The sequence below is a fragment of the Peromyscus leucopus genome, chromosome 8b (assembly GCF_004664715.2).
Source record: "Peromyscus leucopus breed LL Stock chromosome 8b, UCI_PerLeu_2.1, whole genome shotgun sequence".
Lineage (NCBI taxonomy): Eukaryota > Metazoa > Chordata > Mammalia > Rodentia > Cricetidae > Peromyscus > Peromyscus leucopus.
In genome coordinates this window covers 37,809,522-37,953,700 of record NC_051086.1, presented here as the reverse complement: position 1 = coordinate 37,953,700, position 144,179 = coordinate 37,809,522, and the positions used below count along the sequence as shown (strand labels likewise).

Genomic DNA, 144,179 nt, shown 5'->3' with positions numbered 1-144,179 from the left:
GTAGTCTCAGCGCTCAGGAAGCTGAAGTAGGAGGATTGTGAGTTCAAAGCCAGCCAGGGATACATAGGAGACCCATTGGTTAAGCTCAGTTGTCAACTTAATGAGGTCTAACATCACCTGGGAGACAGATCTCTGGGCACATCTGTGGGACTCTCTTGGTTAGATTAATGAGACAGGAAGACTAGTTTTATGTCAACTTGATACAAGCTAAGGGTTTTCTGAAAGGGGGGAGCCTCAGTTGAGAAAATGCCTCCATAAGATCCAATTGTAGGGCATTTTCCTGTTTAGTGACTGATGGGAAAGGGCCCAACCCACTGTGGGTGGTGCCATCTCTGGTCTGGTGGTCCTGGGTTCTATAAAAAAGCAGGCTGAGCAAGCATGATGAGCAAACCAGTAAGCAGCACCCCTCCATGGCCTCTGTATCAGCTCCTGCCTCCAGGTTTCTGCTCTTCTGAGTTCCTGTCCTGACTCCCTTCATTGATGAACTGTGACGCGGAAGTGTAAGCTAAATAGATCCTTTCCTCCCCAAGCTGCTTTGGTCATGGTGTTTCATCACAGGGATAGGTAACCCAAACTAAGCTATTTACCCACTGTGGGTGGCACCATTCCCTGGGCTAGGATCCTGGACTGTATGAAAAGGAGAGTGTTGAGATGAACAGCAAGTATTCTTTCCTCTCTTCTTTCTGACTGGGGATGAAATGTGACCAGCCACTTCAGACCCCTGCAGCCTTGACTTCCCTGCCCCCGTGGACTGTCACTGTGAGCCAAGGCAAACCTTTTCTTAATTAAGTTGGTTTTATCAGCGTATTTTGTCACAGCAACAGGAGAAGAGACTGAGACATTCAGCTTGAAAAAGCAAGTGCTGGCTCTTGTGGCTATTTCCCCTGAACAGAAACATTCCCTTTGGGAAGCCGACGAAACTCGTAACACCCAGGAAACTCTGAAAATCACAGGACTCAGAGGCCCTCCCTCAGGGTTACACCAGCAGGGAACAGCTGCTAAAGGAGAGGAGACTCATGGGAAAACTGCCCGCAAGTTAGGCACGAAGCCTGGGATGCAGCTGTTGTGAGCTGTCACTCACAGTGGCGTGAGCTCTCCAGTGATGCAGCTGTTTTTAAGTCACCCATGCTCCTGTAAGCGACCCCAATAAACTTGCTTGTTCACTAAGCTGGACTTGGGTGGAGCCCTTTCTTTTGTCTATTGTTGGTGCCCCGTCTAGAGCAAATAGACATTTTTCTTCATGTCTTCCCAAGAAAAGTCATACAGCAGCTGGGCATAGAGTCCTATGGGTAGAGGTGCTCACCTCACAAGTGCAAGGACCTGGGTTCTATCTCTAGCATAGCAAAGAAAAAAACAAAACGATAACCCAAGCTATGCAGGAGGTGAGGCCCTCATAGTGCTGCACTGACTAGCTCATTGAAGATCTTCCGGCTTTTCCAGTCTCTGCCATCGCAGAACATCACCATAGTGTCCCAAAGGGTCCCAGGGAAGGGAAACTTCCACTACTGGGAGTCTTTATGGCAAGATAACAGCACTACCACCATAGACCAGCAGGGGGCAGCCTACCCTCAGGAATGGACTCTTGCCAGCCCCTCGGCTCAGGCAGTGAGTTAACAGCCTGAACTATGGGTTTTTAAGACTTTGGGGAATTATTTGCTCTGTGGCACCACTCGGCACACTGTTACACAGATGGAGAAACTGAGTCTCAGAAAGAAGATGCGTGACACAGCTCAGTACCTGCTCTTCATGGCACTGTCAGAATCCCCGGGACAGAACCCCAGAGGTCCCAGGACTCTGGGGAACAGTCCTCACCTCCAGCTCTCAGCCAAAGGATAGCTGAAGAGGGGCAGAGGCCTCAGAGCTGGAGCCTGGCTGCCGACCTCAGAAGAGACCGAAACTTGCTGAATGCAAGGGAAGAAGCTGGGATCCGCGTCTCTGACGCAAATGCGGGCATGAAGTAGAAGATCGCATGATGGCCGCCAAGCCACCTCCTACTTCCAGCCTCGGGTTTTCTTTCAGCATGGAAAATACTTCACAAAGTGAGAACTGCTGGACAGAAAACCCCACACTGTGCAGAAGGCTATGAAATGAGACAAACTAACATTCACTCTTCTTTGTATATATTTCAGGAAACGCCCTAATATTAGATGATAATAATGAAATAGCATAAGCAATCCACCCATTCATCTGACCTTATTTGCATTGTGCATTTGTGTTATACAGTAGAATGGGGCACCTTCAGGAAAGGGAACAAAGAGAAGCTGCTGTTGGGGAAAAGTTCCGGTGTGTAAATGTGCACTCAGGAGTGCCACAGAATGTGTCGAGGTCAGAGAGAAACTTGGGGGAGTCAGTTTTCTCCTCGCACCATGTAGGTCTTGAGGATTAAATTCAGGATTTGGTAGCCTTAATCCAGTGACCCTCCCCCTCTTTTTGAGACAGAATTTGTAGCCCAGGCTGGCCTTGGACTCTGTGTTGATGACCCTGAACTTCTGATCCTCCTGCCTCCACCTCCCAAGCGCTTGGATTAGTCATGTACCACCATGCTTGGTTGCTGTGGTTCTGGGGATCGAACTCCAAGCTCTGTTACATGCTGGACAAGCACTCTACCAACCGAGCCGAGCCACACCCAAGCCTTTGTTTATTTTATTTTATTTATCTATTTATTTATTTTTTTGAGCAAAGTCTTATTCTATAGCCCAGGCTGGCTTGGAACTCTACTAGGTAGCCCAGGCTGGCTTCAAACTTGCTGACATCCTCCTGCTTCAGCCTCCTGAGTTCAGCGATCACAACTGTGAAACATCACACCTGGGTCATGTGTTTGTTTTAAAATTTGAACTGTCAATCATAATCTCGTTGAAGTGGTGGCTTCTGGGTGTCCCCTTCCTTGTGGGGACCCTACTGTGAGACACAAATGCACCTGTTGCCACAAACGCCACGTGCTGTGGAGAGCAGGCTGCAGAGAGCAGCTGTGCGCACACCTCCACACACAGAGCAGGCTTTCTTCGGGATGGATCCCTGCAAACGGAGTTGCTGGTCAAAGAACATTCACGCACCCATTCTCGGCAGACAATGCCAAGTTGACTTCCAAATGCACCAATTTCTCCTTCTTCAAGTCTCTCAGATGCCATCTTCCTCCCGGTGGGAAGTAATCACCCAGGCACCTCTGCCACCTCATTTCTTTCTTCGTGTGTATCGTGTGTGATAGTCACGCATGTTCACATGTGTGTGGGTACATGTGCGTGTATGTGGTGCATGTGTGGAGGCCTGAGATTGACGCCAAGGATCTTTCTTGATCCCTCTTCCACCTTATTCTTCATGGCAGAGAGTCTTCAAGTCAAACCCACAGTAGGAGGCTATGGTGAGTCTCAATAGCCAGCTTGCTCTGGGGATGCCCCGTCTCGGATGTGTGGGCCTCCATGTCTGGCTGGCATTTGTGTGGATTCTGGGGATCTGAACTCTGGGGCTTTTGCTTGGGTAGCAGACATGTTAACCACTGATGGACCTTGTTTTTATCCGTGGCCGCAGATACCAGGCCGGCTGGTGCCCAAGCGTCTTTGTAGCCCTAACTCTGCATATTTGTGCTCGCCCTGGGAAGTGGGAGGGGCCTTCACACATACACATGGGCTTTCTTCTCCCCCTTCCCTCTATGGCCCTCTCATTCTGAAGGTTGGGAAGGCAGGAGGCTGCTGTAGAGCAGCCCTCCACCTGAACCTGCCTCAGTCCTGCCTCCCAGGCCCCCAGCCATCTTCCCACACGTTGAACAAGTCCTGGCCTCCCTCCCAGGGTGCCCATGTGGTGTCTGAGATAACATCTTATCAAGCCCTTTGCCAAAAAGCCTGCCTTTTTCTGCCCCTGGAAGGAATTATTTTCACTTGTTCCGAAGGAGTCTCTGCATGCTCTCTCTCCTTCTGCCAAGAAACCCGAGAGGCCCTGAATTCCTCTGCACCTGGATGCAGACTCTCTTGGTTTAATCTGCCCAGCGCCTTCCACGGGGCTTGGGAGGATGGGGCTACAAGCTGCTTAAAGGCTTAGAGAGGAGAATGAGGGAGCGTCTGCTGCACTTGGCGGGGCCTCTTGGATGAAAGACCCAGTGGAGAAGGGAGTGTTTACTGGGCTCAGCCTTTCCTGGAGGGGCCAGAGATTCCCTGGGGCTGCTCAGGGGTGACCTGCCAGCCAGATCACCAAAACTGCTGAGCAAGACGGTTTCTACCCCAAGGTTCTCAGAGCTGGAAGGCACGGCAGTGTTTGGGGAGGAGATCAGAGTTACTGCACCTCCTACAAGTCCGGAGGACACTGAACTGAGTGGTGACTCAGTGTCGCCTCCTGGTGGCTATCGTGACAACAACACAGAGCCAGCGGGAGGCGTCTAAACACGCTTTCTGGGGAGATTTATTAATTTTGAATGTTTGCTTCATGTGTACGGGCGTTTTGCCTGCATGTATGTCTGTGCACCACCTGAGTGCTTGGTGCCCACAGAGGCCAGAAGAAGGCACTGGATTGCTGGAGCTGGAGGTATGGACAGTTGTGAGTCAACCAATTTGGGTGCTGAGAACTGAACTCAGGTTCTCTGGAAGAGCGACAAGCACTCTTCACCATCGAGACATCTCTCTGGCCTCTTAAATGTCTTTTTGATATTTAATTAATCTCTCTGTGCATGTGTGTATGTACACATATGTGTGAGTGTGCACATCTCTGCTTGAGCAGGTAAGAAGGGAGTGTGTGGTCCCTAGGAGCTGCAGTTACAGATGGTTTCGGGCCAAGAGGCAACCTCCAGAAGAAGAAATCCATAACAGACCAGTGAGGTACAAACCTGGCCATGTTCAAAATCTCTGCCCATGACTCTTAGGGTCTCAGGGGACTCCTAGTAAGACAAAGAACTTGATGAGGACATGGTGGCAAATGGCTGGCATCTCTGCTCTTGGGAGGTGGAGACAGACTAATCAGGAGTTCCAGATCCAGGCTGGGGATGTAGCTTAGTTGATAAAACACCTGCCTTGCATGCAGGACGCTCTGGGGTCACTCTCTCTCACCACCTAAACCAGGTGTGGTGGTGCACACTCGCAATCCCAGCACTTGGGAGGTGGAGGCAGGAGGATCAAAAGTTCCAAGTCATCCTTTGCTACCAAGTGAGTTCAAGGACAGTCTGGGATACATGAGCCTGCTGAAAACAAAGGCCAAAGGACATTAGCTACCCCCTCACCCCCCCACCCCACCCACTGGAGAGAGTTTTTTTTGTTTTGTTTTGTTTTTTTCCGAGACAGGGTTTCTCTGTGTAGTTTTGCGCCTTGCCTGGATCTCGCTCTGTAGACCAGGCTGGCCTGGAACTCACAAAGATCCACCTGCCTCTGCCTCCCAAGTGCTGGGATTAAAGGTGTGCGGCACCACCGCCTGGCGTCGAGATTGGTTTCTTATAGAGGTAGCTGAAGGGGTGGGGAATTCCTGGAGGGGATGGCTGGTGGGGTTGTAATCGGGATTTTGGGGGTCCCTGCCTGGATGGTGGAGTGGGAGGGTGGCACAGCATTGCTGCCCCCCTCTTCTCAACCTCTGCCCATCTCAGTTTGCCTTGGGCTGACCTCCAACCTCAACTCCAAGACCTGTTTGCACACCAGCAAACAAATAAGATAGCAAACAAAGAGCCGTGTGTGCGGCTGTAACCAGCCCCTCAGGTGGCGAGGGTGTATCCGAAAGCAGCGCTGGGCTTTGGTACAGACAGCATTTGGGGAACAGAGGGGTGAGGGCTACTCTCCTGGCTGTCCAGGCCACCCTGCCCGCCACCCCTGCAGCGGTCACAGTGTGCATCTGACGCAGGCTGGGGATGGGTCCCACAGGCTGAGCACCTGTCCACTCCCCTTGTCTTCCTGAAGACCTGTGTGGTGACCCCAGGCTACCTAAAGTGTGTGGCCAGCTGGAACGGGCTGGAATGCACTGGTGAGAGCAGCTGGCCTCCGAGATTCAAATGCAAGCACGGAGCTGGTCACACCCTGCTCCCTGGAGTCAGGGCTGGAAGCCACTTCAAGGAACTCAGTAGGTGACCAGCACTGCAGGAGCAGACACCCTGACTTGCTCAGCTCTTCCTCTGCAATCACAGGGAAGGAGAGGAGGCCGGGAGCTGCCTGCAGAGCCTAGCAGCTGGCCCCCTGCGGGGTACCTCCATAGTGCACAGTTTTTTCCCCTTCCTGCCTTTCTGTTTAGAACCTAGAAGCTTCTCAAAGCTCAGGACAGGTACTTTCTAGCTCTTACTGGTCCCCTTCCACTCCCAGCCAATTCTGTATCTGCTGCCTTGACATAGGCTACGTCACCACCGCCGTGGGGTGCCTGATAGCATTCACCAACTCCTCCTTACACTCCATGAGGGCCAAGACCACTGTTCTCTCTCTCTCTCTCTCTCTCTCTCTCTCTCTCTCTCTCTCTCTCTCTCTCTCTTTCTCTCTCTCTTTCTCTCCTTCTCCCTCCCTTCCTCTCTTCTCCCCACCTCATCTCTCTGTCTCCTTCTGTCTCTGTCTCTGTTTCTCTCTTAAATTTTATTTATTTGTGTGTGTTTGCGCATGTGTGTACCTGTGCCTTGGCATGCATATGGTCAGAGGACAGCTCTGTGGGGGCTGTGCTCTCCTCCTTCTGCCATCGTGTGGGTCCCAGGTCTCAAACTCGGGTCTCCAGGCTTAGCCAGCAAGTGTCTTTACCTGCTGAGCCGTCTCACTGGTCTAAGGTGCAGTTTTTATTTCTCTTCCAGTAGTTCTGCATGAGCCTTACTGGGTTCTTCTTCCTTGTCTACCAGATAATTGAGTTTGAAAAGAGAGGGGTGACGTCTCCATATCCTTTGTCCCTGATGCTCACTCCCATACAACAGCATCTTAGGTCTAGAGGGTCTCTCTCTCTCTCTCTCTCTCTCTCTCTCTCTCTCTCTCTCTCTCTCTCCCCACCCCACCCCCCATTCTCAATAACTTCTTTCACTCTCCTGTTCACCTGCTGTTTGTGGACATCACTCATTGGACTTGAGATAAGAACTCTGAACTGGTTCTGGTGTTGGGAGTTCTGCTGGGTCGATTGTCCAGCACCTTTGTACCAACGCCAAGTCCTTGTGAGTCCATTGGTCAGTCTCTTTCTACTTCTTCTTTTTTTAAAGATTTATTTATTTATTTATTTTTATGTATACAATGTTCTGTCTGCCTGTATGCCTGCAGGCCAGAAGAGGGCACCAGATCTCATTACAGATGGTTGTGAGCCACCATGTGATTGCTGGGAATTGAACTCAGGACCTCTGGAAGAACAGTCAGTGCTCTTAACCTCTGAGCCACCTCTCCAGCCCCTCTTTCTACTTCTTGATCTACCGAAATGTGAGAAAGGGTCCACTACCATAGCCATGAGCAGCCGCCTCCACCACGCCTTCTCTACCTTAATGGATGGCATCCCTTAAACTATGGGCCAAACACAGCTCTCCTTCCTTAGGTGGAGCTAGTTGCTTACCTCATAGTGTCTAGGAGGCAATGAGAGGAAGAGGAGGGGCTAGGGTCCAATATCCCCTTTGAGTATAGCCTCCACGTTCCTGGGAGACTTTCAGTGAGGCCCCACCTCTTCTAGGTTCCCTGACTTCCCAAGAGGACTTGCAGCCTGGGGACCAAAGCACACAGACCTTGAAGGGATACTTTATCCTAACTGTTGTGTCTGTAGAGTGCCTTGGGTTTAGAATATCTGACCTTGGAAAATGTAGAATAATAATAAGTTTATGGGCCCCCATTTTCGGCTGTATGTGTATGATATACATAGGTATTTGTATGCATGTGTGTGAAAGTGTATATGTGTGTGTAAGACAGAGATTGACTTCTGGTGTCTTCCTAGTTCTCACCATGTATGCTGAAGTAGGGTCTTTCACTTGAACCCGTAGCTTGCTGGTTTGGCTAGCCAAGCTAGGTAGCTTGCTCTAGGTTGCCTGTCTCCACGCCATGTACACTCGAACTACAGATGGGCTACCACAGCCACCTGGCATTTGCATGGGTGCTGGGAATCCCTGGGTCATGGCACTGTTGTGAAGAGTAAATGAAATCAGGCATGCAGGATGCCCACATCTAGTCGTCGCCTCTTCAGTGGTTGCCGTTATCAAGAATACTGTAGGGAAGGATGAAGACCTGCTCATGAGAGACTCAGGGGGTGTGTCTGTCAGCTTTCCACCACTGTGACAAAAATAATAGAGGAGGAAAAGTTTATTCAGGTTGAAGTTTTCATCCTGAGGTCAGTTGGGTCCACTGCATCTGTAACCAGGGGTGAGACAGAGCATTACTGTGGAATCATGTGATGGAAGAAGGTTGCCAGGAAGCGGGGTGAGTGAAGACAAGACCCCAAGAGCATGGACCCACTCTACCAACCAGGCCCCTCTTCTAAGTTTCCAGCACTTTCCTACAGACCATCAAAGGCTGAAGTAGCCTATAAGTGGGTGGGTCAAGAAGGCTTGTAGAGCTCAGTGCCCTCCTGATCCCCCAACCACCTCCCCAAATCGCAAGAGCTGGGGAGGTGGAGAGATTTCATTCTAAACCACAACAGGGGGTGCCTTTCCTTTACTTTGTTTTGGGTTTTTGCTTTTGAGACAGGGTCTCAAGTAGCCCAGACTGGCCCCAAACCCGGTGAGTAGCCAGACTTCCAGTCCTCCTGCTTCTGCCTTGAGAATCCTGGGATTATAGCCTTTTGCACCACTACGCCTGGTCCAAAGAGTGACTTTCTCGGTGTTGGCCCTAGAGGGCAGATCAGGATCTGTGGTGAGAAGATGTGATTAGACACAAGGCAGCGCTCCTCTAGAGCCTTTAGAAGAGGAATGGGATTGGGGGGCATTTAGGGGGAGACTGGGGAGCCACCTGGAGAGATGTCATGGAAGGGACTATGTCTTCAGATGGATCTGAAAACATAGAGACGTTGTGTTGAGCCTGGGGTTTCACTCCTGGCGGGAGCCTTGGGGGTGGGGTGGTTCGAGCAGCTGCAGGTCCAGTAGCTCACAGGGAGCCATCAAGTCTTTAAGCGTTTGAGTTCTGACACGCCTGCCTAGCCTGGGATCTCTTCCAGGCACTCAGCCTCCAGCTCCACAGCCTAGCTGGCTGTCAGTCACTCAGCTGGAGCTGTGAGAACAGAGGAATTGGTCTGGGGCCCAGGGTGGCTCTGTGGGGGAAGCCCTTGGAAGTGATTTCTCTGGGCCTGAAATCCCAGCATGCATCAGGTAACAGCAGTTGACAGTCTTTGCATCCGCTGCCCGGCTGGGCACACACACACACACACACACACACACACACAGAGAGAGAGAGAGAGAGAGAGAGAGAGAGAGAGAGAGAGAGAGAGAGAGAGAGAGCCCTATGCTGTTACTGCAGCGCTTAATCTTTTAAAAAGCTTGACTCGGAGAACTAGATCCTTAGGTCAAGCCAGTGTGAAGCAGGGTTATAGGTGATTATAGTTTAGTGGGGATTTTTAAACACAAAGGTTAAGGGAAAGAGATGCTTAGAGAATAAAACACATCCAAGTGTGGATGTGGGGCCATTTCAATAAAGTGTCTTAATAATTCAAAAAGAGAAAATCTAAATTGAGAAAATGCTCCCACTAGAATGGCCTATAGGCAAGTCTATGGGGCATTTCTTTTTTTTATTTCTTTTTTATTTTATAATTAATTTAATTTTACATATCAGCTGGGGGCATTTCTTGATAAATAATAGATGTGGGAGAGCCCAGTCCACTGTGGGTGGTGCTACTCCTGAGCAAGTGGTCCCAAGTGGTATAAGAAAGCAGGCTGAGCAAGCCGTGGAGAGCAAGCCAGGAAGCAGCACTCCTCCATGGCCTCTGTTTCCGTTCCTGCCTCCAGGTTTCTGCCCTGATTTCACTCAGCGATGGATTGGGATTGGGATCTGTAAGCCAAACAAACTCTTTCCTCCCCAAGTTGCTCTGGTCACGGTGCTTTATCAGAGCAATAGAAAGAAAATGAAGACCCCTACCTCAAGACCCAGCCATACCACTCTTGGGCATATACCCAAGGAATGCTCAGTCATACCACAAAGATACATGCTCAACTATGTTCATAGCAGCACTATTTGTAATAGCTAGAACCTGGAAACAACTTAGATGCATGTCAACTGAGGAATGGATTAAGAAAATGTGGTACATATACACAATGGAGTACTACTCAGTAGAGAAAAACAATGACGGCATGAAATTTGCAGGCAAGTGGATGGAACTAGAAAATATCTTCCTGAGTGAGGTAACCCAAACCCAGAAGGACAAACATGGTATGTACTCACTCATAAGTGGATTCTAGATATAAAGTAAAGAACAATCAGACTGCAACCCACCGAACTAGGGAGGCTACATAGCAGGGGGGACCCTAGGATGACTGTGGCTTATAACATGTTTTGGTTTTACTCAATCACTGGGCAAGCCTCAGTGAAACATTTCATTATTAGGATAAGAATTTGTACTGTATCAAGCTGATAATAGAAAAATAAATTAATTAATTAAAAAAAAAACTTCCAAAAAAAAAAAAAAAAAAAGAATAAAAATGAAGACCCCTTTGGTCCTGAGACTACCTTGCAGGGAGGTGACTAGACACAAGGGGGTCTTTGTGAGGCCTGCTTAGCTCTGTTTTGAGACTCCCAAAGCTTACAGAATCACAGAATTACAGTGTGACCCACTGGCTGACTGCTTATAGATAGGGTTCCTCTGTCCTGTCTCCTCATTTGAACCACCTGAGTAGCAGGTTTCCTTCCTGTGGTGGGGCCGAGATGGTCACTCCAATGACTGCTTTTCTCCCAAGGAGAAAAATCTCATCAGTAGGATTGTGGCTGCTGTTCAGTGGTGGCGCACGCCTTAAACCCAGCACTCAGGAGGCAGAGGCAGGTAGATCTCTGTGAGTTCGAGGCCAGCCTAGTCTACAGAGCGAGTTCCAAGACAGCCAGGGCCACACAGAGAAACCCTGTCTTGGGGAAAACAAAAAACAAAAAGCTTGTGGCCACATCACTGTGGTAGCTGCATTAGCTGCTTTTGTTGTCCCCAAATACCCGACAGGAGACAACTTAAGGAGGGAGGGGCTTATTTTAGCATAGAGCTTGAATGGTAATTCATCATGGTGGGAAAGCCATGGCAACATTAGTGTGAGGCAGCCAGGAGAGACAGAGATGGATGTTGGTCCTCAGTTTACCTTTTCCTTCTGATTCAGTGCAGGACCCCAGCCCATGGGCTGGTGCTGCTCACATTCAAGGAGCATTTTCCTTCCTCAGTTAAATCTTCCTAGAAATACTGAAATACCCCCTCAGATGTGTCCAGAGACTGTTTCCATGGCAATTTTTTTTAAAGATTTTGTTTATTATGCATATAGTGTTCTGCCTGCATTTGTCCCTGCCAGCCAGAAGAGCAGGACACCAGATCTCATTACAGATGGTTGTGAGTCACCATGTGGTTGCTATTGCTGGAAATTGAACTCAAGACCCTGGAAGAGCAGCCAGTGCTCTTAACCTCTGAGCCATCTCTCCAGCCCTCCATGGCAACTCTTAATCCAGTGAAGTTGGCAATCAAGATGAACTATCATAGCACCCAGAATTTAGAAAGGTCTAGAGAAAGTTTATGAAGTATGGAATATTGAGAAATGACAAACAGCAAAGGTATCCATAACCCAACTCCCTAACTATGGCATCATTTGACAGGTACTGACTTCAGAATGGGAAGGAAACTCTGCCATCCTTACAGCTGCAGAAATTGAAACCCACAGAGGCCGAGTGGCTTATTCAATATTAGTGGGTTAGATTTAAGGACTATGTATTTTGAGTTTCAGACCAATATTGGTTTGTGATATAGAATGCTGGTGTTTTCTAATGATGTAAGAAAACATGGACAGGTTGGAAGCCATGTTTGGTTGTAGCTAGAGTTTTCCTGCTTTGCCCACAGTCAGGACAAAGCTTTGTCACCCGCCAGTCCCACAGCTGCTCAGACCCGACCAAGTAAACATAGAGACTTATATTGCTTACAAACTGTATGGCCGTGGCAGGCTTCTTGCTAACTGTTCTTTTATCTTAAATTAACCCATTTCTATAAATCTATACCTTGCCACGTGGCTGGTGGTTTACCGGCGTCTTTACATGCTGCTTGTCCTGCAGTGGCTGCAGTGTCTCCCCCCTTCTTCCTGTTTCCCCAATTCTCCTCTCTCTTTGTCCCGCCTATACTTCCTGCCTGGTCACTGGCCATCAGTGTTTTATTTATATAGAATGATATCCACAGCATTTGGTGGTACTGCTTGCTGATTTTCATATTTCCTTCTGAGAGCAGAGGGAACATTCCCCTCTGCTTCAGAGTACCCACCTGGCCCTTCCTTCTCTCCCACACCCTGGGCAGGGCAGGATGAGGCAGAACTCAGCTCTGTTCCTCAGGGAGGTCCGCTTGGCTTTGGGCTGCCAGTCAACAACACATGACCGATCCAGGCCCGAAGTCTTCCTTTCCGACTCCTCCTCAGCCTCCCATAGGAAACCGGGCTGGAGCTAGCCCAGGAACCAGATGCCACAGTGCCACCCACAGGGCCTGACTTGTGCAGCCAGGAGAACAACCCACCTGTGTATTGTCCTATTTCGAATTCCAGGATCCCAGTCTGTTCCTTTAACCTAAGTGTTGGCCCGACTGCATGGCTTGTCGCATTCACCTCTAGAGAGACGAGTTAGTTCATCAGGAGCCTGGCACCCTGCTGCTGATGGGGTGTGCTTCTTTCCTTTCTTTCCTTACCCTCCACTTTTGGCTCACACGTCAAGTAGACAGCCGAGGTCGGCCGGCCCTTGGTCTAGAGCTGGGAATCAAATCCAGGGTATGGCACATGCTAGGCAAGTGCTTTGCCCTGAACCACACCCCAAGGCCCTCACTACTATCTTGTGGGAGCTTGTCGTCACTGAAGATGTCTTACCCAGTGACGTGAGAAGAGTGATGAGTCTAGCTTCATGAGTGGCCCGTGTGGGGCAGGCACTAGGTCAGGCATGAGACACATCTTACTTTTTACAGTTCTTACAAAAGCCTCGAGGCTCAGACATCTTTCTTTTTGCCTTGTTTGTGAGGGGGACCCTGCTGCTCAGGTTAGGTCGAACACAGGGGGAAAGACGGGAGTGGTGGGTTGGAGATTCCGAGAGCAGGAAGTCCCGTGGCTTTGAGGTGTGCATGTGGGCATCCTCTGGTCTCAGGCATTTCCCCAGTGCTGTCTGCTGCCTTCCTCCTCCACAGCTAGGTGAGCCTTGGAATGAGCCTCAGAGATGAACCCCACCTTTTGAGGCACTCAGGACACAGCCTAAGGTTGGACAACCCTGGACATTGTTGTTTTATGGTATACCTCAGGATGGGAACTTCTTGGAGGGATGTGATGTAAGGTCTGTGAGAAAGGCAGGGACTAGCCTGAGCCTCATGGTCTCTGGAAGAGCCTGGACTTGAACTCTGAGTTATTGAGTGTGCTTTGGAGCCCTGTAGGAGAGGGTTGCTGGGCAAGATGCAGGCCTGGGCTGTGGTGTCCATCTTGATTTCTCCACATCCAGAAGCCTCCCCTGCCAGTGCACTCAGCCTCGGCCATCTGACCAGCCCCTGAGCAACTTTGGGAGAGGCCAGCAGCAAGTGGGGTGGCCTCCAACTAGGAAGGGCTCAGGCACATAGCATCCTAGCACAGTTCAAGGTTTATCTGGGCTACAAAGTAAGCCTCCCCCCAAAAAACAAAACAAAACAAAAAAGTAAAACAAAGGAATGACGGCCACCCTCCCAAATAAAACCAAATAAAAAATAAACAGATAAACAAAGAAATAAGGAGAAACCTGTGGGATTGCATATTCCGTTTCAAGCTTTTAGAAGATTCTCTTCTAGGGGAAATCAAAACTTCAGATTTCAACCTCGTACCGTCTCTCCAGGGATTCTCCTCTTGGCGGGATATGCTCTGGCTGTGTAACCTTGGACAAACAATGACCCTTCTGGGACTCCAGTCCTTACTCATGGGGAGAAATCTTTTTTTTTCTGAGTTTAGTGTGGTGGGTCAGGCCTGTAATCCCAGCACTTGGGAGGCAGAGATAGGAGGACTGAAAATTCCAGGCCAGCCTGGGCTACATAGTGAAGTTGTACTTTTAATAAAATGGCCCCTGAGTATCCTCAACCATGCGACCTGCTGTCAGTCTTGTGGCCTGCTGTAATCCGTACCATCACTTAGCTCCAAACAAATTATCTTGTCTATTTTTGGGGGGAAAAGCACTGTAGAGATGACTCATCGGTTAAGAATACATACTGTTCTTGCAGAGGACCCAGGTTCGGTTCCCGGCACCCACATCAGGAGGCTCACAACTACCTGTAACTCTATCTCCAGGGGATCCGACATCCTTTTCTGGCTTCCATGGGAGCTGCACCCACTGCACACATACCCCACCCCCACACACTTAAAAAACAACTCCTTCACTAAAGGGAGTTAAGAGTATTAAATGAACTATGTGTATCACATGCATGTATAACGTGTATAAACATGCTTACAAAGTAATGCAGTGGCACTGGGCATGACAGTTCACGTCAGTGAGTCTGTCCCTTAGAGGTCGAAGCAGGAAGATCAGAACATGAAGGTCATTCTCAACTTTGGACTGAGTTAGAGGTCAGCCTGGGCTATATGAGGCCCCACCCCCACCTCCAATAAAACATGGTGGTTTAGTATTGGGGTTCTGGAATTACACAAACTCAGCTCTGCCGCTCACTAGCTGTCTGACTCAGAGAAAGCCACCTAAACTTTGGGGGCTCAGTTTCTCTGTCAACAAAATGGGTTTCATACTAGTTACACCTCAAAGGGGTGTGGAGGAGATTAAAGGTGCTGATATGGGGGGACCTCACTCCAGCTTGAGCACCCCGCAAACCCTCATGCTTCCTGCCTGCAACAGCTCTTTTCTCCTGGGCCCCATGTTCCCCTCTGCCATACGTGCTCCACTGTTCTCCTCTCTGGCCTTTTCTTCTAAGTGTCGTGTCATCCACACAAAGGTCCAAAAACATATATGAGATGTTGCCTCCTGTCCCTGTCCCCAGTCATCTCCAAGAAGGCTCTGTGTGGCCAATTCTTCATGTTTAGAGGTGTGTGTGTGTGTGTGTGTGTGTGTGTGGTCTCCCCTCGTTAAAGAAACAGTAGCTTTCTTTTATTCCTTTTTTAAGCATGTAGTTATCGGTTTGTGTGTTTATTTGTGGGAGGTGTATGTGTGTCACAGCTCAGATATGGAGGAACGAGGACAAGCTGCAGGAGTGAATTCTCTCCTTCCACCACATGGGTCCCAGAGTTAGAACTCAGGTCAGAGTCAGCAGCCAGTGCCTTTACCTAATGAGCCTCTTTCTTTCTTTCTCCCCCTTTCTACTCCCTTTCTCTTCCTCTCCCCTCCCCTCCTCTTTTTCTCTCTCTCCCTCCCTCCCACCCTCTCCTTCCCTCCCTCCCTCCTTCCTCCTTTCTTCTCTTCTCTCCTTTCTTTCTTTCTCTTTTTGAGACAGGGCCTCACTTAGTTCAGGCTAGCCCCAAACACATCATCTAGCTGAGGCTGACCTTAAACTGATCCTTCCGCCTCCACCTCATGAGTGCTGGGATTGCAGACAAGTACTACCATGCCCTGTCTTGGATCCGCTCTTTCTATAATCCCTGGGCTGCGCTCCTCCGTTAACCAGTTCTTTACCAGTGCGCTGTTAGGTTGTTTCCGCCATCTCCAGTCAGTGTGGCAGTGAATGTGCCACCTTTCTGGACTCCTTTCTGTCCCTATCAGCCTGTGGTCACTTACTGGGTCATACGTGGAAGGGTCCTGGGTACAGTAAACACAGCTTTAAATGTCCTAGAGCAGCCTGGGCTTTGATTGGGAACTTGTATTTCTCACTCATAGCCAGGTGTTGCCCCACAATTGTATTCTAGACACTGTTCTTTTTTTTTTTTTTTTTTTTTTTTTTTTTTTTTTTTTTAAAGAGATTTCTTTCTTTATTTTGTACACAGTGTTCTGTCTGCATGCCAGAAGAGGGCACCAGATCACATTACAGATGGTCGTGAGCCACCATGTGGTTGCTGGGAATTAAACTCAGGACCTCTGGAAGAGCAGCCAGGGCTCTTAACCTCTGAGCCATCTCTCCAGCCCCTAGACACTGTTCTAAGCCACTAAAAGAGCCTTGGTGGTCCCTAGCCCCAGGACGCTCCATGAGGCCTGAGTTCTGCCGCCCTACCTCACTCGTAGCACCAGACTGGACATTAACCCACCTCTGTGATTCTCACTCTATCTGACCACTGCTCTCTGCGGCGAGGAGTAGACGAAGCAAGGATGTCGGACAGAGAGGACAGAGGTTAGGGGTGCGCTGGAGCCCCGAGGATCCTTCAAGCCCCAAGTCTTGGAATGGCTGGCGAGCAGGTGGGGGAAGGGAGCTTGGTCAGAGCCCCAGCGGGGATCACACAATGATGGATGCTTCCCTCAGCTTCATCCTGTGCCAGCTTGTTCCTGATGGATGGGGTTGCACAAGAGGACAGAGCGCAGGGCAATACCAAGTCCCATCCAGCCCTCACCCTGCGGCCATCAAAGAGACCTTCCATGCTCAGAGCCCTTGTAATTTGCTCTCATTTACCCTGCTTTGTTCTGGAATGGGGTGCCAGGGGGAACCCCCAGGCAGAGGCTGCAGGTCTGATCATGTCGCCTCATCTCCCTTCTTCCTGCCCCGGGAGGGCAGTCTCAGAAGGATGGCTGTCTTTCCACACCACTCTCTCTGCAGGGGTCTGCTCTGTGGAAGTGGTGAGTCTTAGTTCCAGAGGGGGCACTTTCAGCGCGGTGTGCCTGGCTTGGGAACAAGTCCCTAAATGCTGTGTGACTCTGAGCCAGGCCTTCACATATCGGAGCCAGCAGGTTCTCTTCTGTCAAGTGAGATCTGCAGCTGGCACGGCCAGTCAGCGTCAGGTCTCAGAAGGAAGACGTCCTCAGAGTCTCCTTTGTTACCACTGAGTTGTCTCTGCACATAGGCCTCCTGACCTACCTGCTGCCTCAGCCTGCTGCTGTTTCCTCTCAGATTCCGCTTATCTCTCCCAGTCTGCAGCTTCTTCGCAGGCCTTCAAGATGAAGACACGCTATGGTGAGCATGCCTGAGCCACTGTGGGCCCAGGATGTGGAAGATTTCGTCAGGTCACACTGCAGGCCGCTTAAGCTCCCAGCCTTTCATTCAGCTCCATTGCTGTCATTTTAAAAGCTAAGCAGAACCAGGGCTCTGGGTAGACAAGCACCCCTAACTCCTCAGATTGTGTTGATGTTAACATTGGCTGTTTAGTCCTCCACTGCCCACTCTCCACATCTCCTCCCATACTTTTCCCCTTTTCTTCCCTTTTTCTCTTTCTCCTTTAACATTTATTTACTGAGCATATGTGTGGTGAGGGTGTGCACGTGGAGGTCAGAGGACACCTGTCTGTCTGTCTTGGCAAAGTCTTCTGCATCCTAGGCTGGCTTTGAATTTGCCATGTAGCTAAAGGATGACATCGAACCCGATTCTCCTGCCTCTACCTCCCAGTGCAGAGATTACAAGTACTGCGCCCCCATGCCTTTCTGTGGTGCCGGGGATCACACCCAGGGCTTTGGGCATGCCAGGCAGCAGAGCTGTGTGGCAGCCTTTGTTTGTTTTTGTTTTGTTTATTTGCTTTGAGATAAGGTCTCACTCTGTAGCCCAGCCTGCCTGACACTCTAAGTCCCCATCCTCAGACTCCCAAGTGCTGGGGTTCCAGCTCCAGCCCTGTCCTCTTCTTATATTAGCTTAATTAAAAAAAAGAAAGATTTATTTTATTTTGTGTTTATGAATGTTTTGGCAAAAAAAAAAAGGGGGGCGGGGAGAAAAGTTTTATTTTTATTTTGGCTCAATTTCAGAGGAAGCAGTCCCAAATTCCTGGGGCCCTGTTGCTTGTGACCTGTGGTAAGACAGAGCTTCATGGTAGAAGCATGGTGGAAGGAAAGCATGAGAGAGAGAGAGAGAGAGAGAGAGAGAGGAACAAAACATCCCCTTCAAGCGATCATCCCCAATGACCTACTTCCTTCGAGTAGGCCCCGCCTCCTGAAGTTTTCTCCACCACCCAATAGCCCCTTAAGCTATGACTTAAGCTATGATATGGACTAGTAAATTCTTCTTCTTTTTTTTTTTTTGAGGGGGGACTAGTAAATTCTTGAGGTCAGAGCCCTTGTGATCCAACCACCTCCAGCCTCCCAAGGCCCCGCCTCTGAACACCGCAGCACTGGGGGCCAAGCCTTAAACATAAGCACTTTTGAAGACACTTAAGATCCACGCCTTAACAGGTTTTGAGATCAAGAAGGCTGGGAAAGTGCTATGCAAGCCCAAAGTGGTTCCAGTCCTGTACCACACTGGCTGTGCTCCAAGAGAGGCCTGTGTGAGGCGTGGCCCTGGCTCTGACGCTAGGTCACCGAGCCTGGCTTGTGCTTCACGGATGGGTCCACAGGAGAAGCTCCGTCACAGACCGTGGCCTGTGACTCAGCACATCTGCACTTGGGATTGACACACGGGACTCAATCCTAAATCCTTCTCCAGGTTCTTTCTAAGTCTTCCTGCGAGTGAAGGCGTGTCTCCTTTGATCTGTTGATTCTGAGAGCACTTACAATGTCTTCCTCACATTCTGAGACGCCACCTACCAGGGCTGCCCTAGATATATGTTATTGCCTATACAGCCTCTGCGTGTGTGTGTGTGTGTGTGTGTGTGTGTGTGTGTGTGTGTGTGTTCGTTCAACTGCGCACGTGGAGGCCAGAGTTTGACATTGAGTATTTCCTTTTACAGAACAAGCTCAGGGCTGGGGTGCTGCCTAGCAGACACGAGGCCCCGGTTCCAGCTCTGGTGCTAGTATCAAATGCTTGTGGTCTTTGAGGGTGGAGGTAGAAGAACGAGATATTTAAGATTATCTTCAGCTGCATAGGGACCAGCCTGGGCTATAGAAGAGCAGTCTCAAAAAATACAAGTTCACAAACATTCCTCCCAACTTGGTGACAATCCATCCGGTGACTTCCGTTTGCTGGGGTGATGATTAGAAGCTGAATAGTGAAGGCAGTGGGTGACCACAACAGGAGGAATCCTGTAAGCATGCATGACTTGGAGTCCAATGACCTCTTCAGCAGATCTGGAGAAAACTTTATGAAATGTTTTGCAGAATGTTCTAGAAGTATAGGGGAATCTGGTCTTTTGACGGCATTCCCAATCTAATCTTTCGCATGAGCTTGTCAATCACTCTCCTTGTTTCAGAGTCCTTTGGGAAAGAATCCCGGAGATGTGTACTTTAGAGGGATTTTATCCTAAACTATTAAGTTACAACATGACTCTGCCTTTCAATGTTTCTTGCTTGCTTGTTTGGCTGAGACAGGGTCTTATGTAGCCCAGGCTGGCCTTACACTTACTGTGTCACTGAGTATGGTCTTGAACGTCTGCTCCTCCTGCTTCCATCTCTGAAGCATTGGTATGTACCCCACTGTACCTGGATGTTTTGTTTTGCTTTGCTTTATTTTGAGGCAGGGTCTCGCTATGTAGCCCTGGCTGGCCTGAACTCACATAGGTATGCCTGCCTCTGCTGGCTTTAAAGACTTGCACCATTATGCTCAGCCAGCTGTTTGGTTTTGAGGCAGGGTCTCACTATGTAGCCAAGCTGACCAGGAACTCACAAGCCCCTGACTCAGCCTCTCCTGCGCTGGGTTTACAGGTGTCTGCCATACGCCTGCCTCCTTTTAATGCTCTGATAAATGGTCCCCGCCGAGTCGGTTAAATGACTACCGCCCTCAGGGGCTGTGTTAATTCAATTTAAGGACTCATCAAGAGCATTCCAGATCCCACTTGGCAGCTTGACTGTACTTGGCTTGGCTTTGAACTATGTCACCCATCCAGAGACTCGCCTGAGAGCGGATCTTGTTCTCGAAGCTGGCAGAGGCGCAGTGTCAGAGGGAACAGGCCTCTCATCTGACCTGAAAGGAGACTGCAGGCTACGGACTTCTGCCCCCAATCAGGACATTCCTGCGTGATCCTGGCTGAACTGTGGGACATTCTAGAACTTTAGATCCTCATCTGACAAGCGGAAAAAGAAATCTAACTTCTTGCCCTTTCAGGACCTGCTCGGAGGGAGGATCAAATAAGGTAAAAGACGTCGTCGAAAAACAGAGAGCACTTGTCTCTCTCCTGAAGCCACTGATGTCCTCTCCTCCACGCTCTCTCCTGTGGCTTTGTAACCCTCACTAGTCCTAAAGCATGGGTAGCTCTCCTCTCCACAGTGGCCTACCCATCCTCCTTCCCTGCCCCTGAAAGCCTGCCTCAGGGACTTTACTCCTGATGTCCTTTGCTTGGCAAGCTGATCCCCAGGTATCCACACCGGCTCTGCAGCCTTCAGAGAGTCTCTGTTCCCCATCACCTTGTCTGAAATGCCTCCTTTACTCTCTGGACCCTGGTCAGTGTCCCCGGTACTTACATGATTGCCGGTGCATTGAGGAGTTAGGGGTCTACCTGCTGACTTTTTAAAATGTCAGTCCCATGAGGGAACTGAGACTTACTTTTTCTACCACAATCCTGGTGCTTAGAACCCGGCATGCATACACTTTTCTACCATTAAAAAACAAAACAAAACAAACAAAAAACAGTTTAAAAGACTGAGCTGGAGAGGAGTGGAGAAATCGTGAGACCTAGCAGAGAGTGATCTAAGAATATGGGACAGGATGGGCTGGGCAGATGGTGCTCCAGTGGGGCCAACCGCACGGAGCAAAGGCCAGGAGACCCCACGCTTATTCTTGCCCCGACCTCACCTCCTGGCTTAGGTGTGTTAGCACACAGCCTCAGAGTAATTACCAGGGGCCTTTGGATTGTTTACTCCTCGTTAACCACCTTCTTTGCTCACTTAATTGGTCCAAAGCCCCGTGGCGTGGGGAACTAACTGTGCCGCAATTTGGCTCCCAGTCAGCAGCAGGGGCAGCTGTACTGTGCTGCTCTCGGGCTCCGGGTCCAGTTCATACTGGATGGTAGCGCTCAGGCAGGCCGCGGCTGCAGACTGAAGCACCTTTGATGTCCTGGCAGTGTGTTCTGTGGGACTTGCTCAACCTCAGGATCCTCCCCCTTGACTGGGCATGCATGCCCCGTGGGGCTCTCACAACCCTTGCTCTCTGAGAAGCCCACACAAATGGACAGAATAAATCTCCGGTCCTGATTCAGAGCAATCAGATCCGATGCATATGCTGGGCCACCCCACCGCAGACCCTCTCAGCTTCCAGTTGCTGGCTGGTCTCTCTTGCCTACTGCCTGCTGCCTTCCTGGGGAGAAGCTGCCTCAGACCCTTGGCACGGGCTGTTCCACTGAGTCTCCCAATATGTCTGCTTCTGTCATGCACAGAACAAATGACTTCCAGAAGTTTCTAATCCCTCTGTAGTTCTCTGTTTAGTTATAAATAAATGAACAAATTAATCCAAACTCCATCCCCCTCTCCCAGGGAACATGCCATCACCTGAGTATTCTGAAGAGTCATATGATGAAGCTTCAGAGGTTGCTAGAGACCGCTCTGAGTTCAGAGCTCCAAGGCTATGGAGAGAGTGGGAAAGGGGGCTTGGGGACGTGCTTGCCGAGCGTGCACGAGGCTCTGGCTTCAATCCCCAGCACCCACACAAACCAGACATGATGGTTCCTGCCCGTAATCTCAGCACTGAGGCGGTAGAGGCAGGAGGATGAGAGATTCAAGGTCATCCCCTGCTCCTGAGTGAGGTCAAAGCCAGCAAGGGCTTTGAGATGGACAGGAAAAAAACGCACAGTGTGTAAGTTTCCACCACTGAGAAGCGCTACAAAGTTACACACCTAAGGGACTGTGACGAGGGGTGGGGGCTGTGACGGGGAGGTGGAATGAATGCTGGCTCTGGAGTGAGGGAAGCTAAGAACAAGCTGTTCAACAGGGAGCTGCCGCTCAGAGGCCCAGAGAACAGAAGGCCGGTGTTGGACAGAGGGGTGAGACTCGGTGGGGCTGGGATGTTGGTGGAGAGCCTGTTGCTGGGGGCAGGGAGAGATGATGGAGGTGTCGGGGCAGAGCTCTGTAGAGAGTATGTAATTCTCATGCAGAGTCAGGAATAGAGGGGGAGCTTTAGGCAGCCCTCGACTTATTCACGTCCTTCTGCAGTCTCCCAGGAGAGCAGACAGCAGGGAGGGACCATGGTCACCCAGGCAGGGGCAGGCAGCTGCTGGCAGGAAGAGGGGCTGGAAGTGCAGTTTGGAGGAAAAGTCTGGAGAATCCAGATTGGTCGATCCCATGATCTCATATGGGGAGCCTATGGCACATGTCTGATGGATAGCAGACTTGGCTTCATGATGTGACCCCTGACCCTTGCAGGAGGGAGGGCTCATTTGTCCGAGCTCAGCTCTGGAGTCTAGGCAACTCCTGAAACAGAACAGGGCAGTCTCTGTTTCCCACCTGCTGTCTTCTCAGGGAAAGAAACAGGTGACTTTCTCCTTCTCCAGACTCCCTGGGCCAAGAACAACGTCAGACACAGAGTGGCCCTGTCTGACACAGAATGGCCCATCCCTGGAGCTCTAGTCTCCCTCAGGGACCTCGCAGGCTCAGGGCTGTGTCAAGAGGCATCTGTAAGTTCCTGTGCTCAAAAGGGCACTACCAGTTCTACAAGTAACCAACCCAGGAGGGAGACAGCCTTCCTGCCTCACCCACTGCTGTCCTCAGGTTTCCGGGCAATCGGCTCCGACAATACCTCTGCACCCTTCCCGGCTGCGGGAGCTCAGCCTCCCAACTACAGCGCTGTGTAGCTGCTTTTCCAGATCAGTGATGTGCGTGCTGTTGGTGCTGTTTGAACCTTGCTAACAGTGTTCAGCAGGGGCTGGGTAGCATGCCTGCAGTGAACACATGCGGGTTTGAGTTCCAGTTCCCCAACACTTACATCAAAAGCTTGGGATGGTGGCAAACACCTGTAATCCTAGAGCTGGAGAGGTAGAGAGGCAGGAGGCTCCCTGGGGTGGCTGTCCAGCCAGTCCAACCCAATTGGTAAGCTAGATTTGGTGGGAGACCCTGTCTCAAAAAGTAACATGCAAAGCAATGAAGACACCTGGTATTGAACACACACACACACACACACACACACACACACACACACACACACAACACGGTGCTTTGGGAAATGCCAAAGGATGAGATACTTCAGGGCGGAGACTTAATTCCGTAATTCAGGCTACCCTTGGTTGGGGACCCCCTCCTTTTCTTTTTTCCCCTGTGATTCAGATTGGCTCAGAAAAGAGATAGTCCTGCCTCACCGGGTCCCCCAACACTCTCCAGGAGAGAAGTGCCACAGCAGAAACTTCTCAGGGAAGGGACTTAATTCCTGCACTCTTTGGCCCAGCCTGGCTCATGACACAAGCTGCTCCCAGTGCCATCGTTAATAAGAAAGTCAGCCCCGGGGGGAATGGGGCCTCGTAGTAAAGTTTTAGTGGCCACGGTGGGTTTGATCCCATACTTCTGAGAAAATGAGTCACTCCAGGTTCAAGTGAGGAATCCGTGGGCAAGCCTCAACAGCCTGCTTCTAATTTGGGGATGGAAAGGTGTTTACAACTCCCCAGAGGCAATAAAGACTAGAGGATGGAGAACTAGGCAAGGGGCCTGTCTCCCGCCATCCTAAAAATCTGTTCCACTGTGTGTCTGGCATCATATTAATCAAGGCTTCTTCAAGAGAGCTAAAGATGTGACCCCTCCCATCTCGTGGCCTCAGCTTCCTAACCGGCCAATGCTGCAGTTGGGGCTCCTGCTTCTGATGCTCGGAGCCTGGATCTATGAAAGAGAAACAGAGTCTGCAGCTGATGCTGCTCCCAGGGGCTCCCATGTGAGAAGGCCGCTGTGGAATCAGGGCAGTTCAGGAGGGCTGTAATGGTGGGTGCAGCTGGGTCATCTTCTGCCCTTACAGCTTGGGGTTAGTGCAGAATGGGTTAAAGTCACGGAGGGAGGAAGGACCAGTCACCCAGTGCCCTCCCTCTGGAGCTGTTTCCTCCTTTTGTTCTCAGGGATCTGCTCAGTTTACTGGGGTTAGGCAAGCCTGGCACTGGGCTGGGAGCCATACCTCTCTGGCACAGATATTCAGTACTGTAGTAACTTGCCCTCGCTCTGCCCCAGGCAGAAATCTGAAGCGAATGTGGTGGAGGAAGCCTGGATTCTGAGACCACAGGCTTGCTGGGGCTCGAGGTGACTTTGGAGAGCAGAGTCCAAGACACTCATTTGAAAGATGAGGAAACTGAGCCTCACCAATGGAAACATTTCTCAGTTTCCCCCCAGCAAGTCACAGACTCAAATGCAGATTTCACAATGCCAACAGGGTCTGTCTTTTCTCCTGGCCTGAGCTGCAGGCTTTGGGGGCAGTTCTTGGGTTGAAGTCGCCATGGACAGGTAATATTTGAGCAAGGAGCCATGGTGCCAGGTACCAGCAAAGCAGAAAAAGGGGGCTGGCTCCATGGGGCTGCCATCCTGGCCTTCGTCTGGTGAGTCCAGGCACGCTAGAAGAATGGTCTGTAGGTCCATTCTCACTGAGAGACCAGGCCTGATAGAGATCCCCTTAGTTCAGGTCTCAGTCTTTGAAGCAGACTTGACTTCAAGTCTAGTTCTTCTCCATGGAAGCTGTGAGGCCCTGGACAAGTCCCTTAAACTTTCTGAAGCTAAGCACAGCCTGCAACATGGTAGCGTGACGAGCCCTTTCCCCTCTGGTGTGTTGTGGGAGGGTGGAGCACAGAGAAATCCTCCTGCCTGGCACTTCCTCAGCGGCCATCCATCAGTCTCTTTGTGGCTTCTTCCTCTTCCTTCTCAAGGCAGTAGCTGTTTCTGGGACCCCCTCCTTGTGGGATACTAAGCTCTCAAAGACAGCAGAGGCAAAGGTGCTTCCTTTATAAAACACAGTGGGGAGCCATGATGCTTTGGAAGTCCTGCAACCTAGACAATTTTGTGGTTTCTGGGCTGTTTGTGGGTGGAGCAGCTGTCTGTGGGCTTTGGTGTAGGTAGTTTAGGGGAAACAAACAACATGATTCCAGAGTGGCAGGTGCCCATGAGCAGTACGGCTCTGGGTCACCCTTCCCCTCTCTGTAATAGGTTATCTGTGGCACTGCAGGACCAGAATCCTCGCATTCCCTACCTCACAGGTGTCTGCATGCAGCAAAGTTCTCAGAAATGCAGAGCTTGGTGCCGGGAGCGAGTTCAGCCCATAGAGTGCTTGCTGTACAAGTGTGAGGACCTGAATTCAGAACCCACATGAAAAGGAAGGCATAAGTATATCTGTAATCCTAATACCAGAGAGACAGAGACAGGGAGTCCCCAGAGCTTGCTGAATCAGTGAGCTCCAGGTTCAGTAGGAGACCTTGTCTAAACTAACCAACTAGCTAACTAACTAAGGTAGAAAGAAATAGAGAAAGGCACTCAGCATTGCTCAGCATTGTCCACTAGCCTCTATATGCATAGTTGTGTACACACAGGCATGCACACACAGAGGAAAATTCAAAGTTTTTTACTTGTCTCTGTTTCCAGCCCCTCTTGCCTACACTAGCCTTCAAGGGAAATCAGTGGCTTGGGGGATGGTTGACCCCATCCCTGTCCCAGAGTTGGATTTGAGATCTGGTTAGCCAACCAGAGCACTGGATTCTGTGGTGTCACTGAATTGGCTGGAAATGGCTATGGAAGTGTCTATCCCAGAGTGGGAGAAACTAGCTGCTCTCTTGGTACAGAAAAAAGCTTGGAGGAAGGGGCACACAGAGCTGCCAGGGATCATCAGGAGAGGTAGTCCAGATGCACACAGAAGGGCAGAGAGTAGAGAGAGAAGTCTCCCGCGGGCACTGTCTGCCCATCTGGCCCCATACCAAGACCAAAGCCAAACTGCTTCTGGGCTTTTCAGGGATATTTATTTCTTTCTGTCTTCCTTTGGTTTGTTGGTTTGTTTGTTTGTTTTTTTTCTATGTAGCCTTGGCTGTCCTGGAACTGACTCTGTAGACCAGGCTGGCCTCAAACTCACAGAGATCCTCCTGCCTCTGCCTCCCATTGTTTTTCTTTCTACCAGTTTTTAAATCCGTTTGTTTATTTAGGTACATGCCACTGTGATTTGGGTTTATGTCACTTGCAATCAAAATTTAACTAGAACAAAAGAGAGACAGAAGAAGGGATACGGGGCACAACTTTAATCCCAGCACTCATGAGACAGAGGCAGGTAGATTGCTGTGAGTTCAAGGCCATCCAGGTCTACATGGCAAGTTCCAGGCTAGTCAGGGCCACCTAGCAAGACCCTGTTTTAAAACAAACAAACAAAAACAACTGACTTTAGATAAACAACTTTTTAGGGAATTCAGATTTGTTTTGGCTCCTGGTCTTAGAGATTCGTTAGCCCACTGCCTCTGAGCCTGTAGTGACATAGCATGGTGGGAACAGGTCGGGGATAAAGCAGAGACAGAGAGGGGGGTGGGCCCCAATATCCCCTTCAAGCGCTCGTGTCCAGTGACCTAACCTCCTTCTACCAGGCCCTGCCTCCAAAGCATGCCACCCCCTACCCTATAGTTCAGCTTGTGACTGAGCCTTTAGCACATGGGCGCCTGGGGGACCTCCAGTCCAAACTGCAACCCTGGATCATCAGTTGTAGCTTCTGGCCCATGCTGTGGGATGTTCTGTATGTCCTGTGGGAGCCTATTCTCGGGTTCCTCATGGCTTTACCCAGCAGGTCCGCATAGAGGATGATTAGGACTATGGGCCTGAGTGCAGGTGTCTGAGATGGTCTGCACTTGGCTGTGCTGTGGGATGGTCTGTATGTCAAGTTGCTCTGATTGGTCAATAAATAAAACACTGACTGGCCAGTGGCTAGGTAGGAAGTATAGGCGGGACTAACAGAGAAGAGAAATAAAAGAACAGGAAGGTAGAAGGAGACTGCCAGCCACCACCCTGACAAGCAGCATGAAAAGATGCCCGTAAGCCACAAGCCATGTGGCAGGGTATAGATTTGTGGAAATGGATTAATTTAAGCTATAAGAACAGTTAGCAAGAAGCCTGCCACAGCCATACAGTTTGTAAGCAATATAAGTCTCTGTGTTTTCTTGGTTGGGTCTGAGCGGCTGTGGGACTGGCGGGTGACAAAGATTTGCCCTGACTGTGGGCAAAGCAGGAAAACTCTAGCTACAGGCCCAGCTAACATAACTGAAGATGGAGATTGGGACCAGGAAAAGATAGGTAAGACCCAAGAGGCACGTGATAATGGGCCAAGACAATCAACACATCTTTGTTGATTCCTTATAATTTTTAGGCATCTTGCATCTTGTGACAGCCATGTGACTTGGCTCTACACCATGACACATAAGGGGAAATCAACCAGGAACATACACACAGTCGACATCACCCTGCCTCCTGCTTCCTGCCTTGACAGTGAGGAGAGAAGTATCTGGAGTTACAGTAGCCATATTGTGAGCATGAGGCAGAAGCCAAAGGAATTACAGGGACCAAGTCCTGACATTATGGAGCTACTGACAAAATTCCTATAGCTCTCTGCCTGTGTGCTTCCTGTAGTTGATAAAAGTAAATTCCTACTGCAGGTAATGGAGCTGGATGATCTGCAATTTACGATTTAAAAACAACAACAACAACTAGCCAGGCATGGTGGCATGTGTCTTTTATTCCAGTACTAGGGAGGCAGAGGCAGGTGGATCACTGAGTTCCTGGAGAGCCTGGACTATAGAGTGAGTTCCAGGACAGCCAGGGCGACATAGAGAAACCCTGTCTTAGATAGATAGATAGATAGATAGATAGATAGATAGATAGATAGATAGATAGATAGATAGATAGATACATAGACCAGTCAACCAATAAATACTTAAATACATAAACCCCCAAAACTTCCTGGCGTGGGGGCTGGAGAGATGTCTCAGTGGTTGAATGCTCACTGCTCTTGTAGAGGAGTTCATTTGGCTTTTGTGGAGTGCAGTGATGCCACTTACCCAAGGAGCAGATGGGGACAATAGCAAAGAAGACACTAGATAATGTTTACTGCAGCAAGCCATGCCAGGGGTGTGCTTATTTACTATATGGTAACAGCAAGAAGTAGGGGACAGAAAACTGAGCCGCAGGTGGTAGCCTTTGTCAAGACCACACAGCTGATAATGCTGCAGACACAACTGTTTCTGAGTGGCCACCATGTGTCCCACTGTGTATTTTACTCATGGGAGGGCATCTTGCCAGAAGTGACCTGTTCATTTCATACACCACACAGGCTCAGTTATTCAACAGTCACTATCATAAAAGAGAGAGACAGAAGGGCCCCTGAAATAAAAGACACCTAACATCATCAACAAGGGAAGATAAAACACACAAAAAGAAAAGACACAGTTTTTCCATACAGCTTATCATAGGCCAGCTTCTGTTGCTGTAACAAAACACCCAAGGCCAGGCAATTTATACAGAACAAAAGGTTCCAGAGGCTAAGGAAGTCTGAGAGTGTGGTGCTGGTGTCTGGTGAGGGTCTGCTGTGGAATGACAAGACAGAAAACATCAGGCTAGCCTGGAACTTGAGCAGCTGGGAGTATCTGTATGCTCTTTCAATCTAGTAATGAACTTGGGGTGATACCTTCAAACCACAGCAGGACCGAGGCCTCTGTTGTCCTAAAGCTGAGTCCAGTCATGGCAGTTTTATAATGGCCAGTATGGTCATTAAAGATGGACTCGTGAGACTGGGGATGCGGCTCTGTGGAGAGAGGGCCCACCAAGCCTGTAGAAGGCTCTAGGTGACACATCCTGAGTGTCACATAAGCAGGGCGTGGTGACATAGCAAGTCCCAGAGCTCAGGAAGTGGAGGCTGGGGAATCAGTTCAGTCTCAGCTACAGAGGGAGGTCCAGGCCAGCCTGGGCTACATGGGCCTCTGTCTCAAAATAAGGTAAGAGACAAATACACGAATGGCCTTTTGTCAGAGAAAACAGAAGGAGGAGACACAGGGCAGAGCTTGAGAAAGTCGAGCCTGTCAGTCAGCATCTCCCACAGCCGAGACCAGCTCACAGAATGCTCTGGAAGTTCAAGGCAGCTGAGGACTGCATTTTTTCATTCTAGGACATTCTCTCTCTCTCTCTCTCTCTCTCTCTCTCTCTCTCTCTCTCTCTCTCTCTCTCTCTCTCTGTGTGTGTGTGTGTGCAGCCCCTGCAGAGGCCAGAAGCATCCTTAGCCACCCTGCCTGAATCATCCTTCTGTGCCCCCAGCTCCCCCCTCCTGGTTTCCTCAAGGCCCAGTGCCCTGAGTACCAATCCCTGACTCACTCGCCCTGTCTCAATCCAGAACTGTGGTTTGCGCAAGTCGGGGCACAGCCTGAGGTGGGGATGAGGAGTAGTGGTGGTGGGAAGAAGGAGGTCACTCTCAGGTAAGGACCAGGAAGTGATTCAGGTGTGGGCTGTGTGTCTGGACCGAAGTGCCAGGACTGTGTACTGATCAGGAGCCACTCCAGGCTGTCTGTAACCAGGACCCCCTGACACTGAGTTCTGTTTCTTCTCCATGATGTTGTCCCTGGGGGTGGAGAGTGTCTGGCATTCAAGCCAATTACCTTCATTTCTGGGTCACAGTCTGAACCCCCTACATCTCAGTTTCTCCTGCCACTGTCAGCTTCCTAGGCCCTTGCCTGGGTCTTTCTTCCACAATGGCACACTCACCCGAGGGTGGCCTGCAGGGGCCAAGGCGATGCTTGTCCAGGAAGCCTAAAGGTATTGCAGGATGGAATAGCAGGACGTGCTCTGTGAGTCCCTAAGTATAGCTACTGTCCCTGGAGTGGGGAGGGGGGAGGAAGGGGAGAGGAAGCAGGGAGAAGAGAGGAGAGGAAAGGAAGGGAGGAGAGGGGAGGGGAAGGGGGGAGGGGAGGGGAGGGGAGGGGAGAAGAAGACCAGGCAGGTGGCTGGAGCCATAGGCACCAAATGCATTCTCTCTTTGTGCCCCACGGCATTTGGATGCAGTTGCCCTTGTTCAAGAGTGTGGGAGTCTCCAGAAGGCCAGTATCAGGCCAGGTTATGACAGCGTCTAAAGCATGAGACTAGACCATGCATCAGAGAGCCTGGGTTCAGACCAAGCCCTCCCCAGATAGGAATGCCAGCTCTGGGGTCAGCCACCTGTCTTCCAAAACTCAGGGACTTTCTAGCTGTGTCGATCACTCAGCTCCTTCAGCTGACACATGAGGCCATCCTCCACCCCTACCTTCCCTGTGGAACAGCCAAGGGCACACCAGCAAACTTCAGGCCAGAGTGAGTCTGGGAGAAGAGGGGCTCAAGACCCAGAATCCTCTGTGGCAGATGGGAGCAGCTACATCTGACATCTCCCCAGCACCAGCCTTAGTCGTGAGATGCACCCAGAGCCTTTACATCACCATCCATCAACGGCCCCTTGGACTACACAGTCAATCAAATTCCACTTCCTCCGGAGGCTCAACATCTGTTCCCCTACAACCATGCTGACATCTGGAAGGCGCTATCAATTCTCATGTCCTTCTGGCCCACTTCCATAACAGTCCCACACGCATTTCTCACAGTCAGAAATCCCAGTTCAATGTTCAGGAACAGGACAGATGGATTGCTGCCTTCTCTTAGAGGCAACAGATCACGACAAGTGTCCCTACTGTGTGTTCCTACCATGCTCATGCTGATTTGGTCCACAGCTGCACCCCTAACAGGTAGAGCACTGTGGGGCACCTTGGAATAAACTAACTGCTTATCCCCCCGCTCTCCATTCTCTTCTGTAACCTCTCTCTGTCTCTTTCTCTGTGTGTGTCTCTCTCTGTCTTTGTATCTATTTGTCTCTCTCTGTCTGTCTCTGTCTGTCTGTCTCTCTCTCTCTCTACACACACACACACACACACACACACACACACACACACACACACACAATCACGCACGCACACGCACTCCTGCTTTTACCCTTGGTGCCTGTGACTATGGTTGGCCAGAAGAATGGGTAAATGAGGAACTTCACTAGAGCTGGGGCTCTCAGGAACTAAGATCATGTTTTCAATGAACAAATGAGTGAGTGAATATATGAATATATGTGGCACTATGGCCACAACTCCCAGAAATGTTGGGGTACAGAGATTACAAAAAGCTATACAAAAACTTTGATCTGGAGCTATTTTATTTGTCTACTTATTTTTAATTTATATTACATTTATTTATTTATTTATTTATTTATTTATTTATTTATTTGCTTACTTACTTACTTACTTACGGGAGGATACTCAACCCACAGTGCACATATGGAAGTCAGAGGACAACTTGGGAGAGCTGGTTTTTTCCCTTCACAGTTAGGATCAAACTCAGGTTGTCAGGTTGGTGACAGGTATCTTTACCCACTGAACCATTTGCTGGCCCCTGGTGCCATTTTACAGAAAGGAAAAGTCTTAATGTCACCGGCAAGGAAAACTTGACACATGGCTTCTCCTGTGTAGTTTGCAAGGACCTGGCCTTTGCTGAGCCTTCCCTTCCTAATCTACAAGGCCAGCGTTGAGGATGAGGCCACCCCTCCACCAATCCCCAAACTGACATTCTACAGATGGAGGTAAAGTTTCATACTGGCTTCTTGTTTCCAGGACTTGCGACCAGATACCAGATCAACCCTGAAGTTTCAAGGCAAACGAGGGCTTTATCTGTGAGGCCCAAGCTTGATTTCCATGTCTCTGGCTTTGCTCCTTGCTTAGCATGACTGGCTGTCACTGTGTTCATGGAGTCACCTGTCCCACCAGCCTTCTGTCCACTGGGCTTCTGGCACACCCTGGAGCTGGGCCAGGGGGAAGCTGGTAGGGGGCCTGGCATGTCACTGTGGGTGCCCTGGAGGGCCTGGCTTCTCCTAAACCCACATACATTTACTGCAGCCAATAGATTTTGGAATGAGTCAGACCTGCCTTGGCATTCTGTCCTTGCCCAGCTTCACTGTGGGTATTTGGCCTACTTTTCTCATCACCCTGAACCAGAGTCTCTCTGGTCATCCAACTGGGACGGAAGTAACTATCCACTTATTTATCGGTTTAATTTGTTCAGCAATTCACCACTATTAGCTAGGAAATAAACATTCAGTACCACCCCATGCCCGCACATACCAAGGATTCAGCTGTCAACAAGCCAGCGCAGTCCCTGCCCTCATGACACAGTGTAACAGAGTGTGGGCATGGCCCACACCATGGCCACTCTGTGCTCACAGTTGTCAAGCATTAGAAATGTAACAAGAGTAACTGAGGAACTAAAATTTAAAGTTCGCCTGATTCGAGTTAATTTAGATTTTATATTATTGTTGTTGTTTGTAAGATGTATTTATTTATTTATTTTATGTGCGTTGGTGTTTTGCCTGCATGTATGTCTGTGGGAGGCTGTCTGGTTCCTTGGAGCTGGAGTTACAGACAGTTGTGAGCTGCCATGTGGGTGCTGGGACTTGAACCTGAGGCCTCTGGAAGAATAGCCATACTCTTAACCGATGAGCCATCTCTTCAGCTCCTGTTGTTGTTTTAAAGATAGGGTCTCAAGTAGCCCAGGCTGGCCTCAACTTATTATGTAGCTCAGGATGACCTGAAACTTCTGATCCTCTTGTCCCCACCTCCCTAGTGCTGGAATTATTACCTGGTTTATTCAATGCTGAGGATGAAACTCAGGGCTTCCTGCATCCTAAGCAAGCACTCTACTGACTGAGCAATGTCTTCAGCCTTAATTTTAAGTTTTTGTTTTGATTTGGTTTGATTTTTCTAGACTGGATTTCTCTGTGTAGTCCTGGCTGTCCTGGAACTCTCTCTGTAGACCAGGCTGACCTTGAACTCAGAGATCCTCCTGCCTCTGCCTCCCAAGTGCTGGGATTAAGGGCGTGCACCGCCATGCCCTTAATTTTAAATTTTCAAATAGATATTAACTCACTTTTAAGCCTGCTTGAAATGACCTGAGGTGAAGCTACCTTTTCAACTATGAATTTTAGGAAATCTATATATGGATCAAGTGTGGCTGACAGGAGTTTAGTATTAGAAATCAGATATAATTGAACGATATTGAAACACACTGGATTTTAAAAATAATAAGGAAAAGAAATGGAAAAATGTCTCACCAATAAATATTTAAATATCAATGATATTTTGAAATAATAAAAGTGGGTGTCTTAAACAAAAATAATTTCACTTTTGCTTTTTTGTTGTCTACTTACTTATTTATAGACCAGCTCTCACATGTAACCCTAGCTGGCCTAGAATAATACATTATGTAGCCCAGGCTGGCCTTGAACTTTATGTTGTCTTCCTGTCTATGGCTCTGTAGTGTTGAGATTATAGGAACGTGCTACAAGGTTTGGCTCTTTTTATTGATTTTTTTCTTTAATTAGTTATATATGTGTAAATAAATAATATAATTAATTAATAGTTTTGAAATTTGGCTTAGAATGTCCAATATTAAGCAAAATCACACAGTCTCAGAAAGAAATAAACTGCATGTTCTCTCTCATACGTGGAATCTAGCCAATAATAGCTGTATGTATGTAAACAAATGCACAACTCCACCAAACGTAAACTCACTGTCTCAGAGTTTCTATTGTTGTCAAGAGACACCATGACCACAGGAACTCTCTATATTTTTTTTTTATTTTATTTTACAATACCATTCAGTTCTACATATCAGCCACGGGTTCCCCTATTCTCCCCCCTCCCATACCCTCCCTTTACCCCCAGCCTACCCCCCATTCCCACCTCCTCCAGGGCAAATCCTCCCCCGAGGACTGCGATCAACCTGGTAGACTCAGTCCAGGGAGGTCCAGTCCCTTCCTCCCAGACTGAGCCAAGTGTCCCTGCATAAGCTCCAGGTTTCAAACAGCCAACTCATGCAATGAGCACAGGACTTGGTCCCACTGCCTAGATGTCTCCCAAACTGATCAAGCCAATCAACTGTTTCACCTATTCAGAGGGCCTGATCCAGCTGGGGGCCCCTCAGCCTTTGGTTCATAGTTCATGTGTTTCCATTCATTTGGCTATTTTTTTTCAATAATTGAGTAAAACCGAAATTTATTATAAGTCACAGTCACAGGAACTCTATATTATAAAGTAAAACATTTAGTTGGGATGGCTCATTTACAGTTTCAGAGGTTCAGTCCATTATCATCATGATGGGAAGCATGGCGGTGTGCAGGCAGGCATGGTGCTGGAGTAGTAGCTGAGAGTCCTTCATCTTGCAGGTAACAGGAAGTCAACTGAGACGCTGGGTAGAATTCTGAGCATAGGAAACCTCAAAGCCCGCCCCCATAGTGAGACACTTCCTCCAATAAGGCTACACCTACTTCACCAAAGCCACACCTCCCAATAGTGCCACTTCTTATAAGATTATGGGGGCCATTATATTCACACTACCCTTCTCACCAAATGTAGGCACATTATAACATGAAGAAAATGGAATAAGAAAGGTTAAATGTAGGGGGACGAGAAAGGACTGAACGCAGATAATGAGCATGAGTTAGGAAAAGGAATAATTACTAATTGCTCTTCTGGTTCTAATTCTGTCATGGTTTTGGTAGTAAATTCATAAAAATATATTGAACACTGAATGTGTACAATTCAAAGTGAAACTCCACAACATCCATTCTGAATGCATACTCTGACTGTATAGGAGTTCATCAAGTTGTATAGACTGGTATACTCTGGTTATTTTTGGTATGTAATGTATTAGCAATTATCTGCAACATTTTTATAATAAAACTTGTTTAAAATGATAATTGTTTCTTTTTTTAACATTTATTTATTTATTTATTTATTTATTTATTTATTTATTTATTTATTTATTATGTATACAGTGTCCTGCCTGCATGTATTCCTGCAGGCCAGAAGAGAACACCAGATCTCATGACAGATGGTTGTGAGTCACCATGTGGTTACTGGAATTAAACTCAGGACCTTTGGAAGAGGAGCCCAATGCTCTTAACTTCTGAGCCATCTCTCCATCCCCCAATAACTGTTTCTTAAAGTTTTGTGTTTAATTGTGTGTGTGTGTGTGTGTGTGTGTGTGTGTGTGTGTGTGTGGTTATGTGCACAGGTGCCTGTAGAGATCAGAGCTGTTGGAGGTCCAGGAGGAGCTGGGGCTACAGGTAGTTGTGAGGCATCTGAAACGAGCACTGGGAACTGAACCTTGGTCCACTGGAAGAGCAGTATGTGCTCTTAACTGCCGAGCCATCTCTCCAGCCCCAAATTATTATTATTATTATTATTATTATTATTATTATTATTATTATTATCACCATTATTATTATTTTTGAGAAAAGGTCTCATGTGGCCCAGGCTGATCTCAAACTACTTATACAGCTGAGGCTGACCTTGAACTCCTTATCTTCCTTCTTCTCCCTCCCCAGTATTGGGATCACAGGCATGCACTCCATGCCCAGATACCTTTTAATCTTTTAAATGTGGCTCCTGGTAGTGTCAAATCACATGTATGGCTCTCAGACAGTGTTGTGTTGGGCAATGAAACAGGCAATTATGGTGTTATCTCAAGGGACCGTGGTGAGCACTAAGTGAGATACTACAGGCCAAATGCTTTGTTCAGCTAATATTACTTTCAGTCATGCACTGGGGTCTCCTGGTCTTTTATACAAATAGAGCAAGCTGTTTATATAACCAACAGGTTATACAATCCTGAACCAACCCTCCCTCACCCAGTTGTTTAGGTGTTCTGTGGTGGATCTACTATAGCTCAGACCCAAGGGCACCCCCTGGCACCTCATTCTAAGCAGTGCACGATGCTTCTTCCTGAAGTCTGGTCACTTTCCAGGGACTTCTAGAACACTTTCAGATTTTACAGATAGATGAAAATTCCCCATGATTTTAGAGATTAGATGCCTGCCCCCCCCACCCCCACCCAAGAAATGTCATTAAGGGCAGAGGAGAAGGGAGGAGGAAGAGGAGAAAAAGAGGAGGAGGAAGAGAGAAAAGTAACGAAGAGAGTGTCCTAGTCAGCTTTAACCGCCAACTTTTTTTTTTTTTTTTTTTTTTTTTTTGCATTTTTTGTAGCTTTGCGCCTTTCCTATCTCCTTGTAGACACTGACCTCGAATTTACAGAGATTCACCTGCCTCTGCCTCCCGAGTGCTGGGATTAAAGGCGTGCGACCATGCGCATTAACCGCAACTTTTACAATAGAATCACTGAGGCCTGTGGACATGTCTAGATCAGTGGACGTGAATTATCTTGGTTGTTAGTGGATGCAGGAGGGCCAGCTGGCAGCATCCTCTGTGGGCTCTGCTGCACTTCACTGACTGAGATGGAGTTCCCGGGTCAGAGGTCATGTGTGGCATAGCTAATGAGCTGCCTCTGGTCCGGCCTGAGCTCCTGCCCTGACTCCGCTCAGTGACAGACTGTGATCTGGGAGTGTCAGCCAGATACATCCTTTTCTCCCTGAATTGCTTTTGGTCAGAGTGTTTTATCACAGCAACAGAAAGCTAACTAGAACAGAAGGAGGGAGGGAGGGAGGAGGAGGGAGGGAGGAGTCATACCAATCTACACTTTTTTTTTTTTTTATTTTTTATTTATTTTTTGAGACAGTTTCTTGTGTACTTTGTGCTGTCTGGAACTCACTGTAGCCAGGCTGAATCACAGAGATCTGCCTGCCTGCCCTGAGTGCGGAGGCGTGCACCGCCCCGCCGCCGCCGCCCCCCCCCCGCCCACCACCACCACCGCTGCCACCACCCAGCAACACCTTATTTTATAAGAACACTTGGAGAAGGCCCTCATGTGGCAGAATTTGGCAAGCTAATTTTATAATTCACATGGAAATGTAAAGGACACAAGAAAGTTAAAACAAATCTGTTTTTTCCTTTGTTTTGATTTGTTCATATGTTTGTTTGAGATAGGATTTCACTAAGCAGTCTTGACTTGGACCGATTTATTTAGATCAGGCTAGCCTACCTCTGCCTCCCAAGTTCTGGGATTAAAGGCATAAGGCACCATGCCTGCTTCTTCTTGTGCTTTGTGTCTGTGTGTGTGTGTGACAAAATTTCTTGTAACCTAGATCAGCCTCCAACTTGTTATATAGTCAAGGATGACCTTGAACATCTGATCCTTCAGCCTCCACTTCCCAAGTTCTGGGGTCATAGGTACGAGCCACTATATCCAGTTTGGCTAAAAGTAATCTTGGAAAAAGAGCAAAGTGGAGGACATGTTGTTCCTGATTCAAAAGCTCACGACAGAGGTACCGTAACCTACACAGTGCAGTGCTGACATAAGAATAAGAATAGCAAACCGTCCATGGGACACACCCAGGAGCCCAGGAGTAAACATTTAAATCTATGGTCTGATTTTGACAAGGGAGTCAGGACAACTCAATGGGAGAGACTGGTCTTTTTCAACAAGTCCCTCTGGGACAACTGCATACACAAATGGAAAAGGATCATCAGGACCCTGTTAAGCTCAATAAGGAGCTGAGCACAGAAGAGCAGACTGGGCGCATCCATTTATATGAAATGTCCTGAACAGCAAAGCGGTAGAGAAAGTGGATTAGTGGTCACCTGGGGTTGGGATGAGGGATCGAGGTTATGTAGTGACTACCAGTGGAGGTGGAGTTTCTCTCTAAGGAGATGAGAATGTTCTAAAATTAGTTGTTCTGTAATGATTGCATAGCTCAGAGTAACATAGAAGCCATTGAATCACGTACTTTAATGGGCAGACTTTACAGTGTGTAAATTATACCCCAACAAAGCTGTTGAACATCCAGGGCCATCACACACAAGAGCAGGGCTCTGGTGTCCCAGGGCTTCAGTGAGCTCTGGCTCTCTAGCACTTAACTGTGGTGCCTTGGGCAAATTCATTGACCTTGAGACTGGGGAGATAGTTCACATGATACAGCACTTGCCTTGAAATCTTGAAGACCTGGGTTTCATGTTCAGAACCAACACACAAAGCCAGATGAGACGGTCCATAGGTAAAGGCCGTTGCCAAGCCTGATAACCTGAGTTCACCGTCTTCTGACCACCACATCAGTGCCGTGGCACAACTGGTCCCTAGGGTCTCTCTGTGTAGCCTTGGATATTCTGGAACTTGATCTGTAGACTGGACTGGCCTCAGACTCACAGAGATCCACCTGCCTCTGCCTCCTGAGTGCTGGGATTAAAGATATAAGCCACCACTGCCCAACATATATATTCTTTTTAATTTTTGATTTTTCAAGACAGGGTTTCTTCATGTAGATGTCCTGGAACTACATAATAAATTAAAACAAAATAAAACAGCAACAATAAAATGCTAGGCGTGGGGCTAGAGAAATGGCTCAGAGGTTAAGAGCACTGGCTGCTCTTCCAGAGGTCCTGAGTTCAAGTCCCAGCAACCACATGGTGGCTCACAACCATCCCAGGAAGATGCCTGGGATGCAGCTGGTGGCAGCCTAGGAAGGACTCACTTAGCTGTCAGGCTCCACCTCTGGCTCAGGCTCAGTCCTTTAAACTGAACCTAGTGAGACGACCTCTCTCCAGCTCGCCCTGTTTCTCATTTCCTACAAAAGAACAAACGGGTGGCTTAGCCGGCCAATGGCATGCTGGGGTGTCAGGATGCTGCCCACCCAGAGTACGTGCTGCCTGGGGGGCAGGTGGGGGGAGCAGGTCTGGAGGAGGGTCATGTGGGTCATGCTACCCACCCATAGTACATGCTGCTGGGGGCGGGTGGGGGGAGCAGGTCTGGGGGAGCAGGTCTGGAGGAGGGTCACGTGGGTCGCCAGTCCAGCCACCAAACCTCTTAGTAGTAGATCCTTCATAAAATTAAAATCACAATTATGAGCCAGAGGTGATAGCACATTTTTGATCCTAGCACTTGGAAGGCAGAGGCAGGTGGATCTCTGTGAGTCTGAGGCCAGTCTGGCCTGCAGAGTAAGACCGTTTCTCAAACAACAACAGCAACAGCAACATTACAGTAATGGTAGGAACAGCTGAGCATGAGAGTGTTCCTTGAGTAACTGGGAACATCAAAAGTACTTAGCACCAGTCTCTCTCTCTCTCTCCTCTCTCTTCTCTCTCCTCTCTCCTCTCTCCTCTCTCTCTCTCTCTCTCTCTCTCTCTCTCTCTCTCTCTCTCTCTCTCTCTCTCTCCTCTCTCTCTCTCTTTCTTTCTCTCTCCAGGAAAAAGAACTCATGTAGTCCAGGCTGGCCTCTCTAAATTGACATATAGCTGAGGATGACCTTGAACTCCTGATCCTCCTGCTTCTACCTCCCCAGGGCTAGGATGACAGGCATATACCACCACACCCGGTTTACCTGACACTGGAGATCAAACCCAGGGCCCCATTGCATGCTGGGTAAGCATGCTACCCACTGAGCTACATCCCCAGCCTACACCTGTCCTCTTGAGGCCCACAGGGTGGTTAAAAGAGATGGTGTGGAGATCAAGCACTTGGTCCTCCACTCTAACTTTGGAAAGTCTGGAAGCACCCTCCTCTGTGAAGTGGAGAGTCCCGGAAGGAGAGCACACTAAGGTCCTCTGGAGTGCTTTGTTAGCTCCTGTGATCCCTACAATGTGGGAGGGCTCCGGCTTCATTGTCACTGACAGCACATCTCCTCCCTTCTTGTCAGAGGGCCAGACGGTGAGCTGTAAGTGAGGGCCTTGTAGCTAGAGATGGAGCCTGAGTCCTAGTTGCCCCACCTGCTTGCCTGGTGGCTCTGTCCCCAGAGCAGCCCCAAGAGGCCCCTCTGCAGAATTCTAGGTCCCTGTGCAACAGCCTCGCTCCACCACCTCAGCTCATTCTCCATCGTCCGTCGCACGGAGAGAGATGTGATGCTGCTCAGAGTCACAGTCACTCAGAGGCAGGCACAGGACGGGGACTCGGGTTGTTTCTGCCATGTTTGGGGTCCTGAGGTGTCCCTTCGGCCTCAGGGGATTGTGCGGCTGCCAGGACTCCCAGGTGGTGCTCCCTCCCTCCTCCCCTAGTCTCAGAGATAATCCCATAATGAATTAAATGGAGCAATTATGAGGGTTGGGGAGCCTGCACTGCTTTTGGGGAACCAGTTGGCATCTCACTTACGTTCAATGGTGTACTTAAGCATAATCCTTTTTATGCTCTCCTCTCCAGTTCAAGTCTGCAGTCCCTGCCAGGTGCTGAGGCTGAAATGTGAGCCAGATTTACCTGCCTCTGTCTCCTCTCCGAGGACAGTGCTGCAAAGAATCTCTGTCTAGTTCAGGAGGGACACCGGGACTCTGTCTACTGCCCCAGGAACACCGTCTCCTGTGGCGCATGTCACAAGCAAAATCGACTTTGTCGTTCTCTTTGTTGAGATCAAAGGGCAGAGTGCAGGGTCTTGGGAAAAACTCAGTCCCGGCTGCATCCTTCCAACTGGAGTGCCCCTCTCTGATATGTCTCTTTATCCATTAAGGTCATCTGCTCAGAAAAGTCATCTGTGTAATATTCTGCAGTTTTGTTTTGTTTTGTTTGTTTGTTTTTGAAAGCACATAACATCCAGGACTGGGGAGGGGTTTGTAAGGAGAGGAGTGTTGGAGGCTGTGAAGTCCAAGATAATGACTGGGCTGGGATTTGGTGAAGGACCCTGTTATGATGCAGATCAGAGGCCCATCACAACAGGTCAGCATGTGTACATCCCCCTGCAGCAGCCTGAGGCAGGGGTCTGTCTCGCTGAGCTGGTCATGTGCTAATTCTTAGCACCCCTCTGTCTGTGACCTGAACCCTACCCATGTATTTGAAAACATGTTGTCCAGAGTACCTAAGCCTCAATTTCCCCATCTGGAGTGCTTTTTGGGTTCTAAGCCTGCCTCTCCAGCTGTGGAGAGCTCCTGGGTAAGGAATGGATGCCTCACCTAGGGAGGCTTTGAACAATCAGCTGCCTAGGCCTTCGATGCAGCGCTGTTCATCCAGACTCTCTAGGGCTGAGTGGACAGCAAACCCTTTTAAAGCTTGCGGCCTGGACTGGGAGCAGTTGCTCAGAGGTTACAGGGTTACAGCTCTACTCTGTTTGCACACCCCCACAGCCTCAGGCCCGGGACACCCCTGTGTGGACAACACAGCGGCCTCCACCTGGGCAGCAGCCAGGTAGGTGGAGCAGCAAGAATCGTGTATCTCACCTCGGGTTCTAGAAGGATCCCTGCTGAAGCATGCTGGAAGCCGGGGGCTTAGCACAAAATCCTCAGGCAATTTGAGCGACTTGTATCTGGGAGCTGCTGAGGAATTGGCAAGCTTAGGGCATAGGGCCATGGAAGGGTCATTTGGACTATGTCTTTGCCTCTGGGCAGAAGCATTGATAGCCTCTAAACAGGCAGTGGGAGAGCTGAGTCAGTTTCAACCCTGCCAGGCACCGATCACTTGAACGTGGATGAGGGGATGACTGTTGGGGAGTGAACGGGTATGCACTGAGCAGCGCTGGTGTACCAAACATCAAGCCAGCAGACCTCAGCCTGGATTCTGCCTGGATACAGCGAAGCACTCCCCTGATTGTTTCTGAGACAGGTCTCACTAAGTAGTCCTGGCTATCCCAGAACTCACTATGTAGACCAGGTTGGCCTCAAGCTCACAGAGATCTGTTGCTCCTGAGTGCTGGGATTAAAGTCAAGACCACCATCTGTGGAGATGACTCGTGAATTATACTCTGAGGAAAGCTGCCCTAGCCCGACCTCTCATTGTACAAAACAGTAACCTGAGGGTCAGAGAGGGTAAGAAATTGCCTAGGATCACACAGCATGGCAGCATAAGAGACAGGCCTGTACCCCAGGCCTGTCTGGCTCTCAGATGGTGTCCTGTCTCCTGTGCTGAAGGGAGAAGGAAACTAACTAGGAAACGAGATGGAGGTTGGGTGGGCAGAGACAGAGTGTGAGGGGCTAGGGTACCACTGACTTCTCTAGTCCTGGAGCCAGAGTGCAGTGGGGTGAGAAAGGAGAGAGATGTGGGCGGTAGTGACTCTGCCTTTAAGTTTCCTTTGCTCTGTCCGGTTCTTCCTTTCCGGAATTTCCCACAGTGGCGTGGTTTGCCTCATGAGCCCCGCTTGGGAGCGTCTGGGAGAGAATCCCGCAGCCTGTGGCTTAGTGACCTTGGGCCATTCCTACCCCTCTTCACCACAGCTTCCTCGATGGCACGCTGGGAGGATTCAGCACCTTCTGGACTTGGCTTTGAACCCTTTCAGAAGTTTGCTTAAAAATGTGGAGTCCAGGGGTTGGGGAGACGACTCAGTGGGTGAGGTGCTTGCCGTGGAAGTGCGGGGATCTGAGCCTTACAGTAGCTGGATCTCACGGAGGCATTTCCATGAGGTTATTCTCAGAACCCATGCAGAAGTCAGGGAGAGACTCTATCTCAAAAATAAAGTGTAGAGGAATAGAGGCCAGGATCAGCTATTAACTTCTAGTGTGCACATTTGCACACACCGGTTCACACATGTATATACTACATACCACACCACACATAAACACACACGATGCATCTATGACTGTGAATAATGGAATCTATGGATTGTGTAATAATGAAAACCTGAATTTAGTCCTCAGAACTAATCCTTCATCATAAAGCTGGGCATCCATACAACACCCACACCCGAGGCTCAGGGACCATCTTGGAAGAGGGAGTTGTAAGAGCTAGAGGATCAGAAAGTTTGCTGTAATGTCTCCTAGTAATGTCAGAAGCGACACCCATAAAGCCTCACCAACATTACCCCTAAATATGAGCTGAAGCAAGGGTGACATCAATAGAGGTGCCAGTGGGTGGGGCTTAGCAGGCCTCAGCCCTAGATGGAGAACTACAGGCAACTAAGGAATATCAAGATTGGAGGAAAAAAATCTTCCCCAGGGAGGAACACACCAACTGGTTATCCATTACCAAATGGTCAGCTCTGAAAACATGCATAGAAATAACATTACACAGACTGAGCAGGGTGTATTTATGTATCTAGGAATATACACATGCATACATATGTACAAGTGTGTGTGTGTGTGTGTGTGTGTGTGTGTGTGTATATGTGTGTGTGTGTGTGTGTGTGTGTGTGTGTAACAACAATTAATTTAAAAAGAGGCCATGCATTTGAAAAAGCATTGTCTTAGTTAGGGTTTCTATTGTTTTGACAAAACACCATGACCATAAAGCAAGTTGGGGAGGAAAAAGTTTATTCAGCTTACACTTCCATGTTGCTGTTCATTATTGAAGGAAGTCAGGACAGGAAATCAAACAGGACAGGATACTGGAGACAGGAGCTGATGCAGAGGCCATGGAGGGGTGCTGCTTACTGGCTTGCTTTCCCTGGCTTGCTCAGTCTGCTTTCTTATAGAACCCAGGACCACCAGCCCAGGGATAGCACCGCCCACAATGGACTGGGTCCTCCCCCAATGATCATTAATTGAGAAAATGCCTTACAGCTGGATCTCATGGAGGCATTTCCTGAACTGAGGCTCCTTTCTCTGTAATAACTCTAGCTTGTGTCAAGTTGACTCATAACCAGCCAATATAAGCATGGATGAGTTTGGAGGGAGGAAATGGAAGGGGGAAATAATGTAATTATATTATAATCTCAAAAAACAAAAGAAACAATTTAAAAAGCTGGGCATCATGGCATGTGCTTATAATCCCATCTCTGGGAAGGCAGAGACAGGCAGACCCCTGGGGCTCACTGGCCAGTGAGCCTAGCCAAATTGGCAAGTTTCGGGTATCAGTGAGAGACCCTCACAGCATCTGAGGGATGACAGTAGAAGTTGACTTTTGGCCTTCATACGCACATGCATGCACATGAACACTCACACACATGCACACTCATACATACACACAAATGAGTCCCTTCTTGGTGGGGATAGGAACTGGTGCATTTTAATACCCATCACCACCACCAAAATATATACACCGTGGCTGAGTCCAACAAACTGTGGAGGTAGAAAGCCCTGGGCTACTGAATTAGTTCCCGCTAGCCCGGAGGCTAGCCTGCACACAGGAGGCTTGCCTCTGAAGCTTCCGCCCCTGAGGGAAGGCTCTTCCTCACCAGACAGAATATGTGGATGTGACTCAAGGAAGACAGGGCAAGCAGGGTGGTGGTCCTGCTTCTAGGACTCGGGGAACAGAGGACTCTCAGGGACTTTGCCCTGCTGAACCTGGTGTGGCCAGCAGGACTAAAGCACCCCAGCCATCAAATGAGGGTCCTGGGGCTCTGAGGCCGGGGAATCTTCACATGCCTCAGTTTCCTAATCTGTAGGGCCGTGTCCTACAAGGTAAAGATCTGAAACCTGCAGCGCCATCTCGGACCTGTAAACCTCATCTGGTGCAGCATGTTAGCACTCTGTAAAGAGCTGTGGAAGCCGTAGATGGTTACCACACCAGACACGGACGGATTCAGAAGAGGACCTTCTGCTTTGTCTTGCTGGTTTTTTTTTCCCCCTCAGGCTTGACGCTTAGAGTTTCACCTCCTTCATCTTCACGACAACTGTTGTAAGATAAGGACTGTCATCATGCCTGCAGCTGACGGGAGAAGAAATGGCTTTCTAGAGAGGAAGCCTGGTCCCACACAGCGGCAAGATGGCGCAGCCAGGTACGAGCCTGGTCTGTCCAACTCTGGCAAGTCCAAGTTCCTCTCAGGTCAAGCTTTTTGGACAAGCACACCAAAGGGAGAGTCTTTCACAGCCAGATTCTCTCTGGGACCAGTTTATGCCACAGGTTGGCAAGAAATGCCCTAGCTTCTCCTGGGGAGGGGTGCTGGAGGTTGGGGGTGGTGCTGAGCAGGCAGCCTTGGGATGAAGCTGTTGAGGCTGGGGGATGATGGCTCAGGGGACGCCCAGTGCAGACAATGGGTTGATGAAGGATGCTAGACTGAGCCTGGGAATAGTGGGTCATCCTGATCACAGAATGAGTCAGGCAGTACATCCAGAGACACAGGGTTTTCCTGGACAGAGTCAAGGGTAGGGTTATCTTCAAACTGTAGGTGTGGGGCTGGAGAGATGGTTCAGACAGTAAAGCTTGTCATGTAATCATCAGTGTTGTGGGGTATTTGTACATTGTGTGAAAAATATATTGCTGTGATTCGTGTAATAAAAAGCTGAATGGCCAATAGTTAGGCGGGAGGTATAGGTGGGACTTCAGGGCAGAGAGAGAACTCTGGAAAGAAGAAGGCAGAGTCACCATCTAGACACAGAGGAAGCAGGACATGCAGGAAGAGAGGTAAACGCCATGGGCCATGTGGCAGCATGTAGATAGATAGAAATAGGTTAATTTAAGTTATAAGAGCTAGTTAGAAGCCGGGCGGTGGTGGCGCACGCCTTTAATCCCAGGACTCGGGAGGCAGAGGCAGGTGAATCTCTGTGAGTTCAAGGCCAGCCTGGGCTACAGAGTGAGTTCCAGGCGCAAAGCTACACAGAGAACGCCCCCCCCCCCAAAAAAAAGCTAGTTGGAAACAAGCCTAAGCTAAGGCCAAGCTTTCATAATTAATAAGTCTCTGTGTCATTACTGGGAAGCTGAAGGTCCCAACAAAAAAGCCTAACTACACATCAGGACTTGAGTTTGGGTCCCAGTAACCACATACAAAGTAGGACAGTGTACATCTGTTGTCTCGGTGCTGTGAAGGCAGAGACAGGTAGATCCAGAGCTCAGTGACCAGTCAGCCAACCTTATCAATAAGCCCTAGGTTCAGGGAGAGACTGTGAAGACGCCTGACAGTAACCTCTGGCCTTCATACACATGTGTACACACATACCTGCTTACCTGCATGCACATGTGTTCATACACAGGAACGAACACATGCCCAGACACACAGAATATAGGTGTGGGGTCTAGGGATGCAGTTCAGTAAGCAGATACATCTAGCATTTGTAAGGCCCTGAGTTCAATCTCTCAGTACTGCAACATGTGATTTAATTAACAGATTAATTAATAGGCAGGTGAGTCCTGTATGTGATTTGGTTGGGGCATAATGTAAGGGTTTGGAACTAAAGGAACACAGATTAAGTTCTGACTGCGCTGTTCGAGGCCACACTGACCTTAGACAAGCTGCCTCCACCGGTCTGAATCTCAACTCCTGCAAAATGGGAATGGCAGGGCCAGCTCCTCCGCGGGGCCATAGGGTCAACGTGAGGATCACACACAGTGGCTTAGTCCTTTTTCTGTTTTAAATCTCTGTGTGTGTGTGTGTGTGTGTGTGTGTGTGTGTGTGTGTGTGTGTGTAGATCTGAGGACGACCTCAGTGTCCGCCCTCACCTTCTGCCCTGTTTGAGGCAGGGTCTCTTGTTTCTTGTTGCTGAGCACACCAGGCTAGTTGGCCCATGGGCTTCTCTGCATTCCCCTGTCTCTGCCTTCCATATCACCAGAGCAGGGCTGTTATTTCAATCAAGGGCTACCACATGTGCTTTTACGTGGATTCTGGAGATCTGAACTCAGGTCCCCAAGCTTATGGGACAAACCCTTCACCCACTGAGCCCTCCCCCATAACCTGATGCTCAGCTCTTAATGAATGCTAACAAGAACTAGATATTACTGAAGTTACCAATGCTGTTGATACTATGAGATGGGGGAGAAGCAGGAGATGATGCTAGGCATATTGTTCATAGTACCAGTATTTACCGGTATCTCTAGTGCCTTATGTCAGGATCACCTCAGAGTCCTAAGAGAAAGGGAAGGCGGAGGTCGAGAGCAGATCGTAGGTCCTGTTTCAGGTCCTCGGAGTGGCTTGCTAACTCCCAGGCTTCTAGGAGGGTGACCCAAGTAGGGCTAGGGCCAACAGCCCGACAGCCCGGCTCCAGCAGCTCTCAGCGGTGGGGGCCCCACCCACTACACCAGCCTGGGGCAGGAGGACCAAGGATGGGATTGGTGGAAGATGAGCTCATGCCCATAGGCCTGGCCTACCAGGCTGGCCGCTTCTCACAGCAGGAGCCTGTCAGCCTTGTTGGCTGGGGGTGAGGATGAGCTGGTGCCCAGATGCCCATGGCCAGCAGGTCTGCTGAGTGTTTGATTACATTCCCGGGCACCCCACGCAATGCCAAGGCTGGCTATTCCCACTCCTGCTGGGGCCCGTCTGTCTGAGGGAAAGCTGGACTCCTAGGCCCAGCCCCCATGGCCCACCTGCCTTCTCCCTTCTGTTTCTTCCTCCTGCCTACAGCCCTCCTATGGCCAGGTGGCCTCATCCCCTATGACTTCATTCTCCTTAAAGGCATCAGGTCCCTTTAACAGTCAGGCCCTGGACCCTGTCCTGTCCCCGGGCCCATAGGCTGATCAGATCTTTGCGCTGTACCTGTCTCCCAGTTCCACTTTCTTCTCATTATACCGAGAGGGACCCCAGCCCTAGAAGGGACAGCCTGAATTTCACATTCATTGAACACATTGCCCAAGGTGACCAGTCTGTCAGACAACTGTCCTTAATAAAGCAGTCTTCAAAGGCAGCAATTGTATCACCTGGCATGTCCCAAGAGCCCTGGTTTCCTTGACTGTCCCTTTTACTGAAGGTGTCACATTTGGAGAAACTCCTTAGTCCAGAGACAGCCAGGATTTTGACAGCCACTCAGCAAAGGCATCTAAATCAGTGGTTCTTAACCAGTGGGTCACGACCCACTTGGGGGTCATATATCAGATATTTACATTGCGATTCATTAACAAAATTACAGTTATGATGTAGCAATGAAATCATTTTACGGTTGGGGGTCACCACAATGTGAGGAACTGTCTTAAGGGAAGCACTGGGAAGGTTGAGAACCACTGATCTGAATCACACTGCCTCTGGTTTGTGCCTCATTTGCCCTACATGAGCTTGAGCTAACTGTTAGCTTGTCCCAGAAGGAATGCAGTATATTAAACTTTAAAAGAATACTTTCTATGCTTCCAGACTTTATCAGTACCCTGAAATTGCCACCATTACTCACATGGGGAATGTGACCATGTCCTGTAAAAGGGACAGCCAGGGAGGGAGGGAGAGAGGGAGGGAGGGGGAGGGGGGGGGGGGGGGGGGGGGGGGGGGGGGGAGGGAGAGGGAGGGAGGAAGAGAAAGCTCTCTGATCCATGGGAGAACATACAGTGACTCCTCCCTAGGTCTGTCTTGAAAAGTCCCTGCTAGGGCTCTTCTTCCTTTTAATATTACATCACAGTGGCGTCATCTACATAGTTCATACTCAAGAACCACAGAATTAAGTTACATGGAGTAGTTGCAAAAATCATCTCATAATATTTTAAGTAAGTGTTCCATTTTGTGTTGGGCCATATTTGTAACTATCCTGGGCTGCATGTTGAGGGTTAGACACCCACGTGGACCAGATGTCAAAGATCTTCGTTCAGCCTTGGCCTCACTGGCTTGGAGATCTGGAGTTCCAGGGAGGGCATGCAGAGATAGGCCCTGTACAGGGAAGCACAGGCACCTGGGCCCCATCCCCAGGACTGTGGTGATGCCCCGGTAAGGCGTTCTAGCTAGGAGTTCCCTGTGTAGTACCACTGTGTAGCCTGCATTAAAAAGCATTATCAGATACCCATCAATCCCCAAGGAGCTCAAGACAAGCAAATCAAGAGTCAAAGTCAAGAGAGGCTCATGCAACACAAAGGACCACACAGGAGGGTCAGCAGAGGATCATGGGGCAGAGAAAGACACCTCTGGCAGTGCAGGCCAGAGGTTAGGAGGACAAGGGCTCAGACAGACAGACCAGGGCTTGCACATCAACTTCATCTAAATCACTGACCTTGGACAGGTAATTAAAGCTTTTCTGAGATTCGACTAAGCTCCTGTAGCCGTGACCAGAGAAACAAGATCATCTTGGGAGAGAGAGGGACAGCTATGGTTAGGAGCTTCAGAATGAAAAGGTTCGGTACACTCTGGAGCACGTAGAGACCTATTTCCTCAGTGCATAGGAACTGAAGTCAGAGACTCTCCAGAGAAGTCTGGGGGCAGCAGGGAGATGCACCAGACCAGGGAAGGCAAGGCAATGGGAGAGAATGAGTGGATGCCTGATGCCTATGACAGCACAGAGCTCTGTGGTCCACCCCTACCCCACACCTCCTTCCCTGTCCCACTCAGACCAGAGCCCTGCCTGAGCCAGAGGGGGCCCCCAGGAAGACAGCTGACTGCCATTTTGCACATGACTGGTCAAAGGGCCTGTGGGGGACACCCTGTCCTGAGCCTCTGGTTAATGTGTAATCATATCAGATTTGGAGACTGGGTGACAGACAGCCAAGAGAATTACTGTCCAGAGTGCCCTCCTACCAAGGCGACCACAGGGGCCTCACACTGGAAGCCCCCAGCCCCTCTGTCCATCAGAGACTTCAGAGAGGAGAGGAGACTTCAGAGACTCTCTTGTGATACTCTGCACTAGTGATCTGTCCCTGAAGACACGACCCATCATAGCTGCAGCAGATCAATGGATGAATTCTCATCTAGAGCCCGGAAATAACAGAAAGCCTCCTTATTCTCCCATTTTCATATGTGTGTGGTGGGCATATGTATGTGTGTATGCTTTGCATGTGCACGCGTGCATGTGCGTGTGCGTGTGCGTGTGCATGTGTGTGTGTGTGTGTGTGTGTGTGTGTGTGTGCATATACATGTGTGTATGCACATGTAGGCTGGGGTTGATGTGGGGAACCATCCTTCATTACTCTTCCACCTTATTCATGGGGTTAGGTCTCTCAATCAAACCCAGAGCTCACTAACATGGCTAGTCTTGAGAGCTGGCTTGCTCTGGGGATCCTGTCTCCATTCTTGGAGGCCACCACACCCACCTGGTATTTATGTCAGTCATGGGAATCTGGACTCTGGTCCTCACATTTGCGCAGCAGGTGTTTGAGCCATGGAGCCCTCTTCCCAGCCCCAAACAACGGGCTTCATTATGACATTTCAGAGGTGAATCTTTGTACGTTGCTCATATGAGCCCCACTGCCACTGCTTCTTCCCTATCCGCACAAACAGCTCCTTCCTGCTCCCATACCAGACACACATATTGATTGATGCACGTCTACATCCCACACAGAAGAGAAAGCATGCAGTATTTGTTGCTGCTCCATTACTCTCCCATTGGCCCTCTTCCTTTCCCTCTTCTCTCCATTCTGCACCTGAGAGGAAGCACATGATAGCTGCCTTTCTGGATCTGCCTTTCTTTGTTTAATGTGGTTGACTTGATTAGTTTTTATTGTCAACTTGACGCAGCCTAGAGTCACCTGGGAAGAGAGAATCTCAAACGAAGAGTTGCCGAGATCGGATTGTCCTGTTGGCATGTCTGTGGGGCATTGTCCATTATTAATTGAGGTAATAGGGCCCAGCCCACCGTGGGCAGCCCCATCCCTAGGCTGGTTGACCTGGGCTATAAAAGGAAGCTCACTAACTGAGCGTGGGTCTATGAGTGAGTCAAAAAGCAGTGTTCCTCTGTGGTTTCTGTTTCAGTTCCTCCCACGACTTCCCTCAGGGATGGACTGTGACCTGGAAGTGTAAGCTGAAATAAACTCTTTCCTCCCCCACGTCGTGTGGGTCAGAGTGTTTCATCCCAGAAACAGAAAGCAAATGTGGACAGTGGTGGTCTCCAGTTCCATCTGTTTTCCTACAAATGACATGATTTCATTCTTCACAGCTCACTAAAGGGATCGTAATATTCTAGCCCAGAATTCTAGCTGACCAAGTCCTAGCCGTGAAATCAGGTCTCAGTGCTAGTCATACCTGGCCTGGGTGCCCTCTTCACAGGTGGGACCCTATTTGACAAGCGAGACAGAGTGGCTGTGGGTGTAGCTCAGTGGTGGAGCACCTGCCTAGCATAAGCCAGGCCTTAGGTTCAATATCAATATTGCAAAAGTGGAACAGACAAGTGAGCAGCAAGATGGCCATGAGTAAAGATGCCTGCCTTCGAGCCTGACCACACGAGTGAGTTTGATCCCAGGTCTCACACAGCAGAAGGAGAGAACAGAATTAATTATTTTAACCTCCAATCTTGTACCATGGTACATGAACACACACACACACACACACATACACACACACTAACAATAAATAAATAAATACATACATACATAAATAAATAAGAAATACTTTTTTATTTTTATTATTATTATTTTTTTTTTTTGGTTTTTCAAGACAGGGTTTCTCTGCGTAGTTTTGCGCCTTTCCTGGAGCTCACTTGGTAGCCCAGGCTGGCCTCGAACTCACAGAGATCCCCTGCCTCTGCCTCCCGAGTGCTGGGATTAAAGGCGTGCGCCACCACCGCCCGGCGAAATACTTTTTTAAAAAAAGAGAGGGAGAGAGACAGCGCTGTGTGTGATGACTCAGACTCATAATCCTAACACTCAAGAGGTTGAGACAGGAGCACCAAGAGTTCAAGCCCACCAGAGTGGGCTACGTGAGACCTTGTCTCAAACACAAGACAAAATAAGAAAAAAAAACCTAACAAGATAGATACTAAGCAGATTTAAGCCATTTGCTCTGGATCATGTGAGCTAACTGATGGTGGGAACAAGGAGGGTCTGAAGAGCTCTTGTTTATCAGCCAGGTTCAAGGTCACTGGTCAGCTGAACATCAGTTAAGACCGCTGCGTCTGAGCAGGTGCTGGGGAGGTAACTTTCTCTGTGACCTGAGGTATTTTCCAGGGATGCTGGAGAGGGGGCCTCATGACTCACTGTGTAGGGAGAAGGTTGGGGGTGCCAAATGCGGATAGGATGATTGCACAGATGTTTCCAGCTGTGTGAGGAGGGACTCTCTTCCTCTAGTTTTGAAGGGCCAGTGGCTCATCTCAAAAAGCAGAAGCACAGGACTTCTTCGGTGAAGGTTGGCAGCGGCCAGGGATGGGACGGGGGAGAAGGGTAACTCCTGTGGGTCTCTTCTTTGTTTTCCCTCAAATATGGGTTCCCCACGTAGGCTGTGTGCTGGAATCATCCAAGTAGCCAGAGCAGAGGGGCACCTGTAAAGATGCATCAAAGACAAGCTGTCTTGTGTCTAGGCAGGTTGTCAGGCAACTAGGTCAGGAATCATACAACTTTTCTGACCAGGATTCCCATGACCCCCGATTTACAGATGGGGATCCCAGGTTTGGAGGGGTTAGCTCATGCAGCCCCGTAATAGTAAGAATTATCTTTTCTCAACCTCTACCTTTTTTGTTTTAGGAGGGGTTGAGGCAGGCTCTCCTTCTGTAGCTCGGGCTGGCCTGGAACTCACAGCAATTCCCCTGTCAGCCTAAAAAGTGCTGAGATTTTCAGGAGTGAACCACACTGCCTCACTACTTTTTTTTTTTTTTTAATCTTATTTATTCCTCAAAGCCCACCCAGAGAGGTAGGAGATATGGAGGAAAAAAAAGGGGGGGGGGACTGAGGCTCTAGTTAGCAGTTCCAAGGCTACATAGTAGCAAGTTGGCAGGGTGTGTGTGTGTGTGTGTGTGTGTTCTGACTTTGGGGGGCACAGACAGAACACTGACCTGCATCCAAACCACCTTTCCCACCCTAGTCGTCTGGGTGACTTCGGGTAACACTACCTGCCCAGGGACTCAGTTTCCTGAGCTGCGAAACCTAGAAGAGAGGTGGCCAGGGGCCGTCATCTTCCCTGACTCCATCCCCACCCCATTGTGAGTTCTGGGCGGCAAACCAGTTGGCTTCCTTGCTTTCTCTCCTGCAGTGAGCCAGAGAGCTGGCAGGAGGGGAATGATCCGCCTCCCTTCTCCCACCTCTCTCTCCTCCTCCGTGGGCCTGGACACACCTACTCCAACTTTCTCGGCAGCCTCTGGGCTGGGCTGAGAGCCTTCCTGCGCGGCTCCTCCGCACCTCCCTCTGGAGCCTTCAGCTAGGCCCTGGGGACAGGGACCCCCAGCCCAGCACCCCCTCCTTACAGGCACCCCTCCCTACCTGAGGAGCACAGGTAAGAACTAGGAAGGGCCCGGGAGGTCGGGGCTGGGATTATAAAGTGAATTTGTTTTTATGTCTGATCTCAGAGCAGGCTGGCACAAGCTCCTGGAAGGGGGGGAAGGAACCAGGAGCCGGCAAGACAGACAGACATAGAAAGGTGGACAGGGACTCCCGTCCCTGTCTCCCTAGGTGTACTGGTGACAGTGACGTGGCAGGCTTGCCCCTGGCATTGGTAAACAGGACCCTCAACAAGACTGTCAAAAGATTCTGAACTTGAGGAGGAAGAGGAAGGTCATATTTGCACGTGGGGATGGCTGGACTTGTGTCCCCTGCCTGGGCTTTAAGGATGAGGCTTTATGTTATATGGACAGATCCCACGTAGTTTTAGAAAGTGAACTGAGGCAAGGGACTAGCTTCTTATGTGTCTGAGGGGCACAGAGGCCCCACGGCAGATGAAGCTACCTGGTAAAGTGGAAGGAAGCCTTGAGAGGAGGACAGACAACAGGGCCACGCGTGCCTCGCCCTGTATTCCTTAGGGGTGCCTTCCTAGACCCTTGGCTCTCGTGGCTGTGCCGTAGGGGCGTATGTTGTGACTAAACATTGGTGGTGGTCTGAGAGGCTCTGGAGGTAGAGCTGACTCAGAAGACTGCAGAGATCAACTCTGTGCTCTTGTCTTCAGGGAGCAGGACCCAGGGGCAGAGAGCCCAAGTGGAAGGCTGAAAAAGCCACAGGGTCTCATTTCAGCCCTCCATGAGAGAAAGATGGTATGTTCGCCCGGCGTAGGGAGCGGCAAGGCTGTGCTGAGGCTTGCCAGGAGCTCCCAAGGCCACCTCTGCCCCAGTTGGGATCCAGAGCCCATGTTTGGGTTCAAGGAAGAAGAGGGAGGTGGAGAGAGAAACTCAGGACTACTAGCTTTCTAGCCTTTAGCCTCACTAGTCAGGTAGGGAGCAGGGGACCGGAGGTAGAGCTGATTTACGTGCCCGTAGCCTGTGATGGCAATGATGGTCATCACAGCCGGCATGTGCTGTGCTCGTCCTGTGTGCTGGGGTCTGTGCTGAGCATGTTTGAGTGGTCTTCTGAGCTTTCCTAGCAGATGGTATGGTGGTATGAAAAGAGAATTTGTTCGTCACGCTCCCGTGATTTTCATGCTGTGTGGCTTGGGACAGGGTTGTGCCTCTCTGGACCTACACCTCCACAAATGCATTCAAGGTATTGAAGGGCCGTGAAGATTTCATTTGTTTTACTTAAAGATTGATTTACATTGGGGTGTGAGGGGGGAGATTTGCATGTCACAGGTCAGAGGACAACTTTCAGGAGCTGAATCTCTCTTTCAACCATGTGGATCCCAGGGATAGAACTCAGGTCATCAGGCTTGGCAGCAGGCACTTTTATCTACTGATTCTCTTGCCCATCCTGTTGATTCCATTCTCCATTGGTGCTAGGAATGTAGCTCAGTGGATAGTGTTTACCTATCACGAACAAGGTCTTGGGTTCTGTCCCCAGCACTGTATAAACTGGCCACGGTGACACAGGCTTTTCACCCCAGCATTAGGGAGGTAGAGACAGGAAGACCGGAAGTTCAAGGTCATATTTGGTGACACAGTGGGCTCAAGGCCAGCTTTGGCCCCGTGAGACCATCTATCAAAGATAAATAAAGATTGTTTATTTTGGGGTCAAATTAGCCCCACAACCGCACTGGACAGACCGGACAGGAAGAGGAGTCTGCTGGCTGTGTGTCCCACGTTCCTGTAAGAGACAGTTGTGACGCTTCCCAGAAAGCTCTGCCTGGAGCACCTGCCAGAGTTCCCTCAGGATGATACTGAATCTCCAGTGCTAGCTAGTCCAGTAGATGGAATCAAGCAATGAGCCTCCTCTCCCTGTGCCTGGGTTTCTCAGCTGTGATCTGAGGAAGGCTGAAGAACCAGAATAAACCTGGTCTATTGTCTGCGAGCCCTGTGATTCCATGATTCTCAGCATCTAGTCCTTAGGGACCTGGGGAGCCATATGCAGGGCACCTGTATTCTCCAGCCGTTACCCAGCAGCCATGTCTGATGTCTGTGGGCCGGACCTCCTGGCTCCCCCACACCTGTCCTTGGGAGTGGGGCTGCTGTGTCTCATGCCCAGCATCTTCTGCCCTGGGGATTTAACTCCCTTCAGCCTGGTAGGGGAGAGAGGACTTCTATGGTAGGCTGAGACATAGTAGTTACTCTTGGTCAGACAGGGCTCCAAGGAAGAGGCCAGCAGCAGGTGCTGAGCCTGGGGAAAAATCATTGTGAGCTCAGGGTGTGGGTGACGGGGACCTTCTGGTACCCCTTGGGTGGGCATGCCCTCTGTAAGCTTCAGGGTCTTGGGTCACCAATACCAACCAAGCTAGGACAAACCACAGAACTCCACTGCTCCGTTCATAGTGCTAAGAATTCCATTTACGGGGGCAGATTGAAGGCAGCTTAGAGAGAAAGGAGCACATCTAAATCCTGAGTGCTATTGGTTGTGTGACTGACCTCAAACTTCTCTCAAAACCTCAGTGTCTCTATTTGAAAAGCAGGGCCAGTCATGGCTCTTTTCTGTGCGTTCCTGTGTGTTTATGGAGTGTGTATACACAGGGATGCACATGCATGAACAGGCCAGAGAACATCCTTGGATGTTGTCCATCTTGTTTTCTGAGTCAGGGTCTCCCACTAACCTGACACTTTTCAACTAAGCTAGGCTGCCTGGCGGGTGAGCCCTCGTGATCTGCTGGTCTCTGCCCACTCAGTGCCGGGATTACCAGCACGCACCAAGCCTAGTTTTTTATAGGGGTTCTGAGGATCGAACTCAGGTCCTCACATTTGCAAGGCAAGCACTTTCCTGGCTGAGCCATCCACCAAGTCCAATGTATCCCTTTTCTCCGAGACTTGGTGTGAGGAGTCCATGACGTCACGGCACAAGGCCCTCTGATGGCTCTTCTCTCCTCCACCTGGGTCGGGTCCTCTCAGGACACCTTGAATCCATCCTACAACTGAGCACTGTTAAGGCTGCGGTGTTGGAGGTCGTCTCCTAGGGTGATGCCCGTGGGACTGTGCTGCTGGAGGCAGAGCCTGGTGCATTCTGTATGGGATGTGTGAGCAATGAACTCAGGAGAGCAGAGACTGTGGTCTTTGCTTGGCTCGCAGATGAGAGGGGCTGTGAGCTAGCACCATCACAGACAGCTTAAGGATTCTCGGAGACCATGAGTGAGACAGACACAGCACGAGAGGCTGGTGACTGCACCAGGGTCACACAGTCAAGGGGGGAAGGCCTGAGCTGGACCACATCTTTGCTTCCTTCTGACTCACTCTGCCTCAACCAGTCTGGGGGTGTTTCTAGTCAGGCCATGCATTGGGAATGGTGGATTGACCCCAAGTACCCTACAGAGAATGGGCAATGAAATTTATCACTAGATTATAAGCTGCTCTCCGAGGGATAGAAACTCATCAGTTGAGTTTCCTTCCCACATCTCACACACACACACACACACACACACACACACACACACACACACACACACACAGAGGGGGGGGAGGAACCACAGAGAGGAGAAAACCACACACACACACACACACACACACACACACACACACACACTCACACACACAGTCCTCTCCTGTTCCATAGCTCTTTCCACTCAACCAGCAGATATCTGTAACAGTTCAATTGGAAGGAAGGGTCCTCAAGCATTCCTAGAATTGTCTGCTGAAGACTTATGGGTCCTGTTTTACACACGACGCCATAGATTTTCAGCATTTACCTAAATTCACACGGCCAGTTTGGAATGAAGTCCTGGGTCAGATTTTACCCAACAGCAAGCCATTTGTAGTCATGGGATGTGAATGAGGAGGAGAGGATGCTGGCTCACTAGAGCCTCGGTGCATGTCTCCAGGCTAGACCATCAGATGCAGTCCTCAGCACAGTCACTCTCACTGCCCTCTCCTGCCTCTCATCTCTGTCACCTTTGTTTTCACTGTGGGGACAGACCTTCGGGCAGGTCAACTCCTTCCTGTGCACCACACAGTTTCTGTAGTCTAAGCATCACTTCATAAGGCTGAGGAGGCCAGCCTGGGCTACATGAAACCTCGTCTCAAATAAAACAAAATGGCAATAACTGGTGGAGACAGGCCACACGCAGATGGTTTAACATCTGGAGGCAGGCAGTAAAACAGGTAAACTCAGGCTGGGCATGGAGAGCAGTGCACCAGTGTGCCTACGCTGTTCCAATGTAGCTACAGATTTGATGGCGGCTTCCCGCAGTTGACAAGGAAAGGCAGAGGAGAACACATCTCCAGAGAGAAAGCAGCAAGTGCAGAGACACAGCAGGAAACCTTCGAGTGCGAGACCCTTTCATGCTGGTGGGGAGCACTGGGCAGCTGTCCTGGGAAGTAGAGTGGGCTGGACCGTGAAGGGACTGCAGCTTGGTTTGCTTGCTTGCTTTTATATGTTGAGACAGGGTCTCTCACTATAACTCAGGCCATCCTGGAACTCACTATGTTGCCCAGGCTGGCCTCAAACTTGCAGTAATCCCCCCTGCCTCAGTCTTCCAAGTGCTGAGATTATAAGCATGTGACATCATTATTGTTTTTGAGACAGAGTCTCGCTATGTAGTTCAGGCAGGCCTCGAACTCCTGACCCTTCCACTTCAGCCTCCCAAGTGCTGGCATGACAGGGATGGGCCACCATTTTAAATACAGATAGTGAGACAAATTTTCATATATACAAAGGTTAGCAGTGTTAAGGCCCTCATCCTCAGCCTTTAACAACTGTGCCTTGCCCATGCTTCTGTCCCAGGTTATTTTGATGCAAATCCATTTGGCTGAGTCCACCTGGATCTTTTCATTACATATTTATTTATGTATTTATTTATTGTGTGTGTGGTCAAGGGAGTGCCATGGTGCACGTGGTAGTAAAAGGACAACTTTCAGGAGTCAGTTCTCTCTCTCCGCCATGTGGGCTTTAGGGATTGAACTCAGGTCATCAGGCTTGTGGTGGGTGACTTTACCCACTGAGTCATCTTCCTGGGTCCTGTCCCCACAGGTCTAAGAGAAGGAGGATGTTATACAGCAGGGCTGTGTGTGACTTACACTCTATAAACACCGAGAGACGATGAGGGAGCTCAGGTCCCACTGTCTTGCTAGGCACATCTCTCTAAGACTGAAAGACTTACTTGAGGCAGGGGTCAGAGTCAAAGGATCAGGTGTCTTGTTTCTCCTTTGGCTAGTCCAGGGCCTGACATGCCATGGTCACCCGTGGATTAACTCAAAACTTGTCTCTACATCGGTTTCCTTCCACAGTCCAGAAGAATTCAGTGTGAGCAGTTAGTAGCTTTGAGTTTGCCAAGGAAAGCAGCTCCTTTCTGCCCCACTCCCAATTTTCTTCCTAGTTCTGAGACCACAGCGGCCTGTGCAAGGCGACCAGTGTGGCCAGAGCACAGCAGTGCTCTCCCCAGGCAGGCTTGATGCTGCAGCAGGAGGAGCTCCACCAGCTCCCCGGGGTTCCATGCCCACGGCCAGGCTGAGCAGGATGGTACACGCCGGGGTGGGATAACGTCAGCCTGCGAGAGCGTGTTGGCTTGCCTGTATTCACGTGCCTGGAGTCAGAGCCGCTGTCTGTCCCCTCCCCTGGTTTCTCTCAACACATTTGGGACTCAAGGGTCCTAAACTGCATCACTCTGGACCCTCGGAAGGTCAGCTGGGGAAGCAGAGAGGTGGCGTTGGGGACAATCTGCGTGTGTGAGCTCTGCAGCCACTCCTGGCCTGATCATCACTGTCCATCTGTAGTCCAGGACACCCACTTTCACCTCAATGGTGGGGCACACACTGCCGTGACATTCACATGTTGCGGGTAACAGAGTCACCAGCTCATGCTAATGGAACACCACGTGCCAACAGCTATAGGCACGGAGGAGATCCCAAAGTCTTGGGAACTGATTCAACTCCCAGCATCTCAAATTCTTGGATTCAGACCAGTAGCCCAGCCCTGCTGGACCCTTGTATGGAGTCCTGGCTCAGGGCCTAGCCAGTGTCTATTATAACTTTTTAAGTTCTCTGTGTAAACTTTCAGAAAGGGCACACGAAGCCCATGCTGTAGCTGCCGAGTTTTTATAAAGTAAAAGCTCCCAGAGGCCAGGCAGAGCCCAAAGCAGATGCCAGCCCCAGGAGCTCTCCTGAGGTCCCTTGCCATGCTAGCTGCCTCTTTGTATTGCATGACCCATATCCAGCTGGCCACCTCAGGATGGCAGCATCCCCCCTTTCAGGCTATGCATTCTGTCTCAGTGCTAAGGACAGGAGAGACCCAGTGAGTAGTGTACTGGAAGTTGCTAAACTAAACTTGATCTTTGGATTGCTTTGCTGTGACCCTTGTTCTGTGGCCCCTCGATGAGAGTCGAGCCCTCCAGATATTTAGAAAGGCTGCCAGTTCTAAGTGTATAGGAGTGAAAACATGGACCGGGCTAAGGAAGTAGTTTTTCATGGGCTGCGAGGCTCTAGACACGGCACTGTGGAGTGTGGGTTTCCACAGCCCTGCCTTGCCTGCCTGGCACTGTTCCCATACAGCTTGACTTTGAGAACCACCTCCTTCCTCGTTCCTAGGGGGTAGGAAGAGTCCAAGATCCCCAAGTTAGAAAAGGCCACTTGGTCCACAGCCAGTCAGACTGCTGTCATCATTTCCATGGCTTCTCCCCGATCAAAGTCACCTCTGAAACCCTTACTAGGGTTTAAGAACCTTTCTAATGAAATGCGATATTCACACAGAAAAGAGCATGAATCATAAGCACTCAGTTCAGTGAAAACTAACCAACTCCAAGATAAACAGAACATGGCTTCCACCCAGAAACCCCCTTTCTGTGCCTTTCAATCACCAACTGCCCCCACACCTCTGAACGTAACTTTATCCTAATCTAACCCATACCTTCAATTTGCCTATGGTAAACTTCATGTACTAGTTGTACCACAGTGTGTACACACACACACACACACACACACACACACACACACACACACACACACACACAGGTCCACATCATGGACAAGATCCACCTATACTGTTGCCTAGAGCAGCAGTTCTCCTTCTTTGCTGCATATTACTCCATTAAACAACCACACCCCAATTGATTTAAGCATTTGGCTCTGGTTCTTTGGGCTGTTGGATGGAGATAATGATGATGAGTCGTGCTGATCCTATGAGGAAGCTCGGGTGAAGGTTTCTCCGTGTTTTTTGTTGGGCCGTGAGCTGTGCATTCCTGTGCAGAGGGCTTCCGTTTTCAGGCTCAGTTCTACTTATGGCAAGCAGAGCATGCATAGTTCATGGGCTGGGACTGTCTGAAGGTGAACAGACTCTGCCTCAGGGAGGCAAACAATTGCCCCATGGGGCTTGAACATGGATGGATGCAACAGGTACAGGCTCAGAACCCGGGGGGAACTTCAGATGCATGAGACAGGCTGCCTTCTCCCACCTGGCCATTCTTCTGAGCCATCCACTGTGTCTGCTCCACCAAGGTCCTATACTCCCCAAGAACACCCAGAAGATCACTCATGGAAAAGATGTGTCCCCACTTGAGCAACCCTAGCCTATGCCCCTAGCCAATCATGTTTCTCAAAGCCAAGGCCAAGGTCTCCAACACACCAATACTCAAATCTCTTGTTTAGCCTCAAAAATCAAAGTCTTTCCCCTCCTCACATGGCCCCACCTCACCAAGGCCCTACGGGGCATCTAGACTCTCAAATGAGGCATGGCACAATGGAAGACCCTAATGAAAAAAGCCATGTGTCTTGTTGAGTGGATCTTCAACACCAGCCACACCAAAATCATCCAGGAAACTTGTTAGACTCCTGTTCCTGAGCTCTGCCCCTAAGGATCTTGAGTCAATAGATCTGGGGTGTGGCTGGAATATTCATGTTTTAACCCCTGGTTGATACAGCAGCCTGCTTGTCAGAGCCCAGGCTTGCCCGGCAGATCTGTTGAGTCTTGTGTCTGCAGAGGACCAAAAAGAACATACACTTAGGGCGGACAAGGGAAATTAGGGTGTAGAGTCTTGGGATGGAGGGGGTGTAGTCAGGGATCCAGCACCTTTGGGTCAACGGAGAATGCTCCGAAGTCACTCCTCACTCACCTGGAGCCTCTGGCCCTGCCTGTAGTCTTTCCTCATTGCTAAAAGACCGCTCTCTACTTGCTGTGACCTGCCTGCCTGCCTGGCTCTGTCCTAAGCTGCCCTGCTCAGGGGAGGGACAGGACAGATGGACCAAAGGCTGGGCAGGGCCAGCCTGGAGAAAAGGGAGCTCAAGAGAGGATTGGACATAGAGCCTTGGCTGAGAATCGGCTGGTGTGAGCAGTCCCATGGTTTTAGGATCCCTGGTGTGGGGGAGGGACCACAGAACCTCTCCCTTCCTGGTGGCTCTTTCCAACCCATCGGCATGAACAGACAGGCCGGGCAACTGTTAGACACATAGGCAATGTGAGTTTTACGCCTAGCTTGGCTGTGGGATCGGAAAGGTGGGTCACCTATGTGAGTTCCATCAATGTCTTTTGCGTGTCTGTGTTTGTACGTGTGCAGAAATAGTTTCTCTCCTTGCACTGTGTGGATTCTTGAGATCATGCTCAGGTTGTCGGGCCTGGCAGCAAGCACCTTTGCCTGCCAGACATCTTGTTGGCCCTCATCAATGTCTTTTCCAAAGCAAAGCTAAGCTCAGGGTTGCTGGAGATGAAGTGGGTCACCTGCTCACCACAGTTCTAGCTCATAGTAAACATTCAGTCGATGCCATCTTCCTCTGAGAACTGCGTATCTCCACCCTTCACCGGTCCTCAGTGCATCACTAATGATGGCTTAGGGGACAGTTGACCCAGAGAGTAGGAGAACAGGGGCTCATCCTATAGATGTTGGGGTGTACAGAATGAGGGACTCTGCTCAAGGATCATTCAATCCCTCTGATGACAGCCATGTCACTGGGGTCAAAACAGTGACCTCACAAATGTCCCAGACATGGCATTGTGATGTCCACATTCCACCCTGCTTTGGTCTCCTAACAGCCAGATGCTTATTTCCTGGTTGATGTGTAAAAAGACTGAGGTTCAGTCAGGTCCCCTCATTGACTGAAGGCCACCCACCAGCCATGGGCCAAGGCAGGACTTGAGTCTGTACGTGACCACCACAGTATACTTCTCAGGCCCTACCCGGTACTTTTTCCTATGCCAGAGCTGGAATGAGAACCTGGCAAGGAGTGGCCACACCACCAAGGGGCTTGTGGGCAAGGAGCAAAGACAAGACACAGCAATCAATGCACTCCCTGTGTCTGGGTGGGGGTGGGGGAGTCGGTGGCCCCAGAGCAGGCAGCACATCGTGTTCTGGATGCAGAGTGGGATTGTACTGTGTCAGCTCATTTACAGATGATGGAAATGGACCAGAGAGGGCACCCTGCACATCCACAGAGAGCACACAGAGTCAGGAGGGCCATCACCGGAAGCCATCTACATTGCCAGAATAACATCTCCTCTCCTCCCCTGTCCTCCCTTCCTCTCTCTTCCCATTTTCTTCCCCTCCTCCTTTCCCCTCCCTCCTTCTCTCCTTCCCTCTCCCTCCTTCCTTCCCTCCCTCCCATTCCGCCCCTCTCCTTCCTTTCCTGTCCTCTTCTTTCCTCCCACCTCTTTCCTTTTTTCTTTCTGAGAATGGAATTCAGGGCTGTGCGCATGCTCATCGAGGAGATGAGACCCCAGTTCGGGTCTAGCACCTCCTCTTTTCATGCCCTTGATTTTCTGCTCCCTCTGAAACCCCAGAAGAGTTCTTATCTCTCAGGCTGCATCTTCACCTTTGAAACAATTCACAGCAAAAAGAGGAGTGTCACAGGCCTGCAGGTGTGTGCGCGTGTGCGTGCACGCATGTGTGCGAATGTGTCTAGGACTGCTCCCACAAAGGGCTCCTGGGCACATTGATGGCCACTGATGTGCAGAGAATTCTGAATTCCACAGATTTTTGAGCTTGTACTGTGATAGTACTGACTTCACCCTGTCAGCTACTTCAGCAGCCTGGCATCTTGCCAAATGCTTTTCATGCTAAACCTGTCAGGTCCCCAACCCCCAGGGACGTAAGTGGGAAAACTGAGGCTTGGGGTGGCAGAGCCTGGAATCAGAGATGCTGAAGAAGGCAAAGAGGTCCGCTCTCCCTCCGATCTCTTTAGCATAGTCTTCCCAGCAGTTTACAACTAAAAAAGACAGTATCCAGACAGCGATTTAAGTGTCACTCATGCAGAACGTTCAATGTGAGTCGTTTGTGAATGTGTGCATTGAGTACTTCCATGCGCGTGAATACACATGCCCATCTGTGTGTGTGTGCACATGGAAGCCAGAAGTAGACGCTGTCGCTCCCACCTTATATATTGAGACAGAGTCTCTCACTTGCTAATCCAGGGAGGTTAACTAGCCACTGGATTACGGGGGCGGGGGTGGGGGGGCCTGTCACATCTGCCTGACATTTATGTGGGTGTTGGGGATCCAAACTCAGCTCCTCACATTTGCAAGGCAAGCATCTTACCTGCCGAACCATCTCTCCAGCTTGTTTTCTAACACACACACACACACACACACACACACACACACACGCACGCACGCACGCACGCACGCACACGCACACGCACACGGTGTTTTCTATTTAAAACAAAATAATTCTGTGGCTGTGGGATCAAATACGGGACTTTGCACATGCCAGGCAAGCACTCTGGCACCAAAAAAACTTCCCAAATCCTATTTTTAAAAAATCAATAAAACTCAATGAAGCTATTTAACATATGACATGTTTTTGTAGTGAGAACATGTGAAATCTATTCCTAGTAATTTTCACACATATAATATAAGCTACACTTCAGCTTACTTTTTACTTTTTATTTTGAGACATCTCGCTAAGTTGTCCAGGCTGGCCTTGAACTTTCTGTACTCCAGGCAGCCCTGGAACTTGTGATCCTCCTGCCTCAGTCTCCTTAGTAGTTGGGACTACAGGTGTGCATCTCCCCCAACAGCTCTAGTTTATTAGTTAAGAGTCACCCATTGCGCAATGGCTCTCCGGAACTCACCCTAGCTGGTGTCTTTTGACCAACATTTCTTGCCTCCCACACTCAGGGCTTTCGGGAACAGCCATTCATTCCACTCTGGGAGTCTGTTAGTTCGACCTTTCTAGAGTTTCCCAGTGAGAGAGATGGTGTACCATTGGCCTTCCATGTCTACTTTATTTCACCTAACCCCGTGGCCTTCAGCCTTGTTTGCCTCGTTAGGAGGGATGGGGCTTCCTTCTTTCTTAAAAAGAAAATTGTTTTTCAAGACAAGGTTTCTCTGTGTGCTCTTGACTGTCCTGGAACTCATTCTATAGATCAGGCTGGCTTCAAACTCACAGAGATCTGCCTGCCTCTGCCTCCTGAGTACTGGGATTAAAGGCATGTGCCAACACCCGGCAAAATTTTATTTTTTTTTAATTTGATTTTTTGAGAATTCCGTGTGAGTACTTTATCGATATCATTTCCACCCTCCCTCTCCTTCTCCAACTGCTTCTGTGCCCCCTCTAACTCCCTCTCAGATTCATGATCTCTTTTTTAATTACACACACACACACACACACACACACACACACACACACACCCTACCGAGTCCATCTAGTGTTGCCTGTATGTACATGCATTTAGGGCTGACCACTGGGGTTGGATAACCTGTTGTCAGAAGAGATAACCTGGAGAAAACTAATTTTTCCTCGCTCATCATCACCGGTAGCTCTTCGTCTCTGGGTGGGGCCTTGTGAAATTTCCTGTACCCATGTTGGTCCCTCAAATGGTGTTGTCGTTATGCAGGTCACACTTGCATGGGGACAGAATCTTCTAGACGCCACAGGGAGGCTACACCCATGAAATCTCAACAATACAGTTCCGTAAAATTTTATCTTATCTATTTATTTTTTTAATGTTAATTTCATATTAATTTATTTATTTTGTATACCCGTGCATGCTGCAGGAAGCATGTGGCAGTCAGGGGACAACTTGGTGGAATCAGTTCTCTCCTTCCACCACATGGGTCTTGGGGATAGAACACAAATCTTCAAGCTTGGTTGTCAATCACCTTTATTTGGTGAGCCAGCTTGCCAGCCCCTCCCCCCCACACCCCCGCTACCCCCCACCCCACCCCCGACCTGCCCACTTTTTAAAGTCTGAGTAGTATTCCATCGTGTATACAGACTACATTGTCTTTATCCACTCATCAGATGATGGACATGTGGGTTGTTTCCATTGGGCATCACGAACGTGCTGCGGTGAACGTGGGTGGGCAGACTGATTTCATTTCCTTTGGATGCCCGCCCAGAGGTGGGATTGCTGGGCCATATGGTAGTTCTATTTGTAGTTTTTTTTTTTTTGAGGAACCTCCCTGCTGTTTTCCATCACGGCTGTTTACATCACCGGCAACATGCACCGGGCTTCTCTTCCTCCACGCCCTCACCAACACTTGCTGTCTTTAGTCTTTTTGATGACAGCTATCCTAACAGAGGAAGAAAGACAGGCCTACTGATTAAGTTATCCAAGGCCACCCAGGTCGGAAGCTGAGGTCTGTGTGTCTGGAGACTCAACACTTTTGCCGAGGGTTCTGCTGAATCAAAGAGGCGAGAAGCAGAGGATACATGGCGGCCTGTTGGGGAGTGGGGCTGGCTGGCCTCTGCGTTCTACTCTGTTCTCTCACTTTTTTCCCTCTCCCTCCCTCCCTCCCTCCCTGTCTCCCTGTCTCCCTCCCTCCCTTTTTTCCTTCCTTCTTTTCTTTCCTCTCCTCTCTGTTTTGTTTTGAGACAGGGTCTGATGTAGCTCAGGTTCGCTTTGAGTTCCATGTAGCCAAGGCTGACCTTAAACTCCTGACACCCCTGTCTTCACCTCCCAAGGGCCGGAGTGCCGCTGTGCTGTGCACTGGATCCCCTGAACTTAGTCCTCCTAGCCGAACTTCGTGTGTGCCATCACACCTGGCCTCTGTGCTCTTTCTAACAAAGCTCTCAGAGGCAAGCAGATCTCTGGGAGTTCGAGGCCAGCCTGGTCTGTGTAGTGAGTTCCAGGCCAGATGTGGTCCCATAATGACAACCACATTCTCCCCTGAAATAAAGCTCTCCCGCTCCTACAGAGCTGGTCTAGCTCGTCATTTTGGGGGAATTATGAAACAGACCTCGGCGTGTCCTGGGCCCTCCTGTCGTTTCTTGGTCAGACGCTGCACAGTTGAAGTTGCAGATGTGTCTTTGAGTCCTGTTCATAGGGCCTTGGTTAGCACATCCTAGACAGGCCTCTGCAAGGCATGACCTCACAAATAACTCTCAGTGGAGTTCCACATGGACCTGAAGGGGCAGGGATGGCCAGAGGAACCTGGAAGGGTGTGGGGGTTGGTGGCCAGTGAGTGGGGTGGGTCCTTTCCCCTCTCTGCAGACCAGCTAGTCCAGGCTGCTCCCTGGCTCAGAGAGGTTTAGCTCACACACAGATGCTCTTCGCCAAGAGGCAGTAATCTCAGTCAGGCTCCTGGGCTGGAGGGTGTCTAGCTGGTGCAGGAAAGCAGGTGGCCCTCCTGGGCTTGGCTTTCTTCCATTCCGGTCTGTCCCTGCTTAACTTCCATTATCAGATGAGATTGGGCATATTCAAGTGGTGCGGCTGTAGCCGGGCTCCTCCCTCTGCTCAGGTTGAAGGGAACACAATTTGCTTCTCTTCCACATGCAAACTGGCTTTCAGGAGGGGCGTCTGTAAGTGGCCCCCCAGAAGGATCCACCACTTAGTTTCAGCCAACTGGAGCCACCAAGAGCTCAAGGCCACGTCTTCCGGTTTTGGAAAGAGCAGCTGGAGTCAAAGCTTGGGGGAAAGTTTCCTAGACTTGTGTGAATAACTCACCATAAAACAACAAAATGGTGGATTATAAAAACCACAAAACAACAGGATGATCTGTCACAGGCCAAAAATGGGACTGGATCCCACCAGTTGGCTTCATGGGGTACCTTTGAAGGTTGTTTATTTTAATCAGTGCGTGTGTGTGTGTGTGTGTGTGTGTGTGTGTGTGTGTGTGTGTGTGTCCTGCATGTTTGCACGCATGTTCACGTGGAAGTCAGAGGACAATCTCAGGTGTCATGCCTCAGGACACCTTCTACCTCATTAGAGACAGGGTCTCTCATTGGCCTGGAGCTCACTGATTAGACCAGGTTGGCCTGCCAGTGAGTCTCAGAGATTCATCCCCCTGCCTCTGCCTCCCAGGGCTGGGATTCCTGGTGTGCTCCCCCATGCCCAGCTTTGGAGTTCGGGACTGAGCTCAAGTCCTTGTGATGGCAAAGCAAGCACTTTTCCATCTCCCCAGTCCGCGCACGGTGCCAAGGCGCTGGCCCACCACCCCATCCCTGCTTTCTCCTCTCTGTGTGACTACCACTCAGATCCCACAGTGCCATCCTCCTCTCTCAAAGGCTCTGGATGCACCTCTCTGCTTACACAGCCATCCTCATTCCTTGCTCCCTCCAGTGCCCCACAGCCCCCTTACTCCTGCCTCAGGGCCTGTGCGTGACCTGTGTCTTTGTCCAGGAACTCTCTTCCTTAAGATAGCCACCTGGCTATCTTCCTTACTCTGACAGCATCCCGCACCCAGGTCGTTTGTCCTTCCAAGTTCCCTTACCAGGAGAAGACTCCTTCCCCCACCCCACATGGTTTCTCTGTATCTCACTTTCACAGAACGACACAGTGAATATCATCTCCCTGTACCCTTTCTACAAGAATGCATTTGCCCCCACAAGGATGTAGTCCCCCATGGCAGAAGATCAGTTTCTCTCATCCTTTGTTCTAGAGCTCCAGGAAGAAGGTTCTTTATGAGCACTGAATGAACCAGTCAAGGAATCTGGCAGAGCAAACCTCATACAAAAGCCCACATTTGCACCACCTCCCATTTATCCTTTTTCTTCTCCCAAACTCACGTGCCTGGGAGCACTTAGCATCCTTTATATGTCCCCTTTGCATTCTGACTCTGGAGGACCCCAGGTATAAAATCTCTGGGGGCCTTTTCTGTGAAAAACATTTAAAATAAATATACAATTATAAACTAACTGTCATATTTTAGCATAACATTGCCTATGAAAACACTGTTTTGGGGGCTGGGAATGTGGCTCAGATGGCAGAGTGCTTGCCTAGGGTTTCTGAAGCCCTAGGTTCAAGTCCATCATCATATAACCAGGTGTGTGTGTGTGTGTGTGTGTGTGTGTGTGTGTGTGTGTGTGTGTGTACTCCCAGCACTCAGGAGGGAAAGCAGGAGGATCAGAAGCTGAAGGTTGTTATACTCAGCTATATAGTAAATTTAAATCCAGCCTGGAATACATGAGACCCTGTCTCTAAATAAATAAACCCCCCCCAAACAAAACAAAAACCTGCTGTCTTCAACCTCAAAGTTGATTTTTTTCTTCTTCTTCTTCAAACTCTGAAGAAGCTCATTTGTGTGTGGTTCTGGGGATGGAACCTAGGGCTCCTTACAAGCTGGGCAAGCATGCTACCCACTGGTAGCTTCCTTTCAGGTGGTTCTTCCTTCCATTCTCAGGGGTGGGTGGATCTTATCCTGAGACAGCCTCTGGGCATGCTGCAATCTCCATACATTGCTGGTCCTGGAGGGTGCCACCTGCCCCTTCCCTCTGCACACCATCTTGTCATTTTATCTGTCCTCCCGCAGCCTGGGAAGTGGGTCAGAATAGCTCTTATCACCGGCTCACATGTAAACTAAGGCCCACGACAGGTCCGGTGGCTTTCTCCAGGTCATGTGACCCACCTGTGTGGTTCCAGCCACTGTCTGTCTGCAGCACACGTGCACCAAAGGCCTTTGAGTTCTATGAGAACACTCAGGAGTGGTTGCCTGCAAACTGACAGATAGATGGAATGTTCCTCGGGTTTGTGGATGAGAATTCCCTTTGGCTCAGGTGACAAAGCAGGAGCTCCTGCCCCACATGCAGAGGAAGGAGAGTCTTGGTCTGATGGCAGGCTGGTTTTCCCAAAATGTAGTCCTGCTTCTTCTCAAAAACATTTGATGGCTCTCTACTACCAAGGAAAGGGAGGGAGGAAGGAAGGAAGGAAGGAAGGAAGGAAGGAAGGGAGGGAGGGAGGGAGGGGGGGGGGAGGAAGGGAGAAGGAGGGAGGGAGGAAAGGAGGGAGGGAGGGGAGGAGGAGGAAAGGAAAGGAGGGAGGGAAGAAGGGAGGGAAGGAGGATGAAAGAAGTTAGCCTTCCTAGCCAACAACTCTGCAGAACTTAGAGTTTCTAGTCTGTTTTGAAGGCACACTCCCAGCTCATCGTCCCCACGCCCGCTATAGCAAACAGAATACATTCAGGGTTCCCTCTTGAGTGCCGCTAGGACCATCCCTAGCACGGAATGTCCAAAGCAAAAGAGACAGGAGGACTGAGAATGTGGCAGCCCCGAGTTCGCTGCCATGACACTGGGTTTGGGGAGAGGGAAGATAGTCTCCAAGGTGCTGAGGAGTGAAGCCGGGGGCCCATCCTTTCTTGAAAGGCCCTTCAAGTTCAAACAGCACCTGAGCTATCAGCCAGCACTTCTGCAGCTTGGGTACATAGATACACCAGGTTCCAGAAGTGGGGAGTCTGTTCAGGGGTCAGCCCCGCTTGCAGCTGGGGAAGGGTGTCCTGGGCAGCCATGCTAGCTTCCAGCCTGAGAGCTGGAATAAAAGGCAAGTGTCTTCTATTTCTTTTTCTCCTTCGTTTAATTTATTCTTTGTGTGTGTGTGTGTGCGCGCTCATGCTCACCATAGCAGGTGTGTGGAAGTCAGAGGTCAATTTATGGGAGTTACTTTTCTCCTTCTATGGTGTGGGTCCCAAGGATCGAACTTAGGTTGTCAGGCTTGGTGACGAATGGCTTCACCCAGTGAACGGTGTTTCCTTAGGAGCTTTGGGACACATGTGCTGAGAAAAGGGAGCTGTTGGCCATTGGAGGGCTACTCAAGAAGTCTCTGCTTTTGTCTAGGTCACAACACATTTTCCCCTCCATAATGGTTTCAGAGTTTCGGGTCTTAGGCTAAGGTCTTTGATCTATTTGGAGACAATTTTCATGCAGAGAGATGGCGAGGAATGTGGTATCACCCTTCTGCATGTGGATATCCAGTTTTCTTTTTCACATGACCTTTTTACCCCTCCTGGGATTTACCCAGAGGACTGAGTCAACCTGTCACAGACACTTTCACACCATGATCACTGCAGCAATATTCACAAGGGCTGAGATGAACCACCCAGGCATCCATCAACGGAACACAGACAAGGAAAATGTATGCACGAAATGTATGATTTTCAGCCTTAAACAAGAACCAAGTTAGGTCATTTGTAGGGAAACAGATGAAACTGGGAATAATCGTGTTAGAAATTAGGGTTTTCTCTCGTTTGTGGCTCTTAGATTTTAATGTAGTCATATACAACCATGTATGTTTGTATAAAATAAAAGTAGGAGTGAAATTGTCGAGAAGTCAAAGGAAGCAAATGAGAAGGATATGAAAAGGGAAGGTGGGAGGTATGGAGGTAAGGGTCACGTGCTCAACAGAGACTGTATATATGTATGAAAACTTAAAGATTAAAGTTTAAAAAAGGGAGGTGTTGGCCGGAGGACAGATGTCCCTTTGCTCCATGCTGGGGTGTTTCTGGGAAAGACAGGAGCATTTCCTGGTATTCCTTCAGTTGAGGTTTGGTCTGGCTTTGATTCATCAATCTCCCCATAGAAAAGACATTAGTCAGAGCCTCAAACTCCTGAGGTTTAAAGTGGCACACCACACACGGGCCTGCTGCATACACTGTGACAGGCGTGAAGATCACAGCACACCTGACCAGATGTCCCCAGACCTCTTCTGACAGGACCCAGGATGTTGTGCGAGCAGAGCCAGCTTGCTGGAGTGGAAAGGACTCTTAGGGGTCCTCCAGCATGCTGCTCAGCCCTGAGTTCCCTATCGGGTGATGAGCAAGGCTGGGGGGCCAGGGCACAGGCACCAGCCCCGTTTCTAACAAGGCAGTCATCTTCAGTCTGTTTGCACATCACAAGTCCAGCCCTATTCTATTAGTTTGGACTTCAAAGTAAGAGACAGCTCTGGAACCACTGAGCCACGCCCACCTCACTGCCCCTAATAGACACACCACTGACAGAGACGTCTGTGGGGTGGAGCTTATGTATGTGACTGAGACCACACAGTGCATGGGTGACTTCAGATTCCAAGCTGCTGGGGACCCTCTCAGGGTTCTGACCTAAGTATTGTGCAGTGTTGGTGGGTGTACAGATGGGTCCATGGCCGGGGACATCTCTCAAGACTCTGGGAGATGCTTTTAACACTGGATGGAGCTGCGTCTGTGTGTGTAGTTCAAAGAGCCATGCCTGAATGAGCCAGAGGGACTTTACAATTTATAGACTTTACAATTCTATAGCTCCCTGGTCTAGAACGTCCTCCACAAGTGTGGCTCAGACTGCTTGCTTTCCCCAGGGGCAGGGATCACTCCATTTTCTGGGACACTCTGCATCAGTGGTGACAAGTTTAGTGCCACTAAGTTTTTGAATACCAGAAGCAGTGTTCTGAGGACCTGGGAGCTGAATCATAGGATGACCAGAATCACGACTTCTTAAAATCCTATCCCAGCAGGGCTGAGGGTGTGGCTCAGTTGGTAGAGTGTTGGCCTAGCATGCACAAGCCCTAGGTTCCATTCCCAACACTGCCTAAACCAGGTGTGATGGCGCAGTCCCATGATCCCAGAATTTGGGAGGTAGAGGCAGGAGGATCAAAAGGTCAAAGCCACCCTGGGCTACAAAGTAAGTTTGAGGCTAGCCTGAGCTACACAGGACCCTGTCTTATAAAAACAAGCCAGGGCGGGTGAGATAGCTCAGCACATAAAGACTCTTGCTGCCATCCTTGATAACCTGACTTTGTTCCCCAGGAACTAGAAAGGCTCCTGAAAGTTGGCTTCTAATGTCTACCTATGTGCTGTAGCCTCCTCTATTTCCTTCCCTCCCTCCCCTCCTCTAGTCTCTCAATCATCAATCAATAAATGTATTAGAGAGACTGAAAATTTGAAAAATAAAACAAGCAAGCAAACAAATAACCCTGTGGCATTATGCTGCAGAGGCAGATTCAGGATCAGTTAGGGCAGGGCAGGACACAGTACCTGAAAGTCTTCCTTATCCACAGACCCATCGTTAGCAGGATGAGCCTGTCACTGAGACGTGCTGGCACTGAAAGCCAGGTCCATATCTGTGCTGTCTCTGACTTCATTCTCATACATTGGGAAAACTGAGGCTCAGCGAAGGCAAGCCGTTACCTGAGGCCACACAGCTGGTCCTCTCTTGCGAAGCGGGGCTGGGATTCATACATAGATCCTCACAGGGTTTTATTCATGAACAGGTGTGTATGACTTGATGTTCCCCATGCGATAGTCCACAGTGGGCCCCTCAGCCCGTGTTCCCTTCCTGTCTGTCTGGGCCTGGGCAGCTGGGGAGCGTCAGGCCCCACCCCGGACAAGTACCTGCTAGCAGTCTTCCAGAAGATCATGGAGTGGGGCCAGCAAGCTGAGAGTCGAGCGCAGACCTGCTTCCTGTTCCAATGGGGCACAGACTGGACTCTCTCCAGAGATGCCAGTGGGCCCCAACCTCACCCTAGCCCAGGCTTTGTTTCATTGAGAACTAAGCACTCATCAGGTTGTACGCAGGTGCCAGGCACTGTGGTCAGCACGCTCATGTTCACATTTTTTTTTTCATTTTCATAAAACCCAATGGGTAAGAAGCTCTTACTAGCCCATCTTCCAGACAAGGAGAACAAGGTTCCCAGAGGTTAGGTAAAAGACCCAAAGCAACACAGTTGGCTGAGGGATGGTGCTGGGACTGGAGCCCTGAGAAAACACAGCATCACTTTCTGATGGCCCAGATGGAGGAAAGTCCCTGGCTGTCACCCACACTTTGGGACTTTGGAACTTTATTTTCCTCCTCCCCCCCTCCAAAAAAGCCATCTTATTTTTAGTTATGTGTATGTATGTGTGTCTGTATGTGGGTTTGTTCTCATGAGTTTGGGTGCCAGGGGAGGCCAGAGAAGGGTGTTGGATCACCTATAGCCAGAGTTACAAGTGGTTGTGAGCCACCAGCTATGAGAGCTAGGAGCCAAACCCTGGTACTCTGGAATTTTGGCAAGTGCTTTTAACCTCTGAGCCTTCCCTCCAGCCCCAAGCTTTTCCCGCTTATGAAAGGAGGGGACCATCTCCAAAGATTAGTTCCGTTTTCTTCTCTCCTGACTTTTCCTAGGTCCAGAACCTTCCGTTTTCAGCTGATATGAATTGAGCTGGGCGTGCACCCAGTACTGATCCCTGCACGCAGCGGGGATCCCATCGTGCATAAGGAGCACAAAGCCCTTGGCTTTGTGGAACCCAGTGTCCGGTGGGTGAGGATAGTCATTGGACAAACAGGGTGACGAGAAAGACCCTGACGTGACACAGGTGGTATTAGGTGGGTGTTTCAAATGGCGGTCACTTTGCTAGAGGCTTAAGTAGAGGAAGCCACAAAACCAAGGGTCTTGGGGCAGCTCCCGATTCAAGATATTTGCAGAGGGAAAAGGCAACTCCAGGACAGTAGCAGGTCAGAGAACGATGTGACGGCATCACCAGGTGGTTCCGGGACATTTTACGCCATCCTAAGGTGATTAGATCACAATCTAAGATTTATGGGAAACTGTTAGAAAAAATTTAACTGGTAAATGATATGAAGATATGAATTGCTGTGTATTTTTTTTACAAGAAGTCTCATGTAGTGCTTCTGGGTGTGGGAGGCTCGGAGGGTGAGACAGGGAGGCCAGGGTGCCTCTACGCCCTGCGAGCATGCTCACCTGTTGGGACCAGGTCCCAGGAAACAGCCCTGTAGGCACAGAGTCCTCCCTCCACAGGCTGCCTGCCCACTGTGGCTCTGTGGGTCCTAGACTTTGCATGTGGGCACACGCATCAAGTTACCACCCCACCGTGCATCTCTCTGCCTCTCATCCCCCAGGGAGACCCCGTGGCCACCTCATCCCTACAGAGCATCTTAACGGGTCGGGTTGGCGCCTATGCCGGCTGAGCCTGCTCTTGTTGGGACCTGCCCATTGCTGGTGCTGACCCAGGGGAACAGGAAGCGCCCTGCACAGCGGGGCAAGCAGAGCAGCCAGGGCGGGCTGCAAGCACCTGGCTCGCTGAGCTGAGGATCGGATGCTGGGGGAAAGGGCGCTTTCCTTCTGGTATTTCAACTTCAGGGATCACGCCATCCTGTGAGAGCTGGGGCCTGAGTGATTTTGGGGTCGACTCCTGCTTGCGGGGCTGGAGGGGTAGTCCTGTATGGCTTCTTTCTGCCTGGGGCTGCAGGACAGAATAAGGTAAGAATGGGGGTGGGCGGCGTGGAGGGTGAAGAACACTGGTTTGGGGACCACCAAGCGTGGGTGTCTGCCCTTGTCCGGTATTCTTTTGCTGAGGTGTTTGGACTCTAGGCACCCCAACAAGGTCTTAAGTGACAGACTGGGGTGGTGAAGCTCGAAGGGTGGCCTAGAATCTGCCCCTCTTCTGCTCCAGGCTTCCAGAAGCCGGCGCAGGTGGGCTTTTTGGTTCCCGCCTCCCATCTCAAAACATTTCCTGCAGGCTGTCAGAGAACTCTGTGCCCTGTTCACGGGTACTCTGAGAAGAGGTGGCGCCCTGCTCCTTTCTCCCTTGCCCTGGAAGTTTAACTATTCGGTGCCTTTGAAGAGCGAGATAACCAGAAAAACGAGTCTGTCTCGTCTCACCCAGGAATGCTCCACACATGGCCCCCAGCCAGGGTGTTCCTGGGAATGGGGTTCCCAGGGGCAGAGCCGGCTTCAACCCTCTCAGTGGACTCCCAAATCGGCTTCTACCCCTGGTTCTTTAGCGCAGGCTCAGCTCTAAGGGACACAGCAAGCCAGCGGAGAGGACAGAGGAGCCAGGAGGTTAGTTCAAGGAGAACCAGTTTCTTGGACTAGTGCAGACCTGGCCACCCACCATGTGAGCTGGGGCAAGTAGCATCCCCAGAATTGGGACTCTTTGCCATGTGAGCTGGGGGCAAGCAGCATCCCCAGAATTGGGAATCTTTGCCATGTGAGCTGGGGGCAAACCACATCCTCAGAATAGGACTCTGCCATGTGAGCTGCGGGCAAGCCGCATCCTCAGAATGGGACTTTTTGCCATGTGAGCTGGGGGCAAGCCACATCCTCAGAATAGAACTCTGCCATGTGAGCTGGGGGCAAGTAGCATCCCCAGAATTGGGACTCTTTGCCATGTGAGCTAGGGGCAAGCCACATCCCCAGAATTGGGACTCTTTGCCATGTGAGCTGAGGGCAAGCCGCATCCTCAGAATGGACTCTGCCCGTTTGCACATGAAGACAGAGCCCCTTTGAGATTCATTTTGGCTGTGACATTCCCAGAGTCTAGGAGTTGCCTATCTGGAGTTAAGCTCTGTCCACAGTGGGTAGAGGTGGGCTAGGTGTCCTTAGGCCTGGAACAGGGAACAACTCTGCCTGGGACTACAGAAGCTGCTTTCTAGTTTACCACTTTGCTTCCTGATGGGTGCAAGGCCCTGGACTCACACTTCCCATTAATAATGGCTAATCTTTTAAAAACTTACCACCATGCGGGAATCGCTGCTAGATCGCTCACCTTCATCTTCCCCTTCAATTTACACAAGATTGCTGTGAGATAGAACCACCCCCACGCACTGTTTTTTAAAGATAGGCTTGTGCAGCCTGGCCTGGAACTCTCTAGGTAAACAAGGATGACCTTGAACTGATCCTCCTGCTTCTACCTCTTCAGTGCTGGGATGCCAGGCATGCACCACCCTGTACCTGAGTGTTAGTAACAAATCCAGGGTTTCATGCATGTTTGGTAAGCACTTTACCTGCCTTAGCCATATCTTCAACCCTAAACAATACACTAGCATATACATTAAATGTTTTGTTTTTAATTATGTGTGTATGGATGCATGTGTCTGTGTATGGGTTTGTGCAAGTGAGCGAGGGTGCCTGCAGAGGCCAGAAGAAGGTGTCAGATTCCCTGGAGCTGGAGTTAGATGCAATCGTGAACTGCCTAATGTGCATGCTGGGAGCCAAACTCTGGTCCTCCGGAAGAGCAGTACATACTCTTAACCACTGAGCCATCTTCTCCAGCCCCATCTAGATACTATTTTTATCCCTGTGTTATGGAATAAGGAATCGAGGTTCACAGAGGTCAGAGACTTGCTGGAGGCCTAGCCATTTAGCAAATGGGAGCTGGGGTTGAGATCCAGGTAGCCTGGTGCCAGGTCTGAGATACTGACAGCAATGCTTTCCCCATAGTCCCTGTGTGCATAGATGCAGTACAGTTTGGCTCTGGCTCAGCACCAGTGGAGGGGTCTCACCAAGAGAAACTGCTAACCTTGGATCCTTGGCTAAGAGTTGGAGCAATTTTACCTTCACAAGGTATCCACAGAGGTGTCTGGGGAAAAAAAATAAAGGAGCCAGTGAGTGATCAGAACTAGGATTTGTCCACAGGAGTCCCAGAGAGGATATTTCCAGTTGTCTGTGTTCTGACACAGGATACTCAGAGAGCAGCTCTGTCCACAGCAATGGGTGGGGAGCAGATATAACTCTGCTTTTCATCCTGCATCCTCCCTTGCACTATTGAGGAAGGGGATCTGGAGGAATGAGAGGAGGAATAAAAGAGGGAAACATGATCACATACATTATATTTATGTATGCAAATGTCAAAATCAAACCAGTTATTAAATACAATTAATATATGCTTTTAAAAAAGAAAGAACCACAGTGATAGGAGCTGGTTCCTCCCTGACTCGAGCCCTCCCCCCCTTTTTTTTTGACTCAGGAGCTTTTCACCATGACTCTTGTCCTGCTGGGTCTAACCATTCTGTTGCTCCACCATGTGGCCTGTGAGAAGCCCCTAGAAGAAACAATTCCTCCCTTGGCTTGGCGCTTCACACATTCCCTGTACAATGCCACCATCTACGAAAACTCTGCTCCCAAGACCTATGTGGAGAGTCCAGTGAAGATGGGCATGTACCTGGCGGATCCCCAGTGGGTGGTGAAGTACCGGATCATCTCTGGAGATGCGGCTGGAGTGTTCAAGACTGAGGAGTACGTGGTGGGCAATTTCTGCTTTCTCAGAATAAGGACCAAGAGCAGCAACACAGCGCTTCTCAACAGGGAGGTGCGAGACAGCTACACGCTCATAGTGCAAGCCTCGGACAAGAGCCTGGAGTTCGAAGCAATGACCCACGTGGTGGTCCGCATCCTGGACCAGAATGACCTGAAGCCCCTCTTCTCCCCACCTTCCTACAGAGTCACCATCTCTGAGGACATGCCCCTCAAGAGCCCCATCTGCAAAGTGACTGCCACGGATGCTGATCTGGGCCAGAACTCTGAGTTCTACTATGCCTTTAATGCCAGGTCGGAGGTGTTTGCCATCCATCCCACGAGTGGGGTGGTCACTGTGGCCGGGAAGCTGAATGTCACATGGTGGAAGAAATACGAGCTCCAGGTGCTGGCTGTGGACCGCATGAGAAAAATCTCAGAGGGTAATGGGTTTGGCAATTTGGCTACATTGGTCATTCACGTGGAGCCTGTGCACAGGAAGCCCCCAGCGATCACCTCTGTGGTCATGACTCCACCAGATGGTGACGAAGGCGCCATCTATGCCACTGTCACGGTGGATACAAATGGCTCCGGAGCTGAAGTAGAGTCCCTGGAGGTGGTTGGTGGTGATCCTGGAAAGTACTTCAAAGCTCTCAAGTCCTATGCCCAAGACAACAAGTTCAACCTGGTGGCAGTCAGGGACATTAACTGGGCAGAACACCTTCATGGCTTCAACCTCAGCTTCCAGGCCCACAGTAGGAGCAGACCTCCCGCCCACTCTCCCATTAGGGCTTTCCATTTCCCACCCTCTAGGCTGACCAGCCTCAGATTCGAGAAGGCTGTTTACAGAGTGAAGCTCAGTGAATTCTCCCCTCCTGGAAGTCGTGTGGCATTGGTAAAGGTCACCACTGCCCTCCCCGCTTTGAGATATGCTCTGAAGTCATCCTCTGGGAACACAGTATTCAAGCTCAATGCTCGCACAGGCCTGATCACCACCATGAAGCTTGTGGACTTCCATGACCGAAGCCAGTACCAGCTCCATGTGAAAACCTCCCTGGGTCCAGCCACCACCACTGTGATCATTGACATTGTGGACTGTAACAACCATGCCCCAGTCTTCAACAGGTCTTCCTATGAAGGTACGATGGATGAGAACATCCCTCCTGGTACCAGTGTTTTGACTGTGACAGCCGTAGACCAGGACCATGGGGACAATGGACATGTCACCTATTCCATTGTTGGCCCCAAAGCTGTCCCATTCTCTATTGACCCTTACCTGGGGGTCATCTCCACCACCAAACCCATGGACTATGAACTCATGAAAAGAATATATACCTTCCGGGTCCGGGCATCAGACTGGGGGTCCCCTTTTCGCCAGGAGAAGGAGGTGTCTGTTTCTCTGAGGCTCAAGAATCTGAATGACAACCAGCCTATGTTTGAGGAAGTCAACTGTACTGTGTCCCTTCGTCAAGATGCGCCAGTCGGGAAGTCGATAATGGCTGTGTCCGCCATAGACATGGATGAACTTCAGAACCTAAGATATGAAATTGTGTCTGGCAACGAACAAGACTACTTCCATCTCAACCATTTCTCAGGGGTGATATCTCTCAAACGCTCTTTCATGAATCTCACTGCTGTTCGACCCACCGTCTATTCTCTGAAGATGACAGCCTCTGACGGCAAGAACTACGCCTCCCCCACAACTCTGAAAGTCACTGTGGTGAAGGACCCTCACTCTGAGGTCCCCGTACAGTGCGATAAAACAGGAGTGCTGACCCATATCACAAAGACCATCCTCCAGTCTGCTGGGCTTCAGGGCCAAGAGGCGGGTGAAGAGGAATTCACCTCCCTCAGCAACTATCAGATCAACCACCACGCTCCCCAGTTCGAGGACCACTTCCCCCAGTCCATTGACATTCTGGAGCAGGTGCCCATCAACACCCCCTTGGCCCGCCTGGCAGCCACTGACCCGGATGCTGGCTTTCATGGTCGTCTGGTCTATGTGATTGCGGATGGCAATGAGGAAGGTTGCTTTGACATTGAGCTGGAGACAGGGCTGCTCACGGTGGCAGCAGCCTTGGACTATGAGACCACCAGCTTCTACGTCCTCAATGTGACTGTGTACGACCTGGGCACCCCCCAGAAGTCCTCCTGGAAGCTGTTGACAGTGACTGTGAAGGACTGGAATGATAACCCACCCAGGTTCCCTCCGGGTGGGTACCAGCTCACCATTTCTGAGGACACAGAAGTTGGAACCACGATTGCAGAGCTGAAGACGAAAGACGCCGACTCCGAGGACAACGGGAGGGTCCGCTACACCCTGCTAACCCCCACGGAGAAGTTCTCTCTCCACCCACTCACTGGGGAGCTGGTTGTCACAGGACACCTTGACCGGGAATCCGAGCCTCGGTACATACTCAAGGTGGAGGCCAGGGACCAGCCCACGAAGGGCCACCAGCTCTTCTCTGTCACCGACTTGATAGTCACATTAGAGGATATCAATGACAACCCTCCCCAGTGCATCACAGAGCACAGAAGCCTGAAGGTGCCGGAGGACATGCCCCTTGGGACAATTTTGACATTCCTAGATGCCTCTGACCCTGACCTGGGCCCTGCAGGTGAAGTGAGATATATCCTGGTGGATGATATTCATGGAACCTTCCGGGTGGAGCCGATGACTGGAGCTCTGAGTCTGGAAAGAGAGTTGGACTTTGAGAGGCGGGCTGGTTACAACCTGAGCCTTTGGGCCAGTGACAGTGGGAAGCCTCTATCCCGCAGGACCCTCTGCCATGTCGAAGTGTTAGTCCTGGATGTAAATGAGAATCTCCATGCTCCTCGCTTTTCATCCTTTGTATACCAGGGCCAGATACAGGAGAACAGCCCTGCAGGGACCCAGGTGATGATAGTCACAGCCCAGGATGACGATGGTGGTTTGGATGGAGAGCTCCAGTACTTCCTACGGGCTGGCACTGGCCTGGAAGCCTTCAGCATCGACCAAGACACAGGTACTGGGGTGAGGTACATGGGGTGCTGGGGCCTGGAAAACAGTGGGCTGAAGGGAGACACAGGAACAACAAGTATTTTAAATTTGTCTTTATGAGGGTTTTCACTGCAGATTTTTTTATATAGGTTCACACGAATATGCACATGTATGTGTAAAATGCATATTATATGCATATAATAAACATAACATATCTCACTTATGAAAGTAATACATGATAGTTATATATTTTTTTCTTAAAATTTTTGAGACTATAATTTAATTATATTTCTCCCTTCCATTTCCTTCCTCCAAACTTTCCCATATACCCTTTTTTGCTTTTCTTCAAACTCATGACTTTTTTTTACTAATTGTTATTGCATGCATATATGTATGTGTACATACGTGTATATTTCTAAATATAAGCTATTCACTCCATATAATGCTACCTATATGTACGTGTGTATGTTTTCAGGGCTGACCATTTGGCACTGGACAACCAATTGGTCTGCTCTTCCCTAGGGAAGGCCACCTCTCCCATTCCCAGGCTTCCTGTAGTTCTGTGTGTAGAGACCTCATGGCCTTCTCTCCATACAGTTTGGCATGTATGTTCATTGGTGTCCTTGTTCAGCTCACATTTGGGTGGTCACATTGGTGAGATTCTGGGTGTAGCTTCTGATCCTTCTAGGAAACTCAGTCTCACAGCAAACTCCATGACCTCTTGACTCTTATCATCTTTGCACCCAATCTCCTACAAAGTTCCCTGAGCTTTAGGTATAGGAATGTTTTGTAGATGTATCCAATGGGACTGGGCTCCACAACTCTGCATTTTGATTGGGTGTGGTTTTCTGTTGCAGAGAGAGGCTCCCTTGATGAAGGAAGAAGGCTATACATTTCTGGGGATGAAAGGACAAGTGCATAGCTTGTTGTCGGGGATTATGTTGGATTAGTAAATTAGTGGTTGTCGATTCTCCTCCAGTGTCCACGGCTTCACTAGCAATGAGTAGTCAGCTGGGTTTCCAGTACCAATCATGGTCTCCCTCTTGTTGAGCAGGTCTTAATTAAGCCCAATTAGAGAGATACTGGCCGCCACTAAGGTATGCTTGCCACTACTAGGTTTATGGTGCCATGATGTTTGCTAATGTGGTTCATAGGCATTGTAGCTGCTTAGGACTTGGTTACCTCCCTCCTTTGGAAGCTTGCATGGTGTCTTCTGGTACCATGAAAACTAGTCCTCAGGGAGCAGGCTCTCAGGTCAGTTCCAGCTCAAGGGTCTCTGGGCCCTGTTTCGGAAGTGCATGGTGTCTTCTGTAATAGGGACTCACCTTCTACCTCCAGGAAGTAACCAAGGGCAGCAGCAATAGAGTGTGTGTTTTGAGAGTCTCTTAGACAGCCCCGGCCAGCAACTTAAAAGAGGGTTTCTCATGTCTGGTGTTGGGGTTTTGTTTAGAGGATCTTTGGCTCTTAGAGGGAGCACCATCAGCCCAGATGACAAAGGTTCATTAAAACTCTACATGAATATCTGTACACAGAATTACATGTATTAGGTGCTTGGGTATTTTGTTTGTTTGTTTTTTGGTAAATAGTTAAGAGTGTGATTCCTTGTGGCTTTTTCAGACATCCTTATTTGTTATTTTACCCACTTCTCTCTTCCTTCTGAATTAATCTCCCTCCTCCCTTGCTAAAGCCCCTTTTCCATTTCCCCAGATCACTTGCACCCTGCTATTCCCCTTTGCCGTTCTCCCACCTTCTTCTATATTTACACCCCTCTACCCCCAAGAAGCCTCCCTTTCCCATTTCCTGGATCAGCCCATGTGTACACTACTATTCCCCACTCTATTGCTCCCCAAGCCCTGTATCCTGGCAATGGTCTGGTTTCACTTTCCCAGTTTCTGTGGTTACCACAGGCTATGTAATCACATCTGAAGATTTGGAGCTAGGAGCCTCCAATAAGAGAGAATGTGTGACATTTGTCTTCCTGGGTCTCTGTTACGTCACTCAATATGGTCTTTTCTAGTTCCATCCATTTACTTGCAAAGTTCATTATTTTGTTTTTCTTTAAGGCTGAATAGTTTTCCGTAGTGCATATAGCACCACATTTTCATTATCCACTCCTCAGATGTAGAACATTTAGGTTGTTCCTATTTCCTAGCTATTGTGAATAGAGCAGCAGTAAACACGGCTGAGCAGGGCTGAGCCTCTGTGGGATGGGATGTGGTGTCCTTTGGGAATATGCCAGGAGTCATATATCTGAGTCAGAGAGTAGATTTATTTTAGCCTTTTGAGAATTCCCCATACCGATTTCTGTAGTGGCTGCTCCAGTTTGCAGTCCACCAGCGTGAATGAGGGTTCCCTTTCCCCACATGCTCCAACGTTTGTCATCAATTGTCCCACTGAGCTTTGCCATTCTGGCTGGTGTAAGGTGAAAACTCAAAGCTGTTTTGATTTGCATCCTTCAATTGCTAGGGATGATGACTATTTTCTGAGACATTTCTTAGTCGTGGTCTTCTCCTCCTCCTTTTCTTCTTCTCTATTCAGATCCCAGGCCCATCTTTTGAATGGGTCATTTGGGGTTTTTACTTTTTTTTTTTAGTTGTTTATGTATTGTGGATACTAATCCTCTGTCGGATGTTTAGCTGCAAAGATTCTCTCCCCTCCTGTGGTCCTCCTCGTCACCCGGTTGATTGTTCCTTTAGCTGTGCAGAAGCTTCGGAGTTTCTTGAAGCCCCACTTGTCAGTTCTTGGCTTTAGTTCTTGGGAAATGGAGTCCTATTCGGGAAGTCCTTCCTACACCTGTATCCTGTAGGTACTGCCTCTGTTTTCTTCTAGCAGTTTCAGTGTTTCGGCTTTCAAATGTAGGCCTTTGGAGTTAGTTTTTATGCAAGGTAATCGATACGGGTGTAATTTCATTCTTCTGTGTGCAGACCCCCCTAGTTTTCCCAGTACTGTTAGCTGAAGATGGTTTCTTTTCTCTAGCATATGTTTTTGGCATTTTTGTCCAATATTAAGTAGCTGACGTTATATGCATTTGTGTTTGAGTCTTTGATGTTGTTTCTTTGGTCTACATGTCTGTTTTTGTGCCAATACCATATTGTTTTACTACTATGGTTCTGTAATATATCTAAGGTCTAGAACTGTAGTTTGTTTCCAGAGTAAAAGGCAGGGTAGTGTGGCGGGAAGAGTATCCCATTTAGTAGACTCTAGACCCAGCTCTCTCAATCTCTCTTTCTTCCTCCTCCTTCTCCTCCTCCCTTCAACCTTCTCCTCCTCTCCAGGGCTTTTCTGTGTAGCCCTGGCTGGCCTGGCACTCTCTATGTAGACTAGGCTGGCCTCAGTCTCACAAAGGTTTATCTACTTCTGCTTCCCAAGTATTGAGATATTAAAGGTGTACATCATGCTCAGCCCCAGCTCTTCCTCTTACTTACCATATAATCTTGACCAAATTTATGCTCCCTATCTGGGCCTCAGTTTCCTCACTTGTTACCTCCCGCCTGCTCTGCTCTGATTGTGAGTCTAGACTCTGCCCCCTTGTGTAGACCCTGACAACTGAGAGTGATCTGTGAGAACTTAAGGTACAGGCTTCTTGTGCCCACTGTTAGAGCCCCGTGTTCTAGAACAGAGCTGGCCCTTACAGGCAGTTTGTAGAGTGAATAAACTAAGCATCTAAAACCACGAAGTAATGAAGTAGAGAGCAGAAATGTACTCCTCAAACCTCTAACCTCTAATGTGAGGATCCACCAGGATTGAAGGACTGTCGGGATCAGGTTAAGGCCAACTGTAGGACAATCCCACTCACAGACTGTGAGGTGACTAGCTGGAACTTGGGTTGAAGGTGTTGGGGACAGCTGATAAACTTCCACTGTCTTCTGGAAGCCTTGTATATGTCTGCATGCCAGAAGCAAGGGCCTGTTCTAGCAGAGAAAGGCCGAGAGGTTCTACTATATGGACATCAGTTGCTCCCATGTTTAATTCAGCATCTCCCACCTCATACTGACAGCCCTAGCCTCTTTCCCTGGGTTGTCTGTCCACATCCTTTTCACAGTACCATTTTTCTTTTTATTCAGTGTGTGTGTGTGTGTGTGTGTGTGTGTGTGTGTGTGTGTGTGTGTGTCTGTGTGTCTCTGTGTGTCTGTGTGTCTGTGTGTCTGTATATCTGAATACATGTCATATTCATGTATATGTGCATTGTACATACATGTGTGAATGTGCCCATAGATGTGTGAGCAGGCACATAGAGGCCAGAGGTTGATGTGAGGTTTCATCCTCTGCTGATCTCCACTTAATTGTTTGAGACAGCCTGATACAGAACCTGAAGGCTCACTGATTCAGCTAGATTGGCAGACAACAAGTTACCCCACAGACTCCTCTGTCTCTCCCATCCCTCCTCCCCAGCGCTGGGGTGATGGGCACACACCACCATACCCAGCTTTTATGTGGGTGCTGGAGATCTGAACTCGGGTCCTCCTCATATTTGTACAGCAGGCACTCACTGAGCCCTCTCCCCAGGCCCGGGTAGGATGGTTTCTAAAGCCTCTCTGAGATCTGAGTATATTGGGTTTGGTCACTTGCTGTCCCCAGGAATACTTGAGACACTGGCACCTCTGGACCGAGAATTCACGCCCTACTACTGGTTGACGGTACAGGCTGTGGACAGAGGCTCTGTTCCCCTCTCCGCTATCACTGAAGTCTACATTGAGGTTATGGACATCAATGACAACATACCCTGCATGCCTCGACCGGTGTTCTACCCCTCTGTCCAGGAAGATGCCCCCTTGGGTACCTCCGTGCTTCAGCTGGAGGCCTGGGACCCAGACTCCAGCTCTCAAGGGAAGCTGACCTTTAACCTCACCAGCGGGAATCACATGGGGTACTTCGTCATTCATCCATTCACAGGTGAGGCCTGGCAAGCTGGAGGGGCAGAGATATATAAATCTACAAAGTGGTTCTTGGAGTGTCCCTGGGGCATCATCCGCATCACCTGCAGACAGGTCGGAAATTCCAATTCTCAGGCCCCTCCCTAGACCTGCTAGATCGATATTCTGAGGGTGGACTCTGAAAATGTATGTTTTAACAGAACAAGCATAGCTTTCTTACAAGTGTTAAAGTTGATACACTTTTCAACTGTTCCTATCTCCACAAGAAAATGAGAACTTGTTGGAATCTTTCTTGCCTTGCGGTCCAGTAGGTGACCCAGAGGTCAAGCTGAGATTAGTTCAGGTCTTTGAATGCTCTCAAACTGACTCTTCTTCCCCCAAGTCACAGTCACGGCCAGAGACATCATTAGCTGTTCTACTTTCTTTCTGTTGCTGTGGTGAAAAAACATTCAGGGTCAGAAGCAACTTGGGGAGGAAAGGGCTTCTTCAAGAAATGTATTTTATTGGCTTATACTTCCGGGTCATAGTCTATCACTGAGGGAAGTCAGGGTAGGCACTCAAGGCAGGAACCATGGAGAATGCTGCCTGCTGGCTGCCTCTCTGGCTTGCTCACAGGTTTCTGCTTAGCTAGCTTTCTTATGCAGACCAGGACCATCTGCCTAGGGAATGGTGCCACCGGCAGTGAGCTGGACCTTCCTGCACCAATTAACTGTCAAGCCAACCCTCCACAAGCATGCACACAGGCCAATCTGATTTAGGCAACTCCTCCATTGAGGCTTTTCTTTCCAATGACTCTCAGGCTGTGTCAAGTCAACAGCTAACAAAGCTGACTAGGACAGCCCTTATTGCAGACTGGTCTCAGATGTGCCCATGAAGCAGTCACAATTGTGATGCCACCCATACCCCATCACCTTTCTCACAGGCCACGGATGATAAATGGTTCAGAGGAACCCAGGGGTCACCCCGTGGCAGCAGTGAGCCACGGAGAGCCCTCCAAAGATGTTTGGTTTGACTCACACAAACTTTAAGCATAAGTTGTAGTCCACATTGGCAAATGCCACAGAACATTCCAGGTCTCTGGATGCTCTTCAAAAAGAGCATGCTCTGACCACATTCTCCCCACATTCCCAGAGGGCCACGGTGTACCAGAGGCTGACAGCAGATCACACATACATTCTTTGGTGCCCACAGCCTCTCCCCCACCCCTGTTGTCTTAGTCCCAGCCCGCTTCCTCCAGCTATGTGGACTACCACTCCTGTTCCACAGGATTTGAGAGATGCTACAGGCCTACTGTAGGGAAGACTGGCATTTCCATGTGACCCCATCTTTCTGACCCCACAATGTGCTCTTGCCCCAGAAGGACAGACTATAGAGGGGAAAGGGGGGTTGCTTATAGGTTTTCCCAGGATCCCTGAGGCAAACAGCAGGCAAGGAATGCCAAGAGTCTTTGGCACCGAAGACTGGAGAGAACACTTTGGGTTAACTTTTGACAGCTCAGACTGTAGCTACATCCTCTTCTCTCTGAGCTGAGGGAGCTTTTCTTATAGGAAACAGGTCTCAGCAAGTTCACCTCTCAGGCTCACCCCATGTCCCCAGTGTCCTGCCCCTACACCGCTACCCCTCACTCCTCTTTTCAGAAGAGCAAGGAGATCCCTCACCTAAGGCATTAACTGCACAGCTTCTCCCAATCCCTCTTCTGTTTACTGTCAACAGTCCTCTGGCGGCAGGCCTGCCTGGCAAGATGCCCTTGCGGGCAGAGGTACTCCCAGGCTTCCTGCAGCCAGGCAGAAGAAATCGGGACTAGCGTGACTAGTGTGAAGTCTCACGTTTAACATAATTGTATCCGCCATCAGCCCCCAGCCTACCTTCTTCACGTGAGCCATCATGTCATCCATGTCTCCACCACAGAAGCCTGGAAGGCTTCTCTGAGTCCTTGAGATGAAGTCAGGGTCCCCTGTGTCCCACAAGCTGGTGCCTAAACTGCCGCCACTGACCTCTCTGGCTTCACCTTACCCCTCTCGCGGTACCCTCTTTTGGCTCCAGCCACATGCCTATCAACATAAAAACCACAGCTCTCGTCCTAAAAGGAATAAGAGATGGTTTCTTCTGGAGCCATTCTGAGTGACCATGGCTGGAGAACACAGATTTAGGTTACACCAATCAAATTTCACATTCCAATGTGGATGCAGTTTCATAGGGTTTTTTTACAGTTTTACAGAACAAAGAAAGCCATAAATCTAGGCAACCATAAAATATATTGGGTACACCAGCGAGGCAGATATATCGAGATGGGAAAACTTTTTTATAGACTCAAGATGCTGTCTGACAACATTCTTAGCTCCTGGATTGGTGGGAGCTAGTGTTCTGCCAAGTTAATAGCTTCTAAGAGGTTTTTCTTTATTATCACAAGGTGTTAGAGTTCAGATACAGAGCGAGGCAAGGAAAGCTAAGACCTGTCCGAGATAAAGTAATTTGTCTCTGAACCTACCTACAAAATTCCAGTCGCTCCACAGGACTGAAATGCTAATTGGTCCACCAGTCTCTGCAGACACAGACTCCTTCCAGGAGATTTTGTTGTTGTGCTGTTCATACCCAGACACGGCTTCTTCAGGAATTTTTGTTCATAGCTGCTTTGGACTATAGAGGCTCATAACATGGAGTTTGGCACATGCTACTGTCCCAGTCAGGAGTCACTACCCCCTCTCTCAGTCACTGTATAGCTCTGGTTGGCCTGGAGCTTGCTATGTAGACCAGGCTGGCCTTGAATTTGCAGAGACCTGCCTGCTCTGCCCCTCGAGTGCTGGGATTAAAAGCTTGGCTACATATCAGTCTTCTCCTTTCTTTTTTTCTTTCTTTCTCTCTTTCTTTCTTTCTTTCTTTCTTTTTTCTTTTTTCTTCTTTCCTTCTTCCTTCCTTCTTCCTTCCTTCCTTCTCCTTCTCTCTCTCTCTCTCTCTCTCTCTCTCTCTTTCTTTCTTTCTTTCTTTCTTTCTTTCTTTTTTTATCTGTGTGGCCTCTAGTCTCCCACAGAGCCCAGCCAGCTATATTTCCTAATATCATAACACACTTGCTGGCACTGCTAATGTACCACACGGCACACTGTACTCATTCAAGTGATTGTTCCCCTAACTCTCCATGTCCACTGGACTTCCACAGGTCCCTAGAAAAGGAAAGCTGACTGCTTTTCCCTGCCTTAGTGTCTTCAGTACCTGGCAGTACCATAGAGTACAGTAGCAGCTCAATAAGTAATTGTTAAATGGATGGATGAGTTTTTGTTTGTGATCCATGCACTTACCCAACAAATGCTTAAAGAGGTTGCCCCCATGAGGCCTTAAAGCAATGTGCTTGTAGAGAGATGGAAAGAGAAATATGATCTTGTTCTAGACCCTGGGAAGTCAGCTCATCGGGAACATGAATATTTATGGATTAATACTGTAGGAAGAGCACAAAAAGTGAAGTATATACAGGTAGATAGGTCCTAGGGGCTACTCAGGGGAGGGAAAAAGCTGCTGGGTATAGCCAAGCTTTAGAGGCCTAGTGAAGGTGTGTGTGTGTGGGGGGGTGATAAGTAGCAGTCTAAGAGGGCCAGGACAGGGAGGTTGGCCTGAGAACCTCCAGGTGGGAGGAAGATGAGGATCTCATTGTGGATAGAGGTCATGGTCTGGAGACAGCCCATTTCCACTGTGTATACCTGGCGAGGTCTTGGGAAAGTTTCTGGCCTGCTGTCTCAGACCAGTGCACGTTGCTCTAACTGAGTGCCACAGGCTGGGTAATTGATAAGGAGCATAGGTTTATTTAGCTTGTGGTTCTGGAGGCTGAGAAGTCCTAGAGCATGGTGCTGGCATCTTCTGGGGGCATCTTGCTGCTTGACATCCTAGTGGAGGGCATCATCTGGCAAACAGAGTGGGTTAGGTCAAGTCTCTCCTCTTTCTAGAAAGCTACTAATACCTTTAGGGGGACCCCACTCTCATGACTTCATCTAACCCTAATTACCTCCTGAAAGTCCCTCGACAAATCCCACTCAGCTATGGATAGGGACTGGGTATGATGTCACATGCCTATAATCTCAGCATTCAGGAGGCTGAGGCAGGAAGAATTCAAGGGCAGCCTCAGCTACAGACAGTCTGGATTATACAGAAAGGTCCTGCCTCAAAAAAAAAAAAAGTCAAAACAAACAGACGGTGATTTGGGGATAGTGGTTCGAACACAAGCACTTTTAAAGGTAACAGCAGTGGCCTGTGCCTAAGTCTCCACCAGTAAAGTACAAATATCCAAGCTTGATGGTTACGGGTCCCTGATGAATTAGTATGTAGCCCTGTAGAAAGTAAGGGTTCAGCAACGTTGGCTCTGTGATGCTAAAGAAGGGAGAAGTAGGGACATTTGAATGAACACCTCTCTGGGGAGAGACCTAGGCAGTGGTGGATCAGGGAGTGAAGGAGCAAGAATCCTCAGAGGAGACTCAACATCTGTGGATAAACTATCTGGGGGCAGATGGAGAGGGAAAAGGGTGGCCTGAGGTGGAGTGATGGGGAAACTTTGGAGGAGGAAAGGAATAATAGTTAATTCAACAGAGTGTCACCTTAAGCTGGGAGAGGTAGGGGCTTCCACCACACAAGCTCCGTGGGTGCTTCCCATCCCTGTGCAGGGCCTCAGCCATATCTCACCTTCATGGGCATTCCCTGGGAATCCAGACACAGATGTGAAAGAGACTCAAGGGTAGACAAGCCAGCAACTCTAGATGTTACAGGGCAGCGCTTTCAGGAACACAGCCCTTAAAGAGCCAAGGAGGAGGTGGGAAAGAAAGCCCAAAGCCAGAGACCAAACAAGGTTGAGCATAGTGGTTGTATATCTGTAATCCCAACACTCAAGAGGCTGAAGCCCGCATCTGGATGGGCAAGCTGATAATACTGTGTGGGTTGCTGAGTTTTGGGCCTATCACTCCTGCCTCAAGGTGAAAGTGGACTTCGGCGGGAACTTTAGTTAGCAAATTCTCTATTCATGTCTCCCACCTCCTCACCGTCCCTTCCATTTCTCCAGAGCTCCAAAAGTTTCCAAAACCCCAGGGCTCTCATCTGAGAGTTGTGTGTGATACTGAGCCTTCCCCTTTGTTCATATCTCTGTCCATCCACCCCTTTCCAGGTCTCCTGTCCACTGCCAGACAGCTTGACCGAGAGAGCAAAGATGAATATGTCCTGGAGGTAAGTGGTGGAGAGGCAGTGCCTTCGGAAGCCCTGGAAGGATGCTGGACTGTAGGCAGCCAGCTGTGTGGCTCCAGCGCTGTGGCTGGGATGGGGTGTAGGGCTGAGGTGGACAAGATGACCTATCTCAGTTGAGTCTTGTGACAGATGGTAAAGATCCTTAGGTCTTCACTAGCTCCTTAGTACTGAGGAGGAAAGGATTCTGAAGCCATATCCTGGCAGAGCAGGAAGTCTGGGTTAACTTGTAATGCCTGGAGGAACTGCTGGAAGTGAAAGTATGTGCTTGTTAGGTCCAGTTTTCTAGCTCATCCCTCCTGGCTTGGGGAGAGCAAACCACTTAAGGGTCTTTGCTAGGTTCGATGCAGGGCCAGGATAAATGTTTTTGTTTCTGATCTGTGTTCTTTCTAGGGTGTCTTTAAGAGTGCCTGAGCACCCCAGGTGTTCACCCTACTACAAGGTACCCACAGTGTTCTAGAAGGGAATAAATTAGCAGAGGTTACAAATCTAGTTTACTTCCCCTCATGAGCAGTCCATGACCCACCCACAGGCATCTCTTCTGGGCTTAAGGGCACCGGGAGGGCAGGATGCATATTCCTTAGCAGGTTGGAGATTATATTTGCTTTTATTTGCTACAGGCCCTGAAATTCTTTTTCCCTGTGATTCCAGCTGTTAGGGGGAGAATCTCAAGTTCAAAGCCATTCTGGGTGACAGAGGAATTCAGGGCAGTCTGTGCAACTTAATGAGAGACCTTGTCTCAAGATAAAAATAAAAAAAAAAAAAAACAGAGAAAAAATGAGGGTGCAGCTCACTAGGTGAGCATGTACACAGCATGCATGAGGCCCTGGGTTGACATCCTTGAACAACAACAGCATCATCAAAAATAAAAGAAAGAAAGGAAGAAAGGAAGGAAGGAAGGAAGGAAGGAAGGAAAGGAAGGAAGGAAGGAAGGAAGGAAGGAAGGAAGAAAGAAGGAAGGAAGGAAGGAAGTCAAAGGGAAAACATTCGTCACTAAGTGGCCTTGAGTTCCCAGTTCAGTTATCTTTAAAGTCTAGAACAGCAGTTCTCAACCTGTGGGTCACAACCCCCTTGGGGTCAAATGACCCTTTGTCACCTAAGACCATTGGAAAACAGAGATATGTACATTGAGATTCATAACAGTAGGAAAATTATGGTTAGGAAGTAGTAGCAAAAATATTTCATGGTTGGGGTCACCATAACATGAGGAGCTGTATTAAAGGGTCACAGCATCAGGGAGGTTAAGAACCATTGCTCTAGAAGTACTTCTAAACTGCTTCTTTCACATGCAGAGTGGGGATCAACCCCAGGACCTCATACATGCTAGAGTGTGCTCTACCACTGAGCCACTTCCCAGCCTCTGAGCTAGTCTGAGTGGAAACACCTTGTCTCATACCATTTCCTGAGGACTAAGGATGTGTCAGAAGGTTAGGTCCCTACACCAGTAGAGCATGGGTCTGAAGTTAGATTTGATATCATGTATCGGGTGGTGTGTCTGACCCAGGTTTCACCCATTCCTGCAAAATGCCTTCTAACCCAAGCAGAGAACAAAGTTTCTGTCAGTCACAAGCCAAATAAAATGATGATGATGATGATGATGATAGCGATAATGGTAATGGTAATGATAATGATAGAAGAGGCCCAGGGGTCTTCTACATGAAGGCCAGGCTTTCACAGGAGTTTCTAATAATGACTTCTTCTGGTTCTCTGGTTCCTTTCTGTTCTTGCTGTTCCAAGGTCAGATTAGTGCCGTAACAGCAATCAGCTCTAACAGTGGCCACTGGAGGGCTGGTGGAAACCATGGTAAGACTGTGGTAATACTAGGCACCTCTTCGCAGTGGCATCACGGGAGTTCACACACCATTCTGTCTACAGGTGACTGTGCTGGATAATGGGGAGCCCCCCCTAAAGTCCACCTCCAGAGTGGTGGTGTGCATCTTGGATGTCAATGACAACCCACCCATGTTCTCCCACAAGCTCTTCAATGTCCGCCTTCCTGAGAGACTGAGCCCCTTGTCCTCGGGGCCTGTGTACAGGCTGGTGGCTTCAGATCCAGATGAAGGTCTCAATGGCAGCATCACCTACAGCATTGAGGAGAGTGACGAGGAGGGCTTCAGAATTGACCCTGTCATGGGGATTGTGTCTTCCAGCAGCACTTTCGCAGCAGGAGAGTACAATATCCTAACGGTGAGTGGCCGAGGTTTGCAGAGTCAGAGGAGTGGCTGGTGACTCCCTTCCTTCCTTCCTTCCTTCCTTCCTTCCTTCCTTCCTTCCTTCCTTCCTTCCTTCCTTCCTTCCTTCCTTCCTCCCTCCCTCCCTCCCTCCCTTCCTTCCTTCTCTTTCTCTCTCCCTCTCTTTCTTTCTTCCTCTTCTTCCTCCTCCTCCTCTTCTTCTTCTTTTCTATTTTTGCCTGCTTTAGCTTATAAAGAGGCAGAAGAGGAGCCAGGCTCACTCCTGAGAGACACTCACAGGCTGCTCTGCTGAACCAGCATTAATACATTCCTGAGCGTTGCACCCCCAAAGACCATCACTAAACTTCACTTTGTGCATGCGTGTGTGTGTGTGCATGTGTGCGTGTGCGTGTGCGTGTGCGTGTGTGTGTGTGTGTGTGCATACTTGTGGAGTTAGCACTCATTTATGTGGCTATACATCCATTATCTCTCTTCAGGTACTGTCTTGTTTCTTTTCTTTTCTCCTTATTTATTTATTTACTTATTTTTTGAGAGAGCATCGCTCACTGACCTGGAACTCACCAAGTAGGCTAGGGTGGCTGGTCATCGAGCCTGTGATTTGCCGGGATTACAAACAGGCATCACCATACCCAGATTTTTTAAATTGGGTTCTAGGGATAGAATTTGATTCACGTGCTTGCAAGGCAGGCACTTTACTGACTGAGCCATCTCCCCAGTCCCTAGACTCTACCTCTTAATAAAATTTTATTTATTAATTTAGTTTATGTATATGGGTATCTTGCCTACATGTATGTGTGTGCACCATGTGCATGCCTGGTGTCTGCAGAGACCATAAAGGTCATTGGATCCCCTGGACCTGGAGTTACAGATCATTGTGAGCCTCCATGTGGGTGCTGGGAGTTGAACCCCAGTCATCTGGAAGAGTAGCCAGTGCTCTTAACTTCTGACCCATCCTTCCAACCCCTTAGACTCCACCTTTTGAGAAAGACTCCCAAACCTCAGCACTGCTTCATTAGGGACAGAGCTTGCAGTGCACAAAGCTTTGAGGGACATCTCTAGACCCGAGCAGGGGTGAAGCAGGCAAGGAAGAGCCTGGAGAGTAGTTGTAGACCACAGCAGGGGTGAAGCAGGCAAGGAAGAGCCTGGAGGGTAGTTGTAGACCACAGCAGGGATGAAGCAGGAAGAGCCTGGAGGGTAGCTGTAGGATTTTTGTGAGGGTGCAGGAGATGGGGGGCACTAGTAACATGAGGGGAGTGTCTCCTTCCTTGCCTTCCCTTAGGGATTCAGGGAGTCCCCATGCTCATCCTGGGGACAGAATTGAAGACTGGATTTTTCTCTTTGAGGGCATTAAAGTCCCTTGACATCCTTTGCTCTGACAGGTAACAGTCTAGCAAAATTAACCGTGGTCTCAGAATCAAGGTATACCTTTTGGTTGTTTTTGTTTTGTCCTCTTAAGATTATTTTGTTTTTAATTATAAAAATTGTTTTTAGACGGGTCTTACTATGTAGCCTTGACTTGCCTAGAATTCACTAAGTAGACTGGGCTGGCCTGGAATTCACAGAGCTCCACCAGTCTCTGCCTCCTAAGTGCTGGGATTAAAGGCAGGATCCACTTTCTCTGGTCTAAATTTATTATCCAAAGGTATGTGTCCATGTGTGGGGCTGTGTGCACCTGAATGCAGGTACCTGTGGAGGCTAGAGGCAACTGATGTCTCTAGAGCTGGCCTTACAGGTGCCTGTGAACTATCTGTCATAGGCTCTGAGGACTGACCTCAGGTCCTCTGAAAGAACAGCAGGTCTTGCAGCAGAACAGATGGACCTTAATTGCTGATTCATCTCTCGATCCCCCAGTGCCTGGGTTTTCACCCAACCACAGCCATATGGCATCTGCTAGGCAAGCGTTCTACCACTGAGCCACATCCCCAACTCCTAAAACTCTTTTAAAATCCTGAACCATTTCGAGTGAAAATGGCCTCTCTGATAGCACACACCCTCGGGGCTGTGGATTCGAGGACCAGTTGGCCCTCCACAGAGTAAGTTCTCATTCAGAACCTGTCTTGGTGCATTTTCCTCACCCTGGATTTTATTCACGTCTAACCTAGAAGGTTCCAGCCATTCCTGAACAAGCACCCTCTAACCTTGAGAAGCTTGAGGAGAGCTGAGGTGAATGCTTCTGAGGATCATGAGCAAAAATAAATCAATTGTCTCTGAGAACAAGACCGTGGGCCTTCCTGGGTGAAGCTCAGCAGCTTCTCCCTGGAGACTCTGACCTTGACTTCTTCTCCTTCTTCAGACAAGTCATTTCGAATCTCTATCAATTGAGGCTAAGATACCAGTGTGTCAAAAGGCAGGTCATGAGTTCTCACACCACACCACGAAACTGAACCTAGCCTTGTTGCTGGCGGGTCACATGACTCAGGGTATGAATGTATTACATGGAGTCCCCCTTTCTGCCTACAAAGGGAGACAAATTATTGTAGTATGTCTCCCAGGGCTACAGCGAGGGTTAAATGCTTCACCCAGAGTTCTTAGAGCAAGGACTGATCATCGCAGAGCTTAGTGAGTCTGGTTCATTATGTTTGTGTGTTGGCAGTGATATGAGGTCTTTGAGTATAAAATTCAACTTAGGAACTAGTATGCAGTAAGATACAGTGGATGTCTTGGTTAGTTCTTCTCACCACCATGATCAAATCCCTGACAGGAGCAGCTTATGGGAGGAAAGATTTATTTGGGTTCACAGGTTAGAGGATCTTGTCCGTGATTTCTTTACCGTGCCCATTTGAGCAAACATCATGGCAGTAGGATTATGTGGCAAAGGAGAAGTATTCACTTCCATGGCTGACCAGGGAGCTGAGAAAAGGAGATTCAGGTGGGGACCAAGGCAAGATATAGTCCCCAAAGATGTGACCCCCAACTCAGTCCACCCCTACCTCTCACCAGCTCCCATCAATCCATGCTACATACCACGAACCCAACAAGGGACTGGCCTATTGATTAGGTCAGCTCCCTTACAATCTAATCCTTTCTGGAACTGCTATCAAAGATACGCCCAAGGGCATGCCTTACTAATCTCCTAATTAGTAGATAGTAGATAGATCTCCTATCAATCCAATCATATTAGTTACTTCTGTTGCTGTGGAAAAAACAAAACAAAACACGACCAAAAGCAACTTTCAGAAGGGTTTGTTTTAGCATATGGTTCCAGAGGGATACAGTCCATAATGGCAGGGGAGGCGGGGCAGCAGGAACAGGAAGCAGAGAAAGAGAACAGGAAGTGGGGAAAATGATAAACTCTCAAAGCCCACACCCAGTGACATACTTTCTCCAGCAAGGCTGTACCTCCAAAAGGCCCCACAACCTCCTCAATCAGTGCTGTCTACTGGAGATCAAGTGTTCAAATAACCTGAGCCAAAGGCAGACACTTCTCATTCAAACGGCCACATCAATCAAGTTGGCAATCAATAGTAACTGTCCTAGTCATTTTTTGTTTGTTTGTTTGTTTTTTTGTTTTTGTTTTTTGTTATTTTCCCCCCCACTAACCAAGAGATTCTAGAACACAGGCTAGGTGCTTTGGCTAGTAACTAACAGAGCTCTTGTCTGTCACTGTTGTTCAAGTGTGTGCCCTGTGGATGAGTGAGTGAGGGAAGACTACTTCCAAGGTGATGAGTTGGCTTTCGGTGTTTTCTTAGATCAAGGCAACAGATGGTGGGCAGCCAGCCCTCTCCACCAGTGTCCGGCTACACATCGAATGGATTCCCCAGCCTCGGCCATCCTCCATCCCCCTGACCTTCGATGAGCCCCTCTACAGCTTTACGGTCATGGAGACAGACCCTGTGAACCACATGGTGGGCGTCATCAGTGTAGAGGGACGGCCTGGTCTTTTCTGGTTCCAAATCTCAGGTGAGGACCAAGGAGGGCAAGTCCCTCCATTTTTATTCCCCCTACCCTCCCCCCCATGCAATATTCTGTCCCTCTCAATGTCATGCTCCCTGACATCTCCTCCTTTTGTTGTGAGTGGTAATCGCCTCTTCCCTGGTTGCCTGGGACATTGTGTAGAAGGAACAGCACATCTGCCAGGTCTCTTCTGTTACAGTTAAGACCTCAGCTGGACCGTCTGGGATCTTACCAGTGACCCTAGTTATTCCAAAGGCCCAGGAGATCTCAAATGAGTAGCCCAGCATGACTCAGAAGAGAAAGCACTGAGTCAGTATAGAGCTAACTGTGTTGACTGAGCCTGAGGTTAGCGTGGGGGCTATTCTCCCTCTGCTTGTCCCATGCGCCGTTCTTACTGGTGTGTCTGCATGAGTTTGAACCCAAGACCTTGTTCTCTGGTGACCCACATCCAACTGCATCCACTCTCACAGTCATTCTAACTGGCTCTTGGATCCAGGCTCTGATGGGTGGCTCTGCTCTAGCATTCCTTTCTGTTAAGGGTCTGGTGTGTGTGTGTGTGTGTGTGTGTGTGTGTGTGTGTGTGTGTGTGTGTTTAAGGAAAAAACCATCTGAGGGTCACAGAACCCTTCGGGAAATTGAGGAATGCTTAGGTATCACTTCCAGTAACTTGCATACACCTGTGCACACTCACAAATCTGTGTATAAATGTAGAGGGTTTTTAGGCTCTCTGACGTCTGTCAGAGAGATTTAAATTCTAACATCTCTGTTTCAGCACTTGCATGGACTACGGAGTCCTGTTGCAGTGCGGTCCAGCTTGGGTCAGAGGCAGAGGAGGACACTCACTTGGCCCAAGACCTTTGACATCTTCTTAGTCTTGCTTCCAGTTCTTATTCTTGACTCTTTTCATTGTTTGGCGGGGGCGTGGTGGGGTGGGGGTTGGGGTGGGGTGTTCCCCTTCAATATGTAATTAATGCATGAATCAAAGTAACGTTTTCAAACAGCAATGCATGCAGAGAAGAAAACAAACACCACTGAAAGCTCTACCAGTCCAAATATGATCCACCGTTAGCATTTTGATACATTTTTAATGAACACACACATGTGCGCATAGGGCTATATTAAAATATTACTTTATATTGACATGTAATACATTGTGAATATATTTTTACATAACTAAACAGAATTCTGTTCAGGAGACGTTTAAAGAGCTTTAAGCTGTTCTATAGTTTATTTATTCATTTTATCATTTCATCAATTTATTCATTTATTCATTTTATAAATTTTAATATTTTAAAATTCATGCTTTGTAACTTCACATCCTTTTTAAAAAATATTTTGTGTATTTATGGCATTTTCTTTAATTTAAAAATCTTTAACCGTTAATTATGCGGATGTGTGTGTACATATTTGTGGATATGCCATGTGAGTGTGGGTGCCTGCAGAAGCCATTTGGCTTCTGAACCCTGAGGCTGGAGTTATGGACAGTTCTAAGGCATTCAGCACTGGGAACTGAACTCGGGTCCTCTGGGAGAGCAGCAAGCCCACTTACTGCTGAGCCATCTCCCCAGCCCTCTGGCATTTCCGTACATGTTCAGTTTTGTCTAACCCTTTGGTACACCCCATCTTTCTGTCCATCCCTTAAACCTTTCCATCTGGATTTTTAAAGAAAACAATTTCTTCTTGTTAATCAGACTTGTTTTCACTTACGTCTGTCACAGGCAGTTTGCACAGTCTAGTATGAAGCTATGAAGTCTAGCTTCATTGTCCCTGAGTCTTTTCTTTTTTCCCATGGATGTCAAGTCCTCTGGAACTGGAATTACAGACAATTGTGAGCTGCCATGTGGGTGCTGGGAATTGAACCCAGGTCCCCTGGAAGAGCAGTTAATGCTCTTATCCACTGAGCCATCTCTCCAGCCCCATCCCTGTGTCTTACTCCCTGCATTAGTTCCTTTCCTGTTGTGATGAAATCTTAAGAGGAAGGAGTTATTTTGGGCTCATGGTTTCAGACTCTTCAGCTCAGGGTGGCTTGGGCCCATGGGCTCAGGCAGACCATCATGGCAGCAGGAATGTGTGGTTCAGGGCTGCTGTTCACTTATGGCAGGACAGGAAGCAGAGGACGAGACAATAAGTACCCAGGGATTCCCCTAAGTACCCATCTCCTGAGTTTTCACACCCTCCCAAAAGAGTGCTACCATCTGAGGACCAGACATTCAAATCGTGAGCCATGGAGCACACTACATGTTCAAGCCATAGCAATCCCAGAAACAGAATAAATTCTACAGCAGCTTTTGTTTTTCCTACAGGACTCTTCAGCCCCCACAGACCTGCTTTTCTCTAGATCGTTTGATAATTGGACAGATAATGGAACAACTTTTTGGTCACCTAAGGAAATAAGCTCCAGGCTGTCACCAGCTAGTTCAGCCTTTTCCTTGGACACCCACAATCTTGCCAGCTAAAGTCAGCTAACGCTGCATTTACCATGTGCTCTAGATCTGTGGCCAAATCCAGGTTAGGCTTACAGCTTCCCAAGTCTTTGATGTCCTATCTGCTCCTTCCCTCCTCCAGATGGGGATAAGGACATGGACTTTGACATTGAGAAGACCACGGGCAGCATTGTCATAGCCAGGCCTCTTGATACAAGGAGAAAGTCAAGCTATAACTTGACTGTGGAGGTGACGGATGGGTTCCACACCATTGCCACCCAGGTGAGAAGCCTTCGTCAAGAGCTCCTGGTTTGGGAGGAGATGAGAGGTGAACTTGGAGTAAGGCTATCGATGGATGTGAGATACTTCAAAGAAGTTGGAGTCTGAGTTCTGGGTACCAGTCTTACTTGATACACACTCCACTTGGGTGGTTGTGGGAGAATTCTTCCCCATTCTACATCTCCATATGTTGAGAGAATTTATGCAAACAAACACTTTTAATTAAAGATAGTCTGCCACAAGGGCTACAGTGGGTATGAGGAATGACAGGTCATGGGGATTTCAGCTTCTACTATGACTATTGTAAAGTCATTTTGCTTGAAGAAATGACTCAATGAAATTGTTCTGTTTTGTTTGTTTATGATAAGATATGGCTGTGATAAGATACTCTGACAAAGGCAACTTAAGAAAGATGGGGTTGATTTGGCTCCCAGTTCCAGGTTCCAGGTCTTCAGTGAAGGGAACTCAGGCTGCAGGAACTTTGAAGCAGCTAGTCATGTTCTATCCAAGTCAAGAACAGAAAGTGATGAATTAACACATGCACGCTAGTGTTTGCTTGCTTTCTCTGCTATTACATAGTCCAAGATCCCTTGCCTAGGGCATGGTGCAATATTGGGTTGACCTTCCTGCCTCAACTGATATGATCAGAATAATCCCTCCCAGACAGGTCTACAAGACAACCAGTCTGGACAACACCCCCTTTAGACTCCCTTCCCAGGTGATTCTAGTTTGTGTCAAGTTGACAATTAACACTAACCATCACAGAGACTTACTCTGTAGCCCAGGTTAGCCTAAAACTCACCATGTAGCCCAAGAAGGTTTCAAACTCAGGGTAATTCTGCTTCAGACTCTCATCTATTGGAATTACATGTGAGCACCACCAAGTCCGGTTTAAATAATAATCCCAACATTCAGGAGGCAGAGACAAGGGGATTTCTGAGTTTGAAGCTAGCCTGGTCTACACAGAAAATTCCAGGACAGCCAGAACTGTTACACAGAGAAATCCTGTCTTGAAAAACCAGCCAATCAACCAAACAACCAAATAAACAAGATCTACTAGGCAATTTGGTATTGAAAAGCCTGTTATTCTGAAATGCTACCATGCCTTCCATAGCTATTTGCTGACTGGAATGGCTGCTTTCTAGACACTGCCCACATGGATGGGACAGTCAAGTCCCGCAGGTACAATCCCTGGGCCCATGCAGTTCATTATCGGCCTCTTTGTGTCTCATCCCCCTGCCCAGGTCCACATCTTTATGATTGCCAATATCAACCACCACCGGCCTCAGTTCCTGCAGGATAACTATGAAGTCAGGGTCCCCCAGGACACACTACCTGGGGTTGAACTCCTCCGAGTCCAGGCCACAGATCAAGACAATGGCAAAGGCCTCATCTATACCATCCACAACAGCCAGGACCCTGGGAGTGCCAACCTCTTCCAGCTGGACCCAAGCAGTGGCGTGTTGGTGACAGTGGGGAGATTGGACCTGCACTCCGGACCTTCTCAGCACATTCTGATGGTTATGGTGAGTAAACACAGGAACAGATGAGGACTGCAATCTTAGTTCGTTTCTCATTGCTGTAATGAAATACTCTGACAAAAGCAGCTTAAGAGAGAAAGTTCCAGAAGGTTCAGTCCTTCATGGCAGAGAAGACATGGCAGCAGGCAGGGAAAGGAGGCAGCAGAAGCAGGAGGCTGGCTGGTCACACTGCATCTACACTCAAGAAGCAGAGAGTGAACAGGAAGTGAGGCCAGGCTATAAAGCCCCAAGACTCACCCCCAATGACCCACTTCCTCCAACATACCTTTACCACCTAAAGCTTCCACAACCTCCCGATCTAGGCACCACGTATTCAAACACATTTTACATTCAAAGCACAATGAGCTTGCATGCACGTAGACAGAGTGGTAACATGCTGGCCACCCACTGATGGGCTAGGTATGTAGACATTCATCACATAACCACTGGGACAGAGGTGCACTATTTCACAGCTGGCCAGAGGCACTTTCTCTGAGGGATGCCTGGAGTGAAGATACAGGTAGAGAAGTGTGCTGGGAGGAATCTCCTGTCAGCCTCAGCTTTCTCTGGACTCATCCCAAATATCTGCAGCAGATCTTTGCCCACTCTGTCATTTTATGGCTGCCCTGTAGATTCATGTATTGTCAGACCTGGGAGAGACTCAGAGACACTCCAGCCCAAGGCAGAGACAAGACTCAAGCAAGCCTGTAGGGTGTAACATTTAAGGAAGATTCACTGTCTGGGTCATATGCCTATCCATCTGTGACTCTGAGAGTGAGAACCTCCTTGAATTTTGCACCCTACACTCCCCATTTATCCAAGTTCTGACCCTGCCCATTCCTCTTACCTATACCTGCAGCCCACAGGGGAAGAAAAATTTGCTAACTACTACACAGTTATTTTTGAGAAGGCTGGAGTCAGGATTCACCTCCTGTCTCAGGGCCAGGATTCTTGCATGCTAATTTCTCACTCTCTGGGAATATTAATGTACACTGAAGGATTTGCGAAGTCCTACCACCAAGAAAGCCCTTTGGCTTCACTTAGCCAGTGCTCCTCAAATCTATATGACCACAGAATGTGTTAATGTGTTAGCATCTTAAAGAGCTCCTAGTCTGAGACCTGCTGTGTTTCTGCCTGTTGTGCCTTTCTCCTAAAGTGGAAGTATCCATAGAAACAGCAAAGACCAACAATCAATAACAGAGACATCTCCAAAAGCATAGACGGGAGAACAATGTCAAGGAATCCACAGAAATTAGGCAGCCTGTTCATTGGCATTCTGCCTCTTTGACCTGACTCTGACCTTACCTCCTTCCATTCTGTTTGTGGCTCACTCCGCTAAACCCTGTGTTAGGTCCGAGACCAAGAGATGCCCATCAAGAGGAACTTTGTGTGGGTAACCATTCATGTGGAAGATGGAAATCTCCACCCACCTCACTTCACTCAGCACCATTACGAGGCAAATGTTCCTGACACCACTGCCCCTGGTACAGAGCTACTGCAGGTCCGAGCCGTGGATGCTGACCGCGGAGCCAACGCTGAAGTCCATTATTCCTTCCTAAAAGGTGAGGGCCAGGCTGTGAGCTTAAGGGATGGGAGAAAGGTCTGGGATAAGGGTCAGCAGTAGAGGCACAACTCTACAGATTACTCAAGTACCAGCTCTCTAAGCAGTGACAGATGACCATTTTAGAACATTCTGTGTGTCAGTGTTCTTCCAAAAATGGTTAAAAAGAGCAAAGGTTCTCTTCAGTTATGGGGAAATTCATGAATAATATGACACAAGCCACCAGTGACCATATAGAATGTGCTTATAGAGACTGTAAATGTGTTAGAATGTAATGACTTTATGCACATGTGTGAGAAGGGATATGAACGTGCTTCATCAGGCTCAGGACTCGTTTTAGGAGTAACCCTTATTTTCTGCTCAAACCACACATTGACTTGGCATCTGTTATATGATTTTCTTTCTCTAAAAACTGGGAATATCACCTTTGTTATAAAGGAAAACATATATGTGTCATAAATTATGAAATGTGTAAATGCCAGGGGTTTCACTGTCATTAAGAAGTATCAATTATTTGTTAATGTGGGGCGTACTGTTCTCTCAGAGGATTCAAGTTTGGTTCTACCCACATTGACTTCTCACCTATAACTCCAGCTGGAGAGAGGGTATCTGAAACCCTCTTCTGGCTGTAGCATGCACAAGCACACACACGCACACACATACACACACATACACACAAATTTTAAAAAATCCATGTGATGTGACAAAGTGATAATATCCAGTATCCCACAAATTGCTAGTGATCATTCATAAGATAAAATGCATAATTAGTGACACTTTAATCATTATTTTTCATGATGATATTTCACAGAAGTAAACACTGGAAGGAGAAAGATAATCAAGACTTACCCACTACCCTCTCAGAGCATAATGTTGGCTAAGTGGATCTTCAAATATCAGAGATTTTTTATACTCCCTTTTTGGGAGAAATTATTACCCATATGACAGAAGACCATTATAAAGAAGAATATAAATTATGATACATTCATTGTTTATTTTCTGAAATAAACATTATTTGTGGAATATAATCACATAGTTTATTTCAATTAATCTCATAGGCACCCCTCATGATGGAGATAATAGTTTCATTTTACAGATAAATAGTAGTAGTTTTAAGGGGCTGGTGAGAAGGCTCAGCAGGTAAGGATACTTGTCTATAAACAAGATGTCCTGAGTTCACTCCCTGGGACCCACATGGTGGAAGCACAGAATTGATTGCTACAAGTCGTCCTCTGACCTCCACAGCATGTGATGACCTTCAAGGGTTGTGCACATGCAAAATGAATAAATGTAATAAAAATTTATAATACTAGCTTTAAATAGTCTTTGGATTATAGGAACCACTCATGTTCATTTTTGAAAACACAGGAGATACAGGAATGTATAAAGAATATAAGGTGCATCCCTAAATGCCAACATCCAGAGGTAACTGCAAATGTACTTCTTTTCCGAGCATCTTTGGGAGTGCTGAGGTTATAATGAGTCTATAATTTGTGCCTTGACTTTTTTTTTATCTCAATAGTATAATATGAGAAATAGCTGGAATTATATTTAAATATAGATAGATAGATAGATCTAAGATATATCTTAGGTACTTTTTGTTTTGTTTCATTTTTTGAGACAGGGTCCCATTTAGCCCTGACTGCTCTTAAACTCACTATTGTAGCCAAGGATGATCTTGAATTCCTCATCCTCCTGCTTTCATCTCTCAAGTGCTGGGATTACAGGCACGCACCACCATGCCTGGCTAACTTAGCTACATTTGATGGGGCTACCTAAGCCTGCTGTTGACTCATGCACCCCATAGACACTTACCATCCTGGGAGGAGGATCTGAAGAGTGGAAGAGTCGGCTAGGAGGTTTTATGATGAAGCTCAGCTATTTGGCCATATAAAGCATGTATGATATAAAGAAAGGGAGCCACCTCCCTGCCTCCATGTGGGACCTGTGCTTCTGGTGGTGACCAAGCCAAGCCCCCGTCACTCTTGCAGGGAGGAATCACATATTTCTGGTTCCCACTCATACTTTCTGATTAAACTTCCTGCTGCAAGCCTTGGTGGGGTTTGAGAATCCCCAGCCCTTATCTGATACTTGTTTGTTTGTTTGTTTGTTTTTTAACCAAAGACAGAAGATAGGTCTCAGGCCATATACTTTATAGTAAGGAATATCTTTTTTATAGAGTTTAGTATGACTTTTTCATTGACTAGCTTTTATGATAACCCTCTGAGTTACAGCAAAAATGGTTTTCTTTTTTAAAAAGATCTGTATGAAGTTGCCTTCTAAAAACATGTCATATCTGGGGTGAATATATCTAAAGGAAAGTATTCATGAAACACTATTATAAAAATAATTGACCAATGGCTAAATATTGAAAAGAAATTGTCAAGATGATGTGAGACTGGCAAAGATTAGGAGACCTGGGTGTGGTGGGAGGCACTGACGCAGAAGCCTCTTGGTCTGGCTACTGGGCATTTCCTCCCCACTCACCTCCTGATTCATTCTTCAAGCATGGTGAGAGACTCTCCAATGGGAGGCCATAAAGGGGAGAGTTGCTTTTAAAGTCCCTGTCAGTGTTGGCTGCCCAACTCCATATTCCACCTTTTAAGTATGTAAGCAGAGCTATTAAAAGCCATTCAAGGGATGCCTTTGAATGCTCTACCACACAATTGAAGCTCTTCCTACAAAAGATGTCAGGGAAAGTCAGGGTGAAGCATGTTTTCCTTGCAAAGTGTAAGTCCCCTTTCTTGGCTGCAAAGACGTATTGATGACAGCTTTGGTTTGCAGTTCAAGTTGTATCCCAGAGACTTTCTATCCTTGACACTTCTATTTAGAAAGCAACTATGGTGGATGGCATTCAGAACTGGGTAGCATGCATTTACTCTATATATGATATACCAAGTCCAGGGAAACTGAGATGCAGATTCTATCCTGTCCCTGTTTGGTCCCATGGCCTCTTGACTGGACCTAAGATGCTTGGCTGGTGTCTCTTGAGAGTGTGCCAAACTTCAATTTGTCTTGTTCTCTTTTTCAGGGAACAGTGAAGGTTTCTTCAATATTGATTCCCTCCTAGGCACCATCACAGTAGCCCAGAGACTTGATCATGTCCATCACACTAGGCATACATTAACTGTGAAGGCAGAAGACCAAGGCTCCCCACAGAGGCATGACCTGGCTATGGTGGTCATTCATGTCCACCCCGCAGACAGCAGCGCTCCCATCTTTTCAAAAGAGGAGTATTTCATAGAGATCCCAGAATCAGTCCCTGTTGGCTCCCCGATCCTCCTTATCTCTGCTACAAGTTCCTCTGAAGTCACCTATGAGTTAAGAGAGGGGAACAAGGGTGGTGTGTTCTCCATGAACTCCTATTCTGGCCTCATCTCCATCCAGAAGCGTTTAGACCATGAGAAAATCTCATCCTACCAACTGAAAATCCGAGGCAGAAACACGGCTGGTGCATTCAGGGATGTGGTGGCACTTGTCTACATCATCGATGAGAACGACAATGCTCCTGCATTCCTAAAGCCAACTTTCGTGGGGCACATCAGCGAGGCAGCTCCTCCGCACAGCATGATCCTGGATGAAGACAACAGCCCTTTAGTGATCCGTGCCTCTGACAGTGACCAGGAAGCCAATTCCTTGTTGGTCTATAAAATCTTGGAACCAGAGGCCTTAAAGTTTTTCAAAATTGACCCCAGCATGGGAACCCTAACTATCACATCAGAGCTGGATTATGAGAACACACCCTTGTTCCAATTCAACATCTATGTTCACGACCAAGGGACACCCATCTTATTTGCACCCAGACCTGCCAAGGTCATCATCCATGTCAGAGACGTGAACGACTCTCCCCCCAGGTTCTCAGAGCAAATATACGAAGAGACGGTTGTGGGACCCATCCACCCTGGCATGGAGCTCCTCACGGTGCAAGCCAAGGATGATGACTCAGAAGTCACCTACAGCATCAAAACTGGCAACACTGATGAAGCTGTTGCCATTCATCCCATCACAGGCCAAATATCTGTGGTTAATCCTGCTATTCTGGGGTTTTCTCAGAAGCTCACCATTAGGGCTTCTGATGGTCTGTATCAAGATACTGCGCTGGTAAAAATATCTGTGACCGAAGTCCTTGACAAAAGCTTACAGTTTGATCAGGATATCTACAGGGCGAGAGTGAAGGAGAATACGCCACATAGAAAGGCACTGGTGATTCTTGGTGTTCATGGAAACCTTTTGAACGACACCCTTTCCTACTTCCTCTTGAATGGCACAGACTTATTTCACATGGTCGGGTCAGCAGGTGTGCTGCAAACCAGAGGAGTGACGTTTGATCGGGAGCAGCAGGACACTCATGAAGTGGCAGTGGAAGTGAGGGACAACCGGGTCCCTCAACGGGTGGCTCAGGCTCTGGTCAGGGTCTCTGTTGAAGATGTCAATGACAACGTCCCTGAATTTCAGCATCTACCTTATTACACAGTCATCCAAGATGGCACCGAGCCGGGGGATGTCCTCTTTCAAGTATCTGCCACTGATAAGGATTTGGGAGCCAATGGCACAGTCACATACGGGTTTGCAGAAGATTATGCCTATTTCCGGATTGACCCCTATGTTGGGGACATATCACTTAAGAAGCCCTTTGATTATCAAGCTTTGAATAAGTATCACCTCAAAGTCATTGCTCGGGATGCAGGTAGCCCACCCCTCCAAACCGAGGTTGAGGTACATGTCACCGTCAGAAATAAATCCAACCCTCTATTTCAGAGTCCTTACTACAAAGTGAAAGTCCCTGAAAACATCACACTCTATACCCCGATTCTCCACACACAGGCCCGGAGTCCAGAGGGACTGAGACTCATCTATAACATTGTGGAGGAAGAGCCTTTGATGCTGTTTACCACAGACTTTAAAACTGGTGTCCTTATGGTGACAGGACCTCTGGACTACGAGTCTAAGAATAAGCATGTGTTCACAGTAAGAGCCACAGACACGGCTCTGGGGTCCTTTTCTGAAGCCACAGTAGAAGTCTTAGTTGAGGACATCAATGATAACCCTCCTACTTTTTCCAAGTTGGTATATACCACTTCCGTTTCTGAGGGCTTACCCGCTCAGACCCCTGTGATCCAACTGTTGGCTTCTGACCAAGACTCAGGACAGAATCAAGATGTCTCCTATCAGATTGTAGAGGATGGTTCAGATGTTTCTAAGTTCTTCCAGATCAACGGGAGCACGGGGGAGATGTTCACCATCCAAGAGCTGGACTACGAAACACAACAATACTTTCACGTGAAAGTCAGGGCCATGGATAGAGGTGATCCCCCACTCACTGGTGAAACTCTTGTGGTCGTCAATGTGTCTGACATCAACGACAACCCCCCAGAGTTCAGGGAACCTCAGTACGAAGCCAATGTCAGTGAGCTAGCAACCTGTGGCCATCTGGTTCTCAAAGTTCAAGCCCTTGACCCTGACATTGGGGACACCTCCCGCCTGGAGTACCTGATTCTTTCTGGCAACCAGGATCGACATTTCTCCATCAATAGCTCATCAGGAATCATTTCTATGTTCAACCTTTGCAAAAAGCAGCTGGACTCCTCTTACAACTTGAGGGTAGGTGCTTCTGATGGGGTCTTCCAAGCAACGGTGCCAGTTTATATCAACACCACAAATGCCAACAAGTATAGCCCCGAGTTCCAGCAACATGTCTATGAAGCCGAATTAGCTGAGAATGCAAGAGTGGGGACAAAGGTGATTGAGCTGCTAGCCATAGACAAAGACAGTGGTCCCTATGGGACGGTGGATTACACCATCATCAATAAGCTAGCAGGGGAAAGGTTCTTCATAAACCCCAGGGGTCAGATCACCACGCTGCAGAAACTGGACCGGGAAAATTCCACGGAAAGGGTCATTGCTATTAAGGTTATGGCAAGGGATGGAGGGGGGAAAGTGGCCTTCTGCACGGTGAAAATCATCCTCACTGATGAAAACGACAATGCCCCCCAGTTCAAAGCATCTGGGTACACTGTGTCCATCCCATCCAATGTCAGCAGAGACTCCCCCGTCATCCAGGTACTGGCTTATGATGCAGATGAAGGTCGGAATGCAGATGTCACCTATTCAGTAGACTCGACAGAGGACCTTGCCGAAGAGATCATTGAAGTCAACCCAACCACCGGTGTGGTCAAAGTGAAGGAGAGCCTGGTGGGGCTGGAGAATAGGGCTGTTGACTTTAACATCAAAGCCCAGGATGGTGGTCCTCCTCACTGGGACTCTCTGGTACCAGTACGACTGCAAGTGGTTCCTAATGAAGTACCTTTGCCCAAGTTTTCTGAGCCGCTGTATACTTTCTCTGCATCTGAAGACCTTCCGGAAGGTTCTGAAATTGGGTCTGTGAAAGCAGTGGCAGCTCAAGATCCAGTCATCTACAGTCTGGTTCAGGGTACCACTCCAGAGAGCAACAGAGATGGGGTCTTCTCCTTGGATCAAGACACAGGAGTCCTGAAGGTGAGGAAGGCCATGGACCACGAGTCCACTAAATGGTACCAGATTGACCTGATGGCACATTGCCCTCATGAAGATACTGAATTAGTATCACTGGTCTCTGTCAATATTCAAGTGGAAGATGTCAATGACAATAGGCCTATATTTGAGGCTGATCCATATAAGGCTTTCCTCACTGAGAATATGCCGGGAGGGACCACAGTCATTCAGGTGACGGCCAACGACCAGGACACTGGGAGTGATGGACAGGTGAGCTACAGACTGTCAGTGGAACCTGGTAGCAACATCCATGAACTCTTTGCTGTTGATAGTGAGAGTGGCTGGATCACCACACTCCAAGAACTTGACTGTGAGACCCAACAGACTTATCGTTTCCATGTGGTGGCCTTTGACCACGGACAGACCATCCAGCTGTCTTCTCAGGCCTTGGTTGAGGTGTCCATCACAGACGAGAATGACAACCCCCCTCGGTTTGCTTCTGAAGACTATAGAGGCTCTGTGGTAGAGAACAGTGAGCCTGGGGAACTTGTGGCCACTCTGAAGACTTTGGATGCTGACATCTCTGAGAAGAACAGGCAGGTTACCTGCTACATCACAGGTAAGGATGCCTATCATGGGTTGGAGGCATTACGATACATGAGAAAGCTCAACAGGAGGCACTCTGAGAGGAAGGTGACACTTTCTAGTCACTTGTTCCCCTAGGATCTCAGTGGTCCCATTCGGAGACTTGGCATGTCTGTTCTCACTCACCTTGCAGGGATACTGGAAAAAACCAACTGGGGGAAACTCCTAAAGTCACCTTTAAGTTAGAAAGTACTTCACAAAGAGGTGGTCATCATTCCTTTAGGTGAGGAGATGGAATCAAAGGATCATGCTATACCTACCTGTCTTAGTCATTATTCTATTCCTGTGAAGAGACACCATGACCAAGGCAATTTCTATAAAAGAACACATTTTAATTGGGTGCTGGCTTGCAGTTTTTAGAGAGCTAAATCCATGATCATCATGGAGGGAAGCAGACAGGCACGGCACTGAAGCAGTAACTGAGAGCTTTGCATCCTATTCTGCAGGTATCAGGCAAAGAGAGACTGGGCCTGGTGTGGGCTATTGAAAACTCAAAGCCCACCCCAGTGACATACCACTTGCAACAAAGCCACACCTCCTAATCCTTTCCAAACATTCCTACTCCCTGACTAAGCATGCAAGTATATGAGCCTGTGGGGCCATTCTCATTGAAACCACCACATTACTGTTGGTGTCTTCTGAGGGTGCTGAACAGTTGTGACTCATAAAAATTCTGGCAACTGCCTTTCTTCGTGGAATTGTGTCATGCCAAGGACAAGTTTGAGAAAGGTTTCTCACCAAGAGTGTATTAGTCACATCCCTCATTGCTATGACAAAAATATATGATCAAAGCAATGGGAGTAAAGAAAGGCTTATTTGGCTCGTGACTTAAAAGGATGTAATCCATGGCAGTGGCAGGAGGACGTGACAGCAGGCATGTGAGGCAGCTGGTCACACTGCATCCAGAGAGACGGATGCTGACACCCACTTGCATTCATTTTTTTACTCAATCCAGGCCCCCAGGCCATTGGCTGGTGCTGCACACATCCAGGGTGGGTTTTCCCTCTCCAGTTAGACCTCTCTGGAAATGCTCTCACAGATACTCACAGAGGGGCATTCACTGGGTGACTCTAAATCCAGCCAATATGAAAATGGAGATGAACTGTCACACAGAATATCCCTTTCTTCTCATTCCCAGCACCATGTCCCTCTGTTCCAAAAAACACAGCTCATTCTGCCAGTAGAGCTGTTCAGGGGTGCATTGATGAGTCTGACATTCCAACCAAGAATCCCAGACTCCCTGAGACAGAGTCAGAACCACTTGAAACAGTCAGGCCAGAAAAAAAATAAAGTTACAATCTTGTGACATCAGACACGTGACAATACCAACTCTTAAAACCCAAGAGCAAGGAGAATAATAGAGGATGACAGTCAGCTCTTATAGAGCAGAATCATGGGGACATCTTAGAATCTAAGGGAGTCTCCATCTTTCCACACCCTTGTTGGGAGACGATTGTATGCCCTCCACTTAGTGTGTGCCTTTAGCTGTATAGTAAACCTTAGAGTTAGCATCACTAAACTCTTCCCTCCATCAGCTGCAGCATCGCAGCAGAGTCCAGACATTTCTTGTACAGATTGAAATTTGCCTCCCTCTGACTTCCCTCAGAGATTTCCTGATCACAAGAAATAGACGCCTCGTTCCCCCTACCAGCCACGTTTGTACTGGTGCTTCTTGTAGAAATCATCTCACTTCACAGGAGATCTTTAAAGTTGGGAGAGACTTCCTAACTTTGCAAAACAGACCCAGTATAGAATTGTGGGTCCCTAGTTCAGAGACAAAAATTCTGCCTTCCCCAGCAATCCTAAAAGAAGAGTCAGGGGTGCAGCCATCCTAGGGCACAGAGCCAAGTTCATTCCTGTTCTTGGTTCCTGATAGCTGCACCCCTCCTTTTTAGAGGGAGACCCCCTGGGTCAGTTTGGCATCAGTCAAGTTGGGGATGAATGGAGGATCTCCTCAGAGAAGACTCTGGACCGAGAGCACATAGCCAAGTATCTACTCAGAATCACAGCATCAGATGGCAAGTTCCAGACTTCGGTCCCTGTGGAGGTCTTTGTCCTGGACATCAATGATAACAGCCCGCAGTGCTCACAGGTGAGTTCTAGGAGTGTTGTCATGGGAGGTGGAGGCAAGGAAGGTCCGGAGAAGGTAGAAAAATAGAGACAAAGCCTTGCTGGCAGGGCAATGCAACACCTTTAATCCCATCACTTGTGAGGCAGAAGCACGTGGATCTCTGTGAGTTCAATGCCAGCCTGGGTTCCAGGAAAGCCAAGACAATGCCAGAGTGAGTTCCAGGACAGCCATGACTATGCAGTGAAGACCTGTCTTGACCCCCCCCTACATACACACAGAGGACAAGCCTGCATTGGCCATCCCTGTCATCCCTGTCCATGCCTGCCTTGGCATCTTCTGAGCAGACCTAAGACTGGTGTCCATGGACAGGAACCACTGGGGCAACTCCTTGCTCCTAACCTTACCAATACAACAAACTCTTCAGGAATCGTGGTGCATATCGGTCTCTTTATACATCACACAAAAGCAACTTCTCTGCAACACAAACCCAAAGGTAGAGCGACAATACATCTTCCTGATGCCAAGCATGACAACGTGAGTTTGATCCCCAAGACCTATGTGGTGCAAGGAAAGAACCAATTCTCGAATTCTGACCTCTACACAGAAGCTATGGCACACACATGAATACACACATGTATGCACATGTCAATAAATGCAATACAGTAGCCAGAGGGTTTTCCCTTTCAATCTATTTTTTTATTTAACAATAACTAATTTTTAACTTTCAAGGGAATTTCCAAAATGGTAAACATTTTAACTTTATAACATCTCAACTTAGAATGATTCGTGTTTACTGAAAATCTAGCCAGTCATGATAGACACATGAGTGCATACTTATACATACAGATATACTTCTGCACAGTGGGCCAGCTACAACCCCACCACACACAGGCAAATACCTGTACAAACGTACTCATAGACACATAAGCACACAGCTACATAGCTGCCACATTCGCTCACCATGTCCACAAAGGTGCACATACGTATTTCATACAACTGTACTCATGTATGAACTTGCTTATATGCATACTTCAATTTACTTGCACATGCAAATGCACATTGAGTGCTGTGCAGCAGACATGGGCACTTGGAGGGTGGACATTGGAGACATTAGAGAAGAAGGTCCAGGCAGCCCAAGACATCATCAAAGTCAGGGAAGAAAGGGCTGAAAACTGGTCCCACACAGTCCAGTTGGGCATGATGTGTCCACTCAGAGAATGACCCGAATCCATGCTTGCCTGCACCCCATGTGGTACAAACTAGAACGTCAAAGGGTCACCAAGGTCTCAGGGCCCCAGCTGTTTTCCAGGACCCAGCCACTGTCTGCCTGGCAGGGGAGGAGGGAAGGGTGAGGGAGTGGTCTGTCCTGGGAATATGAGCAGGAAGGTGAGCTTGGCAGCCTGGACTGACGACAGAGGCAGGGATGGAGGTTGGCAGGGCTTGACTTGGGACTCTGCATCATCTGCTGCCAGACCTTCCTCAGCCATCCCTCCTCTCCAATGGCCCCTCCAAGTGGGCGCTGGTAGGTCCTTCTAGTCCTGGGCATTGACTTCCCAATGGCCACTTGTAGGCCATATTCTGACGTATTCTCTGTCACTCCTCTTCTGACTTGGCGTGTGTGTGTGTGTGTGTGTGTGTGTGTGTGTGTGTGTGTGTGTGCCAGAGATCAACAATGGTGGGTGCCTTTCCTCAGAGACAGGGTCTCTCGGTGAACCTGAAGTTCATTGGTTCAGCTAAGCTGGGTGATCAGCGACCCCCAGAGATTCACCTACCTCCAACACCCCTCCCCAGTGCTAAGGTTGCTGCGGGAGCGCCACTTCCCACTTTGGGTTCTCAGGATCCAACTCAGATCCGTATGTTTTTGTGACGGGCGCTTTACCGCTGAGCGGTCCCCTCAGCTCTCTCTTCCAGCTTTAAAAATAATTATTTTATTCATTATTATTGTGTTTGTGTGTATGATGCAGGGGAGTGGGGTGTTGGGAGGATATTCACGTGGAGGCCAGAAGACAACTCTGTGGGCTCAGTTTTCTCCCTTCACCTTCCTATGGGATCCAGGGACAAAACTTGGGTTTTAGGATTGTATAGCAAGAGATCCTCACCGAGCCGTCTCGTCAGGCCTCTGGCTTTTAATCTCCATTTTCTTTAAATGTCTCTTTAAAACAAATAAAGAAAGCAGGGAGTCATATAGCCCAGGCTGGCCTTAAATCCACTAGGAAGCCAAAAATGAACTTGAACTCTTGATCCTCCGACCTCTACTTCCTCAGTACTGGGATTACACATGATCCACCCTGCCTGATGTCTCTCTCTCACCCCATCTCGCTTTCCCTCTTTGCTCCCTTCTCTGCCTCCCTGTCTTTGTCTGTTTTCACTTTCCTGCCCACCCACTTCTCTCACCCCCCCACTTCCGGATCTAAGCGCCATTTGCCTCCGACTGCTCATGCTCACCTCTCTGTCTTCAGCTTCTCTACACCGGCAGGGTCCGTGAGGACGTCACTCCTGGACACTTCATCTTGAAAGTTTCTGCCATAGATGTGGACATGGACACCAATGCTCAGATCACATACTCTCTGCATGGACCCGGGGCCCAGGAATTCAAGCTGGACCCTCACACAGGTAAGTCTCTGAGATGTGGAATGAAGCCAAGGCCTCATGCCCGTGCCATGGTGGGCTCTTCCCCGAAGCAGGAATCTGCTCACCCACCTGTCCACCCACCGGCAGACACCAGCGGCTGGGAACATAAGAAAAGGATAAGTGAATTCAGACCCAGCTCTTTATAACCCAGAGGGAAAGATGATTGCCGAGTCAGTGGCTTGCAGTGTGCCGAGTTAGGAGCGATGCCAGTCGGGTATGATGGTTCTCACCTGTAACCTCAGTGAGGCGTAGTGAAACTTTAAGCCTAGCCTGGGTTACATAGTGAGTTCAAGATGAGCCTTGGCTATGGTATGAGACCTGTCCCCAGACATACAAACCAGAAAAGAGGAGGAGTCTGATGGAGGGGAGACAGCAATGTTGGCAGAAGCTGACTTAGGCTGAGGAGCCAGGTTAAGGAAAACCATTTTGAGGAAATGCCATTTTATGTGAGCTTGACCATGCACAGGAGTTAGTCAAGCTTATGGGGAAGGCAGAGATGGAGGATGTCATCGGGGACTTATTTGAGGACGAAGACACATGTCTGACTGTGCACAGAGACCAGAGAGAGACAGATGATGCCCCGAAGACAGATGGGCGGCTGTCCTTAGGAACCAATGGAGGATTTAGACTAGTAACTGCCAAAGTTGAGGGAGCAACAAACCGGGATCCCGGCTCCCAGGACTTCGACTTCAGTAAACACTGCAAGCAGCGAAGCCTGGCCGGGCTAAGGAAGAACTCCGTGAAAGGGGACATGTTGTCATATGACCAGTTAGGGACAAAGCAGAGAAAGTGGAGGCATTGCAGGGTGAATGGGTAGGGAAGAACAATACCCCCAGGTAAGACCTGGTCCTGCTGCTGTGGGAAACAGGTGGCCGGTGGCAGCCAGGCACAGGGCCCAGCTGCCGACCCTTGGCTTGAATCCATAGCTCCAAAGATGAGTCAGACATTCCGGAGCAGGGAGGGGTAAGTGGTGGTGGTGGCAGACAGAGCCGTGTCTCAGGAAGCCGTCTGGGTGGGTCAGAGACCACATTGTCCTTCCTGACCCCAGTCCAGCATGTAAAGTGATTTGGGAAGATTGTCTTCTGCTGCTGTTTGCTCAGCTGCCAGACTGCCCAGGAGGACTTAAAAGAAAAACCAATTGGGCGGTTTTTTTTTTCAGAATGTGAAAATAATGCATGCTCAGTTACAAATTAAAAGCCACTGCAGGTATCCTGTGGGATCCTGCAGGAGCCAGAAAACCGACACAATAAGCCCTCACCAAAGACCACTCAGTGTGTATCCAACTAGCCTGCCTTCCCATTCACCTCCCAAATCTCTCTGGAATCGTCCCTCTGATGTGTAATTTCTCTTCTCCCCTTAGTGATAGCTTGCAGGTGTTTGCAAGGAAGAATGTCAAGTTGTCTCCAATTGTATAATACATCTGTTTCATTTCTATTGCTGTGATAAAATACCCCAACACCTGCTTTTCCTACTTTCTTACAAAGTTCAGGACCCCTTGCCTAGGGAATGGTGCCTCCCATAGTAGGCTGTGTCTTCCCACAGCAGTTAAGACAATTCCCTTCAGACATGCCCATAGGTAAACGCTTTGCGGACAGCCCTCGTTGAGACTGTCTTCTCAGGTGATTCCAAGTTGTGCCAAACTGACAATTAAAACTAACCACATATTACTTTACCATATGACTAAACCATAACATAGTAATCAATTTCTACTTGAAAAGCATAGAGGGTGGTTTAAATATGCCACTATTATAAACAATACCTCAGAGAACATCTTTATACAGGTATTCATAACTGTCCTGGAATTCACTATGTAGACCAGGCTGGCCTCTGACTCACAGAGATCTGCCTGCCTCTGGGATTAAAGGCATGTGCCACCATATCCACATATACATCATGTATTTTTATCATTGGATTAATTATACTGTTTTATATATATATATATATATATATAATGAATATATATACATATATATTCATTCCTACAAGTGAAATTTTGTTTTGTTTTTGTTTCTTGAGACAGGGTTTCTCTATGTAGCCCTGGCTGTCCTGCCTCTTGAATGCTGGGACTAAAAGCATGCACTACCACACCCAGCACAAATGAAATTTTGGGCCAAATTTTACATAGTAGAACATTTTCTATTATATAAGTTGCCTAAGTGGCCTCTAAAAATCTGTCTATTTGTATCTTATTGATGGTGACCTCAGGTTAGTGATGATGGTCGTGGAGTGTTGTGGGAGAATTAGAAAGGTAAATGGGTACTAGGGTTCCTTCCCTGACAGCATGTCAGAGACCAGCCTCTCTGCTCTAACAGAACCTGTGGCTAGGACTGTCACTGTAGCTCTCCAGAGAGCATGTGTGTCCCTAGAGGAACCTCAACATCTGTCATTTCTCCTGGCAGGGGAGCTGACCACACTCACAGCCCTGGACCGGGAAAGGAGGGACATATACAACCTTGTTGCTAAGGCAACAGATGGAGGGGGCCAATCATGCCAGGCAGATGTGATAATCCACATTGAGGATGTGAATGACAACGCCCCAAGGTTCTTCCCCAGCCACTGCACCGTGGCTGTCTTCGACAACACCACAGTTAAGACGCCCGTGGCTGTGGTCTTTGCCCGGGACCCTGACCAGGGTGAGTATGTGATGGACTGGTGACCACCTGCACTATTGAGCCATGAGGTCCATCTGGGGTGACGCATTGTTTCTGTGTCCTCTGGAGTGGGCATAGACTAAGACTCCTTGATGAGTCTGTGGATACTCCAGGATGGCAAAGGTCTCTAGACAGCTACACACCTGAAGCTGTGACAAGTAGCTTTAGTGGCATCTGAGACAGGCACAAAGGATTACAGACAGTTCCCCCTTTGCCCCTTAGACCCTCAGAACCTACATGTTGCCACTGATGCCCACTCTTTTCTCAAGGTCATTCTGAATACAGTTCATCAGAAATCTACAAGTCAATTACTTGATTCATTAATTTATATAAGAAAGAAACTTCTGGCCCCTAAGTCCATTATGTTTATTAAAATCCTCTCATCAAATTTTAGATGGTAAATTTGAACCATTTACACTATTTTTCTTGATGTTAGGTACTGGTTTGAACCTGGCAGGCTAAGCAAGCTGCCTACCACTGTATCAGTCCTTTTCTGCTGCTATGACAAAAGTTCCTGACAAAAGCAGCTGAAGGAAGCGAGAGCCGATTTTGGCTCATGGTTTGAGAAGGAATAGGTCCACTCTGTCAGTAGGACATGAGGTGGCTTGTCACACGGTGTCCACATTCAGGAAGCAGAGAGTAGACAAGAAATAGGGCCAATCTAGCCTCTAAAGCCTCAAGGCCCACCTCCAATGACCTACTTCCTCTAGTGAACTCTATCTCCTAAAGGTTCTTCCATCTTTCAAAACAGCTCCACACGGGGTACCAAGGGTTCAGACACATAAACATATGGGAGCACATTTCACATTCAAACCACAGCCACTGAGAAATTCCTCAGCCCCAATAGTCTACATTTTTATTTCAATAACATTGTTTCTTTGTCATGTGATATTTGCAAGGTCCTGTAGTCTGTTTTCAGTTGATGTGATTGACTACCATGGACTAGGTGACTGGTAAGGAACTGATAAGGTTCAGGGCTGGAGAGATGCTTGTAGTCCCAGTGCTGGGAAGAGGGAGACAGGAGGATCTTTGGGGTTTACTGGGCAGCTGGCCTAGCTGAATTGGCGAGCTCCATACCAATGGGAGACTCTGTCTCAGAAAAACGATATGGATGGTTCCTGAGAATTTACACATTAGATTGACTTCTAGCCTCAATATGCACACGCATGCATGCACACTTGCACACACAGAAATATGCACACAATGACAAAAAAAAATAGAAGTTTATCTGGCTTACAGTTACAGAGTTTGGGAAGTCCAAAAATGTGGTATCAGCATCTGGGAAGGGCTTCCGGTAGTATGACAGTACAATGGAAGGCATTGCAGGGAGACCAGGGGCAACTATGGTGTTTTGGCCCCACCTTCTGCTTCTTATGAAGCCACTAATGCCATCCTGGTAGCTCCACCTTCATGACCTCATCTAGTCTCAGTGACCTCCCGACATCATCCACACATGAATTAGGGGTTGGGTTTTCAATACATGAACCGTGAAGGTCATATTCAAACCAAGGCACACAGTGACTTAGATCCATCATGATGTGTTTGTCCCATATTGTGCCAATTATAGCATCTGCCATCCTGAAACATCCTAATTTGGTCCATTTTCCTAAGTCAAATTCTTTCATTGATAATCTGGGTAGGCTAAAACATGTCCTAAGGGTCAAAGCAGCCAGATTAAGATGATGATGATGATGATGGTGATTGTGATGATGATGATAATGATGATGGTGATGATGATAGTGATGGTGATTATGGTGGTGGTGATGATGATGATGATGTTGATAGTGATATGGTGATGGTAATGATGATGATAGTGATGGTGGTGGTGGTGAATGATGGTGATGATAATAAAAATGGAATCATACTCCACCAGCAATGTAAACTGAACATCTCCTAGATATCAGCTTGGCATTGCAGGAGGCAATATTTTTGAAGAAATACAGTGAAATACAGTTCAAGGAAGGGTGAACTATCAATCCAAAGACAGAGAAGCTGGAGCTGGGAAACCTTCACACATGTTCATGATGTGGGTGCATATATATGTGTGGGTACATGTGCACATGTGTGCATGTATGTGTGGAGGCCAGAAGTCAACATCAGGCATCATTCCTTCGGAGCCATCCACTTTGCTTTTTGAGACAGGATCCTTTCTTGGCATGGAGTTAGACATTTAGACTAGGGTGGCTCTCCCACAAACCCCAGAGATCTGTCAGTCTCTTCCTCCCTGGTGCTAAGATTAAAAGCATGCACTGCCAGGCCTTGCGTTTTGCATGCATTCTGGGGATCAAACTCAGGTCCTCATGCTAGGTGAGAAGCACTTTGTCAAACAAGTCATCTATCCAGCTTTGTTTCCTTAACTTTTTATTAACTACAAGCTCATAGGAAGTTGCCAACTAGTTTGTGAATAAGCCCGTCATCCTCCCAAGAATTTTTTTGTGAGGGCTTGGAGTGACTGACAGAGATTCTCACTCTTGACATGCCCTGGGCACATCAGCTTTTATGAGGCTCTCCCAAGCCCTGCTCTTGGGTGTCCTCAGTGTGACTCTCACCCCTGGTCTCTACAGGTGCCAACGCCCAGGTGGTGTACTCACTGACAGACTCTGCTGAGGGCCAGTTCTCCATTGATGCCACCTCAGGGGTGATTCGTCTGGAGAAACCTTTGCAGGCCAGATCAAACTCAGCTCTGGAGCTTACGGTCCGTGCCTCAGACCTAGGCATCCCAATACCACTGTCTGCCTTGGGCACTGTCACAGTCTCCGTAGTGGGCCTGGAGGACTACCTTCCCATCTTCCTGAATGCGGAGCACAACACGCAGGTGCCCGAGGATGCTCCGATAGACACGGAGGTACTACAGCTGGCCACCCTCACACGCCCAGGCTCAGAGAAGACTGGTTACCGCATCACGGGTGGGAATGAGCAGGGGAAGTTCCGGCTGGATGTTCACACAGGTGAGAGGGGCAGGAGCCAGCTCAGCCCTTTATTTGTGGGGTATATTAGTTTTTCATGTACAGGGAGCATCCGTCCACACATTCTCCCCAATCCCTGCAGCTGGCATCCTTTGATTATTTATACACTGTCAACATTTCTTCATAGACCCATAATCTGGGCCCTTTTCCCATGTGGGCCTAGCTTACCTGAGAGGATCATCATTCCCCTACATCTTCACCTAGAACTCTGTGCAGGATCCTCAGTGATCCACTCATCCCAGCTGGTGGCTTCCTGGTCTCAGCACAGCCCAAGAGACTTAGTATGCCTCCCTCCTTCCCTGAATCAAACATTTGCTGAAATCCAGCGTTCAAGTAGTGTGGGACTCACTGCCTATCTTAAAACCACGCTGTATGTGCAGCCAAATTCCTGACACCCCTGAGTTTTCCATTATGATCAGGGGGAAAGACAGAATACAGAAACGATCTCTCTTTTCTCCTCCTCTCTATGGAGCCTGAGTCAAACCAACGGGGACCCATGGAAGGACCTCACTGCATGTCGTGCAGACTCCTCCCAGGCACCCCAATGCACAGGAGCTAACCCCCAACCCCTCCAAACTCTGCCTCATGGTCCCAGCTGCCTTACCTCCATCACTTTCCTCTCCTCAGGAATCCTGTATGTCAACGGCAGCCTGGACTTTGAGACGAGTCCCAAGTACTTCCTGTCCGTCGAATGCAGCCGGAAGAGCTCTTCTTCCCTCAGCGATGTGACCACCATCGTGGTGAACGTCACCGATATTAATGAACACCACCCCAGATTCACCCATGACCTGTACACTGTGAGGGTCTTAGAGAACGCTGTTGTGGGCGACACCATCTTGACAGTAAGGAACCCCAGCTTCACCCTTTGTGGGGTGTGGGCTCCGGGGTGGCTCTTGCCTCACTCCCCAAAAGGTCTTCAATCACTGTAAACAGACTGGCTTATCAAGCCGATGCTCTATACCACATGACTTGTGACTCCTCAGTAAAATGGTGCCACATGCAAGTGTCAGAGTGATGTGGTGAGGACACAGGATTGGCACTATTCAATACAGGAGCAAAAAGAGGTTGACCTCAGAGGTCTGGCCAATGCCTATGACAGGGAGTGACATGGAGAGCCAGTGGGTGGGAGATAGGGACAGAGGACGTACCAATTATACTTTTTTTGCATTTAAATACACATGTGCACCCTCCTTCCATGAAGCGTGCTCATATTTAGTTCTTCAGGACTCCTCTCTCCATCTTCCTTCTGGTCTCTGCTTCTGCCTCCATACACATCCTGTGCCCCAAAGGCACATCAAGATTTGCCTTCCTGAACACACCTTCACATCTTACTTGCCTGTACCATTTCCTCTGCCTGGAGTGTACTTTCTATGACCAGACCTTCCTGATCCTTCAAAGCTCCCTGAATCCTCTTATAACCTTCCTGGATGTGACTCCAATCTGTACTCCCATGAGAACCACCATGATTAGACTCACCCATAACATCAGACACAACGCTTTCTAAGGGTGAATCATTTTACTTGGTCCTCACATCCTGGCCTCCTGGGACCAACCCTGGTGTACCCTGTCACTGTGAGAAATGGGTAAATAAGTGAATCCATAGCGTACTGAGATCACAAGAGATTCTCTTGGAGCGGCACTACCAACTCAGTGAGTGGTAGCTGTTGGGATATGAACATAGCCTTCACTCTCAGGGCTGAGATTCCTTTCTGGTCACTCATGCCTACATTCAAAATCTCCTCTTTGCTGCAGGTATCAGCATCTGATGATGACGGACCTGTAAACAGTGCCATTACCTACAGTCTGGTAGGAGGGAACCAGCTTGGATACTTCACCATCGACCCCAAGATGGGGAAGCTTCAGGTGGCCAAGGCGCTGGACTGGGAACAGGTGAGCCATGTCCAGGTTGAGCAGAAGCATGGTCCTATGGTAGGTCCAGAGGGTAAAGGCAAACACACCCCATCCCGATATCCAGGATGAATCCTCTGTGAACAGGCAAGAGGCAGGCTGACAAGGGATCGATCCAGTGACAGCAGCCGTGGACTGAGATCTGTTACCGGCCTCAGGCCCTTTGCCGGATGCCTTAGGTGCATCCTCACCACCTGATGCCCACAGCCATCCTAGGAAGCATGCTCTGACTTTGCCCTCTCCCCCAGCTCAGTCCCTCCCCAAGGTCTCATCGTGAGGAGCTGCTGGGTTGCAAACCACTCTCTTTCTGTCTGATTCTGACACCTGAATGCCAATGCTATGGGTGGGCCATGGGAGCAGGCAATACATCAAGAGGCAGACACTGGGCCTTTATCTCTAACTTCCCACTGTGCCTCTTGCCACAGACACCCAGCTACTCCCTGAGGCTCCGAGCCACAGACAGTGGGCAGCCCCCATTGCATGAGGACGCCGAGGTGGCTGTTGAGGTGGTTGATGTCAATGACAATCCTCCCAGATTCTTCCAGCTCAACTATAGCACCGCTGTCCAGGTAAGGACACCCTGAGCCCACCCTCCTCATGTGTCCCTCTCCATGGGAGGAGCTTCTCGGGGTATCAGCCCACCCAACCAGCTGTGACTTTTTTCCTCTGCTGTCCCTAAAGGCAACACAGGGAACCAAAGGGGGGCTGTGCATTATGGGATTGAAAAGAAACAGGCCCCTTGTTAGGTTTTTACAGGACCGTTATCCTGTCCTATGGGTTCACCACGGCCACTGAAGTAGGCAGTGTCTACCTCAGAGATTTCAGACATGAAGGTGCATGGGGGGAGAAAGGTGACATACTGCATGTTAACTTGCATATGTGAATCTAGCTTCAAATATGTACACATATATAGATGTGTATACATATGTATTTATACACATACAATGAAAACAAAAAGAAGGCTATTTGGGGAGGAGGGAGACCAGTGAGATGGGGAAGGAAGGACTAGAAGGGTAGTGAGGAGGTATGTAAAAACAAGGTAAAATTATGTGTGCGTGTGCCTACACACATGTGTATATATATATATATGTATATATATACATAAATGTCAAATGAAACCCATTATTTTGTATTCTAACTATAAAATTAGTGATTAAAAGATGGAAGTGCTACCACCACGCACCCACGGACTCTAAGAGCTATTAATCTGTCAGCTGTGGGGTCAGGCAATGGCCTCCCTCCTCTGTAGGATACAGGTTTGACATTCAGTGTCTACGACCCCTTCTAAGACCTGGTGCTGTCCTCACGGACACCGAGGGAGGACTACCAGGCCAGCTTTCAGCCTGGGCCCAGTCCATGGGCCGAGGAGTGAGGACTGGTCCCTGGAAAATGGGACCACAAAGGAGGGATCTGAGGGGCTGTGGCTCACACCGCTCTCTGGCTTCTTATCATTCTCGGTCACAGGAGAACTCCCCCATTGGCATCAAAGTCCTGCAGCTGATCCTGGACGATCCTGACTCCCCACAGAATGGGCCCCCCTACTCCTTCCGCATCACTGAGGGGAACACTGGGTCTGTGTTCCGGGTGACTCCGGATGGCTGGCTGGTGACCGCTGCGGGCCTGAGCAGGAGGGTCCAGGAGTGGTATCAGCTTCACATCGAGGTGAGTGCTGTGTTGAATCCGAACTGGTATGTGCGGTGTGTGGGTGTATAACAGCTTTGGAGACAGGACCCCGCTGGTAGACACACTGGTGGTGCTTCTGCTGTGAGGAAAAAGTGTGTGGAGTGTGTGTATGAACCTGGCAGTGGGCTAGGAACTTCACACTGAGCTCTGCATGAATCCTCATCTCATCTTTGTGTTTGCGAGCGCGTGCATATATGCATGAGTGCATGCGTGTGCGTGTGTGTGTGTGTGTGTGTGTGTGTGCGTGCGTGTGTGTGTGTGTGTGTGTGTGTATCTGAATCTGTGTGCATTTGTATCTGTATTTGCATGTGTAGATATGTCTGTATGCATGTGTGTGTATGTGTGTGTGTGTGTGTGTACATGTGCTTAACTATCCACATGTGTACATGCATTTGAAGGCCTGAAGACAACCTTAGCATGGGATGTGAAGGGGATGGCTCCTTTTCTTGTGGGCTTTCTGTTTTGAGTATGAAGATAAACAATGACATGATAAAGAGGGGAGTCACACCTCATGACTGAAGATAAATAAATAAGGTAATGAGAGACTCAAGACAAGGCACACATGTATCTGTCACACAGGTGACATCTGAGTGGAGACCTGGGAGGAGGGCCTGAAGGACAGTGGGAAGAGTAAGATGGGCAAGGAGTTGAGTTGGATAAGAATTTGAAGTGATCTGTGATCAAAAAACAGGAAGTAAAATGTCAGGAAGGAAACTGGGGCATATGTGAGGCTAGCCAGTCATGGTGAGGCAGGAGGATTGCTCATTTTGTGGGTGACTGACAGCTGAGGTCCAAACTGTGAGAGTTTGAGTGGCAGAAATGCTACCTAGTTCAATTGGTGACTATAACAGAATGCTATGGACTGGACAGCCAGGTCAGACCTTTCATAGTCCTGGGGGCTGAAGGCCAAGATCAGGGTGAAGCTGTGGGCAGACCCTGGTGAGGGACCTCTTCCTAACCTGGCAGAAAGACAATAGGCAGGTGCCAACTGCTTCTAAGGGCACTGATGTCCCTTCAGCCAGAGTAGTGCCACATCCCATTATCCCCAGTATTGGAGTGTAGCTAGAGTTTTCCTGCCTTGCCCACAGTCAGGACAAATCTTTGTCACCAGACAGTCCCACAGCTGCTCAGACCCAACCAAGTAAACACAGAGACTTATATTGCTTACAAACTGTATGGCCATGGCAGGCTTCTTGCTAACTGTTCTTATATCTTAAATTAACCCATTGCCATAAATCTATACCCTGCCATGTAGCTCATGGCTTACTGGCATCTTCACATGCTGCTTGTCCTGGCGGTGGCTGGCAGTGACTCCTTCTGCCTTCCTGTTCTTTCTTTTCTCCTCTCTGTTAGTCCCGCCTATACTTCCTGCCTAGCCACTGGCCAGTCAGTGTTTTATTTATTGACCAATCAGAGCAATTTGACATACAAAACATTCCACAGCACTGGGGGGACTGAGTCAGGAGGATTATAAGTGTGAGACCAATCTGGGCTACAAATTGAGTTCCAGAGCGGTCTGGGCTACATACCTAGACCATGTTTTAAAACAAAGCAAAGAAGTTGTACATACCTGTAATTCTAAGACTTGGAAGGCTGAGGCAGGAGGATTGTAAGTTCTGAGGCCAACTTGAGATATATAACCAGATCTTGTCTTGTGAATAAAAAAGGCTCTCTTTTTCTTTTTTTTTTAAGACACTTCTTCTTCACAAAGGGCCCATGGGTATGTTCTTATGTCCCAAAGGCTCCACTTACAAACAATGGGGATTGTATTTTACCGTTTGAATTTTGAATGCACAGAAACACTAAGCATTGGTGACCAATTGATCCACAGTAGAGAACACTCTAAGCTAGCCTTGGCAAGCCAGGTTGAACAGTCACCCTAATTTTTTTTTTGACATTTATTTATATATTGGTTTAGATCCCCTGGAACTGGAGTTGCAAGCGGTTATAAGGCTCCCGTTGTGGGTGCTGAGAACAAAGCTTAGGTTCTCCATAGGAGCAGCGAGCACTCTTAAGCCCTGAGTTGTCTCTCCAGCCCCCTGGGTCTCCTATTTAAGGTCATTCCACCCTTGTTGAGAGCCTGCAGGAGCTTTTCACAAATGGGACGGGAGAGCCAGCCTGGTGCTCCTCAGCCCATTGTGGAGCCAACATTCCCGCCATTTGCTCCAGCGCCTTCCTGTTTAATTGGGCGTGCGGCTTCTTCCCACCCCAGGAGCCCTGCCATGAGCCTCTCCCTTCAGAGACGCTTGTCCAAGCCAATGGCCTCTTGCACGTTTGACAACTCACGCTGCCCGTGCCCTGACTACAGCAGGGGCGGCCCCAGAAAGTTCTCATCTGGCCCACAGAATGAGTTCTCAACTCCCACTCTGATCGTGTAGGAAAGGGAGTCCCAGAGGGTAGCAGTCAGCCTTGGAGGGGTGTGAAGACTGCTCAGAGGTGTCTGCCGACTCACCAGAGTCCAGGGCGGAGGGTGCGGGTAGAGGGCTCAGAAGGGAAGAGGCACACAAAGATGGGCCTGTGCTGGAGAGCTGACTCAGTCAGCATATGTATGTACACACACGTGAGCATCTACATGTGCGTGCAGACACGTGGAGGTTTGCTTGGAGGGATTTAGGAAGAGGCTCGGGGCCCATGAGGCTTGGGGAAGTTGAGCTGTTTTACCGTTTCCCTATTTTCTACAAAACCTGAAGAAACCCTCCAGCACATCCTCGCTTGGAGTTGTTCTTTTTCCAAGCGTGACAGCATGCGACATCTGTGTCAGTGAGGGTGGGGAAGGGAGACTAGGCTGGTAGGGTGACAGCCTCAGCTGGGCATAGGGACGCTGCAGCCTGTTAGGGGCTAACACTGTTTGTCTTACCCACAGGCGGCAGACAGCGGCCTTCCGTCCTTGTCGTCCTCCACATTGGTCAGAGTGCACGTGACAGAGCAGAGCCGCTACCCACCCTCCACTCTTCCACTGGAGATCTTCATCACAGTGGGGGAGGAGGAATTCCAGGGTGGCATGGTCGGTAAAATCCATGCCACAGACCGAGACCCACAGGACATCCTGACCTACAGCCTGGAGCGGGAGGAAAGCCTGGGCAGGTACTTCTCAGTGGGTGCGTCGGATGGCAAGATTATTGCCTCCCAAGGACTGCCTCGTGGCCGATACTCGCTCAACGTCACAGTCAGTGATGGGACCTTCGCCACCACCACTGGGGTCCACGTCCACGTGTGGCACGTAGGCCAGGAGGCTCCCCAGCAAGCCGTGTGGCTCGGCTTTCACCAGCTCACCCCTGAGGAGCTGGTGAGTGACCACTGGCGCAACCTGCAGAGATTCCTCAGCAATACCTTGGACATCAAACGGGCCAACATCCACCTGGCCAGCCTGCAGCCTGCCGAGGCCACAGCTGGGGTGGATGTGCTCCTGGTCTTTGAGGGGCATGCCGGGACCTCCTATGACCTCCAGGAGCTGGCATCTGCCATAGCTCGTGCAGCCAAAGAGATGGAACACTCGGTGGGAATTCGGATGAGGTCAGCCCTGCCCGTGGTACCATGCCAAGGGCCAAGCTGCCAGGATCAAACCTGCCAAGAGACAGTGTCCCTGGAGCCCAGGGTTGGGCCCACTTACAGCACAGCCAGGCTCAGCATCCTGACACCACGGCACCACCTGGGAAGGAACTGCTCCTGCAATGGTAAGGCCTGGGGATGTATTGCTGGGCCCTGGCTGCCTTGCCCCCATGGGAACTCCCACAGAGGTTCACAGGCATGGCTATAACCAAACTAAATGCCACAGACCAGCATACCACCGGGAGTGACTTCCCAAAGTTTAGTCATGGGGTACTAACCGATCTCTCTCTACTTCCTGGAATTTTGAAAGCAACAGTCAATTACAAAAGACACAGTAGCTAAAAGCATGGGCTGGGGCATTAGGCTGCTGGAGTTCATATCTTTACTCTGCCACTTTCCAGCCGGAAGGCTGAAGGGAATTTGTTCCTTTCTCTACTACTGTGGACTTTACTGTTGTAAGGACTGAGTTATTGTAAGGATACATCAGTGTTTCCCACTCAGAGCCTAAACTCTGCACTAAGCAATCCCAGGAACTCAGCTTTCTGAAAAGACTCACCCAGTACCCCTGGCATGAAGACCCACGCCCTGGGTCAGCTCAGTTTTGTCAAAAGAAACTGAGATAAGCCGGGGAAATGGGTCCGTTGGTAAATTGCTCACTGTTCAAGTATGAAGACCTGAGTCTAGATGCTTATCTTCAAGTACAGTAGCATGGATCTGTAATCCCAGTGCTGAGGAGGTGGAGACAGGAAGATCTCCAGGGCTCGCTAGCCAGCCAGCCTAGCTAGATCAGCCAGCTCTAGGTTCAGCAAGAGACACCAGATTAAAAAATAAAGTGGAGAGCAATTGAGGGTGAGAGCTAATATGGACCTCTGGCCATCATATACAGAAGCACCAACACACACAAACATACACACAAAAAAAAACACACACACACAAACACAGACACACACACAAACAGACAGACACACACAGACACACACATGCACACACTCATTCACTCACGAAGTGACACGGTCTGGCCTACCTTTGAAGTTCCCACCCAGCTTGCATTACAGAGACTGTGGCTCAGATTTAGAGACCGACAGGGAGCAGTGGGCCTAGGCTTGGGGGTAGGCCTGTCTGCATTGTGCCCCAAGGCCAGCTGCAGGGAAAGCTGGGATAGTGAAGGCTCTCTTTGGACCACCTGGCAGCAGACAGCAGAGGTTCTAAAGGCCAGTCCTACACAGTCCTGGAGGGTGTGCTCAAAGAGCCTGCCCTGGGCATGCTCCTAGACGTTTTTTTTGCAAAGCCTTGGGTGAGCCCTTCCTTTAGCACTCACCAGGAAGCACGTGGTCCCAGGGCTACACTTTGAGAAACCCTGGCTGGGCTTGCTGGTTGTCAGAACCACTGGCCGGGTGGGGAGTTGTTCTGTTAACATTTTAGAAAAAGAGAACACCCAGGAAGTTGATTCATGCGTCATATGCAAGCACCTCAATGTGCTTCCCCAAGCCTAATAATATATCAGTGTAGCCCGAACCTCAGTCAAGGCTTAGAATGTGCCCAGCGTCTTGAAGCCTCCCTTAGGCCCCCTTCCTCAATACCCACCATGGGAAGATTTTTAAAAATTCTAGCTGGCCTTCAGCTGGCCAAGTAGCCAAGCATGACCCTGAACTCCTGATCCTCCTGGCCCCACCTCCTAAGAGCTGGGACTATAGGCATGTGCCGCCAAGTCCAGTTTTGCTGGAGATGGAACTCTGCGGGCACTCTACCAACCCAGCCACATCCCCAAGCCCACCTAGAGCATTTGAATCAGAATGTGCAACAGGGGCGTCTGGGATGCTGTTTTAAGTGAGTCCCCAGCCAATCCTGATACCCAACCACGTTTGGGAATTCTTGGTCTGAATCAATTTCTGTCTCCCGTCTGTTAGGGTCCACCACAATGGAAAGACCAGGTTGAGGAGTTTTAGACTTCCAGCTTGATAGAATCTTTGTGTCTTGGGATTCCTTGTACCTCAAGCTGTAGACCACCCCCTTGCTTTATTTCCCTCTTCCCTGGGTACCGTTCATTCTTTGTCGCGAGGATGGACAGCTTCTTCACCTTGGGGGATTAAGGGCATCACAGCTGAGTCCATGTCTAGGGAAGGTGCTACTTACTCTGACGTCATATTTCCCAAAGCACACTACTTCCAAAGATCACATGGTGGTCAGACAAGCCAAACTGGAGGCCCCCACCCCGCTCCCCTGCTCAGATGGAACCTCAGTCTCTTGCCTCTGCAACTCTGCATTCGAAATCAGTAACAGGGCTGGGGGATGCTGGACTCGTCAGAGGTTTGGACCCATCCATCCATCCATCACTAGGCCCCCAGTGGCCCTTGACCCTCCAGAGTATCTTGCTTGGGAAGTTCCCTGCTTACCCAAGGAAAATGCAGACCCCTGTGGTCCTGAACGAATCTCACACAGCTGCAGAATCTTCTTCGCTTCTACCTTCCCTCTTCCAGTGGCAGGCAAAGAAATATGAATGGTGAGGGATTTAAAAGCTCGACTTCACGCATCTGATTAGTTTCCCCTCCCCCCACCCCCCCCCCCACTGACATTTGTTTCTTCGAGGCTGAAGCTCACTGCTCCTGACCCTCAGGCTGAGAATGATCCTGTGGAACCTGTACCCAGAGGGAGACATGCAGGCTGACAGCTCAGCTCCCTGGGTGGCCCTGGAAACGTAATCCACTCCACCCAGTCTGGGCTCTTCACGTATCAGATGGGAGAAGTGGCCTGTTTGCCACCCAATGGTTGAATGAGACAAAGTCAGGCTAAGGGGTCTGTGACATTTCAAGGATGGTGACACCTCGGGTTCATTTGCAGGTACCACCTTGAGGTTCAGTGGTCAGAGCTACGTGCGGTACAGGCCCTTAGAGGTTCGGAACTGGCAGGTCCACTTCTACCTGAAAACACTCCAGCCATGGGCCGTTCTAATGTTCACCAATGAAACAATTTTCATTTCCCTGAAGGTAAGGTGACTCCCACCCAAGTGGCTGCCATGGGCTCCCCTTACTGGGAAGATGAGGGGTGCTGTGAGGATGTCTACTGAGCCAATTCCTGGCAAAGAATCCCCTGGTGTTTTTCAAGGATGCTGGGTGTGACTATCAATCAGAACACACAGGACACAGGACTGTCTGCCCCACAGCCACTCTACCTGGAGATATACCCTGGGCCCTCCAGGGGTGGGGCTGCTTGCCCAATGGGATGAGAGATCTTTGGGAGACAGTGAGAGGGATGTGAGCCCACACAATGCTGGCCCTGTGAGAATGTTTTTAGTGTGTGTGTAGAAACAGCCAGTGTGTCTCACAGTGTGTGTGTGGGAGGGGGAGGGTGGCTTCCACTGGGAGTACTCAGATGACAAGCCCAAGGTAAAGCCTCGTGAAATCACCAGGAAAACATACTAATTTAGGCTCAGTCCCTCGGTGCTTCCTATTACATCCCATGCAAGTCTCGTTCACTGCCTGGGTGAATACTTCCATCCTAACCACCAGGGGACTATTCCACAATTTCAGTTTGGTCAACATGTGGAGCATTGGCACCGGGTGACCGGCCCTGTTCTATGCACTTGGGACTCATTGTTGTTTGGGACTGAAATCCCTCCTAGAGTTTTTATTAGGCACAAGGGGAAGCTGATGGTAAAACCCAGAGATTTCAGAGTTAGTCTGAATATGAGAAATCCTGAGGGCCCAGGGGGCGGGAGAGGGCAGAGCTAAGAGGTGGTCAGGGAGGTGGCCACTGAGCAGTGATTTGAAGAGCGTGAAGAAATGTATTAGATACATTTCCTATTGCTGTGACAAAATGCCTAACAGAAGCCACTTCAAGAATAAAGGGTTTATTTTGTATTTTAAAAAGGCAGGAAAGGCATGGTGGCAGGAGTGTGAGGCAGCTGGTCATGATGCAGCCATCGTCAGGAAGCAGGGAGAGACAGAGGCTGGTGCTCAGCTCTCTTCCTCCCTTTTCCAGCTCAGGACCCCAGGCCCACATTCAGGGTGGGTCTTCTCTCCTCTGTTAAGCCTTTCTCGAAAGGCCTTCATAGACACACCCGGATGTGTGTTTCCATGGTGATTCTAAATCTCATCAAGTTGACAATGGGGGACAAAACATCACAAGGAGGTAGCTTCATGGACGTGTCGGGAGTAATGGCCAGTTAGATGAACAGCAGGAGACTGTTAGCATTCTTAAACAACAGCCCAGAGTCCCACGCGGCTCCAGTAACATGAACAAGGTGGACAGACCTCATGATTGGGGTCTAAAGCGTAAGGGAATGGGGGTAAGCATATCATTAAAGGTCTCAGCGGCCCTTGGAAGGGCTTTGCTTTCATCTGGGCAAACACAATAATCTGACTTATTGTCATCATGGCACCTAGGTTAAGAACAGAGTTTAGAGGAACAGAGACAGAAACAGAGAGACCCCGACTGGAGGCTGAGGCAATAACCCAGGTGTTGTGAGGGTGGTTGTGGGGACCAGGCTGATGACAATTCCGGAGGGAATTGGAAGCCAACAGCCTTTCTCAGTGCAGGGAACAGAGCAGAGAGAGCAGGGGGATACAGTTTGACCTGAGCCACTGGAAGGATGGGGCAGCTGCCAACAGACCTGGGGAGAGTGTGGGTGGAGGAGGTCGGGGATATTGGAAGCTCAGGTCAGGCAAGTAGCCTTGAAATGCCCACGAGGCTTCCAGAAGCTAGCAAAACCAGTTTAGAGTTGTGAGAGAGGTCTGGGCTGGGGCCGGAGAGACATAGGGTCAACAGCATGTCCGTTACTGAAAGCCACGAGCCTGTTGAGAGTAAAGCTAACTAGAATGTTCTAGGCCAGAGGCTCTCCATCATTTTAACTTCAGGGATTTATGCGTGTGCATGCACATGTGCAGAGGCCACCAGGCAGCCTTGTGTGTTGCTCCTCACCTGCTGTCACTCTAGGGGCACCATCCACCTTGGTTGTTTTAGTTTCTTACAAGTCTGGAGTTCAACACCTAGGCACAAACGCTCAAATAACCAGAAACAGAGGGTCCCGTCAGTAAGGTTTCTTTGGGCCTCAGTTTCTTCATCTGTCAAATGGGATCTTGATCATTCCATGGAATATGGTGAGGACTGGATGGGGTTTTGGAGGGCGTTTGAATCCTTCAGAGGCAATGTCAGAAGCATTTGAAAATGGGGACGTGGCTCTTGATTACTGTAATTAATGAGGCAATTCCATGTAATTTAACTGGTAATCAAGAGACGTTTATTTCTGGAATAACTTACAGCCAATAGGAGTTGGTTACAGGATCCAGGAGGGATGTGGTATCCATCCAGTAGAGGACTCTGGCTTGGTGTCCTATCCAGCTTCCAGGACCACGAGGTATCCAGAAGCACCAAACACCTCAAGTCTTAAGGGACTCCCTCTCAGCCACACCCCAGGGGCAGGTCAGACTCAGGGGCAGGTCATAGGCAGGTGTGGCAGTTACCTGCTGTCACTCTAGGGGCAGTGTTTCAAGGTCAAACCTGGAACAGCTACCCACTACAGCTCTCAATTGGTAGAGCACTTGTCCAGCACTCACAAATTAGATTCAGTCCCCAGCACCATGTAAATGAGACATGGAGGTGAACAACTATGATTCTAGCAAATTAGAGGCACGAGGATCAGGAGTTCAAGGCTATCCTTGGCTACTTAGCAAAGGGTGTGTGTGTGTGTGTGTGTGTGTGTGTGTGTGTGTGTGTGTGTGTGTGTAGAAAACACCAATAGCATTCTTGAAATTGGAAGCCTGTCAGCAGAATTAGAGAAATCTTTGTTTTGCTGATGGCTGTCTGTGCTCTCTTGCAGCTGGCCAATGGCTTCCTCCAGCTAGACTACAGCTGTCCAGGTGGTTTCTATAGAAACCTTTCTTCCCGGCATCCTGTGAATGATGGGCAGTGGCACTCCATGCTGTTGGAGGAGAAGGACACTTCTGTTCATCTGTTGGTTGACACCACAGACAACACCTCCCTTATCATCCCAGAGGAGTGTCGGGGTCTGAGGACAGACAGACACCTACTGCTGGGTGGCCTTGTCCCCTCAAATCCTCCCTCAAATGTTTCCCTGGGTTTTGAAGGCTGCCTAGATGCTGTTACGGTCAATGGTGAGCGGTTAGAGCCGCTTGGCCATGGAAAGAAGATGCTGGGCTGGCTGGAGAGACAGGCCCTTACCCAGTGCTGCTGGCCTGGCACTGCCTGCAGCCAGAATCCATGCCTCAATGGTGGAAGTTGCTCACCTGCCCTTGGATCAGGTAAAGACTGAGATGGTGATAACCCCAAGGTTATCCAAAAGACCCCGGGATGTCCTTGTGTCTCGCTGTGGAGTTGACAGGGTAGGACCCCTCACCACAACCCAGGGTGATCTTGGGCAAGCCGCTACCATCTAGTAGACAAATGATTCTTGAACTACAGCACGAAGACTCAGGTTTTACTGGGGCCCCACCCACTGTCTGGTTGCTCACGCATCTTCCTCTCTCTCTCCCAGGCTACCTGTGCAGATGCCCCGCTCCATTCTCTGGCAGGAACTGCGAACTTGGAAGGGAGAACTGCACTTCTGTGCCCTGCCAGGAAGGTGGCACTTGTGTCTCCTCCCCTGAAGTCACTTCCTGTAACTGCCCTCACCCTTACACAGGTGACAGGTAAGCCCAGAGAGGCCGCATGCTCTGACCCCTTGCCCTGGAGCCTTAGGGAGTGGTTTTGGCTTTCTGACCTCTAGAGAGGTCACTGGGAGTCCCGAAGCCAGGCCTCTGGGCCTTTTCCTCCTATGGCTTCCCTGCACCAGGACACTGTGGGAAGGAAAGCTTGTGAAAAAGGCCATTTCCCAAGCCCAGTTCCCATCCTTCTGAACCAGACTCGCACATAAGGGACCAGGAAGCCATACATCTCATCAGCTTTTTTTTAGGCACACTGGGGGGGTGGGGTGGCGGGGAACGACTGATTCTCCTGGGCCCAGGAACAGCTATGTCTCAGATCCTCCTGCTAAACTCTGCCCCCCTGCCCCGGACTAGCCTAGGCCATGAGGGTTGCTGGGGAAGGGGCGACACATTCTAGAAAGCTAGAAACAAAGCATTGGAACATGTATCTAGTGTTGGAACACCCAAGCTTACGAGCCTGGGCTACCCTGTCTTGAAAAAAAATAAAGGTCAATGGCATACTCCTAGCACCGTTTTGTAGATGGGGAAACTGAGACCCAGAAAGGGAAAAGGCTTGTCCAAGATCATCCAATGTGTCTATGACTCAAGTCCTTCTCAACAGCCATCATTCTTGCCCTGATTCCTGCCTGCTTTGATGTAAAAAAGCTGTTCATCAGGGTCATGGGAGTGTGTGTGGCAGCAAGCCAGGAAAGTAGCATTTGCATTTTAAAAGAGGAACTTGGGGGAATGCAGCATTTCACATTGCAGAACAAGATGCTTGCGGTGAGATTCTTAGCACTAAGATGTATTTGGGACTCAATTGGGATGGGGGGAACTTTTCTCCCAAATCCCTCGTAAGTGGAAAGCTAGTAATAGACATTCTCTAAGGGCCTTACACCAGATGATGCCGAGTGGAAGATGGCTGGGGAGGTCACATAGTGACTTAGTTTCTTTTTCTGTTACTGTGACAAAAAAAAACCTCCGACAAAAGGAACTTAAGGAATAAAGGGTCTATTCAGGCCCACAGTTCACAGGTACAGTCTATCACGGTGAGGAAGCCAAGGGGGCAGGAGCTTGAAGCAGGTGGTCACATAACTTCCACGGTCAGGAAGCAGAGAGAGAAGAATAAGTGTTGCTGCTCCATTCCCTTTCTCCATTGTTACAGCCAACATCCTAGCCAAGGAATGGTGCCACCCACAGTGGACATCTCTTCCCACCTCAGTTAATGCAACCATAGTAATTCCACACAGGCATGCCCGCCCAGCCATCCATCTCCTGGATGATTCAAGATTCTGTCAGGTTGAGAATGAATACTTTCTCCAAGCAACTGTAGCATGTAATGTATAAAGCTAAGCAGTGTGGGACTATGCTGGCTTCTTAGGGCTCACTGAGGAACAGTAGGTGGCATTCCTGGGGCAGAGCTGACATACATTCTTCCTAGGGAACAGCTAGGTAGACCAGATGCCTCCACAGCAGTAGCATCTGACCTCACTGGTGGAGAGAATATCCCAGGCCTGGATGTCATTGGTGGAAATGGACATTGCCAGGTTCCATGATCACAAATGAGGTTGTTTCTGAATCCTGTGGGAAGATGGCTCCATAGGTAACATGCTTGCCATGCAAGCCTGAGGCTCTGAGTACTATCCCCAGCACCCATGTAAAAAAGTCAGGTGTGGTGGTGCACACTTGTGATCCCAGCTCTGAAGAGGCAGAGATGATCGAGTTTCTGGAACTTCCTGGCCAGGCGGCCTCACCTGGTTAGTGGGTAAACTCGAAGCGAGTGAGAGACCCTGTTTGAAAAACAAGGTGAATAGTGCTTGAGGAATGACATTCAAGGTTGACCTCTGTCCTCCACACACATGTGCACACATGTGCACATCTACCCCGACACACATGCATATACTTGCACACACATTTGTGTATGTGGGGGTACATGCACCCAATACCATGAAGTGTCCAGAAGAGGATGCCTAGTGTTCTACTCTATGACTCTCTGCCCTATTCTCAGGAGATGGTCCCACTGGACTGGGGAAGGGGGCAGCCAAGAAGCCTCAGTGATCCGCTGTCTCTGCCACAGTTTGGGCTACCAGCCAGTTTTTATGTGGATGCTGGTGATTCAACTCAGTTCCTCATGCTTGAACAATGAGTGCCTCGCCACTGAGCTGTGTCCCAGCCCGGACTGCACGCAGACACTCGTGGGGGTTCTGATATCGATGTGTTGGTGTGTTTGACAATTCCCTTTGACTTTGGTCAGAAGTCAGAGGATTGGGGGTGAGGGCCTATCCCATAGGGCTTCGGAAGAGGGACCTTTAGGGGGCTGGGAAAATAGCTCAGTGGCTAAGAGCACTTATGGCTCCTCCAGAGGACCTGGGTTTGATTCTCACACCCACATGAGTGAATCACAGTCTGCAGGATCTTATTCCCTCTTTAGGCCTCGGAGGGCATCAGGCACACATGTGTTACACAGACATACATGCAGAGAGAATACTCATGCATTAAATAAATAATATTTTTAAAACGAGGGGTCTTCAAAAGTGCACTAAGTACTTCTCAATCTCTGCAGGTGTGAGATGGAGGCCAGGGGTTGCTCTGGAGGACACTGCCTCATCACTCCTGAGATTACGAGAGGGGACTGGGGACAGCAGGAGTTTCTGATCATCCTAGTAGCCTTACCTCTCATCATCATTGCCACCGTGGGGCTCCTCCTCTACTGTCGTCGATGCAAGTCTCACAAGCCAGTGGCCATGGAGGACCCCGACCTCCTAGCCAGGAGCATCGGCGTCGACACCCAGGCGTCGCCTGCCATCGAGCTCGACCCCCTGAGCACCAGATCCTGCACCGACTTGAGCCAACAAGAGCCCAGCAAGACCTCAGTCCCAAGTGAACTTGTCACCTTCGGACCTAGCTCGAAACAGCGGCCGATGGTGTGCAGTGTGCCTCCCAGGCTCCCACCAGCCGCGGTCTCCTCACATCCTGGCCACGAGCCCATCATCAAGAGAACCTGGTCAGGCGAGGAGCTAGGTCAGTATAACCAGAAGTCCTGTGGCTCAGGCATGGATGGAAAGGGGCGGGAGCCCCAAACATTCTGTTGCTATACACATTGGTATACAACAGACCAGCCACTGGTCCTAATCTCTGGGTATGGGACATGAAGGGATGCATTCCAGGTCACAGTGCGCAGATGACTGGAGAAGATGCCACATCTTTTGACCCAGAGTTTGTGGCTCATCATGCTTGCTCCATGACCTCTAAATTCCAAGTCACACCATGAGACTGGTGTTAATGTCACGAAATGTAGACGTGCATGGTCTTGGGTAGACTTGGGAACAAAGTGTGTGGGGGGGTGTCTGTACCTTTGTGTTGTTCTGGAAATGGAAAAGGTTCTGGCCATTCAATTTGGCCAGGAAGGAGGTGGATTTGTGAAGTACTTTCTATTTATCTGGCGAGCCCCCCAGTAGCTACAACAGGTGCTGTCATGGTATGTCACTGAGGTCACAAAGATGAAATGAGGCACTCTAACTCTCTCAGCTTCTCAGTGACAGAGATGGGGACTCCTTCCAGATGCCCCCTCATTCCACCACGCCCTGTGACAGACACCATGCCATCATCAAGCCCACACTGTGCATCTGTTTCCTTCAGTTCAGAAATGAAACTCTCCAGCCGGTCTTGGGAAGAGATGCAGCAGTTCAAGAGCAGTGTGGATGGCATAGACCCCTGGCCCCTCTGCCCAGTCCTTTTTTCTCACTGACACAGGTTGGCAGTAGAGATTTGCAAGATGGGCTGGCTTTGAGCTTAACCTCGGGGCTTCAACTTGCCCTCCCTGCACTGTAGATCCATCCAAGCTTCCAGAGTCAACATGCACAGATGGTCACAAGCCCACCAGCTCCCAGGGCAATCCCTACCAAATGTCCAGCCATCAATAGCCCCTGTACAGCTTGCTGTAATGACCACCATGGAAACACAGACTCACCAAGCCTTACTGTTCTCTTTCAGTATACCCAGGCGGAGCTGCGGTCTGGCCCCCAACTTACTCCCGGAAGGAGCATTGGGAATACCCGCGCCCCGAAGCAATGCAGGGTCCTCTGCCACCCTCTCCTCATCGCCATGTCAGCCCTGCCGTGATGCCAGACCCCACTGGCCTCTATGGGGGCTTCCCCTTCCCCCTGGAACTGGAAAACAAGCGGGCACCGCTCCCACCCCGTTATAGCAACCAGAACCTGGAGGACCTGATGCCTCCACGGCCCCCCAGCCCCCGGGAACACCTGCTCGCCCCCTGTCTCAATGAGTACACAGCCATCAGCTACTACCACTCCCAGTTCCGCCAGGGAGGGGGTGGGCCCTGTCTGGCAGAGGGCGGCTATAAGGGAGTGAGCATGCGCCTCAGCAGAGCCGGACCCTCTTACGCTGACTGTGAGGTGAACGGTGGGCCCGCCGCAGGCCGGAGCCAACCTCGAGCACCCCCCAATTATGAGGGTTCAGACGCGGTAGAGAGTGACTATGGGAGTTGTGAGGAAGTCATGTTCTAGCTTCCAGCTCTCAGAGGAAGGCACGGGGAGTCCCAGGCCCTGCACTGTCTTCTAGTCTCGTGGGGAGTAAGTTGGGTGTGGCTGGGAGAAAGAGGGAAGCCACCGCATCCCCAGTCCAGATGGCCATCTCTTCAAATGTGCTCTTCGGGTCCTCAGCTTGTCCTTAAGGGGTAGAAGGGAAGCTGGGGGTAGAGCTGTAAAAACAGCAGTAGGGCCCCAGGAAAGAGGGGATGCCCAGACAGGTGCATGCTGGGATGAGATCTAGGAAGGCAGTCCTTCAGGCTGAAGGCCTCCCAGCCCCAGCAGGAAAGAGCTCCAACCGCTGGCTCAGCATGTTTGGGCCACATTAGAGCTGCTCTCAAGCCCATTGTAGGGCAGGCAGGTTTGTGCCCAACAGGCAACCATGCCTGCATCTGCTTTGGAGGGAAGACCCAGGGTCTTCTGAGATCCATGCAGACCTCCAAAGGGGCTGAAGGGGGAGCAGCCTTCCAGCAGGTACTCCAGTCACCCGAGTATCTGCTTTGAGCGTACATTTGGATGTCTATGTCAAGCGCCTCTTGTCAAGCACCATTCTGGGCACTAGGAGCGATAGCATTCTTGGGAGATGAGTCACTTGGCCCTCCATCTCCCAGAAGTCTTGCTGCTGAAGCTTCAGAAGGACTTGTTCCACCTCTGCCAGTGGGAATCTTGCCCGGAACCTTCTGTGTTGAAGAATTCAGATCTTGTGTGATGCTGAGTTCATCGTCCCAAGTTTCCCAGGCACTTTTGGCCAAAAGCAAGAAGGAAGTAGTTCATTTGAAAAATTCTTAGGCACTTTTCATCCTTGCTGTCTGGATGTATTTTCCCAAAGGGTTTCTTCTTGTCTAGACACAAGGAGCTCAATTCTCATTCAGGGCCAGGTGGAGGTGGAGAGCCAGCCAGCAGATCCAGTCCAGACACCCTGCCCTCTCCCTCCCCTTCATTACAGATGCCTGCCAATCAAGTGTTACCCACACTGACTCAGCCCTATGCATGGAGGGTCAGTGTGGGCACATGTCTACACATGTGCGTAGCCATGGACAGTGTGTATGCGCACTTGTGTAGAAAGTTATGTAGCTCGGAGTAGCAGAGACTGGAAGTCGGGGAGGCCTGTCGTTGCCTGAGCACTCCGTCCTCTGCCAGTCCCTCTCTGGTCCACTGTCTTTTCATGTGTGTGGTTTTACAGTCAGAAGTCAAAAGGGAGAGCCGCGGAGACTCTCGCCCACAGAGCTGCTCGAGAAGACAGCTGTGTGGGAGGATGCATCAGTGTGCCGGGCGTGACTGTGGGTGTGAGTTATTGCACAAAGTGGCTTTGGTGGCCATTTGATTTTTTTTTTTAACAATAAATATCTTTTTTACTGTTACTTTCTGAGTCACTTAGAATGCTTCAGGCCGGGTCAGGGTCGGGTCAAGAGAGTATCCAGGTCCAGGTTCATAGAGAATGTAGGAGTTGGAAGGGTTCATCACCTGGTATCTGCTAAGCTAGACTCATGAGCTTAACCAGACATGAAGTCAGAGGTCTGAGTGGGGCCCAGGACACTATTTTGGAGAGATGCCTCTGATTCCAATACTTGTTCTCGAGTTCTTCAGTTAAAAAAAGATCCTCATTATTTTTATTATTATTATTTATAATCTATTTGTATGTGTGTTGAGGTCAGAGGGCAATTCATGGGAGTTAATTCTCTCCTTCCATCACGAAGCTCCCAGGGACTGAACTCAGATTATCAGGCTGGGTGGCAAGAGCCCCTACTAGCTGAGCCATCTCAGCAGCCCCAAGCTCCTCAATTTAAAGATGGGAAAACTAAGGTCCTGGGGCACAGGCTGCAAGCAGTAGGTGTGCCCAAATGCCAAGGCTCAAGACTTCCTCCGGCACCACACGGGATGGCCACAGTAGGGGCCTCACTAGCACAAGGCGTGGAGAGCCAGCAACTGCTGTCCGGCTGCTGAAGGAGACCTCCCCTGGGAGCCGTTGTGAACTGAGCCTGGAGAGGCCAGTCAGTCAGAGATGGCTGGTGGGAGACGTCCACGTGGCCTGGGGACTCTAGAGTCAGGCAGGCAGGCTTCTTGCCTGGCTCCACTGCACACAATACATCCTGAAGCTGCTTTCACCTGACTCTGGTTCTAAAGACTCATTTCCCTCCAGCTTTTTAGACCCCAGGTTGCCCAGGAGCCCAACCCCAGTATGCAGCCAAGGATGTCCTCAAACTTTCCATCCTCCTGCCTCCGTGCCCTAGGTGCTGGGTGTAGGTCATCATGCCTGGTTTATGCAGTACTGGAAACAGAACTCGGAGCCCCATGCATGCTAGGCAAGCACTCCGTCAACCGAGCCTCATCCCCAGTTCTTGTCAGAGAGGCTCCCAATAGACCTTTCACAGCACAGCTGAGTGGAAGACACCAAGTTATCGTCCAAGCCCCTTACACATGCACGGGCATCTCTCGGCAGAGGGAGGCATTTCTTACATCAGTGACCAGCACAGGCACACCACTAGCCAAAGTCCACAGCACACAGTAGGGCTCATCCCTGGGGTTGTGATGGAACACCTGCCGTGATGGTATCATATGGAGCAACTTAGTTGCTCTCAGAGTTGCCTGTGTCCTGCCAGTCACCCCTTCTCCCAGCCCCTGGCAGCCACTGACCTGTCTCCACAGTTCTGCCCTTTACAGAAGGCCAGAGAGTCAGAGCCATGCCTGAAGCGCCATTTCAGGTTGTCTCATTCCACTCTGGAACATGCATCCATGGTTTCCATCATTTCTCTGTGTGGCTCGATGGCATATTTCCTTTTTAACATAGATGCCATTATTTGGATATGGCAGTTTGCTCATCCACTTGCCGACTGAAGAACATCTTTGTTGCTTCATGTTTTAGCCCCTAAAAATACTCAGGACTCGGTGTTTCTGTAATCAGGTTTTCAGTTCCTTTGGGTAAATGCCAGAGTGTGGTTGTTGGTTCCTATGGTGAGATAGTAAGAGTAGATTTAGTTTTATAAGAAGCTACCAAAGTGTCTGTACCATTTTGCATTTCCACTAGCAATGAATGAGCGTTTTCTGCCCTCCACATCCTTACCAGCGCACACACTGGCTCTCCTGCCCTTGGTTTGGGCCATTCTTCTAAGCACGCAATGATGTCTCAGCACTGTTCCAATATGTACCTCCCTGGTGACACATGGTGTAGGGTGCCATTGGGTTTATTTTTTGCCATCTACAAATCTCCTTTAGTGAGATGGCTGTTCAAGTCATCCACCCAGTTTTAAAAGTCAGGTTGTGGCTGGGCAGTGGTGGCACACGCCTTTAATCAGGAGACAGAACCAGGTGGATCTCTGGGAGTTCCGGGCCAGCCTGGTCTATAGAGAGAGTTCCAGGACAGGCTCCAAAGCTACACAGAGAAACTCTGTCTCGAACCCAACGCTCCCCACCCCTGCCCCACCGCAAAAAAAGTCAGGTTGTGTATTTTCTTATTGTTGATTTTAAGAGTTAATTATCTATTTTGGATAGACAATGCTTTGCCCAGTAAGTTTTTTTTATATAGATATTGCCTCCAAGCCTTTTTTCTCCACTAACATTCACCTGACAACTTGAGAGTGTCTTTCCCAGAAAATCTCTCCCTTTCTCTGTCTCTGTCTCTGTCTCTGTCTCTGTCTCTCTCTCTGTCTCTCTCTCTCTCTCCTCTCTCTCTCTCCCCTCTCTCTCTCTCTCTCTCTCTCTCTCTCTCTCTCTAAGATAGGCTCACCATTAGCCCAGCTGATTTTGAACTTACCTACGTATCACAGACTGGCCTCAAACTCCCTTCCTCTTGCCTCGGCCTCTTCAATACTGAGATTACAGTGCACACTACAAAACACAGCAGGTTTTCACTTAGCAGTTCTTTGTTGTGTACCTAACTGCCCAGATGCACACATCTGGGTGGATCAGAGAGCAGAGAGAGTAGACTGCTGCCCCATTGGCTTTCTGTTTCCCCCATTCTCTTCAGTCTGAGACTCCATCCTACAGGACGGTGCCATCCACAGTCAGGTGGGTCTCCTCGCTTTAGTTAAATCTCTTTGGAAACCCTCTCAAAGACATGCCCAGAAGGATGTCTCCTGCGTGACTCTTAAAGTCACTGTCATACCAAAGATGATCTGTATTTTTTGTATATCCTCTGTGGTTTTATGGTCTCCTTTATAGTTTTATGTCTCATTTATTATGGGCCTGAATCTCACGCAGCTTTCTAGATGTGGAGATCCAGTCTTCAGCACCACTTGCTGAGAAGATCATCTTTGTACCAATGATTCCCTTTACTTCTTTACCAAAGCCCTACTGGGCTTCTGATTTTTTCAGTAAACAAAGACAGTAAACAATATCACATTGGTTCCTGTGATTGGCTAATATTGTCACCTCAATGGGATCTAGAATCAATTTAAAGACACCTTCGGGGTGGGTTTGCCCTCCTCAGTTAAGCCTCTTTGGAAATCCCCAAGGCATGCCCAGAGGTGCATCTCCTCAGTAATTCTAAATCTTGCCAGCCTGACAATGAAGGTTAACCATTGTGAATCTCAACAGTAGCTAGTTCATAACAACTGTCACCTAAGGACATCAAGAGTTATTATTTGCTTTTTTCTTTAATTTTTTAGACAGGGCCTCATGCAGCCTAGGCTGGCCTTGAACTTGCTATGTAGCTGAAGATGGCCTTGAGCTTCTGGTCATCCTACTTTTACCACCACACTTGTTTATGCAGTCCTGGGGACTGAGTGTTAGGTCAGCTGTCTGTCAGGTGAGCTACATCCCAGTCACCAGTTACTTTATTCTAGCACAAGCAAGATTTCTATTCAGATAAAAAGAACTGTGTTTTGGAAACACTGGAACCTTGAGCCTTACTCCAAGGCCAACAGAGAAGCACTCACAGAGGACACCTCCCAACCCAAAGACCCAAACACCTCCCTTCCTTTGTGCATCTTCCCATATTGGCCACCAGAGGGCGCTCTGACCTTAAGAACCAACCTCCCACCAAACGGGCCCACAGGGCTTCAATGCAAAAAGACATTCTTGTCACCACTGCAGGACACTGAGAGTTAGCAAGCTGCCACCATGTTGGGGGCACTGACCTGCTGCTGAATGACAGCCTGGGCTGCCTCCTGAGATGCAGGAGTGCCCTCAGGGACCCAGCTCGACAAAGACAAGTCTAGCATTTTCTCAAATTCTCCAATAAGCTCCAAGGTTCAGCAAAGGAAACTGCTTGGTGAGATTAATGTGAAACTAAAAAAACATAATAAAGGCAACTTACCTGTCTAGGACACCACTCACTATAGGTTACACAGAGTCCCCAACAAATGCAGAGACAGGCTTACCCCTAGGGCATACGAGGAGGAGAGGAGGCAGGTCTCAGTCAATGTTCTCAGCAGTTTAGGAGTTAGGAAAGGGGCCAAGTGCAGAGACCCTCGTTACCGTGGGATATTGGTTCTAGGGCCCACCAAGGATACCAAACTCAGGAAGCTTCAGCCCCTTGTATAAAACAGTGCCCTGTTTGCCTGTAGCCTACACAGGTCTTCCTACATACTGTACACCCTCTCTAGATTGTTTCTCATATCTAAGATCATGTGGATGAGAGGTGTGGGGACCACGAAATCTGCACATGCTCAATATTAAGAGTAGCTTCTCCTAGTATCTCCTGTGTTGAGTTGGTTGAATCTCCAGCTGAGGTACCCACAGACTATGAAAGGTTGATGGAGCCACATCTCCCTAGCACAGGTAAGTATAAGGTTAACCAGATAACAGCACATAGCTGAGGAAGGAGCCATAAATTCCCACCAAATTAGCCAGGGGAGATTCCAGACACAAGCCGCCATCTGGTCTGTGTGTTAGGCATAGACGAGGGTAGCCAGCTCGGTCAGAAGGAAATAGTGTGAGGCCCAGGGGCTGAGGGTATGGACAGCAGGGTCACTCTCACAGATGACAATGGGGGACTAATGAGGTGGTGTGAACAGAGCAGGCTGGGATCAGAGCACAGTGTGGGTGGCCTAGGTACCCAGCAGGTCTAGGGGTGTAGGGAGGCTTCTCTGTGCACACTGGAGGAGGGCAGGACGAGAAGGGATGAGAGCAGGAGGCAGGAGCCATGGATCTCGGGGGCAAAGACATGAGGTAAGAAACCTGTTAGAAGTTAGTTAGAAGATACGGATCTTGAGTAAGTTTTTTAAACTTCTTAATGTTTCTGTTTGCAAAGGACATATGACCCGAAGTTTCTTATACTGGCTCTGAGTATTAAATATGATGCTATATAGAAAACTGTTGACTGCCAAAAAAAGGCAGCCTCTGTGTAGTCCTCACAGCCACAGGTCAAGGGCAGACTGTTATGGGGAGTGGGGAGATTATAAAATGCTAGATCTGGGGAAATAGCTCAGGGGGTAAGAATGCTTGCTGCAGAAACATGAGGACCTGAGTTCAGATCCCCAGAACCCACATAAAAACCTGAGGTAACCATCTACATGCTTTTTTTAACCCCACAGCATCATAAAGGCAGAGACTTGAGGGTCCCTGGGTTTGGCTGGCTGCCAGCCTAGCTCCAGGTTCAGTGAGAAATCCTGTCTCCAGGGAGTCAGCAGGATGCCCAACATCCAGATGTTCATACTTGCACGCATGTGCGTGTGTACACACACACACACACACACACACCCCACATACACAATAAATAAA

The 144,179-nt window shown here is 49.1% G+C and overlaps 1 protein-coding gene across 1 annotated transcript; it reads left to right on the top strand.

The window, feature by feature from the left end:
- The first annotated feature begins 52,461 nt into the window (after nt 1-52,461).
- On the top strand, nt 52,462-138,879 carry Fat2 (FAT atypical cadherin 2). Its single transcript, XM_028880039.2, has 24 exons — nt 52,462-52,710; nt 76,560-79,830; nt 84,384-84,698; nt 89,817-89,875; nt 91,766-92,077; nt 95,772-95,982; nt 98,542-98,681; nt 99,923-100,204; nt 101,550-101,760; nt 104,791-108,849; nt 110,771-110,967; nt 113,406-113,559; nt 115,977-116,210; nt 118,793-119,176; nt 119,822-120,036; nt 120,947-121,084; nt 121,528-121,671; nt 122,567-122,764; nt 125,649-126,459; nt 129,173-129,318; nt 132,150-132,591; nt 132,825-132,978; nt 135,536-135,993; nt 136,966-138,879. The coding sequence occupies exons 2-24, from the start codon at nt 76,572-76,574 to the stop codon at nt 137,496-137,498; spliced, it is 13,056 nt and encodes a 4,351-aa protein (XP_028735872.1). The 5' UTR covers nt 52,462-52,710; nt 76,560-76,571; the 3' UTR covers nt 137,499-138,879.
- Nucleotides 138,880-144,179: the final 5,300 nt, after the last annotated feature.

Coding starts and splice junctions, on each gene's coding strand:
- Fat2 (XM_028880039.2), top strand. CDS start 76,572: ATGACTCTTGTCCTGCTGGGTCTAACCATTCTGTTGCTCCACCATGTG. Junction 84,699..89,816: donor CGTCATTCATCCATTCACAG/GTGAGGCCTGGC, acceptor ACCCCTTTCCAG/GTCTCCTGTCCACTGCCAGA. Junction 135,994..136,965: donor CTGGTCAGGCGAGGAGCTAG/GTCAGTATAACC, acceptor GTTCTCTTTCAG/TATACCCAGGCGGAGCTGCG.